The following is a 144,179-nucleotide window of genomic DNA, read 5'->3' as shown; positions in this document are numbered from 1 at the left end:
CTTGCCCCGCCACCTGGCACCACATGACCCAGCCTGCATATAGCAGCTAAAAAGCAGCAGCTGGACCTTAGATGCTGCCAAGCACAGTTATACTCAACAGCATGAACACACCTGGACTTACCACTCTGGAGTTCCCTGTGCTCTACTATGGTGTGTGGGCCTCCATGGACTAAGGGAGAAAAAAAATTCATGGAAAATCAGGGAGCTGGAAGAAGACAAATCCTACTTCCTCATCTAAGAGCCAATTACTTTTAGCCACTACAACATCTTGACACTGGTCTCTCCTGAGTATTTGAGTGCAATTGAGCTGCAACCAACAGGACTCTGGGCAGCCCTCACTCCCATCCCAAGGCTATAAATCCCTTGGAGCAGAGGAAGAGACAGATCCAAATGTCTCACAGCCTGGTGGAGAGCTTTAACTGCTGAGTTATTACACATGAGGACAAGCACCTGCATGCTTTTCTGAAAAACAAGCTGTACAACTCTAGGGTATGTTTTTTATCCTTCTTGGAGGTAGGCATTTGACAGCAACTGAAAACCACAAAGGGGCAAGTTTTAATATCCACAGTCATCCATGTTCTGGATAGACTGCCTTCAGTAGCTCCGCTTTTGACACTTTAGGCCCCATGGATCCTTTCTGTCATACCTTACCCCTCCTGTGCACTGCACAAATGACCCAGGCGCCACACTCGGATGACATGGATCCCTTCAGCAAGTAGTTCCTGGCACTCACTGCCCCATGCTAAGACAATTGTGTTTGTGAGGTAGTGATCTTGCAGTTGAAGAACAACCTTCCCAGGCCTACAGGCAAGTTGAGGTGGTAAGGTAGTTATGGAGACTGTCAAGTTCAAACCCCAGCACTCCAGAAATGTCTCCCCAGGGCTGTCACCTCCCTTAGTGACACTCTGCCTAATGCAGCCCAGAGGCCTGTTGTCCTTCTTTGTGGGTAGGGCATATTGCTGTGTCTTGTCCAACCTCATGTCCACCAGGACTCCCGCATCATTCTCTGCAAAGCTGCTTCCAAGCCAGCCACTCCCGGGATGTACTGGTGCCTGGGGTTGTTCCTCCCCAGGTGCAGGACTTGGCACTTCCCCTGGTTGAACTTCATGAGGTTTCTGTAAGCCCGTTTCTCCAGCCTGTGGAAGTCCTTCTGACTGACAGCACGACCCTCTGGTGCCACTCCTCACAGTTTTGTACTACCTGCAGTGTCTTACGCTCTCCCACAGCCAACGCACTACTGTGGGATGACACTGTGCTTCAGTGTGAGCTAGCTGCATTGCTTCAGCAGTTCCAGTCAAAGCCGAGACTGCTGTTTGGGGTGATGTGGGCACCGAGAGGCCAGGGCAGGAATCTAGTCTATTTACTACTCTAAATTTACAGTTCTAGACAATTTACAAACAAACACCCAAGATCTGAAATGCCTCAGATGTGCAAGCATGGAGACCGTGCCCTGAGCCTTTTTTATGTAGCTCACCTTAAACTGTCGGTATCTGCTTTGCAACTACTTGTCTGAAACTGTACTTCAGCTGAACTAACTTCTATGAAGGACCTAACCAGTATTTTGTTTTGAGACATGCTAGATCCAGCAGAAACCACATTTCTACCTCCAACACAAATGCTTGCCTCCCCCATGCTTATGTTTGCTCAGGCCCAGCAATAAGTCATCTGTCTTACGTTGCTTTTTTCTACTAGTAGCCACCAAAAACCAGTACGAAAAAAAGAAAACAGTGGGAAAACCTCAGCATCTGAGAATTCTAGGGCAGTTCTACTAGAAACATGGGCGTATTTTTAAGGCAGCTGTATTTGGCTAGGTTCGTGCAACCAAAAGGGAAGGTAAATGAAAATATAGTTATTTTGTTGGCATTGTGACTGTTTCACCTGTCTACAAGAATAGCAGGTTCTAAAATAATTTTTGCCTGAACACATCGGATTTCAAATGCACTTTTACTGCAGGCAGAATAAACAGAAATAATGGCAGGTAAACAAAATTGCAAATGTGTTTGGGGGAAAGGTAGGGAGGGTGCCGAACCTATAATCACACCTCTGTCAGCCTGGCTGCTCACAGCTCAGATGGAGGACGGTGCTCTCTAGGTATAATGGAGATCTATAAATAGCTGCATCATTATATAACCCAGCGGCAGTCTCATTCCCTTTCTAAATATAGGCTGTGCAGCAAAGGACAGTCTGGTGATGTGTTGCTACTGATACCGATTAATAGCATGACTCACACTGCCCGGCTAATAAAAATGAAACGTGTGCCTTGGAGGTACCGCACTAGATAAGAGAAAAAAAAAAGCATATTAGATTTGGTTTTGTAACCAGTGGAGGAGAAACTGAAATCTAAGGATTTCATAATGCAGAGCAATATTACATTATGTTTCTCTAGTCATAATGACTTCAAAGAAATGTGAAGCTGTCATTAATGAAATTTTTAATGTCTTGTGTTCTGTTCATAAAAATTTGTTTATTGCCTTTGAGTAATTACAGCAAACTCATTTAGGGGGTTTATAATAATCTCACATTTCCTAGGTGAAGCTGGCTGGCATGCATGGGATGGGAGTTCAAAGGTGGGTCACGTTCATTCAGAATACACGTGCAGAGATCCCACCATCAACCAGGGTTGCCTGTGCAGAAGTGAAGGACAGTCTTCTGTAATGTATAAATATCCTTTATGTGAAGAGCTTTGAGATCAATGCAGCAAATTACATCTAGCACACACTTTGCCCTTCAAACTTTAATTATCATAAATAGTGAGGCATGTATACACTTGTTCAGTCATACTGCCCATGTGCTCCCTCACATCCAGTCTGTGCAATCAATATTGCCATTTCACATACAAGGATTTTACATCCACTTTTTGTATTTCCAGTTAGGGTGCTGTCTCTGGTGAAGCCCTTGTTGACATCTCTAGTTCATTACTTGGGGAAGGTGAATGTCTCACTCTAAGATGTGAATTTAACTTTGATGGAAAGTGCTGCAGTGGAGTCCCCTGATAGCTTAGGACACCGGTCTTTGCTCAGAAGTGAAAGACAGCCTTTGCAGCGAAGTGCAGCATAATTTTGTACCACCGTCTCCACCAATTTGTCCAGGCTTTCATGTCTTTCTTTAGAAACAGATTGGTTGTCTTCTAGGGGCCTCCTTGTGCAGTAAAGCACCTCTCAACAGGAGTAAAGGTCCTGAACTGATGTAACATCTGTTACTAGAAGGAAATTGCTTGGAGAATTGAAGTAATCCCTCCACCCTTTGCATTAGCTAGGGACGTAGTGAGGGGAGCTGAGCTCAGGTCTCCCATTTCTGTAGGGCAGCTCCCATCGCTGCAGCAAGGGCTCTCATGCTTCCCTCACACAGCTGCTGCTCCTGACAGTGGCAGAAAGTGTCTGCGGGTGCATGCCCCACTGCTTGCAAGTGGGAGCAGCGCCCCAAAGCCACCCTGCCCTCCCACCCAGCACAGATGCAGCTCAGGCGCAACCCTTTGCCTTCCCCAGTTCTCAGTGTCTGGGGCTGGAGAATAATTTCTGAAAACCTGTAGCTAACATTATTTACCAGTGTTTACCAGTGTCTTACTTTTGTCTGGGTCAGTATAATCCAGAAGCAAAACTATACCAACGCCAGCCACAGCAAGTAACCGAGTGCTTCAGCCATTGCATGAGGCAGCCCCAAAGATGTTGAATGGGTCCCCCAGATGCCTCTTGGAGCGGCTGGGAAATTAGAGATAACTGTGTACCTGAACGCAGCTGACAAAGATCCTGGTGCGAAATAAGGGTACCCCTCTCAGCAGCTCAGGCATGCCAGCACTCCCTCGCCATCAGTCCCCTGGCTTCCCCACCTCCCTGTCCAGCAAGCGGCTGCAAAGCCTGGCCCTTCTCGGCACCTGCAGGGAGAGACAACGCAGTCCTGTCTTTGTTTAGACTCTAGCGTGAACATTGCTGCGAGATGCTTCGTGCTTTCGCACTCCTCTCTTCTGAATTAATCTCTGTGATACTTCACACCACCATTTGATTTCATCTTGTGAGTTAAGATGTGGATGGACATATCTCTTGGTACCTGATATCAGGAGAGACCTCAAGTCTGGCTAGTGTACTGGTTCAGGATACCTCTGTACCCTGACACGGATATAATCCAGCCCAGAGCCTTCTCAGTGTCCTTGGGCAAGCAAGGTAGTGCTTGCTCACCACTGGAACTGATGTTACTGTTGCATGAGGCTGAGGTTTAGCAGCTGTGAGGCCACAGAAGCATCAGACATCATGATCTGAACCTTGAGCCTCAACTTCCTTCTCTGATATATTTTAGACACTGCCTCTTCAGACTCCAGCCCTGTGGTTCAAAAGTAAATTGGCTATTTCCTCATAGCACCACACGGTATTTTGATGAGGAAAACCTTATTAGGTTAGCAAGCACCAGAGAAGAGACAGTGCTATGATCTTTTTTGCATGACTTTCTTGACTTTTCCCAGTCTCTTGTTTCAAGCAGGTAGGTGTTCAATTTGTACCTCTAGCACATACAGTGTCAGTAATTCCTAATTTAAACGATTTAGCTGAGTTACCCACCAAAACAACAATTTTTCTTCTTTTCCCTTGGGGTGTAGAGCTCTGCTCCAGCTGCTTCCCTTTGACAGATTTACGGTAATAAAAAATATAATAAAAACCCTTACTTTTGCTTTCAAACACAAATCTTTTGTGACAGATTAGACATGGAGGGATAACCTACCCAGCCAGAGGAGTCAGGTATTTATCTGCAGGAGTGCACAGCAATATTCAGCAGAGACATGGTACCAGCAGCTTGATCTTGGTCATGTGAATAACCTTAAAACCTTTGAAATGAAGGGAAATGCTAAAGAGATAGTCAAAGGGAACTTGCACGGAAGTGACAAGCCTTATCCGTCAGGAAAGATTCTGCACTGAAAGCCTCACCTCTGCTACACAGCCCTTGCGGTGCACACCACTTCAAGTGCCCGCACTCAGCTGAGCCTGTGCAATATGGTACCAGCAGCCTGCCCACAGCTACCTCATGCTCCATGGGATGACTCAAATCACCAAAATACAACTCCTGGGAGCTTCCAAGCCCAAGAACTGTCATGAACCCAAAAGCTACTATATGGTGAGGAAGAGGCAGACCCAAAGAGGAAAGCTACCACTCTGATGAAAAGTCATGTACATAAATATTTAGTGTTCCTAGGTATCTCTATCAGGCTTGAATGGGCCTGAAAAGATGCTGTGCCTGATGGACATCCTGGCAGAAGATGACTTCCCACCAGACCAGGCTGTAAGTATTGATTTGTAAGGCATTTTTAGAGCAAATATAAAACGTATGGACACTTTTAAGTTTATAGTAAAGTACAGTGACACACTGCTGCTTGCATTTAAAGTAGGAGGAGGCAGAGGAGCCCATTTTAGATACTCTGTTGGATCATTAACTTCCTGGGGAAAGCCAAGCTGCTTCTTCAGAAGAGTGCAGATCCCACGGGAAGGCTCTGGGACAGGCGTTCCCTGGTGCACGAGGCCCATTGAACCCTGCACAGCAAGTAAACCAAAAGTAGTTAGGCCTAAACACACACAAAAGGTAGCCTGACAGCAACACAGTAATTAGGTCATCACACAAGCACCAGGAGAGCAGAGATGCTACCAGAAAGTGCTTGCAGGTTCTCTGTCACTGGATGTGTGGCGAGGGCACCCCACTGCCCCATGCAGACCACCACACAGGCAAGATTTAATACTTGCCCAGCTCTGGCATTCCCCAGTCGCTAGCTCCCAGCAGCTGCGCACTGAGCCTGCTGTGACTGCGGGCAGCACCCTGCCAAGGCTGCTCACTTGATCCTCCTGAAGGCTCTCGGACTCCCCCTGCCCTGCCTGTAAAACTCCCGGCCATCTACATCCACGCCTTCTCGGTGAAGCTGCTGTGACTAATTTATAGTCTCTTCCCTGATTAATTATTTTGGAATGAGTAACAAATTGTTAAAACCCAGGCCTTTTATTGATAATTCGCAAATGGGAGCAATGGTTCAATTCTTGGAATTTGTTTCAGCCACTTCCCACGACTATACAAAACACGGCATTTGTTGCTTGGATCATGTAGGTTAAAACTGCATCTAGGAAGAAAATATGCCTCCCTGTGGCATGCTGTGAAGGCATCTTGTCTTTCACAAAACAGCTGCAGGAAGAAAGGAAAAGAAGTGCTATGCTGCCTAAAAATAATATGCTCATGCTCCTGTGGAGAACAGAAAGGTCTTCCTTTATTAGCCGCAAGAAAAAAGATTAAGGTGCAGGACAGCATGGTGAGTCAAACCTTACAAGCATGGACTGGAATTTGTTGAATCTTCCAAGTTAATAGACAAACAGCCAGGCCAAAGTAAAAAGATCTACAGAGTTAAAAAACATTTCTGACTTAATAAAAGCTAATTTACTAAAGCTTGGAACTGAATATCCAGCCTGCCAAACACTTCATCCTGCTGAAAGAACCACAGAGGCCCTGCCTGTGTCCATGTATGTCTCCAGGACCCCTCCAGGTGTGGAAACCTCTCCCATCCCCTCCACTGCTTTCGGCAAGATGCGCCATGAGTCTGCCTGACCCAGAGAATCTCAGAGCATGGAGGGGTTTAATACGATGAGCTGACAGACAATACAATCAGGCTATCCTTTACTGTAGCACAAATCCCTGACAGAGTATCTGATTGAGCAACGGAGTAGGAAAGTGCAGAAGAAAAGCAGTCAGGGGAAACAAACAACAAAGCTGTTTGTGAAGATGCCTGAAAGGCTCTGGAAGATTGCAGGCAATGTGACACTTCCACAACATGTTACCCATGTAATGTAAGCAGGTCAAAACATTTTTGTAAGATCTCTGTCCTGCACAGTCCCTCATGCTGCGGTGATGGCAGAATCCCGCTTTGGGCCATTGCACCTCCATGCATCTTCCTACTGATATCTTTCACCACTTGCCCGCTGCCGCTGCCATGTCACTGCAGTGGGACAGGCTGTGCTGCTGTTAGCTCTTAATTCCCCTCAACTTACACTTTTATGCATTTCCACTTTCTGCCGCACTTCTTTTTTGAATGTTTTAACACTGCCAGCCAGCTACCCTTCATGCATGTCCCCCTGTAACCCACTAGCGGAGGAAAATCCCCTCCACAATCCCAGTTCCAGTGGGGTTGCAAATGGTGCTAAACATGAGTGAGACTAAATGATGTCATACAATTCGAAGCAATAGCTTTGAACATTATATTTTCTTTCTGTGCCTAGAAATGGAATTTCTCTTTTTTTGGCAAAGGAAAGCCAACACCCTCCACGCTTTGCACAGCCTAATGTAATGCAGCAGAGACCATGTGCTAAAATGCTCTAACCAGGCAAGCAACCTTAGCAAGGTACAACTTGAACATTTTACCCTTCATGAGCAAAATGCCATCACAGTTCATTCAAATGTTGGAATTATTTAAAACCTGATGTATATTAAACCAAAAGTAACTCTAAATAGATGGCTCACTTGGCAGCTATATTCGGTGTTGAAGACCCTGCTAAATCTAAAACAGGGTTTATTTTATTGTGGTAACAACAAAACCAGAAGGTTTAGCCTACATTTGGTGTTTGAATGTACTAATGCTATAAAAATAATACATTGTAAGATGGTCCTACACTGTCCAGACAATGTCTTGAAGAGACAAGAAAAAAGGAAGAGTTAGGCAAAGAATCATCACCTTTATTATATAGCTGAGGAACAGAGGCACTGAGTGATTAGCTGTCTTGCTCATAATACCATAGGAAGGCTACAGATGAGCCTAACCAGACCTAATAAGGCCTGGTTGTCCCAGCCAATATGCTCTCACTACACTGCTATCTCTTTTCACTGATGTAAATAGCATATTTTAAAAGCAGATTTTCGTTGGCGTCAACATGGTTAATAGAAATCCAAGTTCTCTTGGCTGAATTATACATTAAAGCCGAATAATCCTTCTTCCTCTGTCACAGGTGACTCTTATGGACATCTGTAGTTACAGGCACTCTAGCACAACATAAGAAATACATTAATTTTAGTTTTAAAAAAAAAATCACTAAGGCTTCAGGACCTGAAGAGAACGTTAAGTAAAGATTTTTAACTCTATGTATTCTTATACTGTCAGGTGGAAGGTATATGATTCTGTACAATACTGCTGTAAAAAACACTGGATTAAAAGAATCAGTAATCTCCCTGACATACAAGAGAAATATAATAACCTGGGGCACACTGTTCAAAATCTGAGTACAGGTGACTACAGTCAGAAGTGCGCACTGTGTAAAGAGGTTGTTGTATGTTGCATTTGTTCCTTGTTTTTTCCCTTTACTAAGGAATTTTCTTTCATTGATGTGGACAGAGCTCTCGCTGCATGCTCAGTTGAACCGAGTGTATCCCTATGATAACAGACTGCAGCAGGAGAAATCTTTCTTTGTCTCAGTTGCTTTGTTTACATAGCCCCATGCTAACATTTCTTGCACTTTTGTTTTTTATCAGAATATTTAATTGGAAATGTGACATTGGGTGCAGGGATTACAAATAAACTAATGGTGTTTTTTGTTTTGTTTTGTTTTGTTTGGGTTTTTTTTTTTGCCTAAATTGCATCCAGGCTTCTAAATGATAATCTAACTAAATTGAGAGGGAGATAAGAAAATGTGAATCGCTGGAGTGTTATGAGTTAAGGAAAGGAGTGGTGGTTGGGCACTAACAATAAAGCAGTGGAAGAGCAGAACTGATGCTCCAAGTGGTCTGTGTTCCTACAAACCACGATAAAGGGGAAAGCAACCTCATCTCTGCAGCTCCCCGGGAACTGACCCAGAAATACACACACTCAGAGCCAATCTTGTGTTGCAGACAGAGTTTTCCTGCCTGGAAAATGGGTGTCCCTGAAATTTCCTACTCTCCTGTCCATACAGACTCCACTAATAACTGTTGCTATTCTGAGGACTGAGTCAAACCATGGCTGACACCAAAGTTAGTGTCAAGACTCTGTTGCTTTTCCTTGGTGCCAGATTTTCCTCGGTGCCAGATTTTCCTCCTGTACTTCTGCTTTTGCCCTCAACGTGCTCATAAGCTGCAGGAGCTGTATCTGGTATTGATGCCTCACAGCTGACTGCCAGTGGATGAGCATGATAATGGTCTCTTGTCTTCCCACAGCATTTTTACCCAACCTTTATTTTCTCACATTAGCTCGCTACTTTATTTGTGAAATAAAATTAATGGTCCACGTGTAACCTATTTCAGGTCTTACCCAGACAGCTGGTTTTGGCACGATTTAATCTGAGCATCAGGAGTTCTGCTATCCAGTTTTCAGCTTCTAGTTCTCACCAGGAGGAGCTGAGCCACTGTTGTCTTGCTATACATATATGTTGCTCCCATATACATAGGCAGCTAGAGACCCCAGTCAGGTGAAAAGGCAGTTTTTCATCTCAGAGAGAATACAGCCATGGATTCAGAAAAAAAGACACAAGCAGTAGATAAAAGAAATCTGGAGAGGACAAAGACAAGGCAAGGTGACAGCAGGACTCTCAATTTCTTCCATTTTCCAAGCAGCTCCAAGAGCTGGCTGTGACTTCTTTGCAGCACTCATCACACTGCAAGCAGTAACTTCAGGGGCACCACTTGTGTTTACAATATTATTCAGATGAGAAAGGGTGTCATATTATTGTCCTAACTTTTTCAGCCAGTTTACCTTTTGCAGCAGATATCTATGCTTTCATGAAATTGCTTCTCTTTTTCCTCTCTTACTACTCATAATTGTACATAAATCTTTATCGCAGAAGTTTGCTACTCTAGTGAGACTACTTTCTGCAATTTAAAGAGAAGAGAAACACATTACATTGTTAGTCAAAAGGGCAGGAGAAAAAAGGTTTGATATTTCTAACTTAATTTGAGCTATTCTGTGCTTGTGTTTTACGACAACATTAAAAGTGTGGGCGGACACTGGTTTTATAGTGCATGAACCTCTTCAAGTCCTCTTCCCAACAACATGGCAATAATTCACTTACTGTATGAGCTACCATGCAGAGAATGACGTTATGTTCCGAACCAGTGAAAGAAAACCAAAACATGGTTAATAAGGAAATATGCTTTCTTCTGTGTGCGTGTCAAGACTTGAAGGCCAATTGATTTTTCAAAGAAGTCAAAAGTAATATGTATGTCTTCAGCATTTTGAAATCCTGGTCCACTGATACTTTTCCTTTGTAACTGTGGGCAAACAGGCTGTTTTCAGGGTTTCCAGGACATTTTTCTCCTGTTGCAAGTCAGGTTGCTTCATTATTTGTAATGGGAAAAATATTATTTCTGGGGGAGTTGGGCAACTGGAGAAAGATCAGATGGCAGCATTTCTCTAAATAGGTACAACATAAAAAACAGTCTAACTGTTCACATTTACAGAGGCTGGATTTTTAGACCAACATGCACATTTGGAGAGGAACACAGTGATCTTGTAGTAGGAGGGTAGTGCAGCTCCTTACAAGGTAATGCAGTGAAATTTCATGTCAAAGCTTCTCCTTTTCAGATTTAATTTGGATTCCCTAGTCCATGGTGTCTGGGTCTCTGCTAGCATAAAGCTAATGCAGATTTTCAACCTAGAATTCCCTGCATGGGCAGTTTGCCGTCTGCCTTTGCAGACTGCTGCCATTTTAGCTCAGTCTGACAGAAGGGACTGTGTGTGAATTGTAATTGTAGCTAAACCAGAAAATCACCTACTTGTTCTTTCAGTTGTTTTGTGCCTTGGACGAGTGCACTCCAGATTTCAGTGCCTTCTTAAAGGGTGCGAATTCAAGGTTATACTTTGGATTATCCACATGTTCTTTAAATCTTTTCCACTTTTCCAACTAGGTGGCATGCCAGGACCCATAAGCCTCTTAATGTTCTAGCTTTACCACACAGCTTTTACAAACAAGGTCACACAGAACAGAGGAAAACCATATAATTAATAATTATCAAGACCTGCTGCTGTGTGGGCTGCAAGTCCCTGCTCAGAAATTAGAACCAAATGATTTCAGGCTTTAAAAAAGGTAGTTAACATATCCAATGTGCTTGGAGAGAGCACACCAGCTCCATTAGCTCCCTGCATGTATTTTGCTTTACGCTAACACATACCACACGCCTCAAATCACAGCAGCCGGGTTCCTTCGCATTGTGCTTGCCTTGTTCCCCACACTGCCTGAAACATCTTTCCAGTTCCCTGTGCCCTGTCTCCCTCACCCCTCCTGTGTTGATGCCAGCTGATCTGGAACAAATGCACAGATTATTAGGCAAAACAAGTCAAAGAAGGGAAAAAGTTTCTGGCAAATAACTGCAAAAATACGTAGCGCAATCCTAGTTCTTCTAGGAGTTCTCTGGGTTTGTTTTAGTCACTAGTAGAATGAGGGGGAGCTATCAAGCAATGTAAATCCTTAGCTGAGGTGTTTCTGAACAACTTGATTGAAACAGTAAATCTATTGTGGCATTCATTATCAGAGTCTGAATGTTAGCCAGTAAATTGTTAACGATGCATAGATTTTACAACCAGGAGGCAGCAGTAGGTTACCTAATCTGATTTCGTACATAATCCTGGATATTGAATTTGTCCCGTGCTCCCCTGGGAAACCCAGTAGTTTATTATTCTATAAGTAATTATCTTCTAGACAAAAATGTTTATATAACAATTTAAGACTTGTTAATTTACCAGTTCCTTCCAGAAAAAAAATTTACTTTGGGTTTGGAAACTTGAAAAATTCTGTATACATCCTCATAAGGCATGTTTGGAAGGATGGACCAACACACTCTTAGAGAAGCACTCCTTCTTCATGGAAAGGAACCCCCTGTCTCAGATTTTGTATATTCCCTCACCAAACATCGTGCTTGTCCTTTGCCCAGAGACAAGGTCTGTGGATAGTCAAATAGTACTTCAAAGGGATCTGCTTCTTCCTAGTAAAATAATAAATTAGTGACTCTTAAATTGTGATATAAACACTTTCACCTAGAAAATAATTACCTATGTTCTTCAGACTAATAATAAAAGGGAATCAGATTAAGAGCATTTATTCCGTAAATAACAAGTAGATTGTATCTAAACATCTGTCACTATACTAAATGTTTCTGCAACCCAAATCCATTTGTTAATTGTCTCCTCTGCTTGGAATGCAGCTGTTTAAGTTAAATTTCTGAAGCAACATCTCTGTCATTGACAGACAACTGCAGAATCAGTGATGTGCAGAAAATACTCTATTTATAGAGAGGCAATCATCCCTTTTTCTTCTTCCCTCCTCCCACCCACAGCTCTTTGCAGGGATATTAAGGGAGTCCCAATCCTGGTATTAATTTCTTTTCAGCTGAAATACACCCATAAACTTTAGTCAAGAAAAAGTGAGTAAAGGAAAGATAATTTTTTTATGCTGAGAAATTTTAGGTGCCCACCATGGAGATTTCCTAATGTTAGAAAAGGGCAGGATTTATTGAAATAGAAAGAACATAAAAATAACATTTAACAAATAATATAACATCTATTATTTGTCATAGCAATCTGTGGGTAAAGAGCCAAAGTAAATTATGTGGCTTTGAAGATAAAACAAAAGAGGTAGCAATTATTACAAAAAATTTGTGTATTTTCTTTGTGAAAATGTATTGAAATACAGCCTTTACTTTAAACAACCTTGCTGAAAGAATGCTTTAGCTCTTTCCAAATGCTTGTGCTTTTAGAAGGAAAAAAAATCTCTATAATGTTTCATAGATTAAAAACATTTTGTGAAGAGACCCATTCTACTTAATTATCTATGGCTTTCTATGGAGCTAGGATGCTCCCATTCCACCACAAGCACACTGCGTCATAATCCTATCACACAGCAGTTCTCATGTTCCAGCCCCAGAATAGCTGGATTTGATTGAGTACTCTTTAGGAAAATGAATAGGAAAGCTCTTGAGAAACTTCGTAATGAAACATATACTAATTATAGTATTATTTAAAACATTTCAAAGTGTACTTTTTTTTTACAGTTTGAGGGACTATTCAAATATTAAAGATCATATATTATTCACTTATGAAGAAAATGAGTTATTACTCTAAAATGGAACATACACAGCAGGGCAGACAACTTTGTCATGACATACTACTTTATCAGCTGCTCTCACCCACAGAAGAGTGAGTTGTGAATTTGGAGGCATTCTAGCTAGTAATTGTTCTTTTTCCAAGAAACCTGTGGTCAACAGCAGGTTTTACTTCAGGAATGTTTAAGTAAAAAAACCTCCTATGAAATGTCTTTAACACCAAACAAATGATTGCACAGGTCCAATGCGAAGGGAAGTTAATTGGGTTCCTGCTTACCATTGTCTTCAGAATAGTATTTTTAGTCAACTTTCAGCACTGCCTGAAATAAGAAAATCCCATGCTCTGGCTTTCACCAATCTGCTCAGAATAGCAAAGGATCTTAGGATGAATTTCTGGAAATCAGGGCAACTCGGTATAGCACAGGGGTTCCCATGGCTTTTCTGGGCCTCACCAAAGGACATTGCACAAAATTTACCCATCATTTAATGATTCAACAACTTAATTTATACCTGTGTTATTACGTTAAAAATTTTCATATGCACAGTCTATGCTAACAGCCACAACTTCCATTAGAAATATTTCTTAATAATATAAGAAATTTGCAATAATCAGGAGATATATTTGCTATTTGTAAACAACTGTTCTACAAAATATCTTAGTTCAGTTTGTATCAAGGTTAGTGTTAGCAGTATGCATAATTCAGCCTGCTAATTGAAATTGGTATCCTCTACAATTAGCTGAAGACCTTTTTGCAGCATGGGTGGGGTCACCTATTGGGTTTTTCTTGCCTAAGAATGGTATCACAACATTTAAAAATACTCTCCATGGAACCAGCTTGCGATTCAAGCTACACTAAAAGACAGTACCACAACTGACTATTCTGTAGGCTCCCTTCTCGTTATTTATGTCAAATGTTTTTCATGTCATGCAAACAGTCAGGCTTGGTTCTACTACTGCTTCTGATCAGCAAAACATTTGAACTAGGCTTGCGTTGCTAATTCCACCAAGAAACTACATAAACCCACAAAAGAAAGTTATTCATTTTTTGCAACCCTGATAAGCCATCCAGCAGACTGATCTTTTTTCCCCTAAGCTAAAACATACAAGAACTCAGTGTGACTTCTTGGATGTAATATAGGCTAAGTACTAAGCAGGTTAGGCACAGCTTTGCAAAGTCTAAGGAGAAACCGTGACAAGTGCGCTGTTCATGGCTACTAGTGCACGTAAGTGAGACAAATGGAGAGTCTGACCAGGCACCTGCTGATTTAATAGCTCACATGGCAGAGCACATCACAGAGGCAGTCCTGAGTCCCAAAGTATCACTGCCCCAGCAGAAAGAATACCAGGAAAACATCTAGCAAAGAACAGCTTGAGGCTAAACTCTTTGTTAATTTGTTTCCCTATCTCAATATTTTCCTTTTACTGAAGGCTTTTACAACCATTGTGTTTGTCAGTGCCAGACACAGATAAAATGCAAGGCAGTCAGGACACAGATTAGTGGAAAACTGGCCAAGGGTTCTCCCTAGATTCAGTCAAGCCCTTGCATCTTGGAGCATGACAGCTTAAATTTTTAAAAGCAGTTATGTAAAACTGAGACTGCATTCACGTCCCCTGCAGCAGCAGATGATTCTGCCCTCTGCCCTGGCCAGGAAGGCTCATCTTTCTGGCAGGGAGCAGAGAGAACATAATTTAAATTAGCTCCTTGGCTGCCTGTGAAGATCTGCTCCACAGCAGGCTGGGAAAGTGCCACACCGCTTCTGAAGACAACCCCACCTGCTCATGATGAAGGACAAAAAGTCCAGCTTAATGCATTGTCAATGTGTGTGGCTCGCTCTGGGCTTGATGTCTTTCCTCCTAAATGATGAGGCCACAGGTGTATTTGAAAGCTAGGGGGCAGATAAATGAGTTTGCTGTCTCCCATTTTTTTTAAGTTTGTGTCAATTTTACTTTATTTTGCCAACAACCGCAAGAATGAGTTTACCAGCTGACTTTTCCTACATGTGTTATTACATGCCTGGAAATAAATTACTAGGGTTATCTGTTGTCTTTTTTTTTTTTTCTACTGCAGCACTTTGAAATGTGGAGGCTGGAGAGAGATAAGTGATATAGGTTTGCTGGACTGGCATAAATGTAACAGGGTCACAATTTATGACTCAGCTCATTCATGGTACATTGAATGCTCTTGAGATGCTTGATGATTTATAGCTGATGTAAATTGTGATACTTACTGTGCCATTAGCAAAGCCATTATCTCTGTCGTGAGAACGTAGGATCAATATATGTCAGCAGAGACAGAAAGAGTATTGTGAGTTTGCTGATACAAACGAGTTGTGGAGAAGTATTCCAGGATGCCATTTGACACAGCCCTTTGAGAATTTTGAGAATAGAAAATTTCTTAATGAAAATCCTGAAGTCAGGTAGCTATGTCCTTTGCAATTATTAGGTATGTAATAACAGCCAGAGCACACTAGCACCTTCCCTCAGAAAAGAATTTTGCAAGTTGCAACAAATCTGTTTACTTAAAAAACTGGCCTGTTACATGATGCTGGCAGCCATTTTCTAGATAATAACTAAGAATATGTTGAGGTGTTATTTGTGATCATGAAACTGAGTTCCCAGAATCAATTAATTTTATTCTACAGTTAAAGAAAATACATTTTGTGGAGAAATGCAGTACTAATTAGAGCCGCTGACCAAAGAAGAGGATCAGCACCATACATTCAGGTCACTGAGCACAGACTGAGTGTCATACTGGATAACCAAACGCCTGAGCTAAAGCTATGATAAGCAAGCCACTGGCTACAGTCAGCTCACAGTAAATAGCCACACAAACTATTTATTCAGAGTCAGTTCAAAAATCATTGTACTCTGACTGACAACTTTGAAGATTAACTTCACTAAATAAACCATCTTTTAAGGTAGTTCACCTTGCTATTTTTTCAGGAAGGACTATTCATACAAGAACACAGCTGAAAGCACCATCTGCCCCTTCTTGAAGATATTGGTTAGGTCTAGAGCTGAACTTCTTTCAAAGTTCTGTAGCATTTTATATGGCATTTTGGTCCAGCTCACTCTGGAAACAGTTATCAACCATGAAATGCTGATATCTCTAACAAAGCATGCTCAGATTGCTCGCTTGGAATTTTATGTGCACGGCGTTCAAAAGCATATTGTCTTCATTCAGCATCACTGTTCAGGGATCCTCCATAAGGCCCTTAATAGCATTACAGTCGCTGTGTTTGGCCCCTGCATCAGTTCCTTCCACTACCTCTTTGCAAGACTGGCTCGCCACGTCAAACAGTCCCAAAGTGCTCTCATGTCTACCCTTGCAACTAAAACATTGTTGGCAACCCCATTCCTAAATTGACTAACCAAAGCTGTTGCTCTGATGGTGGTCTCTAATCCACCATCTTCTAGTTTCATGCAACATTCCTGTTATAGGGCTAACACTGTCAGAGAATCACAGAGTAATTCGGGTTGGAAGAGACTTCTGGCAGTCTCCAGTCCAATTCCCACACAAAGCAGGACCAGCTAGAGCAAGTTGCCTAGGTTGTCTCCAGCTGAGGTTTGAGTATTTCCTAGGATGGAGACTCCAGTCTAGCAAGATCTCCCTGAACCCAACCAGGTGACAACTGTGAACTTTCTGAGACTGCACACTGTCCCATCATCCAGGTAATCAAAAAAGATATTAAACAGTCCTGTCCTGAGTATCAGTCCCTGAAGACTATCACTAGTGACCTCCAATGAGATGCGTGTTGTACTATTGGTTACAATCCTTCCAGACTGGTAGTCCAGACAACTTTCCATTCACCTTATTGCTTATTGTCCACCCAGCCAAACCACATCTCACCAATCTGGCTATCAGGATACTATAGAAACCACAGCAAAGGCTTCCATCTACCACTCTACCACTCCTTCCTCATTGAGGGTCATCTATCTCATCACAGAAGGTAACTGGTTTCATCAGGCACAATATACTGTTAGTAACTCCATGATGGCTGTTTCCAATCACCTTTTGGACACTCAAGCGCCTGGACAGAACCTTCAAGAGGACTTGCTCCATAACCTTTGTCGTGCCCTTCCAAAGCTGCTATAGAGAAGCCACATGGTGATGTTGGCCCACCTCCTGGTGCTCCTAGAGACATCCCGTCTCGTCCATCTGGCTTGTACATGTCAAACTTTCTTGAGTGCTCCTTTACTCTGTCTTCCTCTCCTCTGGGTATTGCTGCCCTCCCCCAGACTCGGCAACCAGGTTCAAGCACATGAGAGGTCTGAAGGCAGTCTTCAGTAAGGCAAAAAGACAAGGACTACCTCGGCCTTTTCCATGTCCTTTGCCCCTTGATCTCTGGCTGTACTTAGCAGCAGGCTCACAGTTTCTTTAGTTTTCCTTTTGCAATTTTGTAACAGCAGCCCTTCTTGTTGTCCTTCACATACCTTGCTAATTTGAACTCCAGCTGCTTTTCTGGTATTTCTATGTTTTCTTCTGTTACAGTAAATTAGTTACATTCATCCCATTGGTAAGAAAAAAAACTCTAAGTAAGAACTCACTGGAGCCATTTACACAAGGGAACTAGCCAAATGCATCGAAATCTTTCAAGACTTGGAAGCAGCACCCAGATGGAAAGGGGTAATTTCCAGATGTCGACCCTCCAAGGCAGATTTCAAATCCTCAAAGAAAACAGCTCATAGAAAATTCGTCTTATAAGAGACATCAGAGAGAGAGAAAATTCATTGTTCTGTTTTGTTACTGTGCATCTCAAATCCTTTCCCAATCTCTGATTCTTGCTCTATATTTTTTATCTTACAATGAATATTAATTACCAACTGTATTTTAACATTCTGCCAGCACATTATATCTATTTGCACTTGGAAAACTTTTGGTTTTCCCCCATGGGGTATTAAGATAAGCACTTTATTAATTAAGCTGCCAGGAATTGGATTCAGATGATTGGGAGTGCTACCACTTCTGTCAAGTGTGAGACATCATTGTTTGGAAAGATGAAGGACAGCTCTGGGAAAAAAAAAAAATTAAAAATTCATGGTTGTGCACACACTCAGGGGACAAAGCACTGTGTCTTTCAAATCCTTCCTCCCTAAGGCCTCCCTAGGAGAATCTTGGTGCAAAGAAAATTTTGGAAAACAATAAGGGTTATATTCCCATTTGTGTTCACGATGAAAGATGACAATATTTCCAACATGTAAATATAAAGACCATAGGAGATCATAAAAGGGGTTCTTGATATTTGCTTTAAAGATTCTAGTTTGCTACCAGGCATTAATATTCATATTTCACGTCCACTACACTGTAGCTCATAGAGGGTTCAACACATTCACTGTCTTTGCTACCAGAAATTTGTGACTTTTTCTCATGAAATACATCAGGTGTGAAACATCAGGAATAGAAAACGGTGACTATCAAAGGAGGTGCTGCCTGGACTCCTGTCTTATTTTCAAGTGGCTCTCCAGCCTGAGGTCATCACTGTAAAGCTAAGAGAAGAACTGATATCAGCTACCTTGCCAAAATTATCTCCTCTTGCCTTTGATGGGAAGTGTTTTATCTCTTTTACTTTTTGACTTTTTACAGTGATGCAAAAGGGAAGAGTTCCAGTTTCACTTCATTTTCTACTAAAACAAAGCACACACCTCATCACACATTTACATCTGCTCCTTGCTGTGTTAACTCCCAGAGCCAGCCTAGATTGCCCTTTAGCCACTGCCTTCAGACAAACTGCTTTTTCTGTGGTAGGGACCTGAGGCAGCAGGTCTCCTGTTGTATTCCAACTTAAAATGGCAAAACCAGTACATTGCTTTGAAGCTGTCCATTCATACATCATCTCTTGCACTGTTGTCTATTGCCCCTATGAAATACTCTTCTGGGATGATACGACTGTTATCACCTTGATTTCCTACATCGTGCATGTTTTTTTAGCTCTTGCAACCTCTTCCCACACCAGCTTGAGAATCACCTTTCTGTTTCTCATTTCACGTGGCATTCTGGCTGATGCCCTCATGGTTAATGACTGTCTAATCACTTCAATCAAGGCCTGGGAGGTTTGCCTGGCAAAAGAAAAGGCTTTCATCACGAGATCATTTTAGATTTTCCTGTATTGCTGCAGATTTTGACCTGAAATATACCCAGGACCTGCTTTCTTAACCCTCTCTCCTTTTGTCCAGCTTGCAAGAACAGGTTTTAAACCCTTGCTTTTAAACATTCATGAGCTCTATCATAGAGTTATACTTCTGTTGTACCACATTTAAAATCATACTTCTTATGTGTCATCTTGACATAGAGAGCAGGGCTCTTCCCATTCCTGTACATCCTTAATCAGAGTTAATTAACTCCTGTCAAAATTATCTGAAAAATATTTTTTAAATCACATATATGACACGCAACTTTTTTCAGGACTAAATGTTCCTTCTAAATAGTTGTATTTGTTGGTGATATCACGCCTCTGCGCAAGCAGAACCAAGCAAGACTTGGGCACTCTTCAGGTGCCCTCTAAACTCCCGGGAAATTCAACTTCGATGAGGATGCATTCAGTGTTTCTTTTCTTTCATTTGGGGCCTATCCCACTGCACTCTTGACACCAAGGATATTTCATTCATTCACCCTAAGAGAAGGACCTGGACAGAGACCTTTCACCTTCAATTCCACCTGATCTCTCTTTGTATCATGAGCTGTTGCCTGATATAATATTGGTCCAACAAACTGATCTGGAAATGCCTTAAAATGGAAGTTTTCCACGGTAGCATCAAACCCAGATCAGCCATTTCATAAGCCCATATCCTCATGTGTGAGATCACATCTCTACAGCTAAAACATCCCTTGTGCACTCCCCCTGCCCTGCCAGCTGGTTAGAATTTAGGTGTTTTGGTGCGGCCATATCTGCTGCTAGTGACCCAGCTGTGGTACAGGGGGTGGCAGAAGATGAACTGTATGCCTGTTGTCTCCATGCAGGTCTGCCCCTACCCAAGTTAAGCATTCCTCTTTGGGACCCTCCCCCATGCTTTTGGCAGTGTAAACACTTGAATGACATTGCAAACACCAGTCCAATAAAAGTTGGGCTCTGAAAAGTTTTGACACTGGGGGAGGACTAAAGAAAAGCATCTAATTTTCTAAAAAAAAACCTGTCTCCAAGTCATTTTGGTGGAAACGTTATTCTCTCTAGAAAAAGGGAAAAATTATTTTTCAGAGGCATAGAATTTCGTACACAAGACGATTCCCCAAAGAGTAAGAAAAGGCACAACAAGAATTATTCTTTGGTTCATTGATTTTAAGGCCATAAGGGACCATTATGAATATCAAGTCTGAGCATCTGAATAAGGCAGGCCACAAAATTTTCCACATTAATTCCTCCATTTAGGCCATACTTTGTAACTGAACAAAGGAACAGGTTTTAGACTGGCATCCAGTTAGATCCATTAGCAAATGCCACTTCTCTCTCCAATTCCCCCTAGTAATTTTTTTTTCAACAGATACACTTAAAGTAATTTGAAATCTTTTAAAATGAATGTTCAGCTTCCCATCAGAGCTGGACCATTTACACCTCTTAGAAGAGGCCATTTGCTGTGAAGTGCACAAGTGCTTAGACTTGGGAAGCAAGTAAGAGAGACATGAGTCTTGCTGAGAACAAACCCCCTCACTTCCAGCTGAACAGAGGGTAACCTGGGAGAGTAGGAAATAAATTAGGGACCCATTATTCTTGGCAGAAAAGACAATGCTAAAATTCAAACTAGAGTTCTCCATCTAACACAGAGCAAAGAAAAAATGGTACGTCCAGGGACAGCTCTGGATTCCAGACAGAAGGCACCAATTTCTCTGTGTTTATGGTCAATACTCCAACACCTGTAAAAGCCGGCAGAGAGCAAGGCTGGACCTGGGCAGCCCAAGGCAATGCCTGAAGTCCCTCATCTCTCAAGGTTTCTGTGATCCTTCATTCACAGTGGTGTGCCTGAAGGCTCTTTACTCCTGTCGAGCACCCTGTGTTTGCACTGTGGTGAAAGGTCCTGCTTGCAGGTGGTCTGTGGGAGGTGCTGTGTGAGCCGGCAGTGCCGGCAGGGTAATATACGATGCAGGGCTGAAGGATAGCAGAGGAGCCAAGCCTCAGAACTGGTGGGATGTGCAGAAGGTGGCTGCTGTGGCAGGGAAAATGCTGCTAGTGCTTTTCTTTTGCGCCCTGATATGCACACTGTCGGGGAAAGGGTGTAGGTAGGAGCAGGATGTTGGACAAATCCATCTAAAAGCCTGTAGAAATGACAAGTGTCAAATTCCCACCCCACACAGATGCACACACTTTTCTTTTTTTTAAGGAATGTGTAGGGTAATCCCCAGGTTTAACCAGCCACCAGTTGCTCCTGATGACATGGAGAGGTGGCCTTTTCACAGCAGCGCAGCTCCATGATCCTTCCCTTTGCTATGCCTTATAGCCCAGCTCAAAAGATGGCACTGGAGAGTTGCTTTGCAGCAGTGACAGTAAGTACACAAGGAACAAGACAAGCAGATCAGACCCTGGAATCTAGGGGAATATGGCAGCAGAGCTGCTAATCCCACTTGAAAGGATGGGCTTATGTCCAATTACAGGGTTTTTTCCAATCTCCTGGGAAAGCCATTACACTGATGGCAATCAGATTGGTGCAGCCATGGCAATCTTGAAAGCATTTAGGATATCTTTGATTAAATGATATAGTAGGAAATGACTGAAATATTGTTTCTCTAGCAAAAGCCCAGCATGGATAGTTTTTTGATTAAAATGAGCTAATATGGTACTTTTATTTGTGAAATCACATGAAAGGGAGAAAATAAAACTGAGTGCTACAAGAAAGGGAAAACACCTCTTTGTTTTCTCTTCTGGCAGATTATCACCACACTGCTTTAAAAATCCCTTTGCGTCCCTGTGTAATCAGGTTGATTAAAATCCTCTAAAGAAATAAAACAGCTGCACAGACCTCCAAAATCACTCTCTTCTCTACCGCGCGTGCATTGTATTCTTTTCGACAGCTTTGTTTTCAAATTATTCTTTTCCCTTCATTGCATCTGAAAGCCTATTACTGGATTTATTAAAACAAAGCCGAATAAGCATGCTGAATACAGACACAGTGATTGCCTCAACACATGTTCTTCTTGCAAGGAGTACTGTGCTAGCAGGTCTGAACTGCCGGCTGTTGCTGAACTGACTGCAGAACAAAGGAAAACCCAGCTGAACTAATGAAAGTGTTCACTAAAGGAAGGCTCCATATTTTGCCCTTCTGTCACATGCTGAAGAGCTAAAATAATAATTATTAAGTGGAAGGCAGATCATGACATTTTACTTCAGCCCAGGCTAGGAGGAGAAATGTTCCTGTATTGTCCCTAAGACAACCTGACCCTTCCCGCTGTCACAGGTTGGGACCAGGTAGTGCTGCTATGCGCCACTGCTGCAAGCTGTGCCTTCCAGCGGATTAGCCTGGCTGGGGTGGATTGGGAAGGGGCCACGCTGCTTCCTTCCCACTCTGCTTGGCCTTGTTTTGCCAAGCTGCAGGAGAGAGAGCGGATGAGGAGAAGCTGGTGGGCAGGCTGGAGGCAGAGCGCGCTGCGGATTTGCACTGTGCTTGCACATGAACACCGCATACATGCAATGCACACACGCACAGTGCACACTTGTGCTGCACGTGCATGTACGCACGCTGCGCGCTGCAGGTATGGCACTGCACGTGGGCAGGGCACATACACATGCTGCACATATGCACATTACATATACACACGCTGTACAACCCCTCCCCGTTGGCAGGGCCTGGCTCCAAGCGGAGGCTGTAAAATGGCAGAGAGGTAGGAGAAAGGCATGTGCCCTGGTAGCTGGTTAAGTGGCACACCTGGGCTTGAACCAGTCCTTGCACCAGTGTTTGTGTGAACCAAGGTGTGCCAACAGCTAAGAGAGATCTCTCTGTCCCCAGCCCTGTCTCCCTCCCTGGATCATTTTGTTTTTTCACAGTCAGGCTTCCCTGAAGAAGCAGAAGGTTTAGCCAAATAGCATTAAACCTGACTCTGTGAGGAGATGTATTGCACTCACTGCTGAAGTAGGACCTGGTGCTGGAGCCACTGAAGACCCCTGTCTGGGCAGCATTGGAGGTGTCCTGTTTCTTACTGAGCCCTTCTTCTACACTGCTGTCCTCATATTGGAGGGTTTTGTTCCTCGCTCAGCCCATCCAGCCTTGTGTGTGATCTCAAAATGAAGGGAAAGACACACCTGCAGGCAGAGGTGCTACTGCAAATGCCCATGGCTCTGACACTGCTGGAGCATGCACAAGCAATACACAGGTGTTTTTATTAGTCAGTATGATGACTTTTCGCACCTTTTTGATTTTCACAGCAAGTTTAATTTCTTGGTTGGGACAATAGATGTCTTCGTTTTGCTAGGCAGTACCGTTCAAATGTCTTGAATGTAGTGCAAAGTGCACAGGGCAAGCACTCCCTGCCTTCTCACTGAGCAACATTTCCTGCCTGCGGTGGACCACCCACCTCCTCCCCGGCCACCCTGCACCTGGACGGCACTGCTCCTGCCACGGGCACCGCCAGGTTGCCCTGTCACTCCAGTGACACGACTCATCATGGAGACAAAAACATCTCAGTGGCCTAAATAAGCCTACATTTAGTTTGATAGGACATATCGTGCTTACTTCAATAGTTAATGGAGCCTTATCTGGGAAAGTCAGGTTGAAAAAACTACTTTGCAATTCTGAAACAGTGATAAAGAAATCTTAAAGTGTTTAAAAAGATGAAAATGCAATACCGGCTAGATAAGAGTAAACAGTCAGTCCTATGAAAACGGCTAAAGATAGGGCAGCTTTTGAAAATCCCAAAGGTTAGTAATTTTTTCCTGGCTAGAGAAAATGTGTGTCCCAAATAGTTTTAAATCTGTAAAATCTATGTTCATTTATCCAGATGGAGTAAAGTGCTGGCCCCACAGATGTTAATCAGCCAATGAAGTCAGTGAAGTCAGGGTTTTATCCTGATACTCTATTTATTTAAAAATAATTCATATTTCTGACATTTTTATATACACTTACATAGCACAGACTTACAGACTTCCTGTGCTGAGCCTATATATATATATATTATCTTTTATAGCAGTACTTGTGCTAATGTGTTGTAAAATCTTTTAATGATTTACAACACTAAAGAAAACAGTTTCTAATTTCTGTTTATCATCTTATTCAGAGGTCACTCCATATGTTGCTCTGCTCTCTCCAGCACACACCGCTGAAGCCCTCTTCTAGCAGAATGACATGAAAGCATATGTGTTAAGTGTCTGGTTAAGAGCAGCCCCATTCTACAAAACATGGCAGTGGTTTTAAGATGCAGTGGTGCTGCACTGTTTTGCAGCATGGACCTATAAAGGCACCATTGTTTTCCTTTCGAATGCCATGGTATCGAGATTCATTGGTTTATATGCCTGCTATATGTGCTTGGGGGAAAGGAAAAAAGGATGCATAAAACTAGGAGTCAGTAGTAGGATTGCAGACAGAGCCTTCTGGGGCCTCTGGACACCCAAGAAAACGCAGATAGCCCCTCCAGCCCACTGGGTGGCGGGGCGAGCTCTGAGCAGGCATGGTGCTGGGACCCCCACAAAGGACTGAGCTGTAACACCCACACACTTCCCAGTGAGTTGCAAAGGCAGGCCGGCCTCCTGCGCTCAGGGTTTTCTCCCAGCAGAACTGACGTGGCAAGTTGAACCATTCTGCTGGCCCAGTTGGGCAACTGCATCTTCTACAGAAGCAGTTTATTTTAATTGTATGCTGTGGCATATATTCATATGTGTATTTTTCTGTAATTGCTGTATTTCAGAAGATAATTTTTTTTGCTGGTTTTACCCAAATACTTCCATCGTGTTGAAGTAAGAGGATGTGACATCATATTGTTTCGGATTCCTGTACTGAAATCTCTGCTACTCACATTTCAGAAGGGGAGCATGTACCATCTGTATAAAACAACACCACCGCCGTTGCTCACAGCAGTGGTGGTATGTTGAATAAACTTTGTCGTAGAAAAAGTTTTAAAATTCCTTTTGAAGCCTTTCCCCAAGATTTGTTAGACAGGTCACTTTTTCACTACTTTGAACAGTATGGCTGTGATAAAATTTTTAGAGACATTTATAAAAATCTGCATCTAAGTTCACATCCGCAGTTAGTGTATGCGTCTGTGCATGTGTCTAACCTCATACGTAAAGCTGTTTCAGCTGTGGTGGTTATGGATGATTAAAATTATATCTCTTTCTTTGATCACAAATTAGTGTAACACATTATCTTGATTCTCAGTAACTTGCAACTTTGATGTTATGTTTAATAAAACATAATGCTGTATTGGAGAATCCCTTGGGAATCTTTAATTTCTTTTCAGTTTTTGATATATATTACATTTTAAATGGGATTAAATTGTCTGATTAGTGAAGCAGGCTTTTGCTGTAGCAGATAAACCCTGAATTCCTCAGGGTGATCTACAGCCATTGTTAAAGCATCTTTCCAAGATGCCAGCAAGCTCAGCAAAACCTGCGAGAGGTAAGCAAAACATTTTCCTCATTCCAGGGCTGGTTTCGTGCTCCAACCCCAATCTTTGCTTTGTTCATTCATCTTCTTCCATGCAAACCTTTTCTTCTGCGCACAGAAATGTTGGTAAGGCTGTGCTGTAAAGTAGGTGACAGAACTGATGCAGGCTTTCAAAGATAAAATCTCCCTGCCGCCCCAAACTGAAGAGCTGTGTGGAGAGTTGCCTGAACAAAGCTATGGGATTTGGAAGGTTGTGTCGCCACAATGCATCATTCAGAATATGTGGCAGGGCCAACTTCAGCCATTGTGTCCCCAAGGGGTACAATTGCTCATCACTGCTCGCTGACTTCATGCTGCCTTGAGGTGGGCTAGCACTGCTGTTATGGGAACCGAAGCAGTGTCGGGAAACTGGTCAGAGCCCAAGAAATAGGGTCACTTAGCCCAGAAGAACCAAGCTGGTAATGCGTAGGGCTTTGGCACAGTTCCTCTGCCTGAACAGCCCTTGAACAAATGCTCGGCCAGGCTCATGAAGTGCACGGTGAGGAACGGCAGCAAGCTAAGCTACCTGCAGTCACACCCAGCCTGGGAAGGCAGAACACCAGTCTCCTTTGTGCCAGATGGGAAGCGACATCTCTGAGACACAGTTCAAACTCGGTCACGGCACTAGGGTTATCCTATTGAAAACACTTCTGGAAATCTCTTAAAAGCAATTGAAAAACGGGGCAGGCTACAAAGGGCGGGCCAAGACAGGAATGGACTGAAGCAAGAGGAGAAGAGTGAGTCTGACAGGCAGGTTGATCTTCTCCCACCTCTTCTTATGCTCTGGTGGGTTCTGCTTGGGACAGCTCTGCCACCTGCCCTTCTGCAGTTTCTGCAGCACTCAGCCCTTGCCCACAGTAGCTCATCCTGTGTTCATTTTAATTGCCTCCAGCAGATTAGTGGGGGCAAGTAGAACTTAATAAACTCTGGCTGAAGGTGGCTAGATGAGTCTGAGAGAGGAGGTCTTTCTTGGGCTGTCAAGCAGTAAACAGCAGCCTCAAGAATCTGGGGCCATGCCTTTATGCCCTTTATTACAGTTTATAAGGATGATATATTACAGAGGTAACATAGTAGAGATGGACAGTGACAGGCCAAGCAGCTTTTGCCATACTGCAAGCACAGGAAAATTCTTCATCACTTTGGCTTTTATTGGCTAATACAGTTGTCTTTAAAAAGTCAATCAACATAATATGGAAGAAGAAAATTCAAAAAGTACAATAGAGCAACTAGCAAAATAAAGCTCCAGATTAAAAAGACATAAACACAAAACTCACTATAGTTCTGCCTTTTGAGACATCAAGCTTTTAATATTTCTTTACAGACAGATATATATAAAACATTGCTGTGAGATATACTTCTAAGCACGTAATTTGTTGAATAATACTCAATGAAAAGTTATACCACCTGATTATTTTATAAATAATTCAAACATTGAGAGCTATAATAGTGTACCTACATAAAGAATGCTGAAGTCTCCCTGCACAGAACACAAGGCAGAGCTGTATAATGCAGCTGGGTTTTTTGGTCCTTTGGCATCCAGACCCAGCTGGGACATCATTTACACACCTAAGCAGTTTACACAGGTGAACAGCACAGCTGCATTTTCAGAGAGCTACTTGTGCTTAAAGCTCACTGTTTCACAACGCGATCAGCAGCAATACTCATAGTGTATAAGGTGGTGTTTTAGTGTTTTCAGGGTTGGGCTTTAAAAAGGTTTACATATTTTCAGGACCCAAAGAAGAGGATGTGGGACAGGAGTAGGGATTGTTTCTTTATGTCTACACAGTAGAAAATATCTCCGAATTTACACAGGTAAAAATGATCTGTTTATAGGTGTTCCTCCCCTACCTGATCACTGGAAGAGAAGATTACTGACCCAACAGGAAGAAACATTTCACAATATGCTTAAAGGAAAAAGAGTGTTGACATAATTACTGGCAATTAAAAAAAAATACCAATTTAAAAGCTCTGGGAGAAGAATATATATGATGAAGGATCTGTTTGCATAGATGTAATAGGTGAGCCTCGTAGCAACGCAGCAAGACATTGCTACCATAGACCCAGGAGGCACAATGTGAAAACAAAGCAGGGCCAGGGAGTCTGATAAAATGGAGGCAGTAGGACAAGACCTCACAAACCATTGCTATGCTTTAGCTGTCTTTGGTGACCAAGTTTTAAGAATGCGTTTAATTACCTTCTGCTTTGCTTTCCAACTGGTACCTAAATAGCTGACTTCAAAGTGAACAGTAAATGGCATTATCAGCTCTTTGGCTTGAGGTAAAAAGTGAGCAAGCAAGGCAGGTTGGGATCCTTCCACAGGCATATGCAAGACTGAAGCCCAAAGTACTGAAAACCTGAGTCAACAGCCAGGGTTTCTCAAGCTTGGATGTTACCGATGAATGTGCTGGTCAGCAGCAAGGACTTCTGGCTTTTCTGGGAACACACAGGCCCCCTCTCAGCTGCTAAAACCAAGTTCCAAAATCTGGCCATGCCCTTTCTTCCTCCCTCCTAGTGCATCACCCCCAAACCCTCCAGCTCCTTACTGTCCCCCCATCCCAGGTCCTGGCCCCCTGCCTGCTGCAAGAGATGCCCGAGTAAGGATTACACAGTTTTGCTGTGTTTCCTATGCTGTTGAGAATATGTTTACCACAGTTCAAAAATCCTTGGTATTAAACATGAAAAATCCAAGCCCAGCAAGAGCAGCAAGAGCAGCATTTATGGCAGCGAACATCAGGCATTTCAGAAGAAATCGCTATCCAGTACAGAGAAACAATCCCATAAACCACAAAATGAAGGGATCTGTCCCACTGGAAAACAGCCATGAGAGAGGATCCCTGGTAAATGCATCTCTGACCTGAGAGATAAAATTAGAAAACTCGAAGCTGACTGTTGCGAAATCGGCTTTGCATAGTCCAGTAATTTAGAGTTTAGATAAGTGCTTGAGTTGTTGTCCTGACTTTTCTGAGGACAACGACCGTATCGGTACTACCTTTAATGGGGCCAGGATGTTACCCCTGAACTTAGTGCTATTGACCAAAAACAGCCAACATCAAGTCATGTCACTGCTCATAGGAGCACAGGAACTAATTCAGTACAGCACTCAATTTGCTAAGGAAATTCCCCATTACTAGGCAAAGAGTATCACTTTGCTCAAGATGCATACCTGCTTGTTTGGGGAAAGTCTCTATGAAAATACTGACATCTAAACAGTTTATGTGAACAGTATGTCCAGGAAAAAAAAATTTAGTAGTGGCAATTCAAATGACAAACTGTAATCCACGGAGTTCAGGAGCTGGCTTGAAGGAAGCAAAAGTGCTTTCCCTCTTAAGAAGATTTTTACTTTTTCAGGGAAAAAGTGAAAAAAGAAAGTCCTGGTCCCAAAACATAATATTTTGTTTCTAAGAAGTGGCAACTGTGCCTTGAGTTCAGGAGTCTCAGCTTCCTTCTCTCTGGAAGGTAGCTTGAAGGCCAGTTTCCTTCCATAAATTATATTTCCATGATGTCTCTCTTCTTTATAAAGAAACATAGGAAACTAACCCCATTTGCAAAATCTTAGCTTCTATTGAACCTTCCTTTACCTTGACTGTTGGAAAATATTTGACCAATCCTTGTAAAAAAAGTTTCTCTTACTAACATTTCTATACTGATAAAATAAAATTTAAGCAAATAGAAGAATTAATATATTTTTGTATATATATATAAAGTATATACATAGAGACACATATATAGATTTACAGTAATTAAATTGGTCTAAAGAAACTCTCTCTTCATTTGCAACAATTTGACCGTGTAAAAATGAATTAATGCACAAGGTATAAATAAATACCCATTAAATAGATATCTTTCTGTTGGGGAAGAAAGAGCTGTTTTGTTCCCCCTGCCTTAGTAATAGTTATGTGTTAAAGTTTTTCTGCTGCAATAAAATGTTTTTTTAATTAATATTATTAGAAATCAAATTAAAAACTCAACTGGCCTGTGTGTATACTATATTTAAAAGTTCTTTATTCCTGAATTTCTCTTTTTATCCAGACAAGTTAAATGCTGTTGATACTCTGTTTTTCAGTCACAAAGTCTTCTTTCCTTAAAGTCACATCACCCTGCCCTGCCCAGAACGTGAGGACAAGCATACACACTACTTACATTCCTCTCTAAGACCCAGACACTAAGAAATCCCTAAATTAAAACTGGTATAGTATTTCAGGCTTAAAAATAAATGTAGGTGAGGCTACCTTCAGCACAAGGTAAAAATCACCCCTTGGGGAAAAAAACTGCCCACACTGTAAACTGGAATAAGTGCCATAACATTTCTGAGTATCATGGTGCTGGGAATTCCCTCTGCAAGCCTCTGATTTTCACCATACATTGATTTTTACCATAAGCTGTTCTAAAATTAGAAGAGGCCAGGATCTGACAAGTATCCTTTCTGTTTAGTCCTAGCACATGGAAGCCATGAGGTCCTTTCTCAGCTTGGAATTGTTCTAAAACCTGAGGCACTAACCTGGCATATTAAACTGAATTTTTATAAAGTCTTGTATCTTTACACCATGCAACATCATTTATAGCGTGCTGGGCAGTGACAGTTTAAGTTATGAAAATGCTGTATCACACAGCAGATCAGAGCTGGCTTCATAGCAGGTCTCATGAATTTCTTCATCCAGAAAGAATGAATTTTGTGTGGGAACATTCTGTATAGCACCCCTGCAGAGCAATAGATTAAAACTGGATTTTAACTTTTACCTCTTGATCAGTTATAAATCAGGAATTAGAATTTGTAATGGCAGTTACCCATCAACAGCAATGCAACTCCAGATGAACAGTAGTAGCTTTATGAATAAAAAGAGTTCCTTTTTTAAATTATTACTAAAGAAGACCTATCAGCTTCTCTTATTTCAAAAGTTTTTATGCTCTGGATAGAGAGTGATTAGTTCCACACAGGTTATCAGCATGGATAAGGAAGATGCATTTGAAGTAACACCTCTCCAGATTGCAGAATGTTATTCTGAAACTCTAGCAGTGGGCTTGAGCTCAGGTGCAGCAGCTGACCTTGCAGACCTTGACAGAAGACCTGGAAGGGACGTCTACCACAGCCGGCAGGATTCCGCCCCTCGGTTCATCGTCGTATTTGTTGGGCAATTGAAAGCTTTACGGAACTCTTCAAAGTTGCTCATGGCACCGATAACTCTGCAAAGAGAAAAGTGATTGATGCGCAGATTGTCTTTTGTTAAACACTACAGGCCTGCAAGTGTTTCAGTGTGTTCACTTCAGGTTGAATTTTCAGGCTTCCCACGTCATTTTTCCACAAATAAAACCAAAAAGTTCAGGAGAAGCATTCTGTTTTAAAATTTATGTGAAGACAATCTTGTTTCATTTCGTGCTTTGAGAAGCATCTTACTTTGCTAGAAACTCAACCAAAATGAATTGCATTTTGTGGATACTATGGCATTTAGAACAAATTTCTAAGCCGACCCTTGGCAGCAAAGGTGGACCAGTGATAGTCTTTCATGGTGGAGTTCTTCTTCCAGCAGCTGCCAAACTGCTGCAGCCCAGCAGGCAGGCGCATAAAGCCACGTGTTTGGGCTGGAAGTGACTTGATTTGGCTCGTGCCAGCCAGATTCTTGTAAAAACACCCTCTGCCCACCCACATACGCACATGCTGGCTCCTGGGACTTCACAGCCTGAAGCTGGGCAGGTGCATGTGTGTGTGAGGCAGAGCCTCTCTCACTGGCCAGCTCAGCTTTACACCCATGAGCATTTCAACAACTCTGATAGTTTGGAAATACATTTTCTGAGGCTTCTGCCCTGACCAGCTCCCAAGCTCTCTTGCTTCCACCACAGATGGTGCGATACTGAAAGAACAGCACATCCCTGCCTCACACAAGCTAGACAATGTGTCTGCCTCACAGACTGGCACCTTCAGGCAGGCGTAGGGGAAGAGCTCGCTCTTTGTATGCAGTCATCCTTGGCTCCTGCTTTCATTTCAGTATTATTTCATGCTGTCAGAAATTATTATTTTACCATTGCCAGACTGGGATTGTGTTGTTTGCTGATTTTCCCTACGATTTTAAGCATCTTGGAATTTACTAACTGAAATTTGCAATGGTATTAAAGAGCATCCCGAGTTAAAAGCAGAGGGGTATCTACTGAGATATTAACTGTATGCCTTTCCACCCTCTTTGTTATGCAGTGGGAAGGCATTTTTCTCCATTGCAGAAAATCAGCTTCTCAGCATAGCTCAGCATGGTAGAAAACATTCTTATTACATTGATTAGACTTTCTGTGGGTAAGAAAATTTGCAGTCAGCTGGTGCAAAAATGACTAAAGGTCAGTTTTGTAGGGAGAATTACAAAATGATGTTAGGCTTCAAATAAGATATACAGCTTTACTGTAAAAACATCACAAATACATATTCAAGGACTGGAACAACAACAGCTGCTCATGCAGAACTGCTGCGGAAGTTGGTGGAGTTCTGCTTGCCATACCAGGGATTTCACTCTGCAACCCACACTCAAAAATAGTGAAGACACAGGCTAATACTGAAAATCTGCCAACTGAAAATAAATAAAACCATAATCTTGCCAGTAAAAGATCTTAATGTGTCTATGCACATGACTTTTCTACCCATGGTTTGATATTGCTACACATTAACTGTGGAATCAGAGTAGGCTGTCTGGATTTAACCCCACTGAACTACAGTACAGACCCCTTTCCCCGGACAGGTCACTCTGGGCTCCCTTGGCAGTCAATAAAAAGATTAGAAACATGTACTTGCAGAGTCTAAGTAATTCAAATTTAACGCTTACAGAAGGATTACGTATATATACACACACACATATATACACACACGCACTTTCAAAACACCTATTCTTTTCTGCCTGTGAAGAGAACCTGGGGTGACTAGCTCAGATGCATACACCTATGCTCAGGATAGGTATTGCTTATTTCTAATATCTTTATGCTTAATTTTTATAATTATTTAGAAAAGGACTGTTTGGGCTTTTTGCATAGAAATAGCTCTCAATGCTGAAACTAGCTGTACTGCTGTTAAATTCATAATGGTCTTCAACATAAATGAAGCAAAGTTAGGGGAAAGAGATAATATAATTTGTTAGTCCAGCTGATGTGATTTGCAAGAAGAGACAAGTACCACAGTTTCTCTTCAGGTCTGAAACAGAAGCCTGTTTTGAGTATCTCACATAAAGACTAATAAAATATTTTATCTGTATTTTCTAGACCCCGAATTCAACTAATCTTCTCTGGAAGTTTCTATCTTAGCCGGATTCCTTCATGAGTTTTCCTCATGAATACTCCGTCCCCAGGCTTCCCAGTATATTTTGTGATTTGCACTATCTCATGGGAATGTAGCTATGTAATGATTCAGAATATCTAGGTATACATATAGGTAAATAAGTCTGAGGACTTTAAAAAGTAAGGGATGGTTATTTTACCAAAATCTTAACAAGGGTAGGAATTTAAAAAAAAAAAATTAGCTCTGTAGGCTGAAGATCAGCCTGATACTCCTGTCCTTATTGTCATGATGTATTTTCAATTGTTAAAAGCATGCAGATTTGCATACTGCACCAGTTTTACCCTAGCTAGCTGGTGTAACAGGTTTAAATGCAGAATATAGAAGTCTACCAAGACCAAGCATGTACATCTGCAATGCTAACTTATATTAAATTTGTATAATAATTTTCCCAGTTCCATTATTTCTTAACCCATTCTGGTTATAAGTAGCCCAAGGTGTGTTATGCATACCATGTTTATATCTTCAGCTTTGGCGTGGCTGTGTCGAGGGAACATGTCAGAGTACCTATGAAGCAACCACACATCTCCCCTGTGAAGGCAGTGTTGCTATTTTTACTTTACCAAGAGAGAACTGAGGCAAAGGGTGCTCATATCACCTAAGTTTAGCCATGGAGAAGGTGGGATCCCAACTCCCTCTTTAGTCAACAGAAAGTGGTAGGAATCTCCAGAAGACAACTAATCCCAAGTATTGGAGACACCTACATTATGAATCAGCTTGTAGAGTTAACATCCTTCCCCCAAATACAGAGGTAATGTAGCTCTTGACTGAGGACAAACACACCATTCTTATTTAAGTAAATACAAATTACATGAATCCCAACAAAAAAAACTTGCTTTTGGTCACACAAACTGTGGAGAAGCAGAGAAATAAACTCTGGCTTCCTAATTTTTATGAAGTCTTGAAACTTTCCTCCTTTTCCAGCCTCTCCTTCTCGAGGTACAGGCATCTCTGTGGCTAGGAGAGCCTGTGGGATGACTTTCGAGAGACAGCACAGACTTGCTGTTACGGCTGTTCTACCACAGTTCCTTCAAGCAAAGTGTCTCTGGAAGGGCAACTAAGAGTTCAGTCTTGAACTGAACTTACAGGGCATGTTTTGCTTTGCATTATCAATATAATTCAAGGTACTCACTTTAAAGCTTTTAAATTTACTCAGGCAGATTCAATCAAGGACCCTCCTAATATTCATTGTTCTCTAAAGTAGAATTGCATTGAAAAAAAGCGATAGATTAGGCATTTTTGGTACTTAGGCCATGATTATAGAACATCACAGGGATCAGAGTGTATTCTGGTTCAACCGCTTTTGAAAGTAGATGCAAACCCCTCATTTTTACAGAAGAGCATTTGTATTTTAATAGTGAAAGATAAACTAATAAAAACAGTTCAATTTCAATCTAGGCCAAGAGTAGAGTCCAATTTTGTGTTTGCTCTTAAACCCCTCTTAACATGCTAAATTTCTGCACTTGTGTGCTGCAGTGATTGATTCTGTATGTATGCTGAGTAAATACATTATTTGCATTACCTGAACTCAGGAGGGCTGTGAGCTCCAACATGTATTTGCTCTCTTGCAGATTCTGGTCTAAAGGAGTTGCATCTTACCTAATAAAAGATAAAAAGCAGAAATAGGCACATTATCTGGGATGACTTTGGAAGTAAAGTAGAATGCAATGTCACTGTTCTTAAGATGCCTGTTACTTACAGAATGCACAAAATGGAAAGACACCACAAACTCCTACTTTGTTTCACCTTTGATAACTTGCAGTTTTCTGTTGGTATGTTCTTTTGGTTTTCAGATCCCTTAATGGATCCAGTCTCCACCCACTCATTCCCATCATCTAATCACTGCTACTTTACTTGTTCTTTTTTTGAGGTTCTCTGAAATTGTAGCTTGCTTTTCAGCTTGTGATGAAGAATCTCATGCCTTAATAGTTACCAAGCATACTTCTTGGTCTCCAAGCTATATAATGTATATAAAAGGTACACATAATGGTGCTTATCATCCCTAGAATTGCAGCTATATTACTTGACACATTTGTCCCATGTTGGAATGTCAGTTTCTTTTGAAATTAGACATTTTCCAAGTTGCATCAGTGGTCTGTAATTCACTATTCCTAATTGCAACTGAGCACAAAACAGGCTAGAGGGAATTCTGCATAACTAAATAATCCCCCTTATGCTGTATCCACTGCATGAAAAATCTTATTTAAGCAGCTCCTACCTTACCTAAGCACCTGTGTGAAATGTTTCCTATCAACAAAATCCTTTAAGCCAGTATTGTGGTTTTACCCTGGCCAGCGACTATACACCACCCGGCCGTTCACTCACTCCCCGCCCTGTGGGATGGGAGAGAGAATTGGAAGGGTAAAAGTGAGAAAATCCATGGGTTGAGATAAAGACAGTTTAATAGGGAAAGCAAAAGCTGCGCACGCAAGCAAAGCAAAACAAGGCATTCATTCACTCCTTCCCATGGGTAGGCAATTGTTCAGCCATCTCCAGGAAAGCAGGGCTCCATTACGTGCAACCGTTACTTGGGAAGACAAACACCGTCACTTCAAACATCCCCCCCTTCCTTCTCCTTCCCCCAGCTTTATATGCTGAGCATGACGCCATATGGTATGGAATATCCCTTTGGTCTGCTGGGGTCAGCTGTCCCAGCCGTGTCCCCTCCCAGCTCCTTGTGCACCCCCAGCCTGCTCGCTGGTGGGGTGGGGCGAGAAGCAGAAAAGGCCTTGGCTCTGTGTAAGCTCTGCTCAGCAGTAATGAAGACATCCCCGTGTTATCAACACTGTTTCAGCACACAAACAAAACACAGCCCCATACTAGCTACTGTGAAGAAAACTAACTCTATCCCAGCCAAAGCCAGCTCAGCCAGGCTACCCATAGGATATGTGAACTTTTGGCTGGCTGAAGACAGCCCTTGCAGTTTGAATGAGTCTGTTGAGTGTCTTAAACTCTGTGGAAACAAGCTGAGCTCAAGGGTACCTGGCATAAACTGCTCTTACTGTGCATGTTCCTCCCCTCAGAGGGTCCACTGGATGAGCAATCCCTGCAGTGGTCCTGTAAGGCCCCCAGATCTTCCCTATGGCTTCAAAGTTTTCCTGGAGAAAAACTGACACAGTGTGAAACTCTACTCAGCATAAATGACTGAAGTGGAGTCTTTTCATTGGTCAACACTGTCAAACTTAAGTGGCCATTCACCCATACACTGCTACACTGACTCTCGGCAGAGAGATTATTTTCAGCCAGGGTTAGTTGCATTGGTTGCATTGGGTTCTGTTTCTTCAGTTTAGATTATTCATTCCTTCAACTGGTGGGAAAAGTTTTATCGCCCAACTTCTACTCTTCATACAGAGTGTTTGTCCCAACTCTCTCAACCAAATAATTTCTGATTCTCTCCCTTGTTCTACATGTTTTTATAAAAAACTCACATCTCTTATCAAAGTTTTAATACAGCTTATTTAGTGTACAGCAAAAAAAGATGGGAAAAAATAAACTAAGATTTTCTTCACTGCTGCTTAATTTCCTTGAACAACCTGCTCCGTGATGAATGGTGATGGCACATTTGCCACAGGAGTCTGTGGTGGAAGCAGTCAGAAACTGCTGCATATGGCAAGCATCAGAAAACTGGGAGGCTAAAATGGAAAGAGGTTAAGGAGTCAATAATGTGCAAGAAGAGCCTTGCAGCAGAGGTAAGCAGCAAGAGGAAAGCAAGCTGCCATGACAACACTGTGCAAAACAGAATAATTTCAACAGTTCTGAAACCATGGCTAGATAGATGATGACAAAGAAAGAGAAAAGAAATAATAGTCCTGGGAAGAGAAGTCTCTGCCTCCACCCATAAAAGTCTGGGTTTGGCTGGCGTAGACCGTTGAAATGAAGCAGTCTTGTCTCTGAACTGTACATTGTGCAGGTTAATAGAAGGGGACTCGAAACACATTTGTAATACTCACATGGGCATAACTCAGAAAGAAAAGCTGGTTGTGTGTGAACTCAAGGCCTGGCAGTAAAGGCTCTTCTTCCCCTCCCCGCTTTTCTGTAATCCATCTCCTGTATGCCTGATAAGAGAGAGATACTAAGTGCCTTTCAGCAACATGGAGCCTAACCACAGCTTTTTCTTTTTTTTTTTTTTTTTAAATAATACTGTGTTTCGGATATTTTTAACCTACTTACCCTGAAAGCCTCTCTCAAACCTCCATTATCTGCAATATTTTCTGCCAAAGTCCTCTTGCCTTTCACCTGGCAGAATGAAAGAACATCAGTCATTTGACCTGTTTCTGAACTTCCTTCTTGATCAACTTCAAGAAACGGGAAAAAATAAAACAAGGCGAGAATGACCACAGCCAATTTCAACCATCATAGCTCTGGTAAAGAAAAGTGGGTTTCAATGCGAAAACTGTCAGTAAACAATTTTCTGTGATGAGTTATCCTGGCTGTAGTCCTAGATTTCTGTAGCACAAAATGTAGTAGATAAAATACACTCAAGAATCCTGTCCCTGATCTTTGATCTGATCATCAATAATTTTCCCCTGAAGACTGTTTTTCTCTGGTTACATATGAGATCCAGTAGTCCCTTTCTTAAATTTTTACCTAAAAGGTTATATTTGTTTCTCTACATAACTCTTTATATACTACTGGCATGCTGAAATAACTTTTAAGTCACAACATGAAACAGCGTAATTAAAAAATGTCAGAGACAGAATTGAAACTGATAATATATTCAGTACTCTAAAAATATCTGCAAAGGATATTCACATTGCTTTTCCCCAGTATTGATTCCAAGAGCAAGAGCAATAGCAACAAGAATATATTGCAAGCAGTAGTGCTAAACTTTCTGAAGAAACCAGTCTCCTGGTATTACTAGGTCCAATATCATTATGAAGAAACCCTCATTTCTGCAAGTGCAGCATTATCGCCGATCACCCAGCCTACTAGGGTCCTAGTGTCACCAAACTGTATTTGTAATTAAGCAGTTTTACTCTCTACTGAGCCTGGAATGAGCATGGTAATTGAGCACAGTTTTGAGCAGAGCTCTGAAGGTCAATGCTATCCTGCAAATCCTCTGACAACAGGCTGCCCCATGCAGCAGGGGTGGGTATAGGGGAGTTGGCGTCAGGACCCACCTTAGTGTAAGGATGGTAAAAGAGGGGAAAATGGGGCAGAAGAGGTAAAAGGACCTATGGGATACCCAGGTATGTGTGCACAGCCCCACCACTCAGTGAAGATGAGCACCCGGATTGGACCCAAGGTGTTTTGCTTGATACCTTCAGTCCAATGTTACATCCAAGGGTGTAACAAAGAAGAAATGGGAGCAGTAAAGGAAAGTGCACCCCTTTCCTGCCAGCCCTCCCTCCCTTCAGGAGGTTGGAGATGGAGGTGGGCGAGAGGTTTTTAGGAGAAAATATTCTGGGACACCAGGGAACATACACGTACATCATCTGGCTTTTTTTCTGGTCTACCTACTCATACATTTTTCTTGCAGTGGGCTTGTGAAGTAGACTGATTTAGAGCGTAAGATGAGAGTAACCTAGCAGTGGCACTTGGACTATAGGTCATTTTAATAAGTGGAAGAAGTCTTTCTGCAATCTCAGGCAGCTCTGGGTCAGGTATCTGAGACTGCTCTGTGCAGACAGTTCATGACAGGGCTCAGGAACCATGATAAGCCCTTTATTTGATCAGATGACTTTATGTGATTGCTGCGCTCTGAAGCTATTTCTATATCCCCTTTTTCTTCCATTGCACTTCTTTTCTGGAGACTTTTTTATTGTAAACTGCATGAGAAAGAAGAGTAAATAGGTTTCTTGATTTATGTAAAATATTCGAACAGGGGTAAAAATTCCTGCAGAATGTACAAATATTGATGTAAATGACAGGCAAAAAGTAGCTCTTTGCATGCATAGCTCTTCATACAGAAACTATAAAATATGGCAGAAAATATGAAGATTCTTCTCTTATAATCTAAAGAGTGCTTTAGGTTATCCCATGAAAATAGGAGAAAAAAGCCTTACAGATGACAAGGCTGTGAGTAACAGGATCTCTCTAGTACACCCATCTATGCACTTCAAAGGCAACAGCTACGGTTGGAGGCAAATTCAGATCTACCCCATCTCAAAAGACACCATAGAAGGTAAAGGAAATGGCCACACCAATGGCAGGAGCATGGGAAGGGTTCAGTCATATCCTCGGGAAAGGTTTTAATTACCTTCTTTAAGTGGCATGTTTGTATTGACAGTTTTTGTCCTACAGATAATCAGGAATGAGCCTGAGAATTTTTATTTGTAAATTAGCTTATATGAAGTACTTCAGTTTTGAGTTGTTGGACTTCAAACTGGACTATAATACTGCCTTGTTATGTCTGAGATTAATACAAACAGTGTTTAAGGGAAGTGTTAAAATTATTGCTAAGTATTCAATGTGACCTCTCTATTCTTAAAAGAAAAAGATGCGTTTGTATTTCTGATTCCAAAATGTAAGTAAAGGTGGTAGGGGTATCTGTTTTATCCTGAAAATTAAGACTAAAATCATGTCCCAGACAACATTACTGGAATTTTAGCCATTGATTTCAGAAGGTTTGGGATTTATCCTATTTATCCTTCATTTTGGACCCTTACATAATGTGTGCATTTTCAGAGAAGCCCATAACTCTGATAGACAATGAAACAGGCACCATTCCCTTGCACTTTCTTTCTCAGTCTTTTTCTGTGAGCTACTGCTATCATACTCCCTTCATCTGAGATACAAATTGAGTCTGCGTGCACACATGGAAGAAATAGCAAGAGTTGAATATGAAATAAAGTAGGGTTTATGCATTCAATTTATAGCTGCCATGAATAACAGGCAGAATTGCTAAAGGAATCTATAAAACACGCTATTATGTTCTTCTTTTTAAAAAGAGTGGCTGCTCAGATTTCATTACGGAACCCATCTTCAGAAGACATTTAACATGCTCACAGTAATTAGACAGGCCCTGCTGAGCGGCTTTATCCTCTTCCTCTGATTCCAGTACGACGTGAAGAGGAGAAGTGGTTTAACCCTGTCACCAGGCTGTGGGTAGTGGTATTTGACTGGACTGATCAAATCTGACAGACAATTTTTATCACAATTATTCACTTCAAAAAATGATTTGTTGTGAAAAAAATGAAGCTGGTAGCCTAATATCCCAATATGTTGGGATTTATAAAAAGATAACTTAAAAAAAATATATCAGACTCGTAAGGCACCACTTTCAATCACTGATGTTTTACATACATGTAAGCCAGCTCTCTTCCAGTAGTAATTGTTGTATTGATTAATCATGCATTTTGTTTTCTCTTTAAATTTTTCTTCAGAGTCAGTTGTCCACCAAGGGTCTAAATTTCCATTTTTGTCATATTTCCGACCTTAAAAAAGAAAGAAAGTAAGAAAACAGATGTTTTTGTAGGAGAAACCCCCATACTTTTCCAGTTTTGGATTCTATCACCTGCACAGAAATGAGAGGTGAATGTATTCATGCAACTGTGTGTACATAATGGATAAGAGTAGTGAGAAAACTCTTGATCACACTCAAGTCAGTGGTGAAAAACTGGCATCTATTATTGCCATAATTTCCATTTTCAGAATAAAATAGTAATGACTAATGAGTGCTATAGTACATTTTGTAATTACATAATGTAAGAGGCATATGAGCTTTCTTGTAAGCATAATTACATTTTTTATCCTCAGCCGATATGCCTTTGATTCTTCAAACCTAATTTATTATTAATAATTATTAATAATAATTTTACATTAATTAATATAATAAATATTATTAATGATAATTATTTATTAATTATACACTTGACCAGGAAAAAAATCCTTTTCATAGAAACTTCTGAAGTTCCTATTTTTTGCCTTGGAGCAAAACCAGAACTTTTGAACTCCGTTCATGGAAGCAAGGAGAATGCATACATCCCACTCCCTGGGCTGATGGTTACAGCAATAGCTCATGGAAGATTCAGCCTCAGGTCCCTCCTCCAACTTATTTGTAGGGGAGTATCTACTCTCCCTAAGATTTGTTTCCCTAAGCAGACCACTATCTCTTGCCCAGGCTCTTACCTTCCAAATATACATCTCTAGGGAATTTGTAATCTTAAACAAGACAACACATGGGGAAAAAATAAAGAAATAAAAAGATGAAAGAAAACATCTTCAGTACTTGGTATCATGTCTACTGGCTGCTCCCTACCTCTCTTTTCTGCAGTCATAACAAAGAATGAAATCACAGAGCAAGGTTGCATCCACATCAGCAGCTAAACCTGCTCTCGAAGAAAATCCTAACATGTCTTGTGTCTACCTTTCTGCAACAAGACACTACAGAAGACCTGAATGCCAGACTTTTAGGAACATTGGGTCAGCTCTGAAGACTAAGTCCAGGCCCTCCACATCACACTGCAGGATAGAAGAAACAGCTGGTACTCAAGTGCTGTAATACCCTCTGTAACAGGGTCTCTTAACCATGCTATGCTCAAATGAAGGTCAGTTCCAGACGCCAAGTTTATCAAATCTAAATATCCACTCAAATATGTGGATGTACTTGCTATACCATAACCTGTAGGATATGGAAGTAGTAGGGCAGATGGGAGTTTATGAAGAAACATTTCGCCATTCAGGAGTGTTTGCTTATACAAAATGTTGTGGAGCAGTGCCAACAGGATACAAGGTTTTCTGTTTATTTTTTAAAAGGTATTCAAAGTAACGCAACATAAGCAACCTAACTTTAGTTAGGCAGTGAGCTAGAAACCTGCTTTTCCTTAAACTCCCTATATTTTCAGTGGAAAGAGGTATATCTAGACAGTGAGTCAGAGCAGGCTGTCAGTCAGACACTTAGAATTGCTCCCTGGAGGAGGAAGTTTGTGTTTCTTTCTCTCTCTCTGCCCACCCCCTTACTCCCACCCCCGAGCCTGGTTTTAAAAAGCACTTTACTGAGATAGACAAAGTTAGATGGTGGCAATGTCCCTCTCCATCCAGTTTTTCAGGATGGTTAGTTTGACATTTTCAGACCATTTCTTCTTCCTTGCTCTTTTTTTTTTCTTATTTTTAAATATTTTGCAATATTTTTTTCTGTTCCACTTTTGTTCGTAATATTTGTATGTAACTGCCTTTTGAAAAAAAAGTCAAAATTGAAATGAAGAGTTTTCTTGGAAGTCATTTTTATCAATCAGAAGTTATCCTTTGCCTTTCCCATTCCCCCCAACCAAGATTTTCTGAATCTGTTGTCAATTTAGTTTCCATTCAAAATAAACCGAAAGTGTCAAACCTATGGCATTCCTTACCAAACAAAATCTGGTTCAGACAAGCAAGATTGTATGTAAATAAATAAAATAATACAACTTGATAATATTTTTTCACACTATTCATCATTGTTAAAAAACAAAACAATAAAAAATCTAAAGCATATACAAGTCAGCCTTCTAATCTGTCAACTCTGTTAAAAAAAGTTAGCAGCATATGGACAAATACTCACCATTGCTATCAAATCCATGAGTAAACTCATGGCCAACAATTACTCCTATGGCACCATAGCTTAATGACCTGTAACACAAAGAGGTGGTTTCCTCAGAAAGTGTCCACACTCATGAGCATCAAAGGACAGAAATCAGAAGAATCAAATAGGTTTCTACCTCAGGAAAGATTTAATTTAATTATTTACTTAAACTGGGTGTGGGCTGGGGAATGGGACTAAAAATCATGCCTGCACAATTTTGATTAAAGTTGTTGAAAGTCTGAATGTTAAACTCTTACTTGTTTAAAAACAATCTTTAATACAAAACTTTAAAAAGCATTGTGATGGTTTACTCTTCTAACCAAATGCCTTTATAGCATTATATGAGCTCCAAAGTGTCTCCTTCAGCTGACTGCATTGTGTATATTCTAACTCAGTACAGGACAAAGTTATAGGTGAAATTATTCTCTTAGCATAGTCACAAAAAAAAAGTAGATCAAAAGCTGAAATGGGCTTCTGTAATGCCAGCTCCAATCATTCTTCACTGGCGTGCAACAAACAGACTTGCAAATGACTGACTGTACTTTGCAAAGCACTAAACATCGCCCTTCCATTTTAAAAAGAGAGGTCATACAATTTCCTTGCATCTGCACAGGAATGGGACATGACCTACAGTCAGATCTAATGCAACAGAGAACCAGAATAGAAAGAAATATTTTGTATTCCTGATTGACAATTAATTATATTTTCCTCATTATATCCAAATAAACATGCATCTGGGAGAAATAGGGGTGAAAGTGGGAAAGGTTCCGGGCTTTTTTATATCAAACACAGTGGCTATTGTGGAGGCAACGTGATGTAGTAAATGAATCTTTCATTTGTTAAGTTGTTCTCTGTGATTTTAATTGTTTCAGTTATTGAGATGCCATACTTCAAAGTAGCTTATAGTATTTCTAACACATTGTACTGAAACAGGAGAAAGGCAGAGGGTTTTGAAGTAACATGTTATTACTGAACCTAATGATCCATACCACACTAATTGCTCATCTCAGTCATGCCCAAAAAAGATTATATTATTTAATTCCCCCTACTCCCATGATAATTCTTCACTTTGTTTTTTTCTCTCCTGAAAGGTAATTTGCATGTGATAAAATCTTCCCTACTGTTTTTGGTCCCATCCCGTCCCCTGTCCCCCCCGTCCCCTCCCCACCCCAAGTACTATTGCAAACCTTCACTAAAAAATGCTGGTTAAAATTATACATTTCAGCAATGGAAATACCATCCTTTCCTGTGACAAATTTGTAATCTTGTGTAGCACACAGTGATAATTATCCATATTAAATATACTATATTAGACTTGTTTTTCCACAACTGAAGTAAAGCGGTTATACAGGATCTTTTGCAGCTGGAGAAGTATAAAACCAATGGCACAAAACATGTAAAGAGGTCAAGAAAAAACAATAAGACCAATGACTAAATACATCTTATTTTTCCTCTAAGGTTCTTGGTCGCCACGAGTGGCAGGGACAAAGAACAGGCTGCTGCCCAGGCACTCCTAGCGTTTTTCCCAGCTCCGAAAGATGGGGTAAAGTTTAGGGTGAATTTTGGCCTTTGTTCCTGTGAACCCCCTTCAGCATTTTGTCCAGCTCAAAAACATTTTTTGCCAGAAATACTCCCAGCTCTGTTCATGCTCTTCATTTCTGGGGCACAGCTGGACAGAGATGGAGGGCATTAGGTGCAGCCCATCAGGTTAGACAACATATTAGAGGGGACCTTTCTGGGACAGGGGAGGCTCAGAGGACTGTAAGAAAGCTATAAACTCAGGTAGTTTGAAGTCTCTATTTCAATATATCTGTCACTGAAGACTCGTAACTATGAATGATGGCATTTGAATGGTATTTTATTTCATGCACTAAGATGTAAAGTGATAACTTAGCTTCCCTTTTATGTAAATAGATCCAATTGCTTTATAGTGGTTGTGCTGGAACTGGACACTAAAACACCACTAAATGTTAAATATTTGCTAAATCAGGTTTCCAGCAAGTGCTGATGACTTTTTGATGATTTTTCTGTTCCAGTGCCATGTACTGTTTCTTCTAAGCAGACAGAAAACAGATCCAGAATATTTCAAGGACAAAAGCAATCTGTTGTCTGATATAAAACAGCTACATTTGTTTGCTAAATTTCATTTTGATACGTACTCAAGCAAAACCAATTTAAGCTAAGGTAACCTTTAAAGAAGAGAAATGAGCAAAGTATAATTCTTTGAAAGAACCACAATTTTATCACTATGGCAGAAGGTCAGGGTACAGAGAAATCTCTTCAGAAAGCAAAGCTGGAAACAAGTCTGCAATAACCACAGCAGAAAATAAGTTCACCTTAACAAGAAAGGACTTTCTTCTATCCCCTATTAACACTTAGAAAGTCACCTGGCTCCTAAGAATTATCTTTGAATGCAAATGCATTTGTTCCTAAATTGAATGTGTCTCTAGATATATTGCTAAATTTCCTGTTTACAAGGACACATCTAGATTGGAAGATGACAAACCCAAAATGTTCTAAAAGTTTTATATTTTTAAACAAAGATTTATTAAGGATATGTTTCACCAGTAACTGGCTTTATATAACTGCAAAATAATTTTCAGAAACTGCCATCAGAAACTTTTCATGGTCTTATCCTGCCCTAAAATAGAAAGTTATTGAACTGCACAAAAGCAGTGATTTTTCAAAATTAAATATATGTGACTTACAATTACTCTTCCTCAGCTACAGTAGCACATGGGCCTGCTTGGGCAATCAGTTATGCACATGGAGAGATTCTCACACAGCTCAACAGGCACAGGCGAAGGCCCACTGTTCATCTTAGATATTAGCAGAAAGTGAATAATAAACTGATAATAAATGGCTTCTCAGGGTATTTACTTCTGTTCAGGAAGTGTTAGTTACCTGATTTACAATGCCTTTTAATACCTGCCATGTGCACACTGCTGCATCTGCATGCTATAGCATTGAAACACTTCTACTCAGGTGCACTTAATTAGCAATTCCTGTGAGAAATCAGTCATCAGTTTAAGACAAGAGCAACACATACAGCTCCCAAGGGTAAGAAAAGTTATCGCACAAAGCAGCAGTTTTCAAAGACTGTTTTTTCAATAGTAAAAGCAGGACGCAACAGGGAAGAACACACAACCAAAGGGCCAAGCCTTCCCTGCAGAAGGACAAGACAGTACTCTTGTGCACTACCTGTTAGTCGTCTTCAGCAGCGTAGCCTACTTCTCCATACCCTCTTATTTGCCTATATGTATTTCCTATACCTTTCCCTGTTATTCCTCATTTCCAGGTGTATGAAGTTCCCTTGTGCAGTACTTACCTAGGATACTCTGTTCCCCAAAAGAAAGGCTTTTGCAGTTCTCCTGCTGGGAATCCTGCAATACCAAAAACAATAATAGTGATGCCCCTGGTTCAGTACAGCTGAATAACAGTCACAAGGCCCAAGGGTTTGGATTTTATGACCTTTTTTGTTTAGTTTCAGAAGGTTTTGCTGGAGGAGCTTTCCCTTAGGTGGTAGTTTCAGAATCTAGTAGAGAGGATCTTTGAGAAGAATCTAACATCCTCCCTCCTTCAGGACCATAATGGCAACAATATGCTGCACTGAAAGAACTTTATTTTCTTCTGTGGCTACACACGTATGTCTGTGTCTGTAAGTACATGTGTTCCTGTGAAAAAACACCTAGTGCTTCCTGTGAAAAAAACTATTGGATCGCCCTCAGATGTGTTGACAGATCAACAAAAAATATATAATTAAATGCAACAAGAATTCAGAAAGTGTTAGCTTAGTGAGGCTTCAGTGCAGCAAGAAACATATGAAAGTGATAAAATGTAAGCCTAATTCTAGATAGTCTACGAAGATCAAAGGCAAATGAACGTACTTAAACACTTTGTCTAAGACTATTAAGGCTGTAGAGCAGTCTAGCTACAGGAATTACTTGGCCGCTTCTGGTAGACTACCTAGTTGCCAAAAACCTGTCAGTGGAGACACTCTAGTGAGTAGTGATCTACTGATGTTGCACATAGGAACCAAAATTGTTCCTCAAATTCAAAGGCATGGGCCTATTTCAAATTCCTAGATGACACTTCCGTGCCATGATTCTGAAGACAGTGGAGCTGAACATGGTAACATTTTAACAGCCCAATGAACTGCTAAATAAAACAGACACCTACAGTCAAAGTTTTTCTATGCTGGTGAAAAGCATCATCCTTCCAGGCCCAAATATGGAATTTGCTGTCTTGTGTCAGGAATTCCCATCTATAAAGCACAGGCATAGACCTACTTTGGAGGTTACCCGACATGGACATCGCCTTGTCAGGGAAAAACCAGTTTCCTCAGGTGATTTGCTTGCTTTCCCAGGAACCTCTGCTTCAACTTATGGGTCTCTCTTCAAGAAATCACCTGGCCACTCAAATCAAAACAAAAACCATATTCACTTGATTCTAACCCTATTCAGTTTTTTGTTGATAGACAGAACATGGATTTCTTTATGTCTGACATAAATTGTCAAGCAAGATTTTTGTCCTTTCCTTACAAAGTGTTTAAAGACAATATGCTGAGTGTAATTCATGTTAAATGATGTGGCAGGTGGCATGTCCTCCTGGCCTGCCCATCTGCTTTTTTATACTGCTCCTCCCTGCCTACCTTGACTACGTATTTTCAATTAGCTTACATAAAGTGTGTTTTCCAAACTTAGTTTCTGAGTGGTTTTTTCTCTTACTTCTCTAGATGCTGTTTTGCTGTTTCAAGCACATTATCATTTGCTTTTCAAGTGCTACAAAGCACATTTGTACCAATGTCAAGGACAAAGTTTACTTGATCTAATTCTCTTTGCCTTGCAGTGCACACAGAAGTGTATTTACTATCTATGTTTTTAAATATCTCACAACAATGGTACACTCACGCAACCTGATGGAAATTGCTTATTAGTACACTAAGTTAAGAGCTGGTGTTAAGAGCTGGAAATCTAGTCTGAACTACATTGCCTGGTTCCTTCCAAATACTGAACCTCAGGAAAGGTTTTTGGACGTGTCAAAGAGACCACTTAATGAAGGAATCATCAGGATCCACTAAACCTGAATGATCCTCTCCCCGCAACAGCAGATGAGAGGAACTGTGGCCAAAACAAACAAATAAGCCCATACTGAAGACGGCACGAATCAAGGTAGCACAGTCACCCCACAAATCATGTTTAGGGATCACACAATCTTGTGTGCCTGTCACCACACCAAGGGGCTATCAAGATCTTGCAAGGAGCAGCAATTATTGTGTCCAAGTGTAGACATGTGTAGTGAATTCGCACTTGTCTGTATGCCAAGTAGAGTTAATATACATTATTTACAGTAAACGGGGTGCAAATCTTCACTCAGGCTCATCCATCTAAGAAATATAATCTAAAGGTGTCTCCACAGGACATTGCTGAAACACAGTCAGGTGTAAGTTAAGCCATGAGATAAAGTTTTCACTGAACAAGTCATGTGAATGAACAGGAAGAAGCTGCAATCCTGAAACCATACAACAGATTGATAATTATTTTACTCAGAGTCAGGATCCATTTTAGGTAAGACATGCCTGACGTAGAACTTGTTGAAGGAGTCGTTTCTGCTTCTGGGCAGATGTGTAAAACACCTTTGTAGTTTGACTGCAGCAAAGGAACCTTAGGAAGTATTTTCAGGCCAAAGCAGAGTCAGAAGTCACTAGAATGAAATACACGTTTAAGAAAAACTTAGGGAACTGGAATGTATCACTCACAATAGATTTTTTTTTCCTTTTTTAAGAAAAAAAGATTATCTAGTTTTGAAAATGATTCTTGGACAGCTAGTAAAGCAAAGGTGTCCTGTTCTCCAGAGATTAGTAGCACTAAATGAGGAAGAGTGCATGTCCACTATTGCAACGCTGCAAAGAACAGGTTCAGAGTTGGCAACACAGGGCATCCCTCTGTATGCAGTGTCTCCCTCAGGCAAACATCAACCAGATCATCCTTGGAGGGAACAAGGATAACAAATTCCTGGACCTAGAATGTCCTTGAAATTATAACAGGAGATAGAACACCTGTCAGTTTCTTATTTTGTGCTGTTTTGGATCCCCCAGTTTAGGCAATTCCCTTGTGAAGTCTGTTTCTTTCTTGCTTGGCATATTGTACCTAAAAGAATTAATGGCAAAACTCAGAGAGCTCATAGTAGCCTGTAGAAGCATTAAATACTAATGGGATTATTTATGTGCTACTAGAGTTCAAGCAAGCAAAGCACTGATTTGGAGGAGTAAGTCAGCCAGACTCCAGCGTGTTTCACATCTGAAGGAATAGATACAGGAACTGGGAAGGTACTTTAAGCTAACACTTCACCATAAATTTAGCCTGTGGTGCATTTTGTCATGCTTTCTCCCTCTGCACAGCCCCAGAAGAGGGATATGGGCTGAAAGTTCTCTCTCTCTGTACACTTTATTGCTGGTACAGGCCTGGAGCCTATGCTCAAGGCCATTACTCACCAACACCACATGGAAAGAAAACTGTGTTGTCTTATTACAGACCCCACACAAACCTATCTTCCATATGCAGGACCTGGACTTGCAGAATCTTCCTTGTTTACGTTCTTACAGCCTACCTACTTTTGGAGCAATGTCACAGGACTGCAGCATGAGTCTGAGATAGGTGCTGGTAGCACATGCCACAAGAGCACTGGAGGCCTGCAGGCAGCTGAGCTCAAGCTGTCACAGAACAGCACTGATAGCCTACATCCATGGATCTTAGAGGTGGCAAGGGAGGACAGGCAGGCTAGATCATCTTCCAGATGGACTTTGTGCAACTGATCATAATACTTTAGAGCCCAGCAGTTCTGATCACAGCCCTTTAAGCCCAGTAGTTCAACCCGTTTTCAGTCCACCTGACTATCCACTTGCCTAGCCCATTCTTCAGCAGTTTGTCTTTGAGAATGTTATAGGGGAGAGTGCTGAAAGACTTGCTAAAGTCAAGATGAATCGCATTCATGGCTCTCCCCTCATCCACTGAACTAGTCATCTCATCACAGAAGGCTGGTCAAGAAACCTGTTTCCAGGATTTACTCCATCATGTGCACAGGGACTGATGTGAGGCTGACCAGCTTGTAGTTCCCTGGATCTCCCTTCTTGAAGATAGGAGCGACATTTACTTTCTTTCAGTCCTCAGGAACCTCCCCCAGTCACCCCACCCTTTCACAGATAATCAGGAGTGGCCTCACAATGATGTCAACCAGCTCCTTCAGCACTTGAAGGTGCACCCTGTCAGAGCCCATGGACTTCTGTTTTGCCCAATCTGTTTAAATATTCCCTAACCTTCTCCTCTTCCACTGAGGGGAAGTCTCCTCTTCCATACTTCCCCTCTGGTCTCAAGGGCCTGGCATTGCTGAAAGCCAGTCTTACCAGTAAAGACTGAGGCAATGAAGGCATTGAGTACCTCGGCCTTTTTCATGTCATTTGTCACCAGGTCCCCTGCCCCCATTCAGCAGTGGGACCACATTTTCCCTAGACTTCTCTTCTGTTGCTGCTACACTTGCAGAAACGGTTCTTGTTGCCCTTCACATCCCTCAACAGATTAACCTCCAGGTGGTCTTCAGCTTTCCTAACCCCTGTGCTGAATCCTTGAACAGTGACTGCTGAACTTTCCTCTTACTCACCTTACTGCTCTGGAACACAGAGGCATTTCAAACAGTGGAGGACATCTGGCTTACTTCAAATATTTCACCCTGAATTTATGCTGATCTTGAAGTCCTGACAGCACTCTTTGCCTGAACAAGGCTACTTTTAACTTAATTGAAGGCTTCTAGTTTCATTTTATCCATTATATCAATTTTAAGCCTCTCTCTGCAGCAAGGTGCTATAAAGCTTCTTAGAATGCATTTCAAATTTAAAACAATTTTTTTTTCACTTTTACATGAGCTTCAGTGCCATTAATGAATCCATTTGCCAGCTAATACCTTTATGGTATTATTATACACTTTTTGCAGATGAACACCCTGAGATTCAGTGTAATATTGTTACTTCACTGAGGAGACAAAAGCAATCTATTTCATCTGATAGTTCACTGAAATGATGCCGACTAATAGTGGATGATGTAAACTAAAAACATGAGATGGCTTACCAAGTCATGAGGAAATCTGGAGTTCAAATCTAAATATTAATTCAAATTCTATAGTTCAATTGCATTATTTGGTTATATTGTATGATATTTTTAACTGAGCAAGACAAGATCTAGTAACGCCTTATTCCAAATCAGTACATTTATGATTTCCAATTATTAGTTGGTCTGTTTAAAGCAACTTCTGACAAGCTAGTGAATCCAGTATGTAAATAGTGGATATGGGAGACAGCTGTGCTAAATACTGTGATATACAGGGTACTCTGCAATTCTCAGATGAATTTAAAGGCTGTAACTTGTTTTTCAAGTGTAATTGAATCAATTCAGATGGAGAGTTCTAAAGGGATAAGATATAAGCAGAAGACCAGCAGAAGTGCTGGTCAGTAAACAAAGGATATTGAATTCACGTAAGGAGTTAAACATGAAGATGACTACGGTGTTGGCTAGTTATCTAAAAACAGAAAAAATGTCAGAATACATTTGTTTAAAATGGTTCCTTAGACTTCTGTTTGGACAACTGAATTTCTTCCCAGTGCCTTTTGAGATGACTTTACATGTCCTGCTTGGGCTCTAGCTGCCAGTCTTGATGGGCAAAGGTCTTCTGCAACTTCTTTCTCAGATATGCCAGACATGAGGATATGTATCAGATGCTGTAGAGTATCCCAGACAGCTTTGAGCACCTATATGCAGGTGGTTAGGATCAAACTCTCTGCCATAACATGGACCTGAACCCTATATTTAATTTCAAGTTTTATCCTGTGGACAAACTGGACAGAAAACTTAAATTGTGTCAGGCACAGTAACTGTTCCATGTTTTGCATGAGTACAAAGCTTAACTCTCTGAGGAATAGTGAATAAATTCATAAGTGGATAAAGAGAAGTGACGGTCTTTAAACAGAGCACTCAGCAGCCTTTTGTTCAATTCTTGGCTCAGTTTTTGCTTCACCTGACAAGATGATCATTGCCACTCGTGAAAAAGAGGGAACCCAGCATTTCTCAACCTCAGTGGGGCAATGTGAGGAGATACGTGTGATGGTTTGTAAGGGGCCAAGGAATACTGTATGCTAAGGGACTAGGTAACGTGAAAATACCTGTTTTTATGGGAAACTTTAATCCTTATTTTCTAAAGGAAACAACTCACTAGATTACCCAGAAGAAAAGAAAAGAACAAAGAACCTCCTATTTTATAATTTTATAGATAAGAATTTTAGGAAGAAGAAATAAAAAATGGGTGTAAGGATCACGCGTGATCTCACCTGTGACTGTAATTAAGTAAAAGAGAATAGTGGTCATTAGCAAACAGAAAATTGAAAATGAGGGCTCACTTAAGAACACTTAAAGCTTACTTAATAATAGGGCTTAGAAAGTGTTCAGTCCAAATCTGTTATGTTCATTAACCTCCTGGAAACTAATGGCACACTTGAAACTACTTCATCAATAACCTTCCAATTACTCCAGTTCTTAAGGAAAGAGAAAGTGCTCCTATGCACAGTCCCCTTGTCCTCCCCTGGCCGCCGCACCATGTGCTGTTTGCTGGCACTTCCCTGGCTCCTGGCAAAATAAGAGTTCTCCCTTGCAACTCATGGCATCAGCAAGCTGCCAGCATCAATATCTGCATACTGCTTTCTATAAAGATGATACTTATTGGCTAATATGAGCTCTCATCACTGGTTTTCTCTATAAATGTTAATTCAAACGTAATTTTAAAATTCTGTTTTAGATTATATCTTCTTCCTGTAACATATAATGAAGCCGCTCTTTAAAGAGGCCTCTTGACTTTCACTAGAGAACTGCAGTACAAGCACAAGTGACTTAGAAGGAGCATGGGTATAAACTTGCAAAGACAGTATCAACAGTAGTTAATTATCCAACACTTTATTCAAGCTTACACCTCATGAGTGTGTTGCTTATATTTGCCTCAGTTCACTGTTAATCTCCCTTTCATTGTGTTCACAACCCACAAACGTTACTTTTTTTTTATACAATCTAGAGGCATACATATTTACACTTGGAAAGAAAATTAAATACACCAAATGTCTAATGAACAGTTCCCTTCTATCCTTAACATGTTCAAGGGCCAATATTTTAGTGCTGTAATGAAATAAAACCTTTTCTTCAACAGAAGTATGCTAGCATGCTTTGATCATCACTTGTATCTATTTTCAGCACTTATTTGTTGACTGCTCTAGAGCTCATTAAAATAAACAGTCTTTGGGAAAGTGTTTTTGTGCTCCAGTGGTGATAATTAAAAAGATAGTGTTCATGCTGGTTAGATTATATGAAGTGTGCTTAGATACCCTTTTAGAATCTGAAGGCAATGACATGCACCTGTTGTCCTTGTTAAGTACCTATAATTGAGGGGAAATTAACTAACAAATACAAAGAAAATTGAAAAATGATTCAACCTAGAATTGAAAAAATATTAACAACCATTAGAAATATGAATGGCCGTTAATCTAAGACACTTTGAACTGAAGAAAAAGAGGAAATAAATAAATAGAACTAATGTATAGACAACATCAGGAGTAAACTTCTATAAGAATAAGAGAAATTATATGTACCATATTTTATAACTCTGCTCTTTGCAGCACAGCTTATCTTGATACATCTTATTTCTCCTTTGGAGATATTAACAGAACTGTTGGCCATTCAGTTTATCAATGGTTTAGTAACAGAAATTAAATGAAGCAATAGCAAACATACACTAAAGCACGACAAAATTTGTTACAATCTACTGCATAGGCAAGTTTTGCTGTATTCTCCCAAATCTAATAATTTTCTAAATCATCTAGTTTCTACTCTCTATTAATTTTCATGTTTAGGGAGGAAAGACCTTTTCTTTCAAGTAATTGAGTAGCCAGGTAGCCAAGTTAAAAACACTAACAGCTTGCCCATACATGAAGATTGCGTGGACTTGTATGGAGATTGCAGCCATCTCTTATTTAACGCTTATGTCAGTGATACAGATTGCAGAGAGGGAAGAATTTTAAATCCTTCCATCAGGAGTGTGTCAGAGACCTCCCGGTGCTCTCACCACAGAAAGCAAAAGCATCTTCCTAAAGTTCAGAAGTGACCAGGACCACCACGTTCTCCTCCACTTCTGCAGGTACCTGATAATAGCTCCTTTTCAGAATCCATGGTTGCTTTTTCTCTAAACTCTTCCAGGGAGCCTTCAGTGACTAATCAAGTTTGCTGTGGTTAGGTTGATATCATCACACAGTACGTTTCCATTTCCAAGCTGAACAGTCTTAATTTTTAGAATCAACATTGGAACCAAGTATTTTCCAGTTGATGTAGAAGCTGCTTTCCAGAAACAATTTCTATTATGCATTTTTAAATTCTCATTTCTCAAATTCTCCTTCTTAGTAAGCTCATTTAGCAAGAGCAAAATTAGATGGGCCTTGAACACACTAAAATCCAGTTTGCTCACTGAAAAGCAGGGGCACTCAAGCAGATGAAGAGCCTGTTTGGTTCATTGCCTTATTTCCAGCAGTGGCCAGTATTGGATGTGTAGGGAAAAAGTGTCCAGCACCTATCTGTGAGGTAATCCTACTAGTGTATCTTTCTACCTTCCAGCAATCAGTAGCAGAGGGACCTGTTCTGGACTGAGTTTATATCTGTCTGTTCTTTTGTTCAGAACAGAATACCCTCTTTTCCAGATCATCTGCTAATACAGTGACCAGCACAGATCCTCATAACACACCCCTCCAACTATTTTGAAAACAAGTAATTTGCTGCTACTGCCTTTTCTTATCTCTAATCAGTCATTAATTTATGAAAGGACCTTCTTTCTTGTCCCATGACAATTTCTAGTTAATAGCATTGGGAAAGAATCTCATCAAAAGTGTTCTATGGAAATAAACACAGTATATCAAGCTTATTTACTTGCTTTCTGAACTTCAAAAAACTCTAATAGACTAAGAAAGTATGATTTTTTTTTTTTAAGAAAAAGCAAAAACTGAGTCACATTGACTCTTCTCCATTATATCATATGCTTATTTATTCCCTCTTATTCATTCGTGTTGTGGTCACAACCAGTTTCCTTCATAGAGGTGCTAGAATGACTTTTTATGCAGATCTCTCTGGATTCTTTTCTGAAAAAAAAGAAAAAGGATTTGGCATTTGCCACACCTATTCTTCCTATGCTAAGGCCACTATAAGTGATACGTCAAAGCTGGTTGTTTAGCAATTTCTTCTTTAAGTTCCTTTGAAATACCTGAGAGAATATTATCTGGTCATTATATTCATCACAGTTCATTTTATGAATTCCTTCTGAAGTACCTTCTGTTGACACTAAATATAAAACACTTCCTAGGATATACTTCCCATAAGAAAAAGCTCCAGGATAAGAACTTCCCAAACTCTTCCAATGCAAAGAATTATCTTATTTTTATGCCTTAGAGACTCTCCTCTTTCAGTGTATTTGAAAAAAGGTTTTATTATTAGTTCTTATGCTCCTAGAAAGTTGGTCCTCAGAGTCTTTATGGGTTTTCTTATATACTTGCTATATATACTTTACATTTAGCTTGCTGGAGTCCATGCTTATTTACTATTCTCAAATGACTTTTGCAGAACCTTTTTTTTCTGTTGATTAACTGGCCCTTTAAAAAGGCCACAGTTTTTGTAGCATATCACCAGCTCCTACAGGACTTTCTACGGATTATTACTGAAAACATAGCTGCAAAGCCATAAATTAATAACTGCTGGGCATGAGATTTGCCCAGCAGATACATCACCCAATATAAGTATGTATAGGCTCATAAGCTTCAGTCTCCCACAGTGCAGTTCTTTCCCAGCAGCATTAATGGGGACTCAGTTGTGATGTGACAAATACTTAGGAGCAACTTGAGGCCTCAGCATGTTCCTTCCACATTTCACAGGGGCCTCTTCCCCTGTAAATCACACCAGCCAGAGTGGAAGACAGTTTGTACTGTGCCTTTCTGTGATTCTCTCCTCCTATTGCACCTCATTTTTAGGGCATGGTTACATTTGTACCTTGCTCTCAGGTAGGAGAGGGTTTTCTTCAGAAAGAGCCACCTAAATTCTTTTCCTCTTAGGAACAGTCCTAAAAGGACAGGGAGCAGCACTATCCAAATTCCAAGGTCAGATGCCAGCAGTACAAGGTCAGCAGTTATGGTGGAAAATACAATTGCCTCTATACCCATGACTGATTGGCTACGTTTGACAGCTCTCTGCTTTGTGACACTGTTAGACACAGCGAGTGTGAAATTTAGCTTCAGTGACTCCAGCCTCTCATTACAGCTTTCTCTAACATGCCGTGGAAGAGAGTCTGAGAGAGCTGAATGCCGTTGAAACTCAAAAGGACCCCATATTAAAAAGGACATAACAGAGCTCATTTCGGGCTGGCTGGGCTTCCTCTCCATTCACATGATACATCTAAGCAGCAGTGGTGGCCAGTGCTTAGCTCAGCAGCACCAGCACCTGTCATGCTTCACATGTACCTCAGGCCTGTGGTCAGCTCAGGGAAGTCTGCCTCAGGTGCTCCCACAGACAATCAACAAAAATGTGGCTGCTTAATGATGGCAGTCCTCTAATTAAGGTAGAGCAGTCTAGGCCTAGAAGTAATTTTAACCAAAAGAACTGCCTAATTATCACACACAGTTTACAAATGAGCTCACTTAGACACAGAAGAATTTAAGCGAGTAGTCTGAAGGCAAAATTGTTTGTACAAATCAGCAGGAGCAGATACCAGCAGACCCATATTGCCCGTCCTCTGCGGTAACCTCTTCAGTGTTATACATTAATTTTGTGCCTTTCAAAAACTACTTCCCTCTGTGACCAAAAGAGATTCAGGAGAAAAAGGGGGAGTCACTTAGCGACTTTTGGCACACCTGTTCTTAGAGGACTTAGAGACTACAGAGGCTATTGCAGCCACCTTCCAGACCCCTGATGGCACAGAACAAGAGGGCTGATCTAACTTGCAAAGCTAATAGGAGGGAAGAGAAATGTCAAACATTGTTGCACACAGAAATACAGGTATAGACTTTTAAAGCCAGTTCAAAATTTTCTATGCAAAATTGCATTAAAGCAAATTAAAATGAACATCCAAATCCATACACATATTTGAAAAACTCAGCTTTTTTACCTCATATGCTTCCAAATCAGGATTTGTGCTCTCAAAAAATAACTACTAACTAGAATTAACATAAGACAGGTTGTACTGTACATACAAGATAATTTCATCAAACTGTACAGGTAAGAATTCTAAGTTTAAGTTAATTTAAGTAACAGATACCATTCCTTGTCCTCAAAGGTATTGAACAAATCTGCTGGACACCACTTCTTAGGTTTTCTGGTCTATATCGCAGTCTCCTCTAGTAATGTTTATGGATACATATGTATTAATACTAGAGGACTGAGTTGCTATCACTTAGAGAGTTACTGTGTATTTATGGAGGTATATGTACACATGCTTTTACTACAGAAAACAAAAATATCAGGCTTTAATAAAAATTATTTAAGGTAACATTTTCAATGAACAGAATACGCACACAAGCAGTCACTGCAACTCAGCTGACACTGGGTAACTCATTAAGCAACAATAATTCAAATTTGTGGGAGCCCTTGGTTTTCCAGAACTATCCCCTCACTTGAGATGTCTCACAGCTGAATTACCTTTTGATTTTCAGTCACAAACACACAAACTGTACAGATATTATCTGAAGCTTGATACATACATTTCCCAAACAAGCACTATATAAGGAGGCTCAGAAGTCAGATACTCACTGATCTGGTTGGTAGATGCACTATAAAAAGCATTTACAGTTGTTGGGCTTGTAAACCACCTGTAGTAAGAACAAAAGAAATCGTCTGTCAGTACACTTAAACATCTTTATGAAGAGAACAAGCAAAGATAAAAAGTGAACTCAATGGAAGGAAGCAAAACTGTGGAAGATCTAGGTTACATTAAAGTTTAAGTATTTCTCCATTTCAACAAGTGCTACCTACACTTTCTAGAACATTGAAATCTATTGTTTAATGGCTCTATTTTAAGTATATACAGTCAATGAATGTTCAACAGGAGTGATTGTCAAGCTTCCTATTACCTGATCTGTTTTATTTCTAAGTGACCATTGTGCTTGTGATGTCTGCCATGCTGATGAACTGAAGCTCACCCAACAGAGGCTGCAACACTGATAGCAGCTGTGAAAACTCTCTTAGGTGTCTTTCAACCATGTGTGGAGAAACTCTTGAAATTAGAGGACAGCATTTTGAAATGAGTGAAGTGTCTCCAGACACTTTCCTGAACAACTACTTGAACAATAAGGATGATGCCAGCAACATGGGCAGGAGCTTTCTGAGAGTCTAAATTCAAAATAAACAGCTTCACATTCTGTACCCTATGCAATGAACACAGCTATCCATGCTCATAAACAAACAGACTTCTTGAGAGGCAAAAGAAATTTAAAAAGGAAAATGAAAATTTCTTCTCATAGTTAGAATTTCTCATTCATACTGGAGGGAAACCTAGATTTTAATAGTAAATAGGATTTATGAATTTCCTTCGCCTACGCTCATCCATTTTGGCAGTGGTTTCACCCACATGAGTGGAAAACCTCATCTGGCTTCAGCAAGATCCAAACCCCCTGAGATGAATCTCCGAGTTCAGTGAGTCTAAGATTTCACTTTATTATTTTATAAAGAAGAACTGAGATAAAAGAAAAGTAATAAAGATTATGAGAATTAGTAGTTCATTCATAAGAAATTAGAAGCAGCTCTAGTAAATGTCCAAACAGGAACATCCTGATGTCTTTAGCAATGCATTACTCAGAAGTTTTGTAAAACCAAATTAATGCAGTGCGATTGCTTTGGAAAATTTCTTTCAAAGAGAAGAGGTGAGAGCTGCAAAACAAAGAGTAAGACAAAGGAAGATCTATCAGAACATGGAAAATGTGTGATGTCAGTGGCATTCCTGTACATGATCTGTGCTTTAAGATAGCACCATTAAATGAATGAGTTATCTGCAGATCCTGATTGTTTTTCTGGCAACTGATATCCTCACAGAAACCATGCAACAAAGGGGAGAGTTTTAGAATGGCAGCATTCTGTCACTTATCAGTAAATTTATCTGCTTCTCTCATCTCCAAAGCTGAGCAGCTTATTTTACAATGCAGCAACTAGAAAAACTAACCAATGAAAGCAAAGGGTGATGTAATGTTAATGTCTTAACTACCCATTGTTTTATAGGCTCTAATCGCCACAGATAACTCTCCCTGTTTTGTTTATTAAGAGAATCTGAAGGGAATGAGCCGGGGGGGGGGGGGGGGGTGGGGGTGGGGGTGGTGGTGTGGTGTGTTGTTTTCTGGTGTGTTTTTTGTCCCTTTTTTGACAAGGAGAGAACCCATCTGAAAGTCATCCATCCAGAAACCTCAACACTCTAAATTAGATTTTACTGTAACTTTGAACACAGATACATAGCGTTGTGACTTCCACCTCACCCTGTTGTCTTGTTCTACTTACAGTGGCCTTTCTGTTCTCTCAAACAGCAACTGTTAAACATTAAAAAGTCTTCCATGATAACAAATCCTCCCTTTCTGCAAATCCTTCTTAGAGTGAGTGTCTTACAGGGCCTCTCATTTCCAGTCATAGTATCAAGGGCCTGAGACAGATAACAGATACTTCAAAACAGACTAATGTGCTTTGCTCTTCTCCCCATCCCCTTTATTGCTGCAGCCTCAGGGGTTCACCGCAGCTAGTTCAAGATAGGAACCACCACAAGCAGTGGTTAAAGAGCTCTTCACTGACAAGTGAAACCTTTCTAACATTACAAGTTTGCACCCATTTTTATTGGGTGAGGAGCTAACCAGTGATGCACATACTTGTCACCACAGGAGCACCTCACTCTGCCCAAGAGCAACTGCAAATGCTGTTGCCATTTGGTCCGCAACTACTGAGGGAGTGCATCATACTACTGCCGGCCATGACTTCATACCAATGAACTCACAGACTCATAGCTGTTAAGACTCATCACAACATCCCCATCCTAAGACTGATTCTTTCTTCATGATCTACCAGTGCAATAACAGAGCTCATCCTGTTTCCTGAGTTAGTATGGGCCAAAGACTGACAGCAGCCTCGATTTTCTGACTGTAAAAATTGAACTAAGTTCTTTCCTAGTCACTCTTTCATAACAAGACCTCAAGAATTACCCCATATAAAGTTTGTTATGTGTTTAAGCAGCTAGGAAGATGAAACTTAGCAGCCGAACTGAGGAGGCAGGAAGAACAGGAGTTCTTTAGTAGAGTATACTGCTGAATTTCATATTTGATGTTTAGACACTCATCAAGGAGCATATTTATGCTATAGCACCTTCTTGTATCATTCTGAGCCACTCTCTAGAAGATTTAGGAAGCATTTTCCACAAAAGATCAGAAATAACCAAGACTGCTTCCATTTAGACTAGAAGAACAACTTCGCCTCTCATCTGTCATCCTCCTTCAGTGAGCTCCTTGAAATGACTGAACCTTCAGTGACAGACCTTAACTAATAACATATCAAATTACTATATGAAGGGCTGTAATAAATAGCTGTCGCTGTTAAATTTTAAGGTGAAGCAAATTTAGAAATAGTGCTCTCACTCCTGTTTGAAGTCAGATTGCCTGGGCATTTGCTCTAGGTCTGGTTACAATTTCAGTGCATTTGATCTATTAGCAGGAGGATAGAAAAAAAGACAAACATAAAGTCTAAGCTCTCAGTAATTACAAACTAAAAAAAAAAAATCTGGACTTGTTTACACTGTTTCCATTTTCTATTAGCATGTGAAAAGGGACAGCTTTGAATGACGGCCTGTAACATTAGCTATCAACTACTGCAGCAGTCAAAACTTAATGCTGCAGAATTGACACTTGTAGGTTTGAGATTTCTCTTACAGAAATAAAATATGAAACCTGCATTGAGAGAACAAGTGGGGCAGATACTCTCTTAGGTTTCTGTTTCTTTAGGCTACAACTTCTCCTGCAAAATTTTCCTTTCTGAGTTAAGTGTGTAGTGTGCTACATTGCCAGTCATGAAGAGGGGTGACTGGGAACATTTACAATTCAGGGAAAAGATTATCATTGTAAAGCACAAACTGAATTTGCAATTTGTTCTCTCACTTTTTGAGTTAGAAGAAATCACATAGGTGGAGGAGAATTTGGTGTTCAACTTCCCAAGAATTTAATTTTTTTTTAAATCATATAAGTAAAGAAAATGAACTTTTGAATGTATAATGCACTTAAGCTGGTTAGAAGTGAAAGGCCATACAAAGTTGCTAGTGAAGCTGGAACCTAGAAAATCTGTTCCCGAGAAAGGACTATAAAGAAAAACTTCTAAAGGGGAGGCAATCTTCAAGGTGACTTTCAAAAGTGTATTTCCTCTTCTCATTCTTAGTACGTTTTATATATTTTTCCCATGTAGAAACAGAAGACTAGTCTCCAAGGCCAGGCTGCCATCTGTCTCCCCTGGGGCTGGGCAAGAAACCGGGGTGGTAAGGCTGGGCCCAACCTCCAGTGACACGTCACTGCTTAAAATGAAGTTCAAAGACCACGAAAAGACTCCAGAAGGCTCCTTTCCAGCCTCTTCTCTCCAGGGCAGGCCCACCCACAGGATTTCTGAGCTCTCCATCAGCATCTCTCAAGAGACAGCAACCTGCCCAGTACATTTCATTGCTGTTTTCCCCTTTTTGCCGAGGAGCTTTTGCACTCTCCTTAATGGCACCCCACCCAGCACCTCTCAGAGTTCACCTGTGGCAAACCAAGAGCCAGGGCTTACAAACAATAGTGTGCAGTCAAGAAACTGGAACAGGTGCTGGAGGAAACCCAGGAATCTTCTTATAGTACATTTCCTCTGTGTCCTCTTATAGGGCTACTAGATTCCTACATCTCCAGCACTGAAAGTTGAGTGAAAAGTGAAGAAAGATTTAGCCAAGTCTAAAAATCTTAGAGGAAGTCACCTGACTTCAAAGAAGAAACATTAATAATAATGAAGTGGTATGCCCAAGAAGTCCTCTGATCCTCTGCTACTTGCAAGTATGATATCTCTGTTAAGAAGGATAGATTCAATCACTGTTAAAAAGTTGTGGTTGTGTGTATGTGTACATATACGTGTATGTGTACATATACATGTATGTATATATGCATGTATGAATGTATCCATGGATGGATAAGCAAACACCACTAAAACCCTGATTCTCCTTTATCTTTCCCTTCCACATGGCCATCACTTCCTCACACGCTGCCTTTCACCTCCCTTCTGCTGTAGTCGTGTCTCACCTAGACTATTATAATTGTCTTTGTCCCCGGGCCCCTTCCTCCCACACACCCCTCCTCCAGCCTCACCTCCTCCATTCAGCCCTCACAATCCAGCCTGCACTGTTGAATTTCCACTTTGATTTCCACAGTCCCCCTTGGTTTATCAAATCCTTCGTCTTCTACCTCCCAGCTCCTCTGTCTGTCCCCTGATGGTGTTTCCCTGGTGCTTTGAGTGACCCATCATTTTGATTTTCCATGTCATTGACTATGCTGAGGAAAGCGAGTCCAGTTTGAAATAATATTGTGGAGAAATCTGGACTGTATGGTAAAAAATAGTGTTCTATCTTTTGGGGTTAATACTACTTTACTAGGTGATAACTTACGTCCTTTAACACTTGTTTTCTCATTTATCTTTATCAGTCCATAACTTGGACCACCTTATAATATCTATCTCTAAATATAAATATTATGCTAAAAGCTGCTGAACTAGGGAAAAGAAGAAATGAAGCAAACAGAAACAAAACCCCAAGGGTAATTCTCTGTTAACACAGTGCCAAGCTTTAGTGTAGACTAAGTTCTATGAAATATAAAAACTTAAAATGGGCAAAAAAAAAAAAAGAAAAGAAAGAAAAAATGAGAAGTAAAAGCATCAGAAAGCAGTGGAGTCTAATAGTTAAAATGTGGCAAGTGCTGATATTTTTAAGGCCAGATTTGACATGCCTCAGTCTGGTGGGTGGTAGTTATTTGTTTATTATAATAAATTTTTAAAAAATTATTGGAGGTGTACCCCTCAGCAGGCACAGAAAAAGCGGACAGTGTGACACCACTCTCAGATGCCTTTCCTGCTGCCAAGCAGGTGCAAAGGCAGAATAATCTTCAATCTGGAATAATTGCAGTTGAGGGCTCAGGTGGCTCTTACCCCCAGCCCTGCAAGAAGGCAGAGCGTATAGCTGTGCTGACACAGGAAAGAAACTGAAAATCAGACTGGGATCCCTCAGGCCAGAATGTGCCCCGTGGGATGACAAGGAATACAAGACAAAGGTGATGAGGGGGCTGCTGTTATGTAGTTCTTGAAATAAGAGGTAAAGACAAGCGTGGGAAAGTGTTCTATCTTGCAGTGGGCAATTGGGTAAAGCCTTCATTTTTTAAGCATACCCATGGGACAGTTCTCAGATTACAGCCTTTGAGGTGTACAGTCAGGGGTTACCGGCCAGTTAATTTCCTTACTGGGGAAATTTCCCATTGTGCCAAGAATCTACATGGTCTGCGTTAGTTCTGCCCCACTGCTGTCATGAGGAACAGGTTGCTGATCACCGCTGCTAGTGTTTTTTCACTGCTGTCATGGTCTGAAGAGAATATACTGTTGTGACCTAGACCTGGCATCCAGGGCTTCAGGAAATCCCATAAAATCATCCCCTGGGATTAACTATTACAATGTCAGAGAAAGGCGTGACAAGAAGGTAAAATTCGCCAGTAAAATTAAGCTATAAACAACCCCTTGAAAATATAGGGCCAAATTACAACACACTGACCAGGAATAGCCTGTGCCTGTCCTGCTGACAGCCTCTACCTGCCTCAAGGACGACACAGGGACATCCCCAGAACAAGGTATGGTTCAGTGTGAGTAGGAATTTCTGGAGCCCTAAGGAAATGCCACCACAGGAGTTAAGCAGAAGCACCAATTTCAAAGTCTCTTTGTAGAAGAAGTCTCTTTTTAAGTAGCATGATTAGACTAATTAAGTTCTGTTTAGGTTTTAATTTGCATGTTAAGGATTTGATTACCCACCAGTAAGAGACTGATTCTCTCATGTATTTTATGACAGTATGTGACATGATCTGCACTCTCATGTTTACAAATAAATAAAAATAACGTATGTAAATTAAATTATATTTATTCCATATCATTGTATCAACAGCAGGTAACTAACAATGCTGATTGCTATGGCTAATAATAACATTATCTTTTACTAATGGTTCCGTTCTGAGAAAATTTATTTCATAAATCCCTGCTGTACCATTCCAAATTCTAACTGTGACCAAGAGACATAATCCATTTTTAATTGAGATTCAATTACCCCTTCTTTCATTAAATTAAGTTTAAGCTGCAAGCATATGACTACTGTGCATCAGAACAGGGATACCTAGAATTTACCAAAAAAAATACCCACAGGGGTTTCTGAATAACTGGGGAGTTTGCCCATAGGCTTTTTGTATCATAATAAGTTGCTTTGTATATAATTCTGTTCAAACATAAATTGTATAAATTAAATAATATAAATTAAAATATTGTTTAAAGATTATGTAAATTTGCCTTTTGTCTACTTACTCTGTTTTTGGAACTTCTTTTCTAAGCCAGTAGAAATCAGACTGGGCTGCATATTTGCGAGTTTGCAACACATTGCCAAAATAGTCACTTTCTGTAAACTTCAGCTGTATAGATAAAACACAGACATGTTTAAAGCATGTCCAAGGAAACAAAAGCTGACATAAAACAATCAGAACTTTTATTTCAAACAAGATAATCACCTAATTTTTTTAGCCATTATCAAAGCAAGTAAAATTTTCACACTTGGTAAGAAGAATAAATATTTTGTGAGCTTAGTTAAAAAACAGTGGCTGAACTGATCTACACAAGGAACCAGAACATCAGAAAAGCTCTTCTCTGTGCAGAAAAGAGCTGAGGAAATCAGAAGTATCCGACGATGAACTGCAGACTGCATGTCGCTAAGGCTATTCTCCAGGCAGACTCTTTTCCATAAGGAAGCAGATCTACTTTTCTTTTAAAAAGTGCATTTTAAAATCAGTTTCAAAAATGTAACAAAGCCCCCTTTTTCAGTTTGTTTTGCATTTTAATACAAATACTTCATACTCTTTGCCCTCTGAGGGTTCTGCCACTGTTTCTCACATTAAATGCTTACAGACATAGGGCTCCATGCTTCCATAAGCCTCCAAATCTAATAGTAACCCACACACACATGCAACTAATCATGCAAGAAAAAGGGTTGTTAATATTTTATAAATCCAGCTGATGTCTCTGTCACTAAATTCAAGCAATCCTACACCTTGTGAGGAAGTTATACTTCAGATTTAAACTATGGTTTTACAACCATGATTAACAAGTGCTTTTCACGAGACTTACCACTTATTTGGGCAAATAATTCCATACATTGAGTGGTAATTTGGTCACATCCTCTGTCTCATTACACTACCTTCACAGCACCATTTCATTTTACTCCTTCCGGGAACAAGGACTAGGCTTGTAGAGTTGGTTCTTCAAAATTTTCTTAATAAATTACACCTCTTTTTAGTGTTCTTTCACATTCTCTGGCAAGAATGACTGCCATTCTTGTATTTTACCAGTTCATGATTGAATTTTTTATTCTATTTTGCCTGTGTCTTTCAGTAATACAGTCCATCTCATGTATGCCACAGTTACCCCTTTGGAAAATGGTAAAATATGTTATCTTCGCCATCTGCCTTCCTGCCTTAGTTAGGCTGAACAGATACTGGGTCAGGAAGGAGTTCCCTGCTACAGTATCCTTCTCCAGCAGCCAGCACAGTAGGCATATATACTGATTAGGCATATATATACTCTAGGCACAATCATAAACAACAAGCATAAATTCATAGCCTGGAGAGGTGGGGAGAGCCTATATAGGTTCACACAAATTGTGATAGTCTGAGGAAAAAAGCATTAGTATTTTTGAAGACCGTTACTTTGAGAAGAAATGGGGGGGGGGTGGTGTTTCATTTTTGTAACTGAATGAAAATTTATGCCAGTATATGTTTAACCTTTAAAATGCTTAATAGCAGGAAGGTTCTTTGTACCCAGGCACGTTTTCCTCTCAGCAGGCCTCGTGGTCATCTCATTTAGACATACCGGCATTGACAATTTAGACAAGAGAACTAGCATACTTAATTCAATGTCTAAAAATAACCAGGCAAGCAGAACGCCAGATGCATGCCAAACAGAAGAGCTTTGATTTTAGACAGCAGTGAAACAGAGCAAAGAATGGCTGCAATATGTAAAAGAAGAAAGCTGTAAGTCTGACACTTACTGTTTTGATGTCTTCATTAATATATGTGTCATTCATTATAAACTGAGGGTAACCCACTTTTGCCATAACTACTTTTGCCTTTGAAAAAGAAAAACAGAAAAAAAAAGTGTTGGCAGATATAAGTATTTCTCAGCGTTACGGCTTTTTTTTGCCATTCTGTTTCCGCTTTGTATTATTATGCCTCCCTGAAGGCATCCTAATTTAACTTCAAACCAACTTGCCTACAAGGTAAACTTGGTGCTGCAGATGAGCTTTGCATCACAATGTGGAGGGTCCAGGTTCTGTTGTCAGATTATCACAGTGGGTCTGTTGTCACCTGCAGAGCTTTTGCAGACTTACAGCAATGTGTTTGAGTGCAAAATCTTAACAGCTGATTTTCCCTACCGGTTTTTGTGTTAACCAGATGGTCAAATGCCTGTTTTTACAATGTTTTCCAAAAGACGACAGGAAATGGCCTGTTTCGCTATGGCGCAGTAACTGGTACACATCCAACTGTTAAAATAGATCAGATACACATATAGGGATGAACCTCAGTCCCAGCAAGTGCAGACTGGCATAATTCCACGGAGGGTCACTTCCATTTACACCTGAGGATGGGTGCACACTTTTCCGAAGGACGCTGTACTTTTCTAAAACCACGTGGCTAAACTTTGTTTCATTCTCCACTTTCATCCCTTTACCCTTTCCCTATCAATAGTAAAGGTGTTAAAATAAGACACTTCACTTTTCATTAACTTTGGGTTTTTTTCCCTCTCTCAGTCATGACTTAGTCCCAGTGGTTATGCACAATCTGTGTAAACACTCTGGTGTGAAGTGATAGCAGCTGTAGATGAGTATTCCCACTTTGTAAATCATGGCGTAAGTATATAAACAGCTTTAGTAATGTCCTCATAAAAACACCAGCAGGCCACACAGCCACCCAGAACCTCTGTAGAAACAACACGTTTCCAGAAGAAAAGCAGAAGGATACGGAAGGATAAGATGACATACCAAGAAGTGAAATATGACAAGTTCATAGAATAAATTAAAGCCACGATGAATGGAAAGCACAAAACTTTCACTCGCTATATTTTTGGGAAGCTGAATGTAATTTCTCCTTAAGTCTTTGGAATTCCCCTCACCCCTCAAAAAACCCTCATTTGGAAATTTGTTCTTCAAACTCAAATGTCTAAACGCAAATGAATATTGCAAGATATGATAACTAAATGGTTTGGCCATTAACCACCTACAGCCACACCAACCCTGCAATCTTCTCTCTGCGAGCAGAGTCCAGACCTATCTGGGGGTCCACTGATTTCTACTTTCTTCCTGCTGCACAGGGTGGCTGTTTAGGGGAAGATTCCCCTTCCTCCACAATGAAATTCTTGCCCCCTTCTTCCCCTCCACAGTGTCTCAACACAACGGGGCCTCCTATGACAGCAAGGATTAGAAACGTCTGATCCACAACTATAAGAAGGAAGCCAATGGAGGACTGCATCCATTTAACCAAAATTATTTTGTCTCCTCTTATATTTTTCATGAAGAAAGGCCTCTTTGCTTCTTCAAACTCCTTCAATTTCTCAACCTCATTTCCAACCCAAAGCCATAATCCTCCATTTGTGACATCACAATTAATTGCGGTTGAGATAATTAAGATGTCGCAAACAGAAGATTACAACTTCAGGTAAGAAATTAGCAGCAGAAGCAGATGAACTCTTAAGCAAGAAAGATCCCATTGTCATACAAATACCCCTAGTGATTAAAAAAAAACCCACACCAAAACCAAAAAAACAATCTAAGACAAATGCTGAACAGGAAACATGAAATGAGCCAAATTAACTCTCAACAGAATGTTTTCTCATTTTTCCAGAAGGTAGAGCAGCATTTCAAGGTATTTTAAATGCCTGGGAGGGATAAAAAGCAGGGGGCGGTGGGAGCACAATTCATCTACAAGTTTGTATATAATCAAGTGTCTATTTTTTTTCCTGGTGGTGTTGTCAGGTCCAGCTGACTGGACTTTGCAAGGAACAGGAAAAATTCTATTTCCATTTCAAATGTTTCAATCTTAGTGGTTATATTAGTCTTGAGAAAGCAAAATACAAAACTCGTCATTTTTAATTTTTACTAAGTCAGCTGCTTAAACAAGTTCAGTGAATCTCAGATGTTCTGCATGCATTGCAGAGTACCCATCTGAATTACTTACAGTAGCCTCTGTGTTGAATCTACTTAATTCAGCCCCTTAGCATTTTGATTAAACAGATTCAGTTTAAAAACTAACTTATATGATGAAAAGTAAACCCTTTAAAAACAATTTAGAGTGCAACTTGCAAAAAATAAACAGTGGCTTTTAAAGAAAAATTAAGGATTAACTGTGTCAGTACACTGTCATTTCAGCAATGATTTAGCCAGTACTATGTCAATCAAAAACTGTTGGTCATGTTTTGGCACATAAAAGGACAGTTTTGACTTTGAGCTATATTATATACTTTTAAAACACCCAATTTCTAGACTGCCTTCCAAATAAAAGCAAATAAATTCATGTCTTGCTGGCTGTAAATGCAGAGGACTATGAAGCCAGCCTAGATCTGGCAGCGCTTCTTTGCTGAAAGAAGCAGGGATGGACCCTGTCCTCAAACTCAAGGTGCTAGTTGTCTGTTGTGACCACAATATGTCTATCTCCACTTCACTGCATGGACTTTTTGGTGTCACTGTGGAATATAAAATCATAGAATAGTTTAGGCTGGAAGGGTCCCTTAAAGGTCATCCAGTCCAACCCCCCTGCAATGAGCAGGGACAACTTCAACCAGATCAGGTTGCTCAGAGCCCTGTCCAGCCTGACCTTAAATGTTTCCAGGGATGGGGCATCACCACCAATCTGGATAACCTGCTCCAGTGCTTCACCACCCTCATCGAAACACATATCTGCCACATCCATCTCGGTCTCTTCTTCCACAGCAGCCCCCTGAGAGCAGCAGCTTAGAACTGCCAGGTTTTGGCCATTTTAGGCCCCGTTCCTTAAAGAAACATCTCCAAGGGCAAGGATGATTCCTAAGGCTCCTTAAAAGCAGGTCTGACATAGGTTGACCTAAATATCATATATAATCTTATAGTGTCATAGATAATCATATAATTAATGTTAATTTTATATTTTAAGAACACTTAAATCCTTTAGGCTTGTCATAGCCCTGCTGCATTAGAAAAGGAAAATGAGAAGAGTTCTACTAACCAGACTGCCTCAGGACTGCTGGACTTACTTGTCAGGTCACACATACTCTTCCTCTGTGTCTTTGACAATTGATGTAATGAGCTTAAGATGGCATGTACAAGGAAAAAGTGGTCAGGCACTAATGGGATATTTTGTTATAAAGCCTATATAAAACCCTGATAAATAGCAGTTTGTCTCAAAGAGTTTTTTCACAGTAAACGCAAAAGGAAATGCTGCTTCTAGTACTTTGATGTTTTATCAATGGCTAAAGTTGTCTCTATTTTGTAAGATAGATACATATATATAAATATATAAGGGAAAAAATGTTATTTTATTCCATTTGTTACTTAGAATTTTTGCCACAATATGTGTGTTTTAGAAGTCTGAGCAAGACACAGAGATACTTATATACTCTGTAATGACAAAACTCTAAGGTAGACCTCACCAGCACTGTGTAGACCTTACTTCCACTGTAATCCTGATGCCTTCTTAAATGTTCCATCAGTTATGTAGGCTAATAGATTCAGAAAAGTACACACTTTGTTACTATGCCACCAAGTTAATTTGTTATTAGAAAACATAAGTACATGCTTAAACACCATTACAAAGCTTCTGGACCATCTAAAATCACAAATGAACATCTTTTAGGAATTTTTTTGAGAAGATCTAGAGCAAGAGCTGATGGAGAGCAAACTGGTACAAGGTTCTCATGTTCAATCTACTTCTCACTATACAGCTTCTCCCAGAAAAAGAATGTGTCTCAAACGATGCAGCCAAAAATTTAGAGTTGTGCCATGCTCCCCTGAGATCCTATGGAGCTGGTAGCCCAGGGTCACCTTACCTCCACTGTGTAGCACATACTGGTGTGGGAGGAACAGAGGAATGAGCTTGCTTGATATGAAGGACAAAGCGCATCTTTCTTTTTGAAGGGCCACCTCCAACATCTTGACACTAGCCTGGGATGAGGTCCAGGCCTGTACAGCCCATGCAGGCACTTAGGGCAGGCCAGAAGGCTGTGGCACACCAATGAGTTCCATGATGCCAATATTGAAGGACATGTGGCACCTGATGGAGGGGACTGTTTCCTATAGCCAAAGCAAAACCTGTGAGAGGACATAGGAAGCCTTCTGAAGTCCTTGGGAATCCCTCCAACTAGGATTCCTCCCAGGGCCTTTGCATCACATCCAAGCCTGTTCAGCTGAGCTCAGCTCTCCTGGTTTTGTCTGGGATAGAGTTTTCTTCCTAGTAGTTGGTAGAGTACTGTGGTTTTGATTTAGGATGAGAATCATGTTGATAACACACTGATGTTGTTGCGGAGCAGTGCTTACACTAAGTCAAGGGCTTTTCAGCTTCTCGTACTGCCCTGCCAGTGAGGAGGCTGGAGGTGCACAAGAAGCTGGGAGGGGACACGAGCAGGACAGCTGACCCAAACTGGCTAAAGGGATATTCCATACCAGATGACATCATGCTGAACAAAACCTGGGAGGAGGTGGCCAGAGGGGCATAGCTGCTGCTCGGGAACTGGCTGGACATGGTTAGCAACTGCATTGTACTTCCCTTGTTTTGTATATTCTATTATTATTATTGTTGGTGTTGTTGTTGTTATTATTATTATTGTTAGTTTGCCTTCCTTTTCTGTCCTGTTAAATTGTCTTTATCTCAATCCAGGTGTTTTACTTTTTTCCCCATTCTCTCCCCCATCCCACTGGGGGAGAGTGAGTGAACAGCTGTGTGGTGTTTAGTTGCCTGCCAGATTAAACCATTACACCTACACACAGCCCAATTTATTTGCACAAAAGACAAGTAAGAAAGCATTGTATTAAGAGCAGGTTTCTAAATTTGCATGTTGGAAGTCTCTTACTTCCTTGGCTACCTGTTCACTTGAGTAATATTTAATGGCAGTTCAAAGACTCCTTATTCATAAAGCACAAGAAAGTGGAAAACTCTTCTACAACTGGCTTACTCTTTTATAATGAAGTCAGTATTTTCCTCTTGATAAGATTAAAATTATGTTTAAGAGACCAGCCTTCCAGGAGGCATAAACACACATACGGGGAAAGCAAATGAAATGTGACAAATGTACAGGAACAAACCATGTGGTAATTGCACATGAATCTGCCGTAAACACACCATGCACAACTTTTTATGGTTTAAAGGCTCATTTAATTCCTATCTCTAATTTTCATACTAAATAATCATTTATACAGGAAGAAAAGGGGCAATGGGGTATTTCCCCCAGCTATTTTTAAGTACTCAGCCTACCTCAGGTTGTCAGGTAAATTAAGAAAACTCATCTCCACAGGCTTCCAATCCTGCCACTGAAAGCAAGAGGCTTTTGCAGGGGGCAACACAGAGCAGCAGCATGCTTTAAGGTAAGCCACAATAACTGTTTTCTATCCCAGCAGCCAGAGAGTAGGCTCCAAGGCAGAGGACCAGGAGTAATGCTCCCTCTGCCACTGATTACACTAGGAAGTTTCCCCACTGACTTCAACACAGTTGGGAATTTATCATCAGCGTGTCTTTCTGCCATGATGAAAGCATTGCAAGGCAGTTTACTACAGAGAAATAATAACAAATGATCTTCCACTCTTAACAACTTGTTAACGTTGGAATGCACACATGTGTTTCAACACTACAACACATCCCAGTATAGTCAAATTCTTGCTTGGCAATTCAACTTGACCTGTGACCGTTCTGAGAAAGTTTTTTACCCATCAGAGTATGGTTTGGGTATTTTGTAGGCCTGCTAGCAACACCAAGTACCGACATATTGTACTTACTGTAAAAAAAAAGAAAACCAAACTAAAACATATATCTCATCCCCAACAAAGTTTTATGAGTCTGACACAGATCTTCTGTATATCAACTTGACTCACAATAACTTTGTGAAGATAATTTTCAAGCTTCTAAAAATATAAAAAATTAATACAATTACAGATCACTGAAAAATTAGCGTGAAATACTTTCTGAAAGCTAAAATCATTCACGGCAAAGTAATGTTCCATTTAATTACAGAGATTAATTCAGCCTTTATGTACGTGTCTGGTCTTTTCATTTTTCATTGAAAACAGATGATTCAAGAGCCATCTGGTAAAACTGCTGCATAAATATCACTGCATCTATTTAGGCTTTATGTATAGAAAAAATAGGAAAATAGAGTGATGGATCTTGGCAAAACACAGAAAAGTTCCTTCACAGGGCTAAAGCCCAGTCCTACAGATATGAGTAGGGAGTAACCCACTGACTTGAGTGGGAGATGGACTGGGCCCACCTTAATGATGTATTTTATTTCCTATGCAGGGGCTACATGAGATGTCAAGGATTTGCACATCATCAACCGCAATCAAAAGTGTAATGGCAATTCAAATATGAACACTTGGCCTGAAATGATAATTTTTAAGAGTACTTGATCTGCAGTAAACTGGCTGTAATCCATAATCCAGAATATAGCTATCATGCAACTATTCATTTTGACTTTAACTTTCCCTTTATAAGTGCATATCACAACAATGCAAACTGTAGACTTTTCAAGATTTTTCAGAACTAGAGTTTAGTTTAATAATATTTCACATACCAACACCTCACACTGCACCATAACCCTCCCCTCCATATTTCAATAATTGTTTTGAATGTTCTACACTAGTCACTTATGAAGATGGAAAACACAGCTATTGCTCCATTCTTGTAATAGCTTGAGCCTAGGGGTAAAAAAAAAAAAAAAAAAAAAATCAAGTGACTTATGTGAATGATTACATCCACAAAGTACATATAAAATTGTTTTCCGTTAAATATACGCTGCAGTTTCAAAAGTAGCTGAGTCTATTTAACAGCTTTGTGCTGCCAAATGAAAAAAAAAGTCATAGTCCTTGCTCTTATCCCTTGCTCCTCCCACCTCTGTCTATACTTCAGCCCATGCTGCCTGCATCCACAGCCTCCATGAGCTGCCTTTCCTTGCCCCATCTTTCTGGGAGATTGCTTAGCTCACTAGCATTGTAGAAATCTATCCAAGATTTTCCCCAGCTAATTTTCTGCCAGAGCAGTGACCTGAATCACTCACTACATGGGGAGACCCAGTGAGGGCTAGAACTACCCAGTGCATGCTAAAACTAGCACAAAACAACTGCTGGGAGCACATAATGTGGGAAAGTGGAGAAGGAACAGTGAGGAGGTTATGTGTTACATTAGTTTACCCCTTCCTCTAAATCATCTTTTGAAACCAAAGCCTCATTCAAAGAAAACTTCCTGACAAGAAAATACTACCTAGTACACTTATAAAGGGACCATACCATACATTACATTCTCAGGAAAAGGAGGGGAAAAGGGACAAAAAATTTTCTAAGCAAACTGTTAGTTGAGATTATATATTCAGTCTCAATATCCACTAGTTACCAAGATAATATTGTTATTGCTAACCATAAAGTTGCAACTGACTCCTTCCTGTCCTAAACCTCTTTTTTTCTCCTGGTTCTCTGGAAGACAAAGACTCAATCATTGGTTCAAGCACTGTGACAACAATTTCACTGGAATTAATTTTTCAGTTTAAAGTAAACCTGCATTAACTTTTTTTTAGCAATAGAACTGAACTAAATCACAGAAAATATGAAACAGTCTTATATAAAAATACAAATTCACTGTGACATTTTCATAAGCATAACTCCTTAGTTCCATGCAGCAGTATAAATAATAGACCTACTCATATTTTCTCCTACCAGCTTGGTTCCAAACCCATTCTGCTGCCAGCAATGCTTTAATTTTGCTAAGAAAAAGAATTCCTTTGTCCATTTTATTTTAATTCCATTTTCCATTTGTAATCTCTGTATGACAGTTATCATGATTCCATTATTTTATACATAGACTATTATATATGACAGACGTAGATTCTGTCTTTCATGAGCAGAACCACAGCTTTGTAAATTAAACACACTTCTTCATGGCACACAGCAAATATCTTTCTCTGTGATTCCATGATACATAAATGCACTTATACAGCAGACCAGCACAACTGAGCACCTGGCAAAAGATGTATTTAACATCTAACCATCACTGTCCAAAGCTCCTCAGTCAATGTTAAGGGCCTCTGGGTTCTCAGTGGAGCTGGGGTCATGCCTGTGGACCAGAAGAAAGGATGGTGCACACATATACAAACTGGCTCAGCCTGCACTAGGTCCAGCTATGGCATCACGTCACCACACCAGCAGTGACAGGTCCACCCCAGCATGGGGGTTTCTGCACTGGATTCCCTTCTGCATACCTCTGGGTCACTCAGGGCATGACTACACCAGGGTGTGTGTGGACCCAGAGAAGCTCCTCCAGCTGCACTTCAAAAAAGACAGAGCAAGTGTGGTGGTCTGAAAGCACAGACCACCATTAGTATTATGCTGGTGTATATATATGCCCCCTGGTATATGCTGTTAAACTGTCTTTGACACAGCTCTAATAGCTCATATACCCGAGTTAAGCTTGGACACATCCTTAGCACTTTAGAAGACTGTACTTCCTCATGCCTTTATTTTCAGCCAATGCTCTATGTTTTCCAAATCAACTGTCTCTTAAAACAAAACCCAAACCACCAAACAAAAAAAACCAAACAACCAAACAAAAAACCTCCTACAACTCAAAATTCTCTTTATCTGTCTTTTGCAATTACATTAGATAACCTTACCCAACAAATTTTGCACCAGAATCCTAAGGATTTACAATGACACAAAGAAAATCCACCTTTGACTGGCCTTTGGCATGTTAGTGAGCGGCAGAAATTATTATGTTCCATTTTTTGCAGAAACTCCTTCCTGAATTCATTTCACTACTCACCACCAGAGCTCCCCATCGACCCCTACTCCCTCTGTCTCGCTACCTCTTGTAGAAGCACACCCACCTTGCTGCAAAATCTTTTCTGCTGTTTTTGTTTTAGCTCTGGGAAAACAACAGGTTTAACAAAAAAAAACTGCACTGGCAAAACAAAAGTCCGCAAGGACCCAAAAAGCCCATGTGCTGAGGAGATCTCCAGCACTGAATGCTGTAACGCTGTGTGAGAGAGGCAGCCCAAGGGACTGGGAAAGGGCAAGGAAGCTCTCCCCCACCACAGCTGAGTTTCACAGCATTTCTTTTGGCAGTTTTACACAAAACTCTGAATATCCTGTTCCAGAGAGGGACAACTTCTGCCCTTAGTCTCTGCTTGCATCAGTTTATATTAATTTAACATTGTCAAGGTTATCTTTGCTTAAGCAAAGGTTGAGAGCAACTTCTTTCTTTTTTTTTTTTTAATGAACAGAATGTGAAATTTTCTCTTTTAATTTCTAGCCACAAATGAACATCAGACCCAGTCTAGATACAGCTGAGACCAGACATGGCAGAGACTCATTCTTACACTGAAATAGGGACTGAGGACCTAATGGCAATCATCAGTTGGCTCAGGATGTGCAAATTCACATTTTCTCTAGGGAGAAAATCCTTTTGCTTGAACAGGGACCCCAACCAGCAGTGTACCAGTATGCATGTCAGTATCATTTGTCCGTGACTTATAATACATGGAGGGGAAAGCAGATGCATACATAGAAAAAAACATAGGCTGCAGAATACAGAAAAACCATATGCAGGAAATGCTCTACTTTCTACTGAAGACCAAATCCCTCTCCATTCCAAATTTTTACGTATTATTATTTTTAAATAAACTATATATATATATGTATTTATTTTCACATTTATGGAACTCACCTCTTACACAGAACACTGACCCTAAGACACCTCACAGCTCCCTCACAAAGGAGGGCAGCTGAGGAAGACTTTATTCTTAGGCACAGCGTCCTGGCTTCTGAAAGGCCACTAAAGGAACAAATTCCTGAGTCTGATGATCTCTTTGTGGTAAAGCTCCTCTAAAAGTAAACTCCAGCAATACCAGTACCTGAAACCATTAAAATATTTCATAGCTTTGCTTTGACCTCCAAGACTAGTACAATACCTGAGCAAGTTAAAGTGCTGCTAAGGTTCCTGGTCCTGGACAGCTCGGTGCCTGAGGCTGAGGGTCCATGGCAGAGCACCAGCCCATGGCCCTGCCTTGTCACACTTCCTGCCTGCTTGCGGCAAGCAGGTAACTTTCCTCTCAGTGGCTCAGGCAGACATATACAGGACATGGAAATGTTTATACATGTATATATACACACATACATATGCATATATACATGTATATACAGCCAGGAAATGCACATTCATTGAAAATAAAGAGGGAATGCCAAGTAGATACCTGAGCATGCCCTTGTAGATGACTCCTCCATACAGAGAACGGGTCTCTCCATACCTCAATATCCGTTACCGTTGAACTGGGGGGTTATAATCTCTTTGTAACTGTTCCTGCACAGAAGGTAGTTTTACTTGGTAAAACAACAAAGATAATGAAATTTAAAGCTGAAACCATCTGAGACTTCCAGGGGTGGTGGATGACTTCCTGCCCTTCGGAAGAATTCATCTGTCTTCTGGCATACCAACACTTTCATCTTGCATTTCTGCCACAAAAGCTTCAGATTCACTCATCCCTGAGCATCTGCAGGTGTGTCCACCCATCTGTCTCCCTCCTTCTATTTCAAGCATGAGATTTGTCACAAGTACTTTGATGTCACACACCCATTATGGCCTTATGGAGTCGTGGTAGAGTCTGAAAAATGACAGCTGCAAGATCAGGGTTAAATACAATTTCCTCTCCCTTCACCTGTTTTCTACTATCTGTTTGCACGGTGCTCAGGTTATTAATGGAACTGACATCCCTGCACAACTGAGTGAGCAGTAGCAGCAGCCAGATAACAAGCTGACAGTGGCGATCTAACCCCAGAGATAAGAGATAAGCAAACACGCCATGGCTATTAGTTTCAACTCTGGCCGATGGAGAAGAACATCTCCTGTGGTTACTGAACAGGAAAGCCCAGTCCTCCTGAGAAGGTTAAATTAAATTCAGGATGTTAGAGAGATTGTTATTTGAGTTCAAAAATTAAAGTTTGTGATGAGAAATAAACATTTGACTTTAAAAAAAAAAAAAAGTGTTGTTGATCTGAAGGAAAGTGAAGACCTGTGTTTATTCAGAGGAAAACGTGGAACACTTCTGCACCAGAAGGAAAGTACCTTGCATTCTCTGTACCTTCCAGGTGAAAAACATTACCCTAAACATTGGCATTTTCCAAACAGCTATCTCAGGGATGGTGTAGGAGCGGTAGCCTCAATGTCTTGACCAAATTCCAAACTAGGTAAGTAGAGCAAACATTTCAAATCCCCTGCATCATTTCTGAGCTGTGCAGTATCCGCTTACTATGGAGCTGTCCCCTTCTCTTCACATGTCCATGCACACGGTAGGATAAAGATGAGTTACACCATAAAGGTAAGCTCCTGGTCACACATTTAATGCCCAAGAGAACAGTGGACACATTGAAAAAGAGTTAAAACATGACTCTGCTTCTTCTGAACTCCTACCCATGTTTCAGCTTTATCAGGAGACTTGCTCATTGCTCCCTGCAACGCAACTGCTACAATACATGCAGGCCTTAAATTTTTGCATCCAAGTACCAGTCCATACAGCGACTACCCTAATTTCAGAAAGCTCACTTTCGCAAAGGAAAGTGTGGCCAATTCAATTAGCACTAAGTAAAAGTATGCTTTCCAGTTTAGAAATGACAATGTTTCAAGAAGATCTGAATAAAACTTTCTAGTAAAACCAGCAAATTTGGAAGTCATCAATCACCCCCATTGGCTTTTGAACAGGGATGAAGTGCCTAAGTGCAATTAGAGCCTTCTCCCTCTTTTCCTAGTTCTTCTGAAGTGAGTCTGGTAGCCTCTGTTAGTGCTCTGAAGCAGTCTTACACCAGTGAGGTTCTCTGAGATCCCTGAAACAAAGATATAAAGTAATCTTAAAAGAAGCACTAAAAAGCGTCTTCAGATCTTTGGTTTTGAAACTCCATCCCCTTCTTGTACAAAGTGCTGTTCTGTCAGCCTTGTGCTGGCCTTCATTCCAGAAAAAGCCCACTTGAGATATGGGAGGTGTTGAGACTCAGGGCTAGTTCCTCTGTCATATTTTTGCATGATATTACTTAGGATGGGTCCACAGACCCCACAAGGCACAAAAGGTATTTTTTCTTCTTTCAGAGCACCCAGTGCCCACTCTCAAGATCAGATGCTTCGTCATCTTCATGCAAAATTAGCATGGCATTAAGCAAGATTAATTTCAGCTCCTGAAGCTGTGGTGTCTGGTTTTTTTTGTCTGGGTATGCCTCAGATCTTAATGAAAAGTTATTTTTCAGAACTGTTTCTAATGCATGCCCTGCCCTGTGCCCATCTTTAAAAAGTGTAGAAAGGAGGATCCAGAGAACTGCCATCCTGTCAGCCTCACCTCTGTGCCTGGGAAGACCAAGGAACAGATCATCCTAGAAGCTGCGCTAAGGCACATGGAGGACAGGGAGGTGTTTCGAGACAGCCAGAATAGCTTCACCAAGGGCAAGTATTGCCTGATGAGCCTAGTGGCCTTCTGTGGTGGAGTGACTGCGTCAGTGAACAAGGGAAGAGCCACAGATGTCATCTATCTGGACTTCTGTAAGGCCTTTGACACAGTCCCCCACAGCATCCTTCTCTCTCAACTGGGGAGATACAGATTTGACAGTGGACTGTTGGGTGGATAAGGACTTGGTTGGATGGTCACATCCAGAGAGTAATGGTCAATGGCACCAAGCTGAGCGGTGCAGCTGACACACCAGAAGGTCTGGTTGTCATCCAAAGGGACCTAGACAAACTGGAGAGGTGGGCCTGTGAGAACCTCATGAGGTTCAACAAGGCCAAGTGCAAGGTCCTGCACCTGGGTCAGGGCAACCCCCCCATATCAATACAGGCTGGGGGATGAAGGGATTGAGAGCAGCCCTGTGGAGAACGACTTGGGGGTACTGGTGGATGAAAGGCTGGACATGAGCCAAAAATGTGTGCTTGCAGCCCAGAAGGCCAACCATATCCTGGGCTGCATCAAAAGCAGCGTGGCCAGCAGTTTGAGGGAAGTGATTCTGCCCCTCTACTCCACTCTGGTGAGACCCCACCTGCAGTGCTGCATCCAGCTCTGGAGGCCCCAGCAGAAGAAGAACATGGACCTGTTGGAGCACGTCCAGAGAAGGGTCACAAAAAAATTATCTGAGGGATGGAGCACCTTTCCTATGAGGACAGGCTGAGAGAGTTGGTGTTGTTCAGCCTGGACAAGAGAAGGCTGCAGGGTAATGATTCTAAACTAAAGGAGGTTTAGACCGGATGTAAGGAAAAAATTTTTTACTCTGAGGGTGGTGAAACACTGGCACTGGTTGCCCAGAGAGGTTGTGGAGGCCCCATCCCTAGAGACATTCAAGGTCAGGTAGGACGGGGCTCTGAGCAACCTGAAGCAGTTGAAGATGTCACTGCTCACAGCAGGGGGTTTGGACTAGATGACCTCTAAAGGTCCCTTCCAACCCAAACCATTCTATGATTCTATATGATACTATGACAGTCTATTTGAACAAACGCAGGAGGCTCCATACTCCCTGCATGCATTGCTGTGCCAGGGTTATATAGAAGCAAGAGTGGTCATGACAAAAGAACAGGCAATGATGATTCTCTGGTTTCCGCACTACAAGAACTTAGTGGGAGAAGGTGACATTTTCCAGAGAAGCAAAAGGAGATGGTTGCTCACACAGAGCATGGTGAGGCAGTGGTACTCATTGCCATGGGAAGCTGTGGATGATAAAAATTGTCGTGGGTTCAAAAAGTCATTAGACAAACTCACAGCAGAAAAATATTAATAAATACAAAGACACCACTTCTGGCTCAGGAAGCAACTGAGCTGCAAATTGTCAGAGGCCAGGAGGGGACAATGGGCATGTATCCCTTTATGCTTGCCCTGTCCTTATGTTCATTTCTAAACATCTGCTACTGTTTGGCCACTGTCCGAGCCAGACATTGGACCTCTGGTCTGAGCAGTATGGCAGTCATGTTCCTAGTGAAATCACCCAAATGTGAAGAGAGAGACACCACAGAGAACTGGGGAAGATGGCAGGGGCTCAGCTAAATGACTGGAGGGCTGGATATGGCCAGCAAGTTCCAGCTGAGAATTGAATGGCTTCAGTGGGATAACCCATGGACACCTACCTCATTTAAAGTAACTATACTTTGTTAAATCGGGGCTTGTACAGATGGCTTTTGATTTCCTAAGGGCTGTTGGCCTAAATCACACTGTTATCTAGGGAGGTTTCTGTAGCTCTCTGAAGCAGCAGAACAAACTCTGTGGGCTAAAAAAAGGCACCTAACACTGTTTGAGAGAGACACCTATAGCTAGGCACTGTCCTTATATTTTGCTGTGGTCCTCTTGCCTCAGTCTTCAGACTCAGAGAGATACAAAACAAACAGATATTGCGTACACAACTTCCTTAGAAAGAAATAAAGCCAAGCAGCAGGCAAGTTCACTAGGCAAAAAAATATTGCACAGTGACCTTGGGATTTGTGCTCCATGACCTAAAGAGGTTAATAATGTTACAGAAAAATCTTATTAGAGGAAACCCAAGCTTTTTTTGGCTTATCATCCATGCTTTAAAAATAGTATTGCAAAGCAAAAAAAAAAACTTCCTACAATACAGGCTATTTTACAGGAGATTTGCAAACTTTTAGAAAACAGGCTTTTGTGTAAAAGTCTCTTTTTCAAGCTTCCAGTTAAACCCAGGCACAAAGGGCATTTCAGGAAGGAAAAAAGTGATTAATAAAATAATGGCTCCTGCCCAGGAAAGGGAATAATTTTACATCTCAGTGATGATCTTCCACTGAATTATCCTTTGAAGAGCAGCAGCAATAAATTACCTTTTTAAAGATGAGCGCTCTGATCACACAAGTCATGTCAATGGCGTTTCAGTTGTGGGTTCTCCCTTTTCCCTGCGGCGCACCATTACAAAATGCAGCTGTCAATACCATTTGGCTGACATAGCCGGGTGCAATCTGCACCTTCATTGTAAGGGAAACAAAAGGCTCTCCTCTCTCACCCCCTCCTCCTCCTCTGACATCCTTCTGAGGCTGCAAGGTGGCCCAGAGCTCACCAGGTGCCTGGGCAGCCAAACGAGGGATCTTTCTGCATAGCTTCTGTAACTCACAGACTATGCACTTGAAGACTGTTGCCAGACACACCCCTGGAGCTGCACTCATTTGAATAATTTCTCTGTTCTTCAAAAGAGGGGAAAATTTAATGACCCTTACAAAAGAGAGAGGCTAAAAGGGCAAGAAGAAGAACGCTTCTCTCTTTTTTTTTTAAATCAGAGATCTCCATTGAAAATTTGGGAGGTTAACAGGCAGAGTTTAAGAAAACTTCAGACGATAGTCAAACAGTGAGCAATCAAGCAAGGCTTGCACAGAGCAGAGGAGGAAGGACAGAGCAGAAAACAGCATCAGAGCACAGAGCCGAATGCTTCTTTCCGACTCAGAGCTCCTTTGGAAGCAGCATGAGCTCCATCCAGAGAGTTAGGTGAGAACTGCATGTGAAAACAGACCGCGTCACCTAACCCTGTTAAAAACTTTTTCAAGATTGGCTTTCAGGTGGTCTGGTTTAAATCCGTTTTTCAATCACAGAAAGAGAGGAATGGAGGGAGGATAGAAGGAAATTATTAGATGTTATCTCATTATATTGTTTTGTTACAGAGGGAAAGTCAAACCTTAACTCCAAAGTATACTAGGGCTAAAAGGGTGATTCTCAGAAATCAACGCTACAAGACGGTTGTTCCCTATGTCACATGGACTAGTTGATATGATCTTTTTAACATGGTTTGGGCTCATCAAATTAGTAGTGTCCCTTCTGAGTAACTTAAAAAAACAGAACAGGCACAAAGAGAGTTACAGATGGAGGAACATTTCAATGATTAGATGGAGCTGACAGGCTGCCTAAAGCAAAATTCAAGCATCGGCTCTACAGGATGTCCTTTTGTAAGTCCTTTGGAGGTCGATGGTCCCTTTGACTGCAAGGCATCAGGCTGACAGTAAGGATTACAAGTGTACAAGGAAGGTGGGCATTAGCCAGAAAACAGGCCTCAGAAAACACCCACAACAGTAAGTATCCAAATCAGGGAGAATTTGCAGTTAATTCTCTTTAGAGTCCACCAAGTCATTTGCATTACAGTGTTATCATCTGAAGATACAATCACCATAAGGAACAGAAGAATAGACTAAGATAAGATGTTTTTCTTGGAAGGCTCCCCATGCTCACAGTCCAGACATGCAGATCCCACATCGACCTTATTTTTCTTTCAGGAAATGAGTAAAAATATTTTTAATGACCCAAATATGCCTGACATTAAAGAAAAGGCTAATGACAAATTAAATGGAGCACATGGAGCAAGCCCAGTAAACAAAAACTACCAGATTTCTACAGTTCCTTTCTTTCCAAAGCATTCAAAGAATTCAAGAATGCAGTGAGATTAAAAATACAGAGGAAAAGCAAAATATATGAATCATGGTCATTTCTATACAGCATACAGTTCTGTCATAGAATTTCAAGCAGGAGCTCTGCTCTGCATTGCTATAAGGGACTATGTGACAGCTACTGATGAAAACATAAAAGACCAAGACATTCTTTACCTAATAGCTTCCTTTCTTTACTTAATCAATAATAAGAATGGTATAGAATAGAATGCAATATAGAATATTTTCAGTTGGAAGGGGCCTACAAGGCTCATCTGGTCCAACTGCCTGACCACTTCAGCGCTGACCAAAAGTTAAAGAATGTTAGTAAGTGCTTTGTCCAAGTGCCTCTTAATCACTGACAGTCTTGGGGCATTGACCACCTCTCTAGAAAGCCTGTTGCACTGTTTGACCACCCTCTCTGTAACGAAATGCTTTCTAATGTCCAGTCTAAACCTACCCGGAGGCAGCTTTGAACCGTTCCCTCACATCCTGTCCCTGGATACCAGGGAGAAGAGCTCAGCACCTCCCTCTCCACTTCCCTTCCTCAGGAAACTGTAGGGAGCAATGAGGTCGCCCCCTCAGCCTCCTTTCCTCCAAACTTGACAAGCGTAAGGTCCTTAGCTGCTCCTCATAGGACATGTTTCCAGCCCTTTCACCAACTCTGTTGTCCTCCTCTGGACGCATTCAAGGGCCTTCACATCCTTCTTAAATGGTGGGGCCCAGAACTGCATGCAGTTCTCAAGGTGAGGCTGCACCAACACTAAATACAGAGAGATAATCATCTCTTTTGACTGGCTAGTTACACTGTGTTTGATGCACCTCAGGATGCAGTTTGCCGCCTTGGCTGCCAGGGCACACTGCTGACTAATACTGAGCCTGCTGTCAACCAGCACCCCCAGATCCCTTTCTGCAGGGCTGATCTCCAACCGCTCCTCTCCCCATTTATACTTGTGCCCAGCTTTACTCCATCCTAGGTGCAGAATCCAGCAGTTGTACTTGTTAAATTTCATCCCATTAATCATTGCCCAATGCTCCATCCTATCTAGATCACTCTGCAAGACCTCTTGTACCTTCAGAGAGTCAACAGCACCTCCCAGTTCAGTATTGTCAGCAAACCTGTTAATGGAGCATTCAACTCCTGCATACAGATCATTGATAGAAATACTGAACAGAACTGGGTCTAGGATTGAGCCCTGAGGAACACTGCTGGTGACCAGTCACCAGCCAGATGGAGCCCCATTCACTACAACACTTTGAGCCCTGCCGTTCAGCCAGTTCTTCACTCAGCACACCATGTATCTGCATATCTCACAGTTGGACAACTTGTTCAGATGGGTGCTGTGAGGGACAGTATCAAAAGCCTTACTAAAATCCAGAAAAACTACATCCACTTTCTTCCCTTCATCCACAAGGCAGGTGACCTTATTGTAGAAGGATATCAGATTAATAATGAAGCAGGTGCCAACCTTTGTTCTGGAAATAGAAACAAGCAGAAGATGCTTACACAGGACTGAAATTTATTTCCAAACACAATATCCTACCCTAATAAAAAAAATCCCATAAGTGTTAGTAACCACAGAGAACCAGAGCAGGTGTTTTTTGTGTTATTGGGCTCAGCCCTGCAATAATTGACTAAAATATTACAGTTTGCCCATACAGAAGATCAAAGCAGCGAGTCTTCTGGCCTTTGCCTGAAAGAAGGTACCTTCAGCATCCCACTGTGATCTGTCATTACATTAGTCTCTACTTTGACAGTGGTCCAAAATTAAGAGTAAACCTGAGAAGACACCCAGGATGGTACAACTTGTCCTTTAATTCAAGAACTAAGCTCCTTCCTAAACTGTGAAATCCACAGCACTTGCACTGTCTTTACAGATGCGGGTGCTGCTTATTGATGAAGAAATATCACTTTTACAGATCTATATAATAAAGTAATTTTTTTTTTAAACAACCAAACAATCCTTACTCCAAAATTCCTGTTGTCTGTGCTGCTGTATTTAAGTATTTAAAAAGTGACAGCATAATGTGCTGGGCTCATGAGATTTAGCTGGAATAGAGTAACAGATTTTGAAGGTTCTGTTTTATTATACATCTTAGATTTCCACAGTAAATCATCTGACCATACATGTAATGAATCTATTTCTTCAATTAAAAACATACCCATCCAAAAGTCCCAGGACAAATCTAATATCTATCATTAGCAATAAGTAGTATTTACTAAGCACACACAAACTCCATGTCTGGAGATCTACCAAAATGTCTCTCCAGACTCTTTCCTTCTAGCCAAGTAGCCATTTCTGCAAATCTGGACTTAAAATTACAGTCATAAGTCCTACCACATAATTGTTGCTGCAATTTCTAAGTCATTATATAACACTTTTGTCTTACAAGCTTGACCTTGTTCCTGTGTCAGTAAACTACAAAATTGTTGTTCAAGTCAGTGAGAATGGATTTAAACCATTTGCTGTTTGTAGTACTATGGCTTGTAGTATTATTTTTATTGTACTGCTTGAATTTAGTTTGTCATGCGTTGTTCAGCCCAGACGCACCCCATTAAATTAAAAAACGTAAATAAGATGCCTAAACTGGGAACAGAGCACCATAAGCTTCCTAAATGTGTCAACAGAGAGAAACAGGCATCTCTACCTACAAAAGATCTAACCTACCGTCTGAACAAAACTCTCCCTAAACTGGGAAAGGGAGAGCTTCTTAGGGAGCTTATTAGTTTGCGGCAATGCTTGTATTGTTTCTCTGAAAGGCAGGTAGTATATTTTGAATAAAATGGTGAAGCAGATTGTTTGCTAGAAAAATCAACATCAGACCTGCATATGTCTCCAAAGGTATCTAGAAATGTCTTTATTAAGGAAATAATTAAAAATCTTCCTGCTCTTATTTTGCACCAAATTTGTCAAATATCTGAATTATAGATCATTATATTTCTGAGGGTATTTCTAGTAAAAAACCAAGCATAACAGCCAGTAAGAAGTAATAACTGCAGACCATTTACCATCAGGTTATCAGGAAACAAATGGCATCTTACTATTGTTCTTTTGCTATAGAGTTTATTGGTGCATTTATGCAGCTCTACTTCATTTGCACCTCTGTGAAGAGCACTGTTGTATAAAATGTAAATGGGCTGTATACGGAATTTAAATCTTTCCAATGATAAACAGCCTTTTCATCAGAATTACCAAAAAAAGTTTGAAGTCTGTGTTTGTTTTTAAATCAAAACACTGCTATTTTTATTCAAGCAGAGAGAGCAAGATCAGTTCAGCTGCACTTGCATGTCAGTTTATTCAAAGAGGCTATTTACTAATTCACTGATATCCCATTGCCTCAACAAATAAGGACACAGCCCTACACATTGCCCTCTGCGCTTCTTCGTTTATGCCTCTTCCAACCACTACTCTGGGGGCAGAGCTCTGCATTTGGACAAGTTCCATTTCCACATATCTCAGGCTGTAAACATGGGAATAGATTGAGTACCTCCTCCTGCCTTCACCTTTGCCTCCTGCATTTTATTGCCGCTCCATCTGAAAGTAATCAGGATCAGTAATGCCGTCCTTGATCATAACACTTCATAAGTGGCATTATTCTATCTGGAGATGAGTGCTTAGCTGGGATGGTCATTGTTCTCCTGGAAGACGGCTTTCAAGGTAGGCCTCCCACCATGACATCGGAGAAGGTGTGAGACCTGGACTATTCTCATATCCCTTTCTAGGCTGGATCCTCCACACCAAGCACTCTCATCTGTCCCAGATGCTTTAGACACCGTTTTCTGTTTGTAGGTTGGTGTGCCCCTGACATCCCAATCAGGATGAAGACCTTGTCAAGAAAAGCCACTGTACCGGCAAATCTGAAATGAGCTCAGAGTCTACATCAGCCAGAGCCAGAAGGGGAAAGATGGAAGCAAGGGAAGAACAAGGTAACAAAAATAACTTAGCAGAGAGGCAGAAGCTCAGAGAGCTCAGCTTCTACCCAAACAAATGTGGCACATGTCCCTTCACAAAAAAATGATGGGTAAGTAACTGGAACTGCAAGTACAGTCCATGACATTCTGTTCTCACTCAAGTCAAATCTTCATCTTAACAGGATTTTACCTATTCAACATTTATATTTGTTACCTTCTCATAAGCTTTTCTTTTTGTTTCAGAGTCCATCCAGTCATTTTCCTTTTCCAGCATGTCAATAAAAGCCCAGCGAATTCCTTCAGTTAACTCCTCCATCTGCAAAACATTTAGCAAACCCCTCCCCAGTAAAATACGTCATGACAGAATCATTGTAAGAAAAAGCTTGGTGCGTGCAGAAGCGATGAATTTGGTTAGACCACGAATGATTCCAAATCAGACAGCATCTGCTGTTCTTTCTTGAAGGCTGATTTCTTCTTACTCCAGCCTTCTAAAACCAAGTTTCCAGTTTATTTTCCTTCAGGTGTACCGCACAACCTGTTCATTGCTGATCCTATCATGTCACAATTGTGAGAATGTCTGTCTTGAAATGATAAAAAATACTGGGAGATTTGTAGTGATTGTGGGACATTTGTGACACTGATTCTAGATCACTAGCCCATGCAGAAGAAGGAGCCAGCTGCAAAGCATTTGCACAAATAAAACCTTTTCTGTAGAGAGAGCATCTATCTGTAGCCTTGTTTGGTTTATGTCAGACTGAGACATGCCTTATTAATACCACCGAAGGACTGGATTTGGGCTGACAGTATCATGACCCAAATACAAAGCAGTATCCAAATATTTAGCCTGTATTTAGCTGTATTTGGGAAGTACTCCTACTCTTTACTTACTGCAGGGATAGAGGCCATGGCTCACAGAACCAGGCAGACTTAACTGTTTCTGTGCCCTTGAACCACCAGTGACAGCTTGCATCTGTGCAAAGCTCAGAAAACCCACCAGCATTTTAGCTTGGCTGATTCTTCAGACACCTATGCAAAGCCACAACATTATCACAAGCAAGTTAAAAAAAATAGTAGTGTGTAGTGAGTATGCACACTAAGAAAACCCCTAAATGACAGAAAACAAGAAATCCAGTGGCTGAGATGCATTATATCAGTCTAAAGGGCAGAAGTATCCTCATGCCTATGCATACATCTGGCAGCACAGACCAGGAGGGTGTATGCAATCAGCTGCTTCTATTTATATCAATAGATGAACCTCATGACAGATAGCCACTGAGAATACCATGAGAATGAGGCAATTCAGAGGATCCAGTGTTGCCTGAATCCTTTAGCACAGACCAAACCAGAGTTGAGACAGTACAAGACATGACAGGTAATCGTTACATGAAGACTTATTGGATCTTTTTGTTATCAGTTATGTTACATTTAAAAACAATCAAAATGTCAAGTACCAGAGTTTTATATAATTTTATTCTGTAGACCTAGTAGCTCTGAAATGTCATTAAAAGTGGGGACTAAAGCCTGGAAATTAATGTTATCTTTAGCTAAATTGTCTTTTATGTATCAAATGTATATTTTAATCTAGCTGTTCTTTGTGGTGGAGCCAGACAAAACATAGCAAAGCTCCTTTGATTGTTCATTATTTCCTACCCTTTTCAAAAAACATTTTCTTATTTTCAGAGACAATATGGGACAACTGGAACAGGTCTAGCATTAAATATGACTAAACAGTCAACATTCACAGTAAACTGCATCCCAGGGAATAGGATAACTTAAAGATATTGATGACAGAGCACTGACTCAATTAACTTAGTGCACTAATGAGGTGAACTCCCTGTATTTGGAGGTTACAAATTCAAACTCAAGCTCTGCAGCTGGGCCCTGGTGTATACTTAGGCTTTATGCACCAGCTGTAGCTGCAGGGGGCAGGGAGAGAAACCTATTCCTGCTATCAAAGTTATTACTGAAACTGCTCAGGCATAGCTGTAAGAAACACTGCAGGCACTCTGGGTTAGAAACGGTGCTATATTTAGACACAAATAATGCCTTTCTTGATAAAAGGAGAGAAGTATCTAAGGTATGAAACACCAGTGACAAAACATGGGGGAAAAAGAATCCATATTATCCCTAACTCAGGATTTGCTTATTGTGGACTAGGAAAAAAAAATCTGTACAAATAAGCGTGCTTTTCTTGAGTGTTTTCCTACTGTTTAAGAAAGAGAAATAGAGCTGAAAACCAGTGACATGAAAACGGTAACACCACAGATTATTAGCTTGAAAAGCATACTTCTAAATGGATTGCAACAAATTTTACCTGCATCTAATTTTAATCTCCATGGGCAGTTCACTATAAGTCTAAATCTTGTAATCTACACTATAAATTTTATATGCATTTCTTACTGTGGATGCTACTGTGAATTCAGATAATTTTTGGTCTGAGATTTGGTCTGAAAGTAATTTGCATGCTAAGAAATATTTTAATTAAGTCACATTTCAAGAGAAAGCCATTCTCTATCAGCTTCTCATCATTTTCCCTCATGTATACAAACATGAAAAAATGTTCATCCCCTCCATAAAGTCTACATTTCTTATAGTCCTTCTCTTCCCACTTATCCTGTGCAGATGTCATGTCATACTGTTTAATATCCAAGAAGTATTTTTGCCACTGAACTGCCAAACAGCACATTACAAACTTGATCAAGAATCAGGGAACTGAAAAGCTGGATCTCAGAGAGGAAACTCCAGCTGAAGGCAAGTGGCAAAAGAAATGCGGAACCTGAGAGGGAATCACATGTCATAAAGATTTGGACAAGCCAAATCAGAGTGTTGGTTTGTGTAAGATGGAGTCCTTCCCTGAGAAAAGAGAGAAACTACATAAAGTCAAACAGACAAACTCAGGCTACTGAGCAACAGTTGTGCAAGACTACCACAAAGCTGTCGCTCCCAGTGTAGGGTGCTATTTCACATGTTTCCTAAACATTTGTGCCTCTCCTGAACCAAGGGCTAAGTTCAATGACTAAATTAGTTAATTTAAAACTGATTACTGTTGGAAAAAATGGCTGGAAAAGCAGATATTGGAAAACCCTACGAGAAAAACATGAACTGAAAATATGTCATAAATTACTGTGAAGGGTAATTAATCATTTGGATATGTTATTACTGGAAACGATAATGTAGCTGTGTTTGAAGTTTTAAAATGAGGATGACCGTCCAGCTAAAAGCTATTCTCTGGACCCAGCAGTGTGGAAGAATACTCTCCTTCACTGTTGAGAAAAATAAATCCAAATCACATATATAAACTCTCAGTATATGGCTCTAAACTTCCCTTAATTTGGGCCAGACATCCATTACACTTTTCTTGCTTAGACTACAGGTGTAGCACAGTCAGCTTTAAAAGGGTAGCCCTGAAGCAGAGAAATCTCGACTAGTCTGACTCGCCGGTAAAGATTTTACTATAAAGAGTTACACTAGTTATACTAAACCATTTCTTATCAATACTTCACCACTGTTCCTGCATAGCCTGGCTGTCATTATTTATGCAAATTAACGCTGCTTAACCTGTTTTTGATCTAGCTACACGTTTGTCTGAAGGGCTGCATATGGAAAGGATGGGCAGTGCCCAGCTGGACAGAAAGGTGACATATCTTTGAATTTGTTCTGGTTTATCCTTGTCTTTTTTATTTATTTATTTTAAATTCAATTAAAGCATTTTTAAGACTCCTGTTGCTTTTTAAACTTTAACATCAGAGACCGTTTGTGAGGAGGAAGCCACTAATTAAAAGTTTCTAGACAGAGACCTCAAAGGACTCACCATCTCTTTCTTGTCTTCTTGAAAATGAGCGTTCACAAACATCTTGCCCACAACATAAGGGAGTGCACTTTCAACGAGGTCCACACATTTTTCCCACTGGGGCAGCAGAGTTGTGGTTCCATGGATCACCTGTTGGCAGGTGCATGTAGTAGGTCATCATATCACGCTGTTTAAGAAGAACAAGTCTGCATCCATGTGCAGCATAGTCTAAAGCATACTTGTCAAAGAGCTACCAAAAGGAAACAATAACAATACTTTACAGTTATTTCTATTTTCATCAAGTACTATGACAAATCTTTTGAACCCCACAAAATAGCTGTAAGGTTTTTAACTTAGAAACAGTACAATGGCAATGACTTAGAGAAGCTAAGCTTAGAGAGTTAGTTATGGGAAGACATTCCCAAGTGACAACTTTAGGCTAATCTTGGTAGTCTTTCTACGTTAAGTGGAGAGATGCTTTCCTCTAGAAAATCTCTGGTCTGAGATATCTCCTGAAAAAGTTTCTCTCTCTCCACTGAGTAGGTGAGAAGCCTAGGGAGATCATTGTCATTAAAATAAGGTCAGTCCTTATGAAACACCTGCTACAGAGCCCTCCACTGCCATGAACTTATCTGTGCTAACTAATGATGTCTAGCATTGGTAGTACATGTCCACACCTTATCACCATTTACCTGTGTAGCTGCTTTTACCACAGCCTGTGTAAAATAAATAGTTGCTTTCAGTCCCTTTCCCAAAAAGGGTATTTTCAGGAGAAAACAGGTTTAAATCATCAAATACACTGAATACCTGTTTGTCCCCAAAAAATCTCACTCCTTGTTGTGGTAGAAAGATGTTGGTAGAACAGCTTGTGTATTTTATGAAAGGAATGGTGGTTAAATACACACTTCCAGGCTCTGATGTTGTCCCTGCACCACTATACATGAGTTTCAAACCAGAAATAGCCAAGAATGGTCAACATACCAATGAACAAGGCAAAATAGAGCTCAAGCACATTGCTGCCTTGGTTTCTGTTTCTCATGGGAAGAATGTTGTTACTGTGGGTGCTTACCCAGTTAACCGTACATTTTCTTGTCAAGGTAGATGTTCATTTAAAAAAAAAAGTACACATAATCAAATACAGGATGGGTCTATGTAAGCAATGGCAGTGTTGATTTAAGGAACATTGCTGTTTTCAAGGTTCCTTTACACTTAAGGAACTTCTTTAGCTTTTCCACAGAGAATAAACAAAATCCCAGTCCGGTAGTTAACACCTGTCAGCTGTGTAAAAGCATAGTACAGTCAACACAAAATGAGGTCAGACGGGATAGGATTTTGGCCTCACAGATTATACAAGATTCTTAAGCACTGATCTAGCAGTTTCTGAGCCTCTTCTTTTTTCCCAATCTTTTCCTTTGAGACCAAGATTAAATTTCTAGCTAAACTAAAGGGTTTAGATTTGTTGTTTTCCAATAAGAAAATATTTCATTGGAAAATTCCAGAGTAGCTAACCCTCAGCTATTGAAGGTCAGATATTTTGGTAATTCAAAGATTGATTTTCTCCATCGTATTGTCTGTAATTAAGCTTAATCAATGACTCATACTTAAATACACCAGTGAATTGCATTTTCAATGCTTTTTATTAATACTGTACGTTCACTAATAGATTTTCAATGACAGAGAGAACACTGCTTCTATAAGGAAACCACATTAGGCAGACCAATATATAATAAGATAATAGTTTCCTAAACAGAGCCAAACTTGAAAAGAAACTCCTTTTCCAAATTCTTCAAACCTCAGATATAACACAGCACTCTAAAAGAAAAAAGAAGAAAAAAGATGATGACAAAAAAAGAGAGAAGAAAATTTCTCCCCAGGGCCCAAGCAAAACCACAATGGAGCCTTTTCCTGATGCAGAGGAAGAAAGGGAGTCATGGTATTAGTCAGCAGAGCTTGAAATTCCTTCCAAAAGCTCTGACTACACATCAGCCGCAGAAAGAGTCAGGAGACAGAGCTGGCTTTTGGACTGTGACATATTATTATTATAAAATAATAATTATTATTTTGAGGGAGGCTTGACTGTAAGGAGGACAAGAAGGCAGCACAGGCTGTGAGACCAATAAAAATAGAGCTGAGAGGAACGGATTATATCTCACAGCTGGTTTATTGGTATTTATGTTACAATAGCCAAGTAGAAATCCCTCAAAATGGTCTTCTTAACGTTAATGTACCACCCTAAAACACAGTACTCCAGGTAGTAACAGTGACTATAAATAGCAGGTTTCAAGCGTTCACAGTCAATTCAGAGCTCCACAATACAATTAACTGATCTCTTCCCCAGGTGCCACTGCACATTTGCTGGGACTCAAAGAAACACTGCAGAGGAGCTGCTCATAGTTACTGATGTGGTAATCAAAGCACTTTCTCCAGAGTCAGCGGGTTTGTCCTATTGCTTATCCTGAGGTTTTTTTGAAGTTTCCTCATGTCATTTTCCTTCTTTTTGCAAAGAGTTTAAGTGTCTTGATACCAAGATTTCTGCATGTAAGATGTAAAAGCCACCAATAGAAAATGAGAACCTGGTGAAAAAAATACTATGCTTACGACAGGTGAGGTTGACTGACTGACTGAACAAATAAAAATATCCTTTGCTTTAAGGGTCACTGATTCATCTCGTGGTCATGTCTTTTTAGTAGTCATTCAATGTTTTCTTCACTTACCTGGCAAGAGGTTGGTGGGTCCTTTTTATGACCCCGAAGGATCTGTGTGCCTTTAAGTCCTCCAGCCTCTGGACAAATCTGTTCAACAAAGCCTTCGCCCTGGACTCCATTTCTCATGTCCTTTCTGCTGACCTGTGAAATCTGTTCTCCTGAGCTGTTTATTGCACATAACTTTAGCTATTAGCTATTGCTATTCACTGCACTTAACTAACTCTCCATGTCCAGGTCCCAGGGGCAGATAATGAGAATGAGCTCCTGACTCACTGCCCTTACTGTGCTGTTCTTAAGTTTTCACAACCATTTACATGAAACCCTTGATGACATTGTTAATAAGCAATGAATCAACTTGAATTAGATTTCTCCCTAAGCTTCTGGAGAAAGTACCCAGAGAAGTGACCACAGCGAATTACCATATCAAAATGCACAGTATCCAAAGTTTAAAGGTTCCTTCTAGGAATTTTTCTGGACAAAATATAACTCAGTATTATGCTGCAGACTGGCTGATGGCCAGCATCAATATATTTTACCTGGCTAGCAAGGAATGTCCCAGGAGGGGACACACAAACTTGTTGCTGTGGTTTTGACAGTCAGTTTCTCAAATTTTTGCAGGAATAAAATGGCATCTCTAACAAGACTGATTCAAATATGATTTCAGAAGTATAAGAAACTGCCTTTTCTGTGTAGTTTCCAGCAAGCTACTGGAGTTTAATTTTAGGTATTTGATCAACTCAGAACTATTCCAGTATTACTCAAGAAAAGACATTCTGGGTGTTTCAGTTAGCCACCTGCATGCCTCACCAGGGAGGACAGAGCACCCGCACCTCCTGTACCACATCACTGGCAGCATCACGCCAGCCTCCTGTTGTCATGATGTCACCAAGCAGCTAATTTTCATAATGACAAACACAAATTCACCATCTAAACTAAAGTGTCTTGGAAACAACAAGATAAAGCACCTTTTGGTTCCAATTTCATCTTTGGCTTGCTTAAAGAGCCCTCATGCTGCCCACAGGATTATCAGGGTGGCTTTCTATTCGGGGTACTTAATCAAATATATGTGCTTTACATAAATGCCCATATTACTTAACAGATAATCAGCTCTGCTCTCATAGCCTGGGGCAGTGACTAATGTCATCTGGGGCTTCTGCAACCCCAAGCTGGAAGGCAGCTGATCAGCTTCTCTATGGAAATGGTTAGTGTATGGATGTGCCAGAGCTCTTGTAAAGCTGGCACTAGAGCATGAGAGAGGTTTGAGCAAGCTTATAAAAACTGAAATCTTAGACTTTTGTTTTGCCAGAGCTATATTCATGCATGTGTAAACAGTAGTTTTTTTCAAAAGCTTAGATTTTGGGCAAATAGGTTTGGTCTGCAGGAATAGCACAGGTCTCAGTCCTGGCACATAACTCAAAAACTTTCCAGCTTTCAAGTTGCTGCATAAGAAGACTAAGGTTTTTGAAGGGAAGGTCTCAAAACATCCTTTACATAATCTAAAAGGTATATTTCCTTGCAGTCATATACAAGAATATGTATGTCTTAATTGCTTTAGAGGGAGTCTTCAACAAACAAAAGTTTATTCAAGAAATTTATCCAGCCTGGAAAATATTTCATGCTTTGCAAATATATAAGCAACTCTAAGAGAAACCAATAACAACAACACTCGTACCATTGTAAATGCTATAAGAACTCTTACTTACCCGAGAAAATTCCAGCCACCGATACTGAAAACGTCTACTGAGGTTAAATAACCTTGAATAAACCATCCTCCACACCAGATAGTTGGCAAGAGTCCTGTTAAATCAGACATATTTTTATCAGACATCTAAATGCATATGGTGTACCACAAAGCACTCACAGAAGTGTCTCTCAAACATTTCAACTGAATAGTGAAAATTTCAGCTTGAAAATTAATGAGTGATGACCAAATTGATAAATCGCTGTTACACAGAAGAATCTGTATGATTGCAGCCAGTTAATATGTAATTGCACCATGATAACCATCTTCTAGGGGATATTTATGATGAGTCCATCTCCTAGTATGCCATTTTTAGGTAATGCTTTTTTCAAAAGGCACTTTTAATTTTCCATAGAAGTGGCAAGAACTGTGTCATAATAAGAGATACACAAAAAGTCTCTCCAGCGATAAGAAAATAACTGATTTTTCTTTTGTAAATCAAAGTGAATGTTATTTCTCCTCATTAGTAGGGCACATAAATCATAACTGTGAAATGGAATAGATAACCCTCCATCCCATATATACTACCATTATCTCATGTTTGTATCTTTCATTAGAAGTTATCAGTATGCTTTTAAAAGTTCTTAATACTCACAGAGTTATTAAACTATTACCGCTCTTATTTTGCAAATGGATAATTGAAATACCAACAAAGAGGAGTCTCAGTAACAAGAATGTCATAAGAACTGATACTGAGAGAACCAGGAAGAACTTGTTTAAAATTTGTAGGGGACCTGATGTCCATGCCCCTTTTCTGAAACTTCAAGCACTTGACTAGAAGATTTATCTAGTCTAGATTAAGCTCTCTCCACGCTCAGCCATGGCTATATGACGTAAAGGTATATTGTGAAACATGTAATTCAACTTCAAACAGTCTCAAAACAAGTCCAATAATGGCCTACATGTATTATTCTCATCTTATACATGACATGTTTTTCAAGGACAGCCATTGCTTTAAAGCTATGGATATCCAAGTGTTTTTCGCTCTACACAGGGATATACATAACATTTTGGGTAGGTCACAGACTTCTCCATGGGGAGAAAAATTGTTCCTTTGCAACCGAAGACGCTGTTATGGACCTTCTGAACAACCCTCCCATCTATAAAAGTCCCATTTCTGCAACGTCCCGTTGCCATAGGTATGGAGCAGCGTAGTGTTGCTACAGAGTCACTCCATTAGCTTCGTTCGCGGACACATCCCATACCGTCCCCTCTTCTGAACCATAACAGGTTATAAACACACTTTGTGGGTGTGTTGTCTTCATAGCAGCATTTGCCTAAGCCATAACTTGAGTTTTGCTTCTAATCAAGCTCCGGTTCACCCACACAAAGCCTCCAGCTCAAGACACGTTGTTGCTGGAAGCTTACACTCTTGGTGACTCAGCTGAGGAGGCCATAAAGAGTGGAGAATGGAGAGGTTTAAGGCAAGCTGTAGCGATATATTGTCTATTAGTGACTGACCACACGATAACCCAGTAACTCCAGCAGTGTGCACACATCCAAATGGGACTCTACACCAAGAGCAGATGGGTGGCTCTGCAGTCTCCATGGGCTAGTTGAGATGTGCACTGGGGACCACCCTGATCAGGCACAGCAGTCAGTGGCCAGGGAAGGCAGGTGCTCTGAAATGATGCTGGATTTGGCTGCCCCTGCAGGCTGCTCCAGCTGAACTGAAGCTAGCACAGGTGTGCATATTCATGTGAACCTGCACCGCAGTTGTGCACCCATGACAGCCTGGGCAAAGCCTGCTTTACTCATCAGTTGAGTCTGAATATGCTTATAGGTCAGAAATATGGTCAACTCCTTTCACACAGGAAAACTTGAGGGTGCAATCTCAAGCCAACTATCACGTCAAAGGCCTGATATTCACTAGTCTTTGTGGCCAGTGGCAACTTCTACAGGGCAGTAGAGAACTGCTGTGATTTATAAGCCCTGCCTTTTATACACCTCCTCATATCTCACACGGGGCATATTCCCTCTTTTAGTATACAGATATATCATATAGTACATATAAATCCCCACAAAAATCACAAAACATAACTGAAAAAATTTTTTAGAATGAATAATGTACATTTATAGCACAGTACATGTTACAAAAGCCAAAACAGTTAGCTCTGCTTAGAAGATCAAACCATTTCAAGGTAATGCTTAGGGTCACTAACAATTTGTTCCAGCCTATGAAATATCAGGAAGTATAGATTTTCCACTTATCACATTTCTAACAATGTGGAATTTCATCACTCGCTGGCAACTGAAGCACCCTAAAAGTGCTCAGCTCTCATCGGTTTTGTAGATGACAGCCTCCACAAGACTCAGGTATTTCAGCAGAGCTGAACAGCATCCATGCTCCAGCAGTAACTGCTTTGTGGATCTAGAACAGTATTTACTCAAGTCCTACTGATTAAAAGGTTTAAGGATTTAATTTTGATCAAAAGTCTTAGGTAAAAAACCTCAGCTAAACAGACCGCTATCATAAACCAATTATGTGTTACAACTCAGTACTTAATTGCTACCAAAAATTCAGTTCTCCCTTCTGTGTGCTTCTTGTTCTCATCCAGCAGTGATTGTCCTTATGTTGGAGTTGGGGAACCTCCGTCAAATTGGTAGTGAATGAAAGACTGAAATTTTTAAAGGATGAGTCTCAAAAAGCTGACTTATTCAAGGACACTAGTATCAATGGGAATTCAAAAACTTTTGTATCAGGCATAAGTAACGAAGGCAGCTGTCAGTTTCAGGAGATATCCCACAATTAATTGAGGGTTGTTTTAATTTGGGAAGGAAAAGAAGGCTGACATGTCCTAAAACCAAGCTGTCTGATGAGATTGCAGTAATTCCTGATTGTAATCACACTAGAATCCGCTGGTGCATCCGATGCATAAAACATTAGGAAGGTTTCGCTTCAAAGCCCAGAGGTATGTTTATATGCCGGGTGGGGGGGGCTCTGCGCAATGGAGGGAAAGGCTGAGAGGAGGTGGTGGTGGTGTTTGTCTGAGGGGCAGTGTTCTTTATTTTTTTTTTCAAAACAAAACAAAATCATATTTTATCTGAATTTGTTTATGTATTTGGGGGATGATAATTTTACCTTTTTGGTTAACTATACAAACTCAAAATCAATTGGTCATCTTCATCTGGTTTAAAAACTGACACTTTTTTGTTATGAAATGCCTCTGGTACATATCTTCAGTGATTTTCATTCCAATTTCACAAATAAGTTCACTGAGGCTCAGAGAAGTTAACCTTTTCACATGGAGCAAAATCCAACACACAACTAAACCATACAAATCCTCTGTGCTCTTTTGATGAGACCAGAGCATTTGTTGTTGTAACCTTTCAGAAAAGTACAGTACATAGTCCCCTATTTTAACTTCAGAATGACTGTTACAGAAAGAAGTGTAGGCTTGCTCTTAACCATGACCATTATTGTGATACACACTCCCAAAGGAAGTGGCAGAGAGCTTGTTTGCTGAGACAGTTAAAATTATACCAGTGCTTATGAATATCTACTAAGGAACTCTCTACCCTGTCTGGGAAAAAAGTAGGTCGTTCATGTAAAATTCTGTGAGTTTGTAATATTTTAATCAACAGACACAGTGGCAATTAAAGGGGATAGATTTAATATGAGATAGATGGACAAATTAATTGACATTTTAAGGAAAATATCTCTTTCACAAATTTTGAGATCTATTTGAAAATTGTATTCAGAATTGAGTCATGAATCAAATTATAAGTGCTGAAAAACTTCTGCCTTTATTGCTAAGGTCACTAGTTCAAGTCAAATTATTGTAACTTCTCTCTCTAATTTTTCAGAGGCAGGCTAAGACCAGAAAGGAGATCTAGTGTCCCTATCCTTCTCTCAAGAAAATTCCTCTTGTGTTGTAGGAATTATAGAGTACTTCTCTATTAATTGTCTCATACTACAAAGTTGGGGTATGGTAAGACAAAGGAAACTAGTTATTCTTTCTGACATCACGAGAATGATAGATCTGCCTCCTTCAACAGATGCGAACATCTCCAACAAGGACACAATTTACTTTATCCTATTTAAGGCCCACACATAAAGCATCAGCACACAGGTAACAGGGAAGGGATATAAGGGGCTCCTAACTGGTGCCAGCACTGTCCTGTCTCCCCACTCACATGGCACAGCTGTAGCGGAGCTCTGCCATTATCTCATTTATACCACAGCTACATCTATGTTTTCAACATACACCTCTTCTTCCTGTAATACATTTAAACTCCATTAAAAATTAGTCAGTACATGTCCTGATTTTGGCCGGAATAGAGTTCATTTTCTTCCTACCAGCGTATGGTTCTATGTTTTGGATTTAGGATGAGAATAATGTTGATAACACACTGATATTTTAGTTGTTGCTTAGTAGCGCTTACACTAAGTCAAGGACTTTTCAGCTTCCCATGCTCTGCCAGGTGCACAAGAAGCTGGGAGGGGGCACAGGCAGGACAGGTGACCCAAACTGATCAAAGGGATATTCCATACCATATGACGTCATGCTCAGTATATTAACTGTGGCAAGTCGGGTGGGAGGCAGCGGTTGCTGCTTGGGGACTGGTCAGGCATCAGTTGGCAGGTGGTGAGTGGTTGCATCACTTGTTTTTTTCCCCTAGGTCTCTCCCTCCCTCCCTCTCCACCTCCTCCCCCCCTTTTGTTTTCCTTTTCATTACATCATCATCCTCATTATTATTGGTATTATTATTTTAATTATTACACTATTCTTATCTTAACCCACAAGTTTTTCTACTTTTTCCCTTCTGATTCTCTCCCCCATCCCACTGGGGTGGGGGGTGAGTGTGGTGTTTAGTTGCCTGCCAGGTTAAACCACAACAGTACACTAAAAGGCTGAAGGAGTCCCTGAAGACTTCTTACGAAGAAGGTGTGACTTCAGCACTGAACACCTGACATGACTTAGGCCAGCCTGCCCAGGGCTGATGGAAGCTCCTGCAGGCTAATTATACAGCTTCTTGGGCAGCTTGTTACAGAGAGCCACGCTCCTGGGCTGGACTCACACAGTGCCCTAGCTTGGGAATTTCAGACAGACCTTCAAAGCACACTGCTGCACATATTTCATGCTCCACACAGTAACTTGATTATATGCAGCAGGGTTGTCAAGTAAATAACAGCCTTATTCTACTAAATTCACTCTACACCCTGTCAATGTGCTATTTTCTAGTAGCGTTGCCATGTGAATGATTCCACCATTCAAGATTGTTCAGCAGGTTCTCCAAGGGAGCAGTTTTTAATATGATAATTGTGAGTCCACACAACTTGTCACCTCCATCACTGAGAAATGCTTCTGTAGCCAGACTTAAGTTTTGCTCCATTCTTCCCTGCGCCTGAAACAAACTTCATGGAGTACTTTGCCAGATCACTGGAGTATGAACCATCTTTTTGTGCCATTTTGAATAGTACCCATGCCAGCAGAGTGCTCAGCTGGGAAGGGGACACACAAGGCATTGGAATAAAAGTATCATTTAGGGATAGAAGGTTTGTAACTGAAAAGAATATGAACTTGGTGAAAGTACCTGCTTCTCCCGAAGAGATGAGAAGTTGATTCATGTCTTAATCACTGAAGCAAATCTAAAAATTTGGAATGCTTTACTAGGAATTTAATTGGTCTAGGTATTTACTGTAACAAACCAAATTCATGTCGCTTGCATTAATTTAACCTTTAAAATATCATAAGAAGAATGACAAATGAGATTACCTAAGTGAAAATATCCTTGTTAAGCTTTCAGAGTTCACCCTACAGGGAAATGTTAAGACCTCATTGTTAGGAGTTCGCATTAAGATGATCTTCTAATTTTCTCAGGCCAGATAACAAGGTTGCTTCTGGAGCAGACTATGACATTTTAAGTAATGAACGTTATCATCTAATAGATAAACATGATCTTTTTTATCATGCAGTGACTATTTGGATGGATTTTAAGTACAAGAATTTGAAGACTGCTTGGGTTGAGTTTAGCATTATTTGCCATTTCTAAAATTTTATGATGCAAATTTCTGAGGGCAAAACTGAGCAGAAAATGCCTAAACCATTACCGGTTATAAGATACGCAGTGTGAATATACTGGAAATGGGACTGCTTTTGTCCACCCCCCTACTCCCTGACCTGTGGGAGTCAGGAAGCTGGTCTCAAGCTTTGCTGAAGACGGGCATTGCCATTCTTTCTGGTCATTACTCCAGCCTCCCTCTGCCATGACACACAGGCTGGCTCAACTCCTCTTAAATACTCAGGTTTTCCCTGAATAAGACCCTAATGGAAAAAGTCTCCAGATATTTACTCTGTAGTTAGAGAATATATTTGTGTGTAAGTGTATCTGTACACAGGGGATAACTAATTCTCTGCTGTTCTGCTGCGCGTGCATCCTCTGAATTACCACTTTATCCCCACTGACATAACTAACTTTGAGGTACAAAGCATGGGCAGCCCAAACCATTTAGACGTCTTTCTTCAGTAGATTAAGATTGGTGGCACACTAACGATATTTGTCTGAATTTTATAAAAAAAGGATGTTTGATGATCTGTAGGCAGATCAATCACTTTAATTTTTCTTATTTTAATCTGTGTTTGATCTGTGTGTTATTTTTACATGTACTATGAATTAATGTAAGCATTCTGTCACTGGAGGCATAGAGCAACAATATAAGAATAATTCTTTTGAATTAGTCTTTTTTTCTGAAATGTAAATTTAGTTGTGGCCATGCTGTACAATCAGTAAAGAATGATTTTTGGAAGAATGATTTTTGGAGACAACAGCCTAATAATATTTTTTTTTAAAGTTCAGCAGCATGCCTCAGCAGAGAGCAGATTACCACAGAAATCACTTAGATGTCATCAGTAATGATGTTTCAAAATGGGATGTCATCTTCACGTACACTTTTTCATCACACTGCTCAAAGCTGTCTTGCTTCCCTGTGCAAAGCACATCTACTATGTTTAATCTGAGCTACCTCCATTTTACAGCTATGTTCTACACGTGTAAATGACTTCACAAGATACAAGACCCTATACAAGTAAGAGATGCTGAATGCACCTGGAAAGAGCAGCTTTACTGCAACTTGTGTTTTCAGTAAAAAAAGAAAGGTGTTGAAACTGCAAATTCTCCTGCTACACACAAGCTAATATCTATATCCTCATTCAGAAAAAACCAAACAGACCTTTTGGCTAGAGATTTGATTTCAAGAATATCTGAAGCACCTGAAAAAAAACAGGAAAAGCCCAGCATTTGATGTCCCCTCACAAGCCTGGGTGAAACCATCATAGGATCCTTACTTTTTCCTTTCATTTTCTAGTATCCTGAATAAATCTTTGAAGTACTGGGGAACACGGACAATCACATTTTCTGAAGGACCTATATCTTTGAGCTCAGGATAGAGTCTGGTGTCAATCACCTTCTTGATGTATCCCAGCCAGTCAAACTGCAATGACAAAGAGAAGGCTGGTTAAATCAGAGATGATTTATTAACTAAGTTGCACCTTTGAGACTAAATGTTTCAAAACTTTACTTATTAAATATTTAGAAACTATTGCGCTTTGTCATTATACATGTTTTCAAACCTCAATAAAGTTGTAACTGAATTTAAAAGAACATATTTTGTAATTGAATACACACATTCTTAATGATATTCCTTTAACATGCTGCTCTGCGCACTAAAGGCAGTTTTAACTATATAGGTCAGACACTAAAAAAATAATTTTGCAATTATCCACAACCAACCTGTGGAATCATGGCACTAAGCTCCGATATGTTCATTTTGTTGTACATCACCTCAATTGTTCGATTTTCATAAGGAATCATGATCTGGGGGAGAAAAAAAACCAAAACAAAAAAAAACATCAAAACAAGGATTATCTTGCAGGGACCTGCTCTTACATCAGTACTGTCCGTCATAATCCCAGTGCAGAAATATCTCACCACCTGTTTTCCAAGCATTCATGGCATTAACTTCCCTTTCTGAGGATGGCATTTAACTAGGAGAAATGGAACGCAGTTCATTGTCAGTTTAACTCATTACTGGGGAATTTAATGAGTTGCATGTCTTCTTTGAACATATTAGACCAATTTTAGCTCTGATTATATTAAGGAAATACATGTTGATTCATAAGAGATAAAAGCACACCTAAACCATTAATACTTATTCATCCTGTCATGTCAGGTAGAAGCCAGCTCCAAACTATATGGTTTAAAGGTCAAATCTGAGATCCGTATGCTGGAAGCACATCTCATCTCTTGGATTTGAACTTGTTCTTGCTATGGCCTGACTCCATCTGAAGGAAGAGTTAGATACACACAAGTTTCTCCTCATTTTACCCCACCATCCTGATTTCCATAGCAGGAAACCTGGGTGTATAGGCCAGACATGGATTAAAATGTTCTCCAACCAGGCATCTCATCTGGGTGACCAGGGGAGCCAGACCTCAGTATCTTCTGTAGTGTCAAAGTCCAAGGACATAACAAAAGAAATCCTAAATATAAAGCAAGTCCTTTTATAACTGACAAGGGACATTCAGGTTCCAAGATGGCAGTATGGTTCGTAATAGAAAAATAATCCAAGAACAAGATATAGCTCAAAATTTTCTCAGTGTTCAAGGGAAACAAGGATTCACAATGGCAACTCCAGCCCTGCTCTAAGGTAAATCCTATACAACAGGCTGTACACTGTGCAGTTTAAATAGGACAGAGATTGATGCCAGACTAACCAGGCAGCTGGCAGTTCTCCAAACAAAATTCTCCAGTGTCTGCAGTTTTACTATTGCTCAAGACACACTGAAAAAAATTACTTTCTTCGCCGTTTCTGCAAATTTCATTTATCTGACAAATCTTTAAACTCTTCTTGAACCCATTTGCTCCCTTCCTCTCAAAACTTTCCCTCTTCCTCCAGTAATTCAAACCTACTTGAAACCTGCCTTGTACACAACAAGCTCTCTTGAAGCATGCTGCTCCTTCCTGTATCCAAAGTATCGTCTCGTTCTTCTTGCTGTCTCTTCCTGAGCACACAAGTTCTCTATTACATATGTTCACTTAAAACAAATGCAGAGGAACACAGGATACAGTAAAAGCCTAAGTAAAAAACACGACTATCTCCACTGAAATCATGGTAAGTTGTTTGTGTAAATCATTGTGCTTGTTAGGGATTATGCAACTAGCCCTGTCCCTGGACTCATGCCTAATATCTGGATATGTTTTAGGAGGATTATTCATACTAAAGGGAAATAAGGTACCCATGAGGAAGTATGGCTTGTTGCATAACAGTATGCATTACTGATCCTGAGGGCTGTTACATTATCCGTGTCATCTTGCATGGCAACTTCACCTACATACTTTGTGGATTAAAGCTCTGTAAGACATTCATTAAGCATTAGAGCTACCAGAGCTAGCAATGCATCTTCTTATCATATCACCAATAAAGAGAAGAAACATTTTCTGTTTTTCAAGTCTACTGGCTCACAATGAAGTATCTGCTCTTTAGTCCATCCACACTAGGTAACCAAAGCTGAATATTGGGCTTTATTTGGAGGCTAGACAAAATTTCATCTCTTTCAGCAGAGACGGAAATACTGATTTACTACGATTGTGGACAGCCCTCAGTTATGCACAGAGACACCATTAAGAAGCATCACTGCCTTTAGACTGCAACAGCAGAACCCAGGGAAAAATAATCTGCTGCATCACCTGTGCTGTGCAACAGGCTTCTCTGTGAACAGGAGACCCAGCATTTCACAGGGGGCAGCTTCTTTCCTTGGCAATATGAAGAAATACTCAGTTCAGCTGGCAGTTCTGCAAATCAGTGCCAAGTTTGCAGCCCTAACTTTTGCTGGTTTCCCAATATTGAGGCAAACTCTTCTCTCTAGCTTTAGATGAAGTGGAAACAATAATGGACTTGCAGCTTCCAGGAGCAGGATTCCTGCAGTAGTCATACTGAAGCAGGGATATGGGGGAGTAGAAATGCTCCTCCAGCCTGCAACAGTCCTAATGCATAAATTAAACTCCACAAGGGGGCAAAAATGGCTCAGAACCGAGTATCATATTTAAATCTGTTTAGCTTTACTGAATTTAGTTGGTACTGAAATTTAGGTACTAAATTCAGTAAATTCACTAAATTAGAACTGATGGAGATTCTCATCCCCTCTCCCAGGGTGCACCATGAAAGAAGCTCAAGAGCTAACTGGTGCTACTGTAACCACAGCCCTCTCACTAGTGCCAATATCCCAACAATTCTTGCAGTGCTTTTAGACTGTTCCTCAGAGAATCAGCCTGGTCTGCTTCTTGAATACATGGTAATGTATTTACAACATAGGTGCACAGCACGGACTCCAATTCTGTCCATTGTCAAAATTATAAAATCATAGAATCATTTAGGTTGGAAAAGACCATCAAGTCCTACTCTTAACCTAGCACTGCCAAGTCCACCACTAAACCATGTCCCTCAGTGCCACATCTATGCATCTTTTCAATAGCTCCAGGGGCGGTGACTCCACCAATTCCTCTCTGGGCAGCCTGTTCCAGTGCTTGATAACACTTCCGGTGAATAATTTTTTCCTAAAGCCCAATCTAAACCTCCCCTGGCCCAGCTTGAGGACATTTCCTCTTGTCTTATCGTTAGTGACCTGGGAGAAGAGACCAACATCCACCTCGCTACAGCCTCCTTTCAGGTAGTTGTAGAGAGCGATAAGGTCTCCCCTCAGCCTCCTTTTCACCAGACTAAACAACTCCAGTTCCCTCAGCCGCTCCTCGTAAGACTTGTGCTCTAGATGTTTCACCAGCTTTGTTGCCTGTCTTTGGACACACTCTGGCACCTCAATGTCTTTCTTGCAGTGAGGCACCCAAAACTGAACACAGTATTTGAGGTGCAGCCCCACCAGCGCCAAGTACAGGGGCACGATCACCTCCCTGCTCCTGCTGGCCACGCTATTCCTGATACAAGCCAGGATGCTGCTGGCCTTCTTGGCCACCCGGGCACACTGCTGGCTCCTGTTCAGGTGGCTGTCACTCAACATCCCCAGGTCCTTTTCTGCCATGCAGCTCTCCAGCCACTCCTCCCCAAGCCTGTAGCGTTGCATGGGGTTGTTGTGACCCAAGAGCAGGACCCAGCACTTGGCCTTGTTGAATCTCATACAGCTGGCCTCGGCCCATTGATCAAGCCTGTCCAGATCTCTCTATAGAGCCTTCCTGCCCTCAAGCACATCAGCACTCCCACCCAGCTTGGTGTCATCTGCAAACTTACTGAGGGTGCACTCAATCCCCTCACTCAGATCATTGATAAAGATATTGAACAGAGCTGGCCTCAGTACTGAGCCCTGGGGAACACTACTTGTGACTGGCCGCCAACTGGATTTAACTCCATTCACCACCACTGTTTGGGCCTGGCCATCCAGCCTGTTTTTTACCCAGCAAAGAGGATGCCCATACAAGCCATAAGCAGCCAGTTTCACCAGGAGACTGCTGTGGGAAACAGTGTCAAAGGCTTTACTAAAGTCTAGGTAGATAAAATCCACCGCCTTTCCCTCATCCACTAGGTGGGTCACCTGGTTATAGAATAAGATCAGGTTAGTCAAGCAGGACCTGCTTTTCACAAACACATGCTGACTGGGCCTGATCCCCTGGTTGTCCTGTACATGCTGCGTGATGGCACTGAAGATGATCTGCTCCATAACCTTCCCTGGCACACTCACCAACTGTGTCAGGAAGTTATCTTCCACACACTCCAGGAACCTCCTAGACTGTTTACTCTCTGCTGTCTTGTATTTCCAGCAGACATCTGGTAAGCTGAAGTCCCCCATGAGAACAAGGGCTAGTGATTGGGAGACTTCTCCCAGCTGCTTATGGAATATTTCATCTGCGTCTTCATTCTGACTGGGTGGTCTATAACAGACTCCCACCATGGTATCTGCCATGTTGGCCTTCCCCCTGATTCTTACCCATAAACACTTAACCCCAACATCACTGTTATCAAGCTTTACACAGTCAAAACACTCCCTAACATACAGAGCTACCCCACAGCCTCTCCTTCCTTGCCTATCCCTTCTGAAGGGTTTATAGCCACTCACTGCAGCACTCCAGTTGTGAGTCATCCTACCATGTTTCCATAATTCCAAGTATATCATAGTTCTCCGGTTGCACAATGGCTTCCAGTGCATTGGTGTAGATGCACTTCAGTTGGCCTATTGATCCTGCCACCTTTTTGGGTGGAGAAGCCCTAATTCCAATGTGACCATTCTCAGGCACTTCTGTGGTTTCTAACACACCCATAGCCCATGCATCTTTGCTGCCACATGGATTTCCACCCCCTACATCCACTGAGACAGCAGACCAAAGGGCCTCACCAGCACACTGTCCCTCAAACATTGGCCACAAAACTGGCCACCCCCAGGCTTATCTCTAGTGAGCTTTGTTGACATATTAACAATTTAAAGGACAAAAAATATTTGGCTAAGGTATTTTCCCCTGAGAATAAAATAATCACTTTAACAATTAACAAAGGGAGGAATACTGTTCATCCTTTCTTCATCATATTCTGCTCCTTCTACTTCTAAAAACCATTACTGCTAAGGCTGTTGATATAATGGCTTTCCATTTTGAAAAAGGATTGCACTTTTTTTTGTAAAAGCTAGCTTCAGTCCTGCATTAGATTACCAACCTCAGCTATTTTAACTTCCAGTCTTAGAACCGACTTCATATCAGATTCAGCTCGTGAAGCGTTTGCGCCCAGAAGCACTGCTGTATCAACCATGAACTGCAAAAAGGCATCTCTGTACTGTAAAGAAACAAAAAGAGTGAAATGACCACTGGATTTGCTCTTGAGCAGAGCTGTAGCAGTAGACCAGAAAAGCCCAGCTATAGCAAGGAGTATAATACTTTGTACTGTCATGCCCTAGCAACCCAAGTTGTGATTTCCTTACCTTGAATGCCTGCTGTCATCAAGGAAAAATGGAGAAACAACACTGTAAACATACTCTGCATGACAGACAGAGATACCTGCTGTGGTTCATGCAGTATAAATCTCAGGAAATGCAAATGACACTTCTGGATTAGACTGACAACACTTAAAGCTCTTACAACAGGATTAGGCAATCGGTATGAATGTACACCAATATTTATGCCAATTCATACAGTAATCAGCATAGGACTAAAGAATTACTTGTATACATGTGCAAGCTTGGTGGCTGAGAAGATAGGGAGATAAAGGGATGCTCCCCTAGCTCTCTATTCCTGCCATGGCACTGCAACATATATACCTGCTACAGCACTCTGCACTGCTCTGCCCAGGCTATCCTAATAAAGCACGTTTTAGTCTTAGTGTGTATACACAAGTGTTAGCAAAATACACTGTATGTAGTGACACTGTAGTGATTTCCGTGCTACCTCCCCCTCAGCATAATTCTTCAGAGATTTTGGAAGAATCAGATTGCTCCTCATCAACTCCTACTGGCCCACAGTCCAACACAAGCAAAACCATATTCTAATGCATTTCCACCTCTAATTTTTCAGTAGACAGAATTCTTTGTATCCTGGCATCATCTAGACTAATCGACGTGGCTAAAAAACTTACTAACCTCTTAGGGAACTCAAAAGGCAAGCAAAAGTGTAAAAACTTAATCAGTAGCAATAACCTGTACACCATGACAACCCAAGGGGTTGTTTCTTTTGAGCTTTGGGCTGCATGTGCTGGAGACTGCCCACAGGCCTTCATCAAGTGAGGGGGAAAAAGGTGCTGCCATTGCCAAATATTGATACGTTAAAGCATTTGATAAACATCATTGGTTCATGACTACTGCCCATAGAAAAGCAGCAAGGAACTAAGCTGTAGCAGAAAAATCATAAAGGGGAGGGGGGAAGAGGAAATGAATACTTGAAATCTGTTGAGGAACTCTTCTTCCGTTCGTTATATGAATTCAGGTTAACTTGATGATAATGACCTGCAGTGACTTTTGAAATGTTCTCAGCCTTCTGGCCTAATTGCCGAGAGGCAGGCCTGGAGGGCATCTCACCGAGGCAGCCCGTGGACACGAAAGCTTCTGGGGTCCACTTCATTGAGATGTTCTTGAGCTTCTGAGCACTTTTTCCATGATCTGGGAACTCCTGGGTCCCCTCCAAGGAACATGAGGGCTCCTGCTGCCACCAGATCAGGTAAAAGCTAAGGTGAGAGTAGCTTCAGCAGCTGCTAACTCTGGCAGCTGTGCTTGATCAAAGTGTGTCCACAGCCTTTCTTCTAGCTGGCTCCTGACCAGGGAGAGTGGAACACCCTTTGAGCCCATGCCAGAGAGTGGCCTACATAAGAACCAACCCCAGAGTACAGCTCCTAGAGACTGCCAATAGATGTAGCAGTTCACAAAGAAAAGGCCAGCAAACTTTGTCTGGCATACCCATCCTTAGATATGGTGGTCACATGCCACAGGACATGATGCCCAGGCACTACTGGTGTAACCGTCTCTTTTTTATCGTACTCTTGGACCCATATAGTGCTTCATAAGGAAGGATGCACCTCTGTAAGTCTCAGGCTGAGACTTGCCTGAGGCCTTTCATTAAGGGTGGGGCACATGGTCTTCTAACATGCAGGCAGTATGTAGCTGCTGAGGACATGCGTCGCCAAGTGAACGAGCTGTGAGAAGACAGCAGATTATACAGCCTCAGAGGAGATGAGAAAGATCAACAAGACCTCCCCTGAGATCCTGCAGCTTCAAAAGCCTGGACCTTTAGCTGCAGCAAAAGAGCAGGAGGAGCCTACACCTATGAAGCTGGAAAGTGGAAACTCCCATCACAATGAAGGCTGGGAGTCCACTGCTCTTGTAGCTGATGAGGACCCAGGAGCTCTTTCAACCAGTGCTCTGTGGCGGAGCATGAGCCCCTCAGGACCACTGGAAGGAAGAAGCAAGTGTCAGTGGTGAGACTCACTGCTGCAGGGGACAGAGGTCTCCATCTGCCAACCTGATTTGTCATCTAGGGAGGTTTGTTTTTTCTGGGGGTCCCGCATTCGGGATGTTGTGAAGAGGCTACCAAGGCTTATCCAGCCCTCTCACTACAATTCCCTGCTGCTCTTCCTCATAGACACCAATGCTATTGCCGGGAGTGACTTGGGAAGTATCAAGAGTGACTACAGGGCTATGAGGAGAGAGATCAATGGCATGGGGCCCAAGTGGTGTTCTCCCTAATCCTGCAGTTGAGGGGCAAGGGCCTGAGGAGGATATGATGGATCTTATGGGTTAACATCTGGTTGCATGGGTGGCATCAGCAGAAGAGATTTGGTTTCTATGGTCATGGGACCCTCTTTGAGAATTCACAGCTGTAGGAAGAGACAGGATCCATTTGACTAAACAGAGCAAGAGTATCTTTGCCTACAGGCTGGCCAACGTGGTAAGGAAAACTTTAAAATAGAAACAATGGGAGAGGGAGTGATTCCTCAAGAAGCAATTATGGAAGGTGCGGATAGGATAGGCAAGCCAAGGGCCTAGGGTAATGGGAAAAGAGGGGACATAACAATCAACTGAACAGAGCAGAAGTGGAACCCCTTTGAGGGTAGGTGTGTAAATAAAGAAGTGCCTGCAGGACAGCCTGATAAGGAAAGCTGTCAAGGCCATACTGAAGAATCAGCATGACTGAGTGTCCCTTGGAAATACCTTTACACTAATGCACACAGCACGGGGAACAAACAGGAGGACTTAGAAATCTGTGTGGAGTTACAAGGCTATACCTTCACTGGGATCATGGAAACAGAGTGGGATAACTTGCACACTGGAGTGCTGCAATGGATGTATACAGGATTTTTAGGAAGGACAGGCTGCAAAGGTTAGGAGGGGAAGTTGTCCTTTATGTGAAAGACTATTGTGAATGCATGAAGCTCTACCTGACCTCCTCCAAGCACAAGAAAGGTCCATTCTGACAAGTAGGAAATCAAGTGAAGGTGGTAGGAGGCCTGCATGGGTGTACAAGGAGCTCCTAACTAAAACATAAGAAGGAAGTGTGGTAAAAGGTAGAAGTAAGAGGTGAAAGCACAGACAGGTGACCCAGGAGTACAGAGCTGCTGACAAACCTTGCAGGGATATGGTTAGGAAAGCCAACCTGAAGTTTAATTTGGCAAGGGATATGAAGACCCATGAAAGAAGACTCTACAAGTACATAACAGCAAGAGGAAGACTAGGAAGAACATGGACCTGCTGCCAAATGGAGCAGGGCGACAAATGACACTGAAAAGGCCAAGACACTCAATGCCAACTTTGCTCCAGTCTTTACTGGTAAGCCTGGCTTCAGGAATCACAGGCCCCTGAGACCAGAGGGGAAGTCTGGAGCAAGGAGGGCCTATCCTCCATTGAAGAGGACCAGATTAGGGAGCGAAGTACACATAAGTAAATCCAGGGGGTCTGATAGGTTGCACTCATGAGTGCTAAGGGAGCTGACTGATACCATTGCAAGTCTGCTCTGGATAATATTTGCGGTGTCATTGCTATTGGGAGAGGTTCCTAAAGGCTGGAAGAGACAATGTATCACCCCTATCTTCAAGGAATACAAGAAGGAAGATCCAGGGAACAACAAGCTGGTCAGCTTCATATCAATCCTTGCGAAGGTAATGGAGAAAATCCTCCCGGAAACTATTTCAAAATACATGAAGGACAAGGTGATCAGGACTAGTGAGCATGAATTTACAGAGGGGAAATCTTACTTAACCAGCCTGATAACCTTCTACAATTACATTAATATATTGATGGATGAGAGGAGAGCTGTTGTGGTTGTTCACCAAGTTGAAAAATCGTGGGTTAGAGAAGTGTATAGTGAGGTGGATTGAAAATGAGCTGAGTGACCAGCTCCAGAGGGTTTTCATCAGCAGGACAAAGTTGAGTTGGAGGCCAGTCACTCGTAGTATACTCCAGAGGTCAACCCTGCTTAAGCAGAGGGGTTGGACAAGATAGAATCCGGCGGCCCCTTCCAAAGGGTAAGAAAAGCAGGGGGGACCCCAAATCTTACAAAAATTTCATTTGAGAAACTTTTCAAGAGTGTTTGTGGTAGTGGTGCTTTTAGTGGTGGTGTTTTCTGATAGAAGACATCCTGAAAAGTCGAAATACAAAGAAACCATGACCCTTTCTCAGTTTGGAGCTCCATAAAAAAAAAGAAACAATGAAAAAAACTGAGGGGAAAACAGTCACTCTGATTTCCAGTTAATAATACTTACAGATTTGGCTTCTGTGGTATTTTCTAGGTAATCCTCTCGAGATGCAAGAGAGAGGCTTGCTTGGTCGAGCTGTTAAAAATATCAGGAAGCAGCATTTAATAGATACATTCATCAGAATTCAAAGGAAGCCTTACAAGAAACCTTGGAAGAGTTCATGTTTTCCTGCAGTTATGATAAATGTGTGTAAATACACTGCACCAGCCTGAGATCCACAAGATTTCAAAACATCAGAAAAATGCTATACTGTGCTGACAGACATTACCTAAATCACATTACTGTGATCTGGGGAGCCTCAGATGTCCCCGGCAATGTCTGAGCCACCTACTACAGCAAAGAATCACCTACAAGATTTATGTGTTTATGGCTCCATTAGCAAGTAGGAAATGCAATAGGAATGGGTCTCTAGGATCAAACAGTTGGTGCTCATGACCATTCATCCTATACATATTTGAGGGGCACAAGAGTCAGCCTTACACAAACACTAGTCTAGTGTATGGATTAAATGCCCAGTAGGTGCTGGAGCATGTTAGCTGCTGTGTATCTGGAAAGCATCGTTCGCCGCTTTTGACTGAAATTGAGGTTACACTTTTGAGCTTCAACCTAGACTAGCACTGAATGCTTTATTTGGCCTTTTGAACAGATGTACTAAACCAGCTGGATATCAGCCACAGAAATGATTGCATGCATGCACAGGAAATTGTTATGCCTCCAGTACATTAGCTAAAGGTAGGTGCAGGTGGATCTTTGACTTTCACTTATCTTTCTGATCTAAACATGGATCAAATTTGTTGGTCTACAGTCACCCTAACATTGGAATAAAGCCCTCAAGCTAATTTCTAAACCAGTCCTGAAAGTTCATTGAGATCTGCATTTAGTCTTTTGAGTGAAATGACTACATGGGAGGAGTATTTGCGTACTCTTCCAGGTTCCTAACCAAGCAAAACTCACAGCACAGCATATATCTTAAATTTACTACTGGAATCTGAGATTTCCCAAAACACTTCAATGTGATCAGGTTAGGTTAGGGTATGGAAGCTGAAGCTGAATGCATAACTTCAACCAGCTTCCAAACTCAGAGTAGGATACTGACTGGAGCAGAATCAACAGTTTTGGTGTTCTGAAATGATTATTTTGATGCTGTATTTGTTTTTAAAAGATAAGTCTAGTGAAGAGAGATTGTATTTATCCATACAATTTCACATAAGTCTTTTTTAATCTAAAGTCCCACACTATTTAAATTTCACATTTTCTACATTTATAAAAATGACTTAAATAAATACAACTTAGAATCTAAAATGAATTAATAAATGTCATCTTTTCCCTGTACTGGCTGATATTCTCAACCTTTAAAATATACCACAAACAAATAGAACAAATCATCCACTAAAAGGAGAGTACCTGTGATGCTCAGTGCAACTCTGATTCTTTGAAAAACAGTATCACCTTCTTGTTTCAGCATATTGAAGCAAAAAGAATATACACTTATGCTTTGCATATGTGTGTCCTGGTAATAGCTAATTTGAGGTTATTTGGTTTATTTCAATTATGTGACTGTCACATGAAATGCTTGTCCAAATGTCACTGGCTTGGGAGTTAGGTTTGACAGCTCATTGAAATCAAGAAAGCACAAATATGAGAAATAAACAAAAAAGTTAACAATTTCTTCAGCCCTCAAGGAAAAAAAATCAAGTTAAACGCTGAACAAAGTGGTATTTGGAGTTTCTACTTTTTTCTGATCCATTCATGATTTTGCAATGCTGAACAAGAAGAATTTTGCAATAGAGCCATTTTCACAAGCAGACTGAAATACTCTGTGGTACATCTGCATCCCTGGGAATTTGTTAAAACACGGACAAAGTGGAACACTGGCTGATGCATTCTGCAGATCAAGTTCTTAATCAAATTAACAACAGAATATCCTACAGAATAATATGTTATTAATAGCATGTATTGTTTCAGTTATTTAGACACCTAATTCTTAGGTGCCACAAAGCATACTGAGTGAAGGTACTGCTACGTATAATTAATTTCCAAAAGACCAGCAATAAGGATATAACTGCCCAGCCCTTTGCTGACAGGTGACTTGGACTGAAATATTATGACAGGAGATACCTAAATATCTCTTCCGATTGTTTCAGTTCTTTTAAAGAAATCTCCAGCCGAAGCAATCCTGACAGGATCTGAACAGCGTCTTAGCAGAATGACATCTTTAACACGGAGAACTGTTGATCTGCTGTTGGCTTGACTTTTCAGGAAAATGTCCAAGAGATGGGAAAAAGTAACGCTTCAGTTTTATACCAGTTAAATGTCTCAGTCAAGACATTTTGAAGAACTGACTCAGAATCAACATCCACTCCAGTACCACTGCAGTTAACTGTTTGATCCCCAAATACAATGAATTCTTGGCTATATTCCTACAGCTAGCCAAGGTGCTAAGCAACGTAAAGATCATAGATCCTATTCTGCTGGGATGAATGGCATCATAACTTCCTCCTTTGTCCCTTCTCTCTTGCCTTCATAAACTCTTTTCTTGCAGCAGTGGAGGGCTGGTCTAGTCTGGCTACTCAACCCTACTTCTTAAACAACAACAATGCATTTGGCCCAGGCACTCAGTCTTGCCATGGTGACATCTCACAGTAATAGTTACAATTCTCTTTGGAGTTTTGTCAGACTACAGTGAGCCAATATTTCTTGGGTCTTTTTCTCACTAATCTAAACTGTTGTGTAATGCCATGCATTGTTAACAAACTGGTAATGCTTTGGTCCAAAAGCAACAGCACTTCAGTAAAAAGGTAAATTCTTTATTTCAGATTTAGAAGGTTTTTGGGTGCATTTGTGTTGTAAGGTGCTGTATAAGCACTAGACAATGTATTACCATCTCAAGAAAAATAGGCCAAGTTCAAAATATCAGCTACTGATGCACAGTATAATCATCTTCACAGAGAAAAAACATTTTTCATGCGATTGATGAGTCATAAGCAGCACCGAGGACACCCCCAGGACTGGATATCCACCTCTCTCATTTTCATGCACATAGACCATGGACATTGTTCTGCTTGGAACATATGTTACCTTTTTTTGCCATTTGAAAGGAGAAAATATCCTGTACAGAAATATTTTTCAATAGCATGTGGTTCCTAGTGGTTTCTACACTCTCATAAAATGGCACCTATATACATCTGTAAATCAGTAGATAATAGCAACAATAATCAAGTGTAAACATTTGGCAGGTAAACTTGTTTTTAAAAACATGAGATCACAAAATACTACGCAAAGTAACTTATTAGATATGTTACATCGTACCTTCAGGATATACTGATTGGAGATTTTGTCGTCAGCAGCCACATATAAACGGATAAAGACAGAGTTACTGTATTGACCACGAAGAGTTGCCAAGGCTTGGACTAAGCTGAACTTCCTTTCTGACCACAGCCCTTCAAGTCCAATGTTGGATTCCAGCACAGGCCAGCGGAAAGGTGAATGCCTCAGTATGCTTAACAGGGGTTTCATGTCGGCTTTTTCAATTTTATCTGAAATGTCAAAGCGTGACAACAATTACATTCCAGACAATTCAAATCCAGCAGCAGCCACACAAGACACAAAGATTTATCAGTGTGGATTGATTTCTAGGCAAGACAAAACATAATAGCTGAAAACCAAGGCCTCTGCTCTGCCTGTGAGCATAGAAGGGCTAGAGTCCAACCCAGTTTATCTGAATCAAGAATAAGAGAGCCAAATCAGTTCCTTTCAAAAAAGGCAAAGGGCTGGAATTAAATAAATTAAAAAAAAAAAAAAACACCATTCCTCACTTAGGAACTAGGATGGAAGCTTCACTGGTTCTGAGAGGGGGTTATTGTACAGAATCAAAACTAGAGGGGCGAGCATCTTGGCACCGAGGCTGCAGGGCAGTCTGTCTCAGTTGTTGACAGTCAGTCTCAGGCTGTGCTGGAAGCAAACTGCTCAGGAAATAAAGTCTGAAAGAGTCAGAAGGACAAAGGGCGCTTTGAAGGACAAAGACCACTCCCTCCCAACTCATCTTTCACCCATGCAGCTACATAAAGGTAGTGATGTGTCCCAATCTAGTGTACATCACCTTACAGCAACATTTACAAGCTCAGGAAAAGCACTCTGCAAATGCGCTTTAGGGCTCCCTGTCCAGACTTCCTTGACATCCAGATAACTCAAAGCTAAAGAATTCATGGCTGCCCATGCCCCGCCTTGTGGAAGTGTTTTGATTAAATGTATTTAGAGAAAGGTAGAAGGTGCTGAGCAACAGGCTCTTGACTGTGTCAGTGTAAGAATTTCATCAGAGGGCTCCTCTGATTTACCAGGCACTACACCCACATCCCTGGGCCATGGCTTTGGCATCTTTCTGTACAGATAAATATGCCTTCACAGTTTCCTGACAAGCAGAAGTCTCTGTAAAACTGAATTCTTGTGCCTTGGTGTACCTCAGTCTCAATAGCTGACTTCAGAAATGTGTAGAAGACCCTCTGCATCCAGTTGAATCCAAATCAGTGAAACCTGTGCGTCTGCACAAAGCTTCACAGAGCTCAGCGGAGAGCAAAAAACCCTGCCTTTATAAACACAGGTAACGCATATGTGTCCCTCTCAAATCTGTTCACTTACTCTCATTCATGCAGGATGTGTAAAGGGTCTTGGCCTTCTGCACAGCTTCACTGTCTCGTCTTTTGCTGATGGGTTTCTCAAGCAATGCTGGAAAAAGAAATTACATTTTTTCAATACATTGGAAAATGTAGGAACTGTCTGTTTGCCTGCCTCAGCATTTGCTTTAATCATAGCATTTGTTTAATTAAGGATGAAGTTCCACATGTGTTTTCTTAAACAGTAACACAGGCATAATTGTACTTTTTTCAATCCCCAACAGAGAAGGAATTTTTATTTATTTAAGAGGACTGTTTTAAAGCCGGTTGACAGATGCTGTTTATTACTCGTCCTCACAAACAGCCACCCTCAGCAAACTGAGGGGACAGGGAATTATGGGGCGAGGATGGGAACCAGCACACAGGACAAGGACTCAGGAATTCTTTCAAGTGGCTCAGCCTCTGGTGCTGGTACATTGTGAAAACGGGGTCTAACAATGAAGGTCACAGGATCCAATGAGGAAGACCACTGGTGTTCACTTTTGCCAGCTCTGCTGCTGCTGAAAGCAAGCGGCGGCGAACTGCCCTGTTGTCTGAAAAGCACACACAACCTCAGTCTTGTAAATAACACAGAAGACCAAGTGTCCAACTACTATTTGAAAAGCTGCACTGTATAGCTCCCTCACACTACAGGTGTCAACCTCCTTGGTGTCTGAAAGCCGAACTAGTTTTTGTAAGCTGTCATCTCTCTACGTTCCTTGCATTCCTCACATTATGTTATGGAAGTGAAATAGCATGAAAAGTGCATCTGAATCCCAGCAGCCCACTCTCAGCTGCCTCGAGCCATTTTATCCAAGTTGTAAATCAGCCATGATGCAGCCGAAGACACATGTATTATGGCTAAATGCAGAGGCAGCTTAGCTTCAGCAAGATCTATCAGCTCAGGTGCAGCGCAGCATGCGCACTTCCATGGCCAACAGAGGCAGAGTAGTACTTGGGCACAGCACAGAAACAGGGCTAGAAAACCCTGTCAGACCTCACCTGGTTTTGCAAGATCCAAACAGGTCCTGCACAGCATCACCTTATTGTTACATGGACTACTGGAGAGAGTGGCTTTGCTGGAACCATGCCACGTCCCTCCTGCTGTCTGCTCAGCCAGAGCTAAAAAGCCTTGAAAAATTCAAGAGCGCCTTCTCTATACCATACTCCCCAGTGCTCTGGGTTTCAAATGACCAAAGGCACAGTGCAAACTGGCCCTGTGGGTGCTGTGCCTGAGCTAAGAAGCTTGCCCCACACAAAGGGGAGAACAAAGTGCAACCCAGGAGTCCCAGTGTCCTGCCAAAGTCAGCAGAGGGCCACTGGGACTTCTTAACACCAGCCGTGGCAAAATCAAACGGCTTCCACACAGAGCTTAATCAGGTGTCAATGCAACATTATTCTTCTCTGCCAGTACTGGCTGGGGTCATGTAGAGAGCTGACGAGGCGGCGTGCTGCCATCAAAGAGCAGCACCCTCCTGCAAACAGGCAGCAGCTGCTCGGTTTCCAGCCCCTCCCCGTCCCAGCAGCTCACCAGAATCCTCTCTCCAATGTCACCTCTCATGGGAGGCAAAAGTCCAGCTAGATGGTTCCACCAGATTCTGTAGATGACAACAGTCTGCGTTTGCGCAGCTCCGCTCAGTATTAGGAGCTCACTGCTGGAGGTAGGATTTAAAGACACTTATTTCCTAGGATTTCCCTAGCACCTTGAAGAACCTGTCATGCTGCACCTCTCAGATATTCCCCATCCGTGTTCATGTGAGCAGCCAGGGGACCTTACTGCTGACAACAAACTGTTTATTAGTCAAAGAATATCGTAGTGATGGACGAATGTGACTTGTTCTTTCCCTCCAATTGCTTTTCTCCTTAAAAAAAACCAAACAAACAAACATGAAAAAAAAAACACCACCAAACCTCATTTGCTTGGTTCTTTGAGAAATTTAATGAGAATATTCCCTTTCAGTTATGGATAAGCTTTTCCCTAAAAGTACTGCTGGACAGGATTCCCAATAGCTTTGGCTTCAAAGCCTCAAATTGTTAATATTTCTCAGCTTGTTAAATACAATATAATACCAATCATTGACACATATCTCCAGTGTGCACAGTTCTTAGCAGAATAATCAGACCTGTTCATGTTTTAAGAATGGCATTTAAAAAAAAAAAGAAAACTATAAATGAAACATACATAAAACTAAGGATGAGAAAATGCACTCCTATTAAAGCCGTTGCAATAACTCCTGTTCCTTGCCAGTGAGATGCACAGCTATGAATTTTTGAAGCTAACAAAATTCAGTGGCTAAAGCCCAACTAAAGCTCAGGAGAGATACAGAGGTTGAGCTCCAATAAAATAAAATCAACTCTAGGAATATATCTGCGTAAAATCCTGCTAAAATCAGACCTGGTGTTTTCCCATCAAACCATCTCATTGTGGGACAGAACGAAGCTATAACACTCCCTGCACTATTGCAAAGAATGAGGTGGGGTAAATGTTACCAATTTGTTCAGAATTAATTTATGAAGAAAATTCTTGGTTCTGATGACAGAAAATCTAGTGATCAAACATTAAAACCTTAATAAGATGGTTGAATCCTGTGAACACTAAAATAAGGGATGTGATCCATAAGCGAGTGCTCATTAGGCTACAGAGGTTCCTCAGCCTTAGCCTCAAGCTTCCAGAAAGATTTAGAAGCTCAAACCTGGAGCACTGGTCAGATCTATGTGGTTTCTACATTAGCTAACATAAAATCCAAACTCGAGGTTTCGAAATTCTCTTTGTATTTAACTCACAAATATATATGGATTTTTACATCTTCTTGAATATATTGTTCTAGAAGAAGAGCAAGAAAAGGCAAGAAGTGATGCATACTAATCAAAAATATGGGTAATCAGTTAGTCTGTCTACAGGTTGCTGTATCCATGTAAAGAAAGACACTACTGTGATGGAAATCAATGGAGGCACATCAAGCTATCTTTAAATTAATGATGTCAGGTACTGTGAGTAGCCTGGCCATAGTAGCGGGATGCAGCAGCCCCCCTCCTGCACTGAGCGTATCTAATTGTGTGGGTCGGTGAGTTCTGCAGTGCAGCACTTTGAAGGGCTGCAGCTTAGAGTCTCTGCTCTCTGAGGACCTCTGCAAGTTGAACAGACCTGCTGCAGGGCTATCCTGTGCTCTCACCAGCACAGAAAGGCTCTTTCTGAACAGTGCTCCATCTCTTGACATACGGTGTGGCATTTCAGGCTGTCATCTACACTAAGGAAAATGCCAGCCAGTGACCCGCCGAGAGCAGATCCAGCCTCCCTGCCAAAATTCAACTCTTAACTATAGCTGGCTGGGAGGACTGTCTTTCCACGCTGAAAAATTTTAATGGCTTCAGATATTTTCTGTTTGGACACCACAGTGAGAGCAACACTTATGAGGGCTTCCAAGGGATAGGAAGAGAAAGACCACCCCAGATCAGTTAATGTTTAGACTGATGAGATAACCACAGACCTGCTGTTTAGTTCCCTACTCTGTCTTTCCAAACACCTGCTCTCACCCCTCTCCTAGGGGACTGTGTGTATTCATGCAAATCCACTGAGGACTTCAGTCTAATAGGTTTTTTTCTAAAGTCCAGTGGCCAAATTAGGGACATCAGGGTTACTAGTGTTTTGACTAAAGCAGCTCACTCAGAGCTAAAAAAGACATTAAGTTTGTTCTTTTTGCAGTTAGCATTTTCTTTTTTTAACTCAGTTTTCTTGTTTCAAAATGAAAAGCTCCAACTTCCTAAAGTAATCTTTCGTTTTAGGACTCCAAAGAATAAATTCAGCTTGAATTTATAGAGAGTTTCAATAGACCAGAAAATATATCCATCACCAGGTTCACTGATTGTGAAAGAAATTTTATCCAGCTTTGATCAGCATCTTCATCTTTAAATAAGAATTTTTAGGAACAAATTGCTTTGACCAGACTGGGAAACACACAGCACTCTAACAATATTAACAAAACCCCCTTGAAATAATAGTTCATTTGTTGGCTCTCAGTTAAATGTTATAGTGTTAGAGATGGAAATGGAATCTAGCTGAAGAGATTAAAAAAAGACCACAATCTAAGCTGATTTACAACCCTCTGAAAAAGCACAGGATCATTATTAACAGCAACCACAATTTAACAACTTATTGCTGTTATTGACTTATATCACTAGCCTGCTGCAAATGCAAAGCAGAATATCATAGCCAAAAATCACCAGGACAAGCAAAGTTTATGCAGCCTGGAGAAGAGGAGACTGAGGGGGGACTTCATTGTGGTCTACTACTTCCTCACAAAGGGAGGAGGAGGGGCAGACACTGATCTCTTCTCTCTGGTGACCAATGACAGGACACGAGGGAATGGCAGGAATATGTGCCTGGGGAGGTTTAGGTTGGGTATTAGGAAAAGGTTCTTCCCCCAGAGGGTGGTGGAGCACTGGAACAGGCTCCCCAGGGAGGCAGTCACGGCACCAAGCCTGACAATATTCAAGAAGCACTTGGACAGTGCCCTTAGAGATACGGAGTGAATTTTGGAGTTATCGTGTGCAGGGACAGGAGTTGGACTTGATGATCTTACAGGTCATTTCCAGCCTTAACGATTCTGTGATTCTAAGATTTTATGATCCTTGTGGGTCCCTTCCAATTCCAGGACATTCTGTAATTCCATGATAGTGAACCAGCACAGTTTAAGCCACCTTGAATATACAATCTGCAAACATGTTTCCCCAGCCAAATATAAAGTACATATTTGAATGGCTGTTCTAGCAAAGCAGCTATTCTCTAGTCAAGTCCTTTGTTTCCTTCACTTTCAAATTAATTCCAAATATATTTTCTTCAGGATAAAAGGGACCTTGTCCTGCACTACTGATCTCAGCACTGCATTGCCTATGTTTCTGTGTGCACAGGATGCCCAGACACAAGATTTATGTCTCCCTTCACATAAAACATAGTCATGGCAAGTGTCAAAACCTACTGGTAATTCTGCTCTGCAGAGCTGAAATAATATAACTCATCTCATCAGGCAACTACCACTTGCACAGTCAGAAACTGGCTAAAGGTGTTCATGAAATCCTAAACTTTCTGAGGTTGCAAATTGTTTCATCATTCATTTTCTTCTACCAAGGGGCTGGGGAAGGGGGGGATGTTCCTATTGCAAATCAAAGTTCTTGTACCTCTGGCAGCCCAGGTCAGGCAGGTTTGCATCACTGCTCTCCCTGGCTCTTGAGCAAAACACAACGACTCAGCATCACCAACAAAAAACACACCATAGCTGGGACTGTTCCTCAGTTGTCTGAATTATAGATGCTCAGATAGACAGTCATGAAAAAAGTTACAGCTGGGGGTGGGGATGGGGAGCTGGGGTTGGGAAGGGAAGGACAGAGGTTTATATTGGGTTTCCTTCAGATGGTGCCTTTCCAGGGCAAGAGGGCTAAAAAAGGCCAGCTTCCTGTGGTTCACTACCCTAGAGTAAATAGCAATCATCTGCTGTTAAAAGTGAGAGCAAGGCACTTTACAAAGTAAGCCTTGCTAGTGTGTGTGTGTGCACTTATTTAACTGCATACTATTCTAAAACTGCTAAGGATAGCCTTGTGGCTGCTACCTTTAATCTTACTTTCCATTTCTAGCCCATGTTGATTTTCCAGCCTACTGTCTTACACAGCTTCACTTTGGTTTTCAACCACCATACTTTATTTATGGCTCTGAGAAATCCTGTACCTTTCCCTCTTGTGATTTGGAGTGCATGAAAAAGGGACTGTACAGCCAGATTTGCAGGGGAAAAAAAAGGTGCATACCATTTATTCAGATTAGGAATATTGATTCAATTTATCAGTGTCCTGATCTGCAGATTGTATATATTCTGTATGCTGCCAGACATTTTTCTACGTATACAGTTGTATTGCGTTCCTGAGACACGCTATGTGATTCACTGAGCTTATTTCTTGTTCTAGAGAGAAACATCTAAGTTTTCTTTGCACTTCTCAACCCTAGATATGGAGAACACGTTGTGCTAGTAAAGACAGTAGCATTTTTTTCCCCCATCCATTTTTATCCTTATCCTTTTACAAACATTTGCTGTATGTGGAAAAGGCAAACTGAAGTGTTTGCACAGTGGTAACTGATGATGATGATTTCAAATACATTATAATGCTTTGTATCTTGAAAAAAACAACTGCATGTTCAAATATCCCAGTGGGAATATGCTCGGACATTAAACAGAAAAAAAGCTATACCAGAACCCCAAAAGGACATTCCGTTTCTTGGAAAGTTGTAACCCTGGAGGCGTGAAAAGCTAGAAGTGGACAAGTAATTCCGTATGAACTCCCAGGGCAATGCTAGAGCAAACAGTGGTCTTGGACCGCAAAAACAGACAAGTATCAAAGTGGGGAGATGATCTTATTGTTGTACACAGGCTGGTGAGACAGACTGGAACACCACCTGCCCTTTGGCTGTCTGTATTTTAAAAACAATATTGCAGAGCTGGACTGGGTCCAGAAAAACATTACAGCTATTTGGGTTTTCCTTTGGGTGGAGTGGCTTGAGAAATAGAAGTGGGGGAAAAAGCCATGCAGTGAGGGAGCATGATATGTCTCACAAAAGATGGTGGAAGGGTGATGGGATTAGAGTATGAAAGTATTTCACCATTAGAAAATGCTTGGTGCCAAAAAGGTCTTTAGCCTACTGAAAAAAAAGCACAAAGAAAGCCAACAGTCGAAAGATGAAGACAAGTTCAGCAGTGACAGTGACTAACCACTGGAGCTAAGCAACCAGACGAGACAGTGGCTTCTCCGGCCCCTTAACATCTTCAAGGCTTGATGGCTTTTTGGAAGATAAGCTTTAGTCCAATGTGAATTATGTTTTATCCCAGTGCAAGCTACTGAGCTGCATTACATGGGTAATGTAATTTTCTGTGATACAAGGAAGGTCATAGGAGATAATCTAATGGTTACCCCTGGCATTGCACTCTATATGTTTAGGATAAGGATCTCAAAGCACTCTCAGACATGTGGGACCAAGGAGGTACAGCCATTATCTATTGTTGCAGATAAAGTGAGCGACAGAGGATTAATTCCTCCTTATCTAACTCGCATCAGAGTCCTACTGATTGGAACAGCACTCCTTTATGAGCATAAAGCTTGCTGAACTTGATCCAAACACCCAAAGGGCTTGATCCTTTGGACATGATGAATTCCCCTCAGGCCCTTTAATATCAGTGCAGTGGGATTTGCTCAGCAATGCCCAGATGATGCTCAGCACTACAACTGAAAGCAATTTGTAATGTGTTGTTTTCAGGAGCAGATGCAGAAAGCAGCCCAAGGGGTTCTTAGAAACCCGTGCCTACTATTCAATAGGCCAAAGGAAGATGATGTTCTGTTGTCAACTATGTCCACAGTAAGTCCCTATCTCACACAACAGCATGGTCTCACTTTGGTTTGGGTAGCAGTAGCTAGCAAGCAAATATTTGCTCTGTATTGAATGATTATGCGCTTCTGTTTCTTGGACACAAATGCAGGAACTCTGCTTGTGGAAAGGGAGTTTCTTTGCAAATACCTGATGACCAAGAAAGTGCATTTCTCTTTCAGTTCTTGAGCAACAAAGACTCTGTTCTTCACCCTCCCTTCTATGCTTCTCTACAGCTATAGGGGTCAGGTTTCTAAACTGCTGAGAGGAATAATTAAAAGTGCTGTTCGCCCATCTCCAGCTATCAGTCACAAGCTTTGTTTTCTTCCAGGTTAGCACTATTATGTGCAAAACCCAAGTTATCCTTTGGAAATTTGCAGGATATCCTCTGATGCCAGCAGCAGGATGTTTTAAGGATGTCCTGTGAGGAATTTCAGCATAAAAGTAGAGAAAAACCTACTCAAACCTTGGTTTCAGTTTGGCAGTCAAAGCAAACACACAACATTTGTGTGCAGAATGTCATTCCCTGAGGTCCCTGAGCCATAAGATAATTATGATTAATCTATTCCTCATTAACCCTTAAATCCCATATTTTCTTCACACTAAAGACTATGGCAAAAGAGTTCCCAAAAAGCAACCGTAACCCCTAAAACCCAAGTAGTCAACTGCACTTGTGCCACTATGGGTATCTAAGGTCTCCGGCTGTGTCATGAAGGCACTGCCCTTTCTTCAAACTCCCAGTGCACTGGATTTGGGAAGTCAAGTTCAGTACAGTTCACAGAGCAATGATTTGGCCAGGATGCCAAAGGGCATACAAAAAAAACCTTCAGAACCACACTGCTGTTACGGAAATCACAGCTAGACAAATGTACAGTCTTAATTACAGTAATGCGAGGTTACGTGTTCCAAGAGTGATTATTTGAGAATGGTTTGGGGTCAGCTGACGTTCATTTACAATATCTGGTTTCCAGTTCCTTTTTTTCCAGAGCCTGGAGTTAACTAAAGGAGACCTGGCAGTGATAAGTTTTATGGATGAAGGGGCACAGTGTTCTACCTCAAAATAAAAGCACTGGCCACAGCTTCTAAAATTATACACATGACCGTTGTGATCATTTAACCAATGGTAACTTACCAGTCTTGCTACATGAAGATATGAGTTGAATAGGCTGCAACACAAACAGTCCAGGTTATGAGATCAAAGAAAAAAAAAATCTGATATATATATTTTTATTCTCATTAGTTTGGAATCCTGACCCCTATAGCTGGAGAGGAGTATAAAGGGGAGGTTGAAGAATATATATATGTGTGTATATATATGTTTATATATTCTAAAAGAAGTGATAGACTTAACTGACATATTTCAAAGCTGTACATATTTATTCAGAACAAGACAAGTATAGTCAAGCCCAGATTATTCTTAGAGTTAAATCTGTTCTGTCAGAGCAGTCTCCTGAAAAAGACACGAACATCTACTGGTGTAGGATGCAACGTTTAATGTTTCAGTACAATTTTATCCCTCTTATCAGGTTTATTAGCACAGGTCAAGCTCCCACACTAATGCACCTGCCCAAGCCTCCATTTCAGAGCTGCTTTGCATCTGGAAGCCTCAGGAGAAGAGCAGAGCAAGTTCTCGCCTGCCTGGAAAACACCACAGGGACAAGCCTCAGTGGAGGGTGCAGAAGCCTACTTACAGCTCTCTTCTGACACCAGTGTAACCCTACCTTCAAATACATAATTTCAAGGTTAAATTCCTTTATGCTTTCAACAGAAGTTCTTCTGATAATTTCTCCTGCTATGCAACTTTAGTGTATGGTACAACCCATTTCCTCTATTAACAATTGATAGCCATATTTGGTTTTTGAGGCTTCCCTAAAATATGAGCTAACCTAAATCTATTTATTTTTGTAAACTACCAGTTCTGCTAATCGTTCCGCAGTGTTTCTTGCTAGGTCAGGTGCCTGGTGTACAGTCCAATGTGTGCAGTCTGGAGTCCTGATCACTACCAAACTCTTTACAAGAAATGAGCTGCAAATGATTCTTTTTTAAATAAAAGCTTGCTTCCAGGATTCCAAAAATAAGAAAATACACTGTTTAAGGAAGTAATTTTAACTCCTTCACAACTAAAAAGACAAACAATGAAAAACTTTCTCACCCCTGTAGTTAAATGATTTTTAAAAATACCAGCACCTTGCTGACATTAAGGCTCTTCTTCCTTTTTATTTCTGCATGGCTGTAAACATTGATCAGTTTCAGAGGACTGGAAGGGAAACAGTCAGAGCTTAATGCACTACAAAAATTCTTGAAATGTATTTTATAAACACCTATTTTGAATTTCAAATGCATTATGATCTAGATTTCTCTACTGTTTGCCAAATATACATATGGAAAAACAAACTAGCACCAAAGGCTTACAAAAATCTTTCTCCGTATGCTTAAAACTGTCCTGGCCTAAATAAAGCTTTTCCCTTTGAGTCTAAAATAAAATAAAATAGCAAGCCAATAGACTTTTCTGGTGCTTATAATGTAGCTTTTAAATTTTACCAAAGCATATATTATTTCCACTTTCACATATTTTGTGTCCCCTCCTTTATCCTCCCAGCCTTCTACTGTTTTCTTACCTTTTTTTCCTCTCAGTTCCCTATTGTAAATATTCAGGTCACCAGAGTCATCTTACTAGAGTACATAAGGACTTGAAATAATCACTCCAAGGACCTTTCATAAAGGCAAACTCCTTGTTCACACAGGAATATGAAATAATGCAGAGTACTTGACACAACTCAGATTGTCCTACCACCTGCCATGTTGTATATTCCCATCTCTCTGGAAGGCAGAAGCATCCAGGAAGCCAATGAATGGGGGTATTGGTCCCTTTTGGAAGGCCTTGTGTTGCCTTCACAGCCTCAGATATCCCTTAAATACAATAATTTCCATATTTTCAAACCTTTTTTTTTTTTTTTTTTTTTTTTTAATAAAACCTATCAGTGTATTCTGCAGCTCTAGAAGCTTATTCCTCTGAATTGTATTTGCAGAGCTGATGCCTTAATCTAGGCCTGCCTTGTTTTAATAAAGTGCATCTTCCCCACCCCTTGCTTTATTTTGTGGGTTTAGGGGAAGACCGTTGGTTGCTTGGTTGTTTTGTTGGGGTTTTTTAAAGGCTTTTAATTATGATAAACACACCATTAATCAGTTCAGGCAAACATGTTTCATAGTTGATACAATTAATGCCCATCAGACTACTTCTTGATGGCAGCGTCCATCTCACCATGGTTAGACTAGTGACTTTTGAAAATAACCAGCCCATCATTATTAATTCCTCTGACATTCTGATAGAACATTTAATGATTATGAATTAATTTTGCATTAATGAGGATGTAATTAATGTGCACGTCCACAGAAATTAATGAAGATTTAGTAATTAATCAATTCATATAGGTTCTGATTCCCAAGGAACATAGATCAAGTAAATCAAACAAATATTCCCAAACACCAATTTCATGAAAGGATGCTGCATTTAAACAAATAAACCCAACTAATATACAGACATTTTAGGGTTCCCCCTCACCCCTTGAGAAGAAATTCCCCAATCCTTTTCTTGAATATCCATTTTGGCAATATGGAAGTTCTCATGGAAATGGCATTCAAACAGCTGTGCTTACATAAATGGTTCCTAATACTGCTCAGTGCCCTAATATAGAGCACATTTCCTAAATGTCAATTTTGTTTGTTTCCACTTTTAGGATTTTGTGAATTCTCTGAGTTTGTACACCAAAAGGCAAGCACATCATGTGAGTTCCTCTAAAAGTCAACTGACATAACTGTACACACACTGTAACAAAGCCAAAAATCATTCTATGGGGATGTGAGAGCCTCTGTTCATGAATCTAATTCAACAATAAACCTTAATCTTTTGAACAGTATTCCACGCTCCCCTACTCTGCCCCTCTACCCTCCCAGGATTACGCTGCGGGGGATAACACGTCATTATAATACTAGGCACAAGAGTTTAAACTGCATTTAAACCAGAACATTGCAAGGTCCCCAATTATTACAGTATAGGTGGAGCTCCATACTAAATGGCAGCATTAAGCTTTACTTCATTATATTAATACTTTCAACATGTATTTGCATAATTTTTTTGTTAGTCGGAAAATGGCAAGTCAGATGTCATGGACTGCTGCGCCTTCCAAAGTATGAGTCCTCTTTCTGCAAAACTACCAGTCCAAAGTACAGTCATATAGTAATTTTGAAATTCAGTATCTGCAGATACGAACATATCATCCTTCGGCAGGCAACAGCCAAAACAGAGGTTCAGTGTAAACCCAGGGGCAATACTGCGCCGCGTGTGGAACGGCAGTGTGCGGTAAGCCCAATTCCCGTTCCAGTGCAGGGCTCGCAGGAGGTTGCTACTCTGGTCTCCCAACCAGGGAGATGCTGTGGGAATCCTGGGGCTCGGTTACTGTGCTGCCTTAAACCTCATTTAGGAACCAAAATTATCTCCTTTCTGTACTCACTCTTTCCCAAAATCACCCATTACGTATACAACTTTCATTCTGAGCAGCCACAAAGCCTGGAAGAAGTCCTGGCTTCTCCACATTTCACTCAGGTACTTCATTTTACTGAAAAGCTGTTAACTTGTTCCCCAGAGAGATTTACCTGACTAGTGCCACTTATGTTATTTCTTACATTTACATGACTAAGTCATTATGGGAGAGATCTGGATCACTGGAAAAAAAAAAACAACAAAACTGTCTGCACCATTGAAAAGAGATCCATTTGTAGTAGGAAAGACCAAGCAAAACAGTGTTAAGCGCCGTTGCTGTTTGTTGCTATCATGTTATCCCGGAGCAGCTATCCAACAAGAAGATATTGGAGGCACTAACATAAATACTCTCTGAGGGGTTTGTTTTTTTTTTTTATTACTGCTGGCATTCTCCCTCTTACTTGGGACAGCTCTCAACCAGCGGCCTCTGAAGGAAGAAATCACAAATGATGGGTCAACTACTACAGAAATCTAGGGATAAGTGTCAGCAGCCACATTACAGATTTCATGGGCCACATCCAAGCCATCCCAGCGGTCCCAACTGAGCACCTGTTGAAGGGTGGGAGAAGAAAAACTGGTGCTAAGGAGCCCTGTGGCACAGGGCTGTGCAGGACAGCAGCCACTCAACACCAACCTCTGAGGTTTGCCTGAAAGGACTATCCTATGGTCAAATAGTACAAATTTCTATACTAAGATACTTTTACCTTACTGGTTGTATTTAAAAAAGAATTTATCTTCTAAAGAAAACCATTGCAGATTATGACAAAAGCTACCTACACTGCCAAGCTCTTTTCTTTGCTGTCTCTCTGATGTTCTTTAAAAACCCCCACACCATATCCTCTTAAAAGGCCTCCATTTCTTTCTCTTTGCCACACTGGAAATTCCTCACTTTAAATTGACTAGCATTCAGAAAATAGCCACACTAGAAAGCTTAGCACAGCGAATAAGCCTGAAGTAGGTGTCTCACTGGGCCAGGATCAGTATGGAGACTTAATCTGTAAACTGGTTTGCACAGACATAAATTAAATTTAAAAGGCCTGGAAGACATGTTCACAACTGGATCACATAATTTAAATCAGGTCCTTTGCAGTGCTGAGATTTAGGAATGTTTGCATAGTTTTGTTTTGGTTTGTTTTTCTTAATTTATTGCTTCCTGCATGGTCACTTGGCTGGGGGGGGGAAGCCCACAAACCAAAAATCCAGCTGTATATCATTGTTCTGCAGATGTCAGAGAAAGGAAAAGAAACTTCCTGGTTCACGATCAACATTCACGACAGGTAACAGGCACTGATTTACTTGCCTCAGACTTCCACTTCTGAATTATTCACTAAAAGCCTATTGCATGTCAATGGTAAGACAATAGTGCTCCTAAACTCCTAATTAAGGTCACCAATCAAAATGGAAAAATTCAGCAGGAACACAAATAGCTTTGCAGAAGATTTTATCGTAAGTGAAAAACATTTATTAACTCACAGAGGCATTGCAATCTTGACCTGACATAAGGCTGAAACAGTTGTAGTTTGAGATAGCTTTTGTTCATACAACAGGTGCCACAGTCAAACCATTTTTTCCATTTTGAAGGACTCCAAGAGCTTCCTCAGAGGCCCGTCAGTGCCAAAACTGTTTGTTCTTAACCAAGCAGAGGCACTTTTTAAAATGCCTGCAGCATATCTGCAAATGAAAGGCTGGCTTCAAGTCAGGGGCAGTCTGGTCCAGCTAGGAATGGTTAACTGGAAGTAGGAGTGCCTTGGTCATCCCCAGGACAGTTCTATAAAGAACCAAGAAATTTTAACCTAAATATGAGATGTCCATTGCCTGAATCTGAGTCATATCCAAAGCCACAAGGTTCTGCTTTTGACATACCCTTGTGTAACCAAGGCGATACAGAGGTCTTTGCACACTTACACAAACTCCCTTTCTGCCTAAGGCTCAGGAACATTCAGGGACCAGAGAACATACTAGATGTCCAAATAATTTATTTTAAGTCATAAATTTTTTTAATATATTGCCTGAATAAATACTTCTGTCTATATCATACCATCAAAGAATACCAAATATGAAAAATGTGGCTTTCTGGCCAAGCCATGTTATCACTTTAAGGTTAATAGTTTTCTTTAATATTATAAATATTTCAGAACACAGAACTTGCGTAATAATCAGCTCTTTAAAGACTGGGGCTTTTTTAATCTACTGAGCATCAAACAGGGACATTTACAATGAAGTACAAAGTTCCACTAAGAGGTCTTTAGGAAGCTGAGATTAAATTGGCTTCCAAGGTCTGGTCAGCCAGACCTTTCTCTGTGCGAGAGTTCTTCATCTTGCTAAAACCTTTGATAGTAAGGTTGTGGTCATCCACAAATGAATAATGCTGTATCAAGCTAATTTATTGAAGTAACTCAAGTTAAAACACAAACATACATAAAGGCTGAAGTTATGCCTTGTTATTTCAGCTACTGACACTGACTTCCAACAGGTTATTCTTTTTTCTTTCCCCTTTCTCTTTTAATTACCAAGAATATAGTTTGGAAAGGAGATGACAAATGCTATATTAAATCAACTCCTCTACACCTCCCAGCATTTCACGTCTTTGCCCCTGTACCATACCAAGGAGCAGTTTAGGCCTCCTATTAAAGTAGTTACAAGGCACTTCATTAGACCCCATTTTTGATACGGAGTTTCCATTAAGCAAGTACTTCTCACTTAGATGTTTGTTTCTTTGTCTTGTATTTGCCTCGTTAAGGATTAGCAACTTCTAAAGGGACTGCAGTAAGAAAACCATATAAAATGTGGCTTAGCATGATGTCCTTCATTACGCTCTGTAAAAAGAAGAAATTAAGGACGAGAGTCACAGCTTGTTACTCTATATTCAATTAGGACTGGTTTCTTTGTGGCTGTGGTTCATACAGGCTATGCAGTTATCTAATACAGCCCGATTCTGGCAGCAGAACAATTAGAATGCAAAGCGTAACCTAAAACAGGCTCTGGCAATATTTTTTTCCTTTGGTTGTGATGTCTTCAGCAGACTTAGAACAGCAGTCATCAGACTGTATTCTATGCTGAAATTCCAAACTCATACTCTGAAACCTTATGCAGCTTTTAAAATACTTAACGATGTGAAAATTGAATACGATATGACAGAAGAAAATAAGCAGAGAAGGGCTTTGGTGCCTACACACAGATATATATGTACAAAATCTAAGAGAAAAAGAAATGCTATATTTAAGCAAGAAATCCTAAAATGGAACTCTTTTCTGTGGTGAGGTCAAAACAGGCTCTTATGTTAACTAATAGGTCAATAATATGCTCAAGGTGTGCAATGCTGAAGCACACCAACAACAATAATAAATCTTGCACATCTCCCTCCTTTTGCATGACTCACTTCTAGCAAAGATTATGAGAATCTGGCAGGGTTTTCTACCTAACAGCAATCACCCTTTCTCCCCAGTTGGTCTGCACAGCTTCCTGATGAGGTGGCCTTTGCGCCGAGTATAGCGTAAAGTCAAGTCACACACAAATTAAAATACCTCTCCTCCTACACTTTTCCACCCTGGGGCTATTTTTTCCCCCAGACACATTCTTAAGCAGCCTTCTCTTTTACTGATGATAGCTCAGGTACTTCAATGGCAGCTTGAACAGCAACATGAAGGAAACACAATACCCAAACAACCTCCGTCTCCGGAAGTCTGTAAATTGCTTCCTGCCAAGAGCTAGGTAAGTATACTGGAAAAATATCGCTCTGGTTTTGACTTATTATATTCTTTTCCTGCTACTGGTCACTGTTAGAGACAGAGTGCTGTCTGAGACTGATGTTTGTCTGTATCTGGGACGTTCCTAAATGTGCATGTGGTCCTGCACTCTGGTCTACCCATCTACTGTAAGGTGGAAAGAGTTCAAATCCCCTCGCCTTTTCCTTTGTCGCTCCAATTCTTAACTGGTAGTTTCTAGCAGTTGTATTCTTCCTCCCAAATTCTGTTTCTGTTATAATTCACTATCTCTCAATGTTGTTTTCAATAAAAAACAACAAAAATATACTTAAAAGAGAACATCAAGTCGGGCTGTTGGATATTATCCACTGATCAGAAAGAAGCGTGGAGCATTTATTCATTTCAAAACCAGGAAATTAACAAGCTGCAGTGACAAGCCAACCAAACACTTTCAGAAATGACATATTTACCCTTTAGTTTGAGGTCCACGTTGTGTCGCAGCCAAGGATAAACACCATAGTTTGACATGTCTTCAGGAATTGGGTGATTATAAATCCAGCCATCACATGCAAATCGATAAAAGTTCTCACAGGGATCTACGGATTGATTTATCTTGCTTAGGATGGCAGCAGCTGTAAAAAAGACACCACACAGATTTTGTGGAACACTTTCTCCTAAACAGAGAATTACATGAGGCCACGGTCCAGAAACAGTGATCAACACTTACCAGTCTCTGCAATGTGATGCTGACCTCACTTGCAAACTAAGCCTTGCTGTTCTAGGACTGATGTGTGCCCTGATCTCTGTCAGAGCAGCAGTAATACCACCCAGCTTCTCTAGCATCTAACATGGCCTACATGAGAAGCAAAAAAAGGGCAACATATCTGCAACAAACGTTCGTGAGTGCCATACAGCAATGACCACTGATACTAGCACTACAGCAATGTGAACTGCCGGAGCCAGACACCTGGAAACAGGCTTTCCATTGTTGCCATGATAGAATTAATTGCCTGAGGAATTTAGTAGCAACACATATCAAGCAGACTGTAATTAGCATTCCAGAAATTATGCACTGTTTACCTTTAGCTGAATAGCTGCACAAGAAAACAAATCAAGTTCTGATCTACCATTCGTTGGAAAAGATAATTGTAGTATTTTCAGCTCAGTTTTGTGACTGCATCCCCACCAGTTGCTAATGTAGGTGAGACTGGAAAGAGAGATCAGTCTGACAAGCCAGAGACTTAATAGTTTTTGAGTATCTAATTACAGAATCATAGAATGGTTTGGGTTGGAAGGGACTTTTAAAGGTCATCTACTCTGTAGAATTTTTTCCTTATATCCAGTCTAAATCTACCCTCCCTTAATTTAAAACCATTACCCCTTGTCCTGTCACAACAGGCCTTGCTAAAGAGATTGCCCCCATCCTTCCTTTAGTCACCTTTTAAGTACTGAAAGGCTGCAGTAAGGTCTCCCCGCAGCCTTCTCTTGTCCAGGCTCAACTCCCCAACTCTCTCAGCCTGTCCTCACAGGAGAGGTGCTCCAGCCCTCAGATCGTTTTTGTGACCCTTCTCTGGACCCACTCCAACAGGTCCATGTCCTTCTTGTGCTGAGGGCTCCAGAGCTGGACGCAGCACTCCAGGTAGGGTCTCACCGGAGTGGAGTAGAGGGGCAGAATCACCTCCCTCAAACTGCTGGCCACGCTGCTTTTGATGCAGCCCAGGATACAGTTGGCTTTCTGGGCTGCGAGCGCATATTGTCAGGTCATGACCAGCCTTTCATCCACCACTACCCCCAAGTCGTTCTCCACAGGGCTGCTCTCAATCCCTTCATCCCCCAGCCTGTATTGATATGGGGGTTGCCCTGACCCAGGTGCAGGACCTTGCACTTGGCCTTGTTGAACCTCATGAGGTTCTCACAGGCCCACCTCTCCAGCTTGCCCAGGTCTCTCTGGATGACATTCCGTCCTTCTGGTGTGTCATCTGCACCGCTCATCTTGGTGTCATCTGCAGATTTGCTGAGAGTGCACTCCATCCCACTGTCTATGCCACCGAGGAAGATATTAAATAGTACTGGTCCCAGTACAGACCCCTGACGGACACCACTCATCACCGGTCTTCATCTGCACATTGACCACTACTCTTTGGATGCAACCACCCTACCAATTCCCATCCACTGAACAGTCCACCCACCAAAACTATATCTCTCCAGTTTAGAGAGAAGGATGCTGTGGGGGACCGTGTCAAAGGCCTTACAGAAGTCCAGATAGATGACATCTGTAGCTCTTCCCCTGTCCACTGATGCAGTCACTCCATCACAGAAGGCCACTAGGTTGGTCAGCAGGACTTGCCCTTGGCGAAGCCATGCTGGCTTCCTCAAATCACCTCCCTGTCCTCCAGGCACTTTAGCACAGCTTCTAGGAGGATCTGTTCCATGATTTTCCCAGGCACAGAGGCTGACAGGTTGGTAGTTCCCAGGGTCTTCCTTTCTACTCTTTTTAAAGATGCGCACAATGTTTCCCTTCTTCCAGTCCCAGGGACTTCACCTGACTGCCATGACTTTTCAAATATCATGGAGAGTGGCTTGGCAACTACATCAGCCAATTCTCTCAGGACTCTGGGATGCATCTCATCAGGTCCCATAGACTTGTGTATATCCAGTTTCCTCAGGTGGTCATGAACCTGATCTTCCCTTACAGTGGGAGGGGCTTTATTCCCCTGGTCTCCATCCTGCAGTCCATTGGCTTGGAAGGGGTGAGGAGAGAAGTTACTAGTGAAGACGGAGGCAAAGAAGTCGTTGAGTACCTCAGCCTTCTCCTTGTCTGTTGACACTAGGCCACCATTCTTCTTCATCATGGGGGGTATGCTTTCCTTGACTTTCCTTTTCTGGTTGATGTACCTGTAGAAGTCTTTCCTGTTTTTCTCTGTCTCCCTTGCCAAATTCAGCTCCAGCCACACTTTGGCTCTCCTGACCCCATCCCTAGTTAATGGATGATTAATCAAAACACCACTGCCTCCAAAACCCCAACAAAAAAAAAGAAAGAAAATGTGTAGGGGCTTCATCTTGAGCTTCAGAACAAAAAAACATCACTTAAGAAATTTGAATCTGAATTGGCTTTCTTCTTCTCACGTGCACATGAAATAACAAGGATTTTTTGGTAAGCTCAGCAGAAACTGGGATTTTGCAACAAGGCAGACTTGGACACCTACATGACCCGACTGTTTTAGCTCAGAATGCTCTGTGTAGTGACTACATAGTGTCTCGAGACCTGAGCTCTGCCTTTCTGAACAGCTTTTCAGGAGCAATAGAAAATCGCCAAGGTGTCAGATCTCTTTGGCAAAAGATGCCCAAATTGCCAAAATGTCTTCAATGTAGTCAGTCTGAGAGCTTCTGATGTGAGAGAGAGAATTACAGCTGAGACAGAAGTATCATAGGAAGAGTTACTTTAAGTGGATGAAGAAGAGTTATTGGATGCTAGAAATAGTACCACAAAATCTATAAAAGTTAACAGGATTCCTGCTAGGAGTTTTAATCAGTTATTTGGATAAGTTTCAAAACACATGATCATTTTGCCAAAATATGTCCACTATCCACATACTCCATGTCACTCGATGCAGGTAGATTTATGCCACAAACACTGTAATGCATGAAGGGGCTAATGTTTTTAAACTAAAGGAGGATAGATTCAGAAAGACATTTTTAACAATGAGTGGAGTGAAACACTGGCACAGGTTGCCCAGAGAGGTGGCAGATGCCCCATCCCTAGAGACATTCAAGGTCAGGCTGAACGAGGCTCTGAGCAACCTGATCTAATTGAAGATGTCCCTGCTCACTGCAGGGGGGTTGGACTAGATGACCTCTAAAGGTCCCTTCCAACCTAAACCATTCTATGATTCTATGATCCCACCTTACTTAGATATTTGCACTCATTCAAGAATCATTTCCAGAGGGTGGTGCCCAGGACAGCCAACAGCACTGTCGTTGCAGCCGAGTATGGAAGCAGAATGGGAAGGAATGTCATTGTAGTGTTGAGATCTGCATATTTTTCAATTTAGGGAGCCCCACAGAATTTGTCAGGATTTCAAACACCTCACAGCATCAGCTTGATACAGTTCAGAATGGAAATAAATACTCTTAGAATTTCACACAATGCCCATTTTGTTTCCAATAAAACAGCTCTAGGGGCAGATTTCCAGATGTGGAAGCTATTGTTTGATCTTTGCTCTTGTTGCACTCAGTGATAAACTCTCATTGATTTAGTGCGAGCACAACTCTGTCAAAACTGACCAGTGCAAAATGGGTGTGTCTTGGGTCCCACCAAGCCCAGTCCCTTTAGCTCGCTTTTAATACAAAGAGCTGCCCCAACTCTATAAGGGTTACCACATGTATCTCTGCGTGGGGAAAAGAGCCTGCCAATATGGAAGTAGTTGCAGATTTTGAGTCATAGTCACCCCATTACAATTGTGCAAGTCTGTGCAAGATCTGGCCCTAAAGCATTTCTGTGCTTAACAATTCACTTGGTAGTTTTCTGACTACTGGGAAGGAAAAAACAAAATACACCTGAAGGTCAAGTCACCCAATATTTTGTTTCCTATGGAAAAAAAATAAATAAACCCTATGGGAAACTTTGAGTTAACCTGGGTAGAATAGAGTTAAAACAATTTAAAACATGAGTTTTTATTGTAGAAAATAAACAGGGCTGCAGCAACTTAAACAGCGACTTGTGGGTTTTTTTCCTCTCTCGTTACTAATGAAGCTTTCTGAGTAAAATGTATCATGGAAAAAATTTAAACAGTATAAATAACTCATTAACATTCTATAATCATTATATAATAGAAAGGATAAAAATGTTGCTTACCAGCTTCAATGCATTCTGAGGTCAAACAGTACTGTTGCTTTGGATGAAACTTTATAAGACCTTGGCTAACTGCAAAATGAAAAACCATAATGAGATCATTTGTAACAAATTTTGACCATTGCATCCAAATGTTGTGTACTTGATCACTCAAATGTCAGTGCAAGCTCTGGCCCTAATACATCTCTGACTACATTGATTACAGTTAGAACATATCTTAAGTAAATACTGCAGCTCATAACAAGTAATTTTCGCCTCCTGTGCCTGCTTTCTCCTTCCTCTGGCTTTGTTCACAGGGAACATGGAGCAAGGGCTGTCTCTCAGTGTGCATTTGCACAGTGCCTGGAGTAACAACACTTCAGCCTTACTCACTGACACCGAGTGCCACCACAATACAAACAATTAATCGTTGTTGCTGTCCTCCTCCAGAGATGCACCTTTCACAGCTGGCAATGCAACATGGAGCTATCTAGCCACCTTCTGCACGGTTTCCACAGCTCCTCCTGAGCTGCGGGGCTCGGGCGGCCCTGCTGCACATCCTCCTGCCGCAGCACTGCGCCACCCGCTCCCACCGGCACGACCCAGCACCAACAGGATGCTTCCAGGGTCCCCTTATTCCAGCCTGGAAAAAACCAGATATCAGTGGGCACAGGGATGGCTGGGGTTTATAAGGCACAGCGCAGTTTCTGTCTGAACAGGCTTCCAAACGTATTGTGATTGTATTTGCTTCCAAAAACCGTGCTAACGAGAACTATGAAATTGTCGGTTAATTTTGCTCATCTTCTGAAGATGTGTATTACATCTGCCACTGAAACTTAAGCATAGGAATTGCTAATTTCAGACACTGTTGTCAGGCAGTAAATATTCAGATAATTGATACTTGGGATGAGGATGGGAGAGTCCCAAGGGGGAGGTGAAATAAGACTCAGTAGATGTGCTCAGTAGACATAAAGAAATGACTTGTTATATCCATTATCTTAATAACTCAGTCCATAGCAAAAATAAAAAATAAAAACAAACAGAAAACCCAACAAGGGAATATATTAACATATCATAGGTGTACCAGCGTTGATAGTTATAAAGCAGTTTCTCCTGTAGTTGTATATCGTTCAAAAGGGATGGAAAATGTGAAATGCTATTTCAGCACAGGAGAATTTTATTGTAAAAAACCTAAAGCTAGAATCAAATATAAAGCTGTTTCATCTCTTCCAATCTCACAGCTTTAACGACAATTAATGACTAAAATGGCTGGATTTCAATCAAATTTTCTTAGGTTTACTTTTAAGTAAAGTACTTTTAGACTTTAAGACTTTTAGTACTTTAGACTTTAAGAATACTGACCTTTAGTTTAGTAGTACTTAAAACTTACTGTGAACGTAGAACTATTTCTGGACAACTTTACCAAAGCTTGCACTGACTCAGCGAAACATAACACCTCAACAACCTTTTTAAATTAGCCAAGAAATACACAAGATTTTGAAGCATGTGAAGACTGTACTTGGAATACTGAAGCACAGTAGAAAATAGGGAAGTGGAGGTCTCCAGAACACGATTTTGAGCCATATGAAAAACAAATAAAGGATAATGTGCGTATTAATTAAGTGTTACACTCCTTCCAACTCACCTTTTCCCTGCTTTAAAGTTAGCCTTTTAGAACCTAATCGGGTCTTGAGAGTTGGCTAGATATTTTTTTCTTAACAAAACACAGAAAGGAGGGAAAATCCCAGACACCATTTTACTTTCTTGCACTTGATAGAAAATGAGGGAGAAGGAAAAAGAATCAGTAAAGAATCTGAAGTAGCCCTCATGGTTTTGATAGGTATAAACAAAAGCAAAATACCAACAATACCAGAAATACCAACTGTTTTTGTTCCATTTATAACTTCATCATTAGAGCAAGTTAAAAAAAAATTTTTTGGCAGTAACGTTTCCCTTTTAATTAACAGTTAATTTTCATTGAAAAACTTTGCCTGGTTTTGTTCTCTTGCCTTTTGTTGTTGTTGTTAAGAGAGCTAACCATTACATTTTTACCTACAGTTGTGGTTACAACACTCAGTGTCCCAGCTTCTTCCTTTATAAGCCTATTTCCAGATTCTTAAGAAAATATACACCATAATTAAGTTCCCCCAAAAAATCTGAAGCGGAAAAAGGTAAACAAATATGCAGATGCAAATAACGTGGATGTTACTATAATCTGAGAAGTCCAAAGAGCTACCAAGTCAGGAGGAGAGGCTGCCAAATTGAGGTTCAAAGCTGCCTGACGTATTGCCCAAGGGAACTGGAGAGCGATGTTCTTCCTTTTGCTTTGGCCCTGGCTCCCAAGAAGGAGGCTCCTGCCTTCCCACAGCCCAAACCACCATCCAGGGCTGCAGGCAGGACCCCACATGGTGCCAAGTGACTCCCCTGGTAGCTCCCCTCTCAAGTCACAGTACGGCTACAGCCGGTAAGAGCAAGTAACTGTAAATAAAAATACGTGATTCTCTCAGATATCTCTTAGAGTTGTAGGAACTCTGAGAAGAAGAAACAAGAGAAGCAAGAGAAGGCTATGTTTCACTCTGCAGACTGGAGAATTGAAGGGAAATTGTTTCAGGTCTACCAGAAACAGCAAGTTTTGCAGATTAAATGAAAACTGAAGAAAAAAGGTCATCTTGAGGTGTCTGAAATGTTTCACATGACCAGAAATAATGAACTCCTTTCCTACAGCTTAGCAAAACTGAAAAAGAGTTAACTCAAACGTACAAACAAAACGCAGTGTCACAATGAAATGTGGAAACATTGCATTGACAAAATATTCAACCAAAACAACTTAACTTTTTTCCTTTATTCTTTGGAAATTGTCTGAGGTTTTCAACCCAAACAAATCCTAAAAATATTTTGGTTGACCCAAGGCCAGCATTTTTATTTTCTTAGCAGTTATGCCAATGAAAATTTTGACATTGAATCCCTGGCTACGGAATAGGCCTCAACACACTTAGAAAACTATCTCTGAGAACTAACATAATTGCTTGAATTTTCACGTCTGGTCTATGTGTAAAGCATTTCTCTCTCTGACAAGCTATGGTGGTAAATGTCTATTGCTTTTTACAAGCAATACGTAAAACATTTAGCGCTAAAAAAAAAAGAAATAAGGTCAGTCCATTACTTCCTGTGTTTGACGTTGTATCCTTTAAGTAAAAAACATTATTTTTCATCTAGGAACAATATTTTGCACTAACAAGTTGAAGAATCAATCTTGCTCATGTTTATAAAGACTTTTGTTAAATTGAGTGGGTTTACTCACATACACAAAAGTTCATTGCCTGTAAATGTTTGTAGAATTTGCTCTAGAGCAGAAAAACACTAATGGAGTGCAAGCCCAGTGCTTTAAATAGTCTATAGAAAACCGGGCATAATTTTCTCTGCTGTGATTATAAATGAAGCAGACCTTTCACTCAAGATCACAAGAGCATAAAAGATCGGAGGGATGAAAAAGACATGCTTAGAGGCTAAGTTCCCTCCAGTCTGAGGAAATCTGTGTTGGTCTAAAGAAATTAGAGGTTGGGCTGAATTATTCCAAAAGAGGATCTGTCTCTGCAAGTTCTTACAGGATCCAATACTGCTTTCTTTTCACTGCTTGGTCACAATCTGTGAGTTCGTAATCAGCATTACTCTCAGGAATAATCTCACCCGTTTCTCCCCATTCTGAGAAAGAAGCCAATTCTGCCTAGAACATATTCAACTGAGTATCCAAATTTAAATTCAGCATTCAAAAAGTTACATAAGCTCAAGTTGCATCTCCCAGCTCCAGCGTCCCCACAAGAAATCACTTTCCTGACACATTTCCATTTCAGGATAAATATAAAATGGGGGGAAAGGAAGAAGAGACTGAGACTTTCACCAAAACACATTGTGGAGCACAAACACGGGCACCAAGCAGACAAGCTGGGGAGGGTTGCGTTCAGGTTAGCCTCGACCTTTTCACTTACCCAAGAAAAGTACGGTGCCAAGCACAACGGTGCCGCTCACAAAGACGCCGAGGGCGATCCGCGTGGCTTTGCTGGCTGCTCTCCTGGCCTCGGGTACTGTCTCTCCTTCCATCAGGATAGCTTGGGACGTGCTCGCTCTCACAGAAGCCTGCTTTTTCTCTGCTGCTGTGGTATCAGTATTTCAACTGCTCACAAACTGAACCCATGAGCTCCTCTCCTCCTCTCTTCTATTTACAACTCCAGGTTTCTGTCGTGAACCATTTCCTAGGCACTTCCTGCTCTCCCCCCTCAAAGGAAAATCACGCGTAAAATAGTAGCTGTCTCCTACGTTTTCCTCTGACCAGGAGGAGGAAAGGCAAGCGGTGACCACTGTATGTACAGCCCTTGCTGCCTGTAGAGCATCTATGAGCCAATCGCTCAGCAGACCCCTTTATCAGGGGTGCCGAACACGAGGATTTCACAACGTTGCTGAACAGATGTTTTAGCTATTGAAACATATAGCTGTAAAACCCTTTACAATCAGCTCAGGATTGCTGACAGCTTTTACAAACACAAGAGTGATGGAAGGTTTTCTTTTTTCCTCATGCGCTTACTTAAAAAGACTAATTATCTGCTGACTAAAGTTTCCTCCTCTTAAACCATTCCTGCTGCATCATTTGGCTTCACCAGAAGAGATACCCATTCAGCGGACAAATCCCTTTTTAAAGCTTCCTAAGAGCTCATATAATATCATGTAGCATTTTATTTTGGGAATTTGGTATGTGACACTGTTTGCCAAAAATCACAGTCATGCAGCACAAAGCAATAATCAGCACAACCTACGGAATAGTGCTGCTTTAAAAGCCAGACTTTTTTTTCCAGGCAAGATATTTCAGTTCTCGCTGATATGCAATGAATCTTAGAAGATCGTCCTGTGCTCCCAAGTCAAGTACTACTATGAGCTTAGTGGAAAGTATCTATTTGGCACTTCAAGTTGGTGGGAAATAGTGTTGTGGTTTTTTTTTTAAAGAAAAGCTTCTTTATATGGATTTCTTAGTTTCTGACTTAGACTTGATCCTCTCTCCAGGTGGCAAAGTTTCCCCATTTATCAGGTAAAAAAATTACTCATTTCACAGTGAATTCTCTGAGCTAACTCTGACATTCAGCCCTCTGAGGAGCTCTCACTTCCTCCAGAGCTGGACTCCTATGCAAAACATAAGGATGCAGGGAGAGGCAGCTCCATGCTCATGCTCCCAACAACAGTTTATGTGTCTGAGTTACTTCTGTGTGGATTTATGAGTTATTATCTCAGCCTCCAAACATCCTGATAAAAAAACTGTGCAAGTAGGGAGAAGAAAGGCATATGTCACAAGGTGTGCGTGATGGCAGTTATCTGTTTGGAGACTGAATGGATTTTCCCTTTGAGTACCTGCACACAAGTTGTCCTGGATGCCAGATGGGCATAAAGGGGAAACCCATTCCACCCACAGAAGACTTAGAGCTTGAAAATCCTGAAACTGCTCACTCCTCAACCCCCTCCTAGAGCCTGGCTGGGGTCCTTCAAATAAAATGCCCTCATTTCTTATTCCAGTCCCTCTTTGCCAGCAAGCTCCAGGAGGGCGTTCTCATCTTTGCTTGGCACAGAACAGGAAAAAAAGCATTTGGTTTTTTTCACTTGCCCACTTGTCCCACATTTAACCCACAGTTTTTGACATCCATGAGCTGAGGAAGAAAAGGGAAATGATGCCACGGAACCAGGAGGACCATGTACCTCCCAGCACAAGAGTCCAATTCATGCATGAATGACTCCATGAGTGTGAGCAGATCCCTGGTTATAAACAGTCCTCAGCACAAGTCTGTTACCAGCGCAGGTTTGAAAAGGTATTTAAGCAACATTAGTGCTATTGAGTCTTCATATCAGAAATCATTAGCAGTTTCAAAGGGGCTGCCAAAAGGGCAGGGTGATGACACAGTGAATGCACGGACATGCTGTGGTCTCAACGCTTAATCAACTTTGCCCATGATCAGAACATTGGGTAAATCTCAGAATGACCCTTTGACAAGCATTTGCTATTGATTGCCTGATGGTTTTCCTTCTATGTCAGTATTGAACCACTGACAGTACAGATGTTGAACAGTTATTGGACCTATGCACACTGTCCACCAGCTTTATATCCCACCAACCAACACTAAATGATCACATCCCTACTCAAGTTGCCCCATACTTCATAACTTTAAAGTTTTGCTCCCTAGAGAAGTACTACAGCCAATATGCACTAAATATCATGCTCTATTAGTGTTTCACTAATAGCATTTTGCTTTCAAGGTATGATCTCTTTCTATGACAACATCAGGCCAGAAACCCAGAAGAGCTTTCAGCAGTGCAAAGCAGCAACAAGTTATTTCCCTTAGGAAAACTGTGGACGAAAGAGAGAAAAGAGAGTCAAAGAAGCAGATAAGAGGGAGATGCTGGACAATTCAGTCTCCTCTCCCAAATAGGAGCCTTAGCTAAAGCAAAGGTGAGGATTATGGGAGCACAGAGATATCCCAACAAGAACCAGCAAGCTCCAACTACAGGAGTCCTCTGGAGAGTCATCCCCAAGCAGTGCATGATCCTTCTGGCAAGAAAATCACAATCAACTGCCAACAACAGAATGACTTCTCTAAGTTTGGGTTAGTGGGCTTATTTACACTGTGGCGTAGTATAAGCGTCCTCCCCTCTGGCTGCAGACCCAGCTGTAGTCAGTAACTCATCTTGGTTTCTCCAGCATGTACAGAACTATGAAATTAGGGCTAAAACCACAAACAGCTGCAGGCCACAGCTGCAGAAGTCCATTTCTGGCAGTATTTGAAAAGGTGCATGGAGCGCATGTGAATTGGCTTCTGATACTGCTGATCAGTAACAGAAGTTTGTGGAATTTGATACGTGTTTCAGATCAGTGTGCTAGGATTTGGTTGCCTTGCTCATCATAACTCCAGCAGCTCTTTGGCAGGTACATGATACATGGCCACACTTACTGCTGGAACTACTAACAGCCCTCCTGCTGTTATACTCCAATAAGGCACTTAACGAGGCTGTGCACAGACTCTATTAAACATCCATAAAACGTCGAATGGACATAGGGGAGAAAAAGGTAATAATTAAATGCAACACGCTCTAAATCACTCTTCATTCACTCAGAATTACCTCTGACCAAGATCCCACTCAAACAACAGGATCACTGTGGCACTTACAACAGTACCAGGACAACGTGCAAACATTTCCACCCAAACCCGTATACAAGAGCTGGCAAACCGTCCAGAACACGCTCTGGGCTGAACCACAGCAAAAGCGTCCCAGCTTCTGGAAAAAGTCTGTCTACATACG

General features: G+C 41.0%; 1 protein-coding gene across 1 annotated transcript; it reads right to left on the bottom strand.

The window, feature by feature from the left end:
- Window positions 1-29,553: 29,553 nt before the first annotated feature.
- On the bottom strand, window positions 29,554-141,445 carry PHEX (phosphate regulating endopeptidase X-linked). The gene is made up of 22 exons (XM_075096995.1): window positions 140,834-141,445; window positions 136,872-136,940; window positions 132,487-132,648; window positions 116,357-116,443; window positions 115,031-115,257; window positions 111,728-111,796; window positions 107,204-107,320; window positions 102,283-102,366; window positions 101,838-101,983; window positions 94,511-94,604; window positions 90,124-90,252; window positions 86,527-86,628; window positions 65,797-65,874; window positions 64,065-64,168; window positions 57,237-57,295; window positions 45,701-45,755; window positions 42,352-42,419; window positions 40,119-40,249; window positions 37,044-37,109; window positions 36,824-36,928; window positions 34,396-34,472; window positions 29,554-30,751 (listed from the first exon to the last, which is right to left on the bottom strand). The coding sequence occupies exons 1-22, from the start codon at window positions 140,943-140,945 to the stop codon at window positions 30,649-30,651; spliced, it is 2,244 nt and encodes a 747-aa protein (XP_074953096.1). The 5' UTR covers window positions 140,946-141,445; the 3' UTR covers window positions 29,554-30,648.
- Window positions 141,446-144,179: the final 2,734 nt, after the last annotated feature.

Source organism: Phalacrocorax aristotelis, chromosome 1 (assembly GCF_949628215.1).
Source record: "Phalacrocorax aristotelis chromosome 1, bGulAri2.1, whole genome shotgun sequence".
In the NCBI taxonomy this organism is placed as follows: domain Eukaryota; kingdom Metazoa; phylum Chordata; class Aves; order Suliformes; family Phalacrocoracidae; genus Phalacrocorax; species Phalacrocorax aristotelis.
Note: the sequence above shows the minus strand (reverse complement) of the source record. Positions and strands in the feature narration are given on the sequence as shown.

Coding starts and splice junctions, on each gene's coding strand:
- PHEX (XM_075096995.1), bottom strand. CDS start 140,945: ATGGAAGGAGAGACAGTACCCGAGGCCAGGAGAGCAGCCAGCAAAGCC. Junction 115,258..116,356: donor CACATCCTGCATGAATGAGA/GTAAGTGAACAG, acceptor TTGACATTTCAG/ATAAAATTGAAAAAGCCGAC. Junction 65,875..86,526: donor AAAGAAAAGCTTATGAGAAG/GTAACAAATATA, acceptor TCTTTTTCAAAG/GCAAAAGTAGTTATGGCAAA.